General features: G+C 39.8%; 1 protein-coding gene and 1 long non-coding RNA gene across 2 annotated transcripts; both read right to left on the bottom strand.

Annotated features, from left to right (window-relative positions):
* Positions 1 to 9,074: 9,074 nt before the first annotated feature.
* Positions 9,075 to 46,669, bottom strand: SRD5A2 (steroid 5 alpha-reductase 2). Its single transcript, XM_006930379.4, has 5 exons — positions 46,334 to 46,669; positions 21,999 to 22,162; positions 17,345 to 17,446; positions 13,795 to 13,945; positions 9,075 to 10,784 (listed from the first exon to the last, which is right to left on the bottom strand). The coding sequence occupies exons 1-5, from the start codon at positions 46,612 to 46,614 to the stop codon at positions 10,718 to 10,720; spliced, it is 765 nt and encodes a 254-aa protein (XP_006930441.1). The 5' UTR covers positions 46,615 to 46,669; the 3' UTR covers positions 9,075 to 10,717.
* Positions 46,670 to 55,305: 8,636 nt separating this feature from the next.
* On the bottom strand, positions 55,306 to 129,412 carry LOC123384562. Its single transcript, XR_006595842.1, has 4 exons — positions 127,926 to 129,412; positions 125,976 to 126,053; positions 89,023 to 89,078; positions 55,306 to 57,181 (listed from the first exon to the last, which is right to left on the bottom strand). It is a non-coding gene; the product is annotated as an uncharacterized LOC123384562 (long non-coding RNA).
* Between the last annotated feature and the right edge of the window lie 14,767 nt (positions 129,413 to 144,179).

The following is a 144,179-nucleotide window of genomic DNA, read 5'->3' as shown; positions in this document are numbered from 1 at the left end:
AAAGGCACTTTAAAAAGAATAAAAAAGGGGCCCCTGGGTGGCTCAGTCAGTTAAGTGTCCAACTCTTAATTTTGGCTCAGGTCATGATCCCAGGGTCATGGGATTGCACCTGTGTTGGGCTCTGACCTGAGAATGGAGCCTCTCTCTCCCTCAGCCCCTTGCCTCATTCACACACACTCTCTCTCTCTTTAAAATAAAATTAATAAAAGAATAAAAAGCCAAGGCAGAAAATGCGAGAAGGTATTTTCAATACATATATTTGGCAAAGCATTTGTATTCTAAATATGTAACCCTCAAATTCAACAATGAGAACACAATTTTTTTAATGCAAAAGATTCAAACAGTTTACCAATAAAGAAAATAGATGACAAACAAGCACATGAGAAGATACTCACCATTATTAGGCATTAAGAAAATGCAGATATAAAACGTTTTAAAAATCATTACTCTATCCCTACTTAGAATTATCTTTTTTTTTTTAATTGACAATATCAAGTGCTGGTAAAGATGCAGAACTGAACTCTAATATGTTATTGTCAGGGATGCAGAATGACGGGGCCACTTTGGAAAACCAGTTTGGCAGTTTCTTATAAACATTTGTGTAGTATATTCCAGGATCCCATTCTTAAGTATTTATTTACCCAAGAGAAATGAAACTTATGTTCACACACAAATCTGTACACAAATGTTCATAACTGTTTTATTTAGAATTGCTCAAAACTAGAAACATCCTAAATATCCTTCAATATGTGAAATAGAAAATAAAACGTGGTATCCTTTGGCAAATTTAATGCAATTATTTGGCAATTGTAAGGAATGGACTGATCACATAGATGAATCCCAGCACTGTCATGCTGAGTGATGGAAACCAAATACAGGACAGTACATACGGTATGATTCCATTCAGATAAAATTTCAAACTAACCTACAGTAAACAAACAAAAACCTATCAGTGATCGTCTGTGACCAGGAGTGGAGGGAAGAATGCACTGCAAAGAAGTATAAGGAATCTTTTGAGAATGAGGAAATACTCTGTATCCTGATTGGAGGGGTAGTTTACAGGGGTATATACTTGTCAAACCCATGGTATTTACACTTGAAACAGATACAGTTTATTGTAAATAAATATAAATAAATAATATCTTATCAAGTTGATATGAAAAAGGCATCTCTAATCATTTTGCTTTCTAATAACATTTTTCTTTCTCCTAAAAATGAATAAAACATAAAATTTTCTGTCTAATAAAGTGATCTGCCTAATAAACTCACAATGTAGCATCTTTCTAGAGTCTCTTCTCATCTATCAAAGTTTCTCCATCTTTTTTCCTTCACCAGCTCCTTTGAGTGCAAGTAGCATAAGCATTCTGGAACACTAACTCTACTTCTTTAGATAGAAGCTAACTTCCGTTGCCCAGATTGAATTGAACTAAACTTCTTGAATTCTGCATTTTTTCATCCACTCATATCCAGGAGTTACTGGCTCCATCTCAGAGATCAATGCAACTGAATTACTGATGCTTGGGGAGATTGTATTCAGATTCCCATTAACTGCCTGGAACTATAGGCCAGATTGCCCCAGGAAAACTTGTCAACCAGGAATATTGTCTTCATTGCCTAGCACTCAGAGTCTCAAACTCAGAGTGGGGCTTAGAGAACACTAGTCTAGTCACTGGCTTCCATTCAACCTGACCCCTCACCACCAGGATATCTTCCAGCCTCTTCTTGAACACTCCAGTGATGAGGAGCTCACAGCCAGGTTTGTTCTCTTCCTTATGATTAATCAAATCTCTCCCTTGAAGTTGACTCCTTGTTTCCTTTCTGGACTCTCTCTCCACTTTCTGGGGTGCCCAGGGTTATCTCAACTTCCAATTGCCCATGGCCCCTTCTGCACATCTAGGCAGTTCCCACCAGAGGGCACTCCAAGCACTGCTCAGTCTCTCTTCTGCAGATATGTCCTCTGCTTCGATTTCTTCATCTTGCTCTCTGCCTTGTGACAAGGTGTCAACCAAACTAATCCCTGCCAAGAGATACTTAACTGTCATTTCAGATCACTTAGTGCTTTAAACCTAAATAAAGGTAGATAGATACCTAGGAGTAGAATTGCTGGATTGTATAGTAACCCTACATAACATTTTCTTTCTTTTTCTTTTTCTTTTTTTTTCAATATATGAAGTTTATTGTCAAATTGGTTTCCATACAACACCCGGTGCTCATCCCAAAAGGTGTCCTCCTCAATACCCATCACCCACCCTCCCCTCCCTCTCACCCCCCATCAACCCTCAGTTTGTTCTCAGTTTTTATCCTACATAACATTTTCAGGAACCGCCAAACTGTTTTCCAAAGATTGCACCATTTTATATTCACACTAGCAATGTATGAGGGTTCTTTCTGATTTCTTCACATTCCCCTCAACCCTTATTATTGTCTGTCTTTTTTAGTTATAGGTATTCTGGTAAGCATGAAATGGTATCTCATTGTGGTTTTGATTTGCATTTCCCTAGTGATTAATGATGTTGAGCATATTTTATGTCATTGGACATTTCTATATCTTCTGTGAAGAAATGTCTATTTGAATTTTTGTCCATTTTTAATTGGGTTATTTTACTATCTATTATTAAGTTGTAGAAGTTCTTTATATTCTGGATATAAATCCCTTATGAGATATATGATTTGCAAATATTTCTTCTCAGTCTGTTGGTTGCTATTTTACTTTATTGGTGGTATCCTTCGAAGTATGAAAGTTTTTAATTTGGATAAAATCCATCTTGCCAATCTTCTCTTTAATTGCTTGTGCTTTTGGTGTCATATCTAAGAGATCATTGCCTAACCCAACATCACAAAGATTTATTCCTATGTTTGCTTCTACACATTTTTATATTTTAGCTCTTACATTTCTTTACCTTTATAATTCATTTTGAGTTAATTTTTGTTTATTGTGTGAGATATGGGTTCAAATCCATTCTCCTGCATGTGGATATCCAGTTGTTTCAATATAGATTTGCTAAACGGATAATGAAAAGTTTGACATGATTTGTCTTCAGAGATCACCAAGCATCTAGATTTTTCCTATGGTTCTTACAGGCTAAAGGAAAATGATGAACCTATTAAACTGGTACCAGACAGAAAAAAATCTACCTCACATATTTCCAAGGCTTTAGAATGAAGAAGAGAATGCATTAGAACTGTTGACAAAGTGTGATGGCATTTCAGCCACATTAGTCTCTGCAAATAATTCTGCTAGTAGCCAAGGGGGTATGCTGTGAAGGGTTAGAGTATTCATAGCACCTCTAAATTTGGGAAGAAGAATGCCTCATTTTTAAAAGAAGAGTAGACCTCAGCTGAATTTAGAAGACCAGATAAAGATTACACAGAGCCCCTAGAGTCCAAATAAATACTGTACATAAGACAACAGGCCTTATTTTCATCTTTAAAATGTTCTATCCCAAATTTTCAATTAAATATATTGGAAGTTTTGCCCACTTTAAAATTCATCTCTGGTTCCATACTGGCCATAAAGAGAGCCTACTTTATGTGCTGCCTCCGTGAACCCTTCCTAACCTGCCCTGGATACCTCTGCCCTCAGAATTCCAGCTACCCTGGCTTTCCCAAATCCTCAACTCTGTCTTATCAACTCAGGGAGATCACCAGCCTCTGTTTGGGCTTCCCTTCCCTGTGCTGTGGCTTGGAAACTTTCTTTTTTTTTTTATTTTTTAAAAAAAAAATTTTTTTAACGTTTATTTATTTTTGAGACAGAGAGAGACAGAGCATGAACAGGGGAGGGGCAGAGAGAGAGGGAGACACAGAATCTGAAACAGGCTCCAGGCTCTGAGCTGTCAGCACAGAGCCTGATGCGGGGCTCAAACTCACAGACCGCGAGATCGTGACCTGGCTGAAGTCGGACGCTTAACCGACTGCGCCACCCAGGCGCCCCTGGAAACTTTCTTTAATCATTTAGCTGAGGAAATCATGGGCTCATCTCCTTTTGATCATTTCCTTTTGCTCAGGAAACACTCATGAATTGTAGTTCAACACTTGGACGTTGTTTCATATATTTTTCTACTATTTTAGTTATAAATACAGTCCAGATTTTTACATAACCATTTGTGGATGTCCCATGTCACAAATTTTGCTATGTCATGTTTTTCATTTTCATTTTGATTCAAAAATTTTTTAAAGATTTTGTTTATCTATTTATTTATTTTTCATTTTTTAAAATTTATTTGAGGGAGAGAGTACATGAGCATGAGTGCATTTGAAGAGGGGCAGAGGAAGAGGCAGAGACAGACAGAGACCCCAAGAGGCAGAGACAGAGACCCCAAGCTGGCTCCATGCTCAGCACAGAGCCTGATGCAGGGCTTGATCCCACAACCCTGTGATCATGACCTGAGCTGAAATCAAGAGTTAGGTGCTTAACCGACTGAGCCACCCAGGCGCCCCTAAGATTATATTTTTTAAATAATTCTACACCTAACATGGGGCTCACAACCCTAAAATCAAGAGTCACATGCTGTACCAACTGAGCCAGCTAGGCACCCTTGATTCAAAATATTCTAATTTATCGTGTGATTCTCCTTTGACATACAGGTTATTTGAAAGTGCACAGATAATGTGCACAGAGAGGAGCATTGAAATTTGACTACAATTATGGATTCATTTCTCCCTCCAGTTATAGAAGTTTTGCCTATAGATTTTGAAGCTCTGTTATTTGATGTGTACAAATTTAGGTTTGCTTTCTTGATAAATTGGCTTATCATGATGTAATGTCTTTCTTTATCACTTATAATATTTTCTGCTCTACAATCCAAATGTTCATCAACAGATGAATGGATAAAGAACATGTGGTGCATATATGGAATTTTACTCAGCCACGAAAAAGAAGAAATCTCTCCATTTGCAATAACATAGATGGATCTAGAGGGTATAATGCTAAGTGAAATAAGTCAGTCAGAGAATTGACTCATGTGATTTCATGTGATTTCATTCATATGTGGAATTTAAGAAGCAAAACAAACAAATAAAAAAAGAGACAAAGCAAAAAACAGACCCTTAACTGTGGGGAACAAACTGATGGTTACTAGAGGAGAGGTAGGTGTGGAGGATGGGTGAAATGGGTTAAGGGTATTAATATCATGATGAACACTAAGTTATGGATAGAACTGTTGAATCACTGTATTGAACACCTGAAACTAATATAACATTGTATGTTAACTATACTAGAATTAAAAATTTTTTTAAATATATTCCTTGCTCTAAAATCTACTTGGTCTGATATTAACATAACCTCTCCAGATTTATTTTAACTAATGTTTTCATAGTATATATTTTCCATCCACTAACTTTGTAATTTTAGCAGGTTTCTTGAATATAGCATATAGTTGGATCTTGCTTTTTTATTTAGTCTGGAAATTCTGCCTTTTAATTGGAATGCTTATACCACTTCCATTTCATCTAATTACTGATATGGTTGGATTTAAATTTACCATCTCACTATTTTCTATTTTCCCCATCTGTTTTTTATTCAATTCTTCTGCTTTCCCTACATTATTTTGGGATTGAGTTGTTTTTTATTATTCCTTTTCGTTTCCACTATTAATTTATTACCTATATCTCTTTTTTTAGTTGTCACTCTAGAGTTTATGCAGTATACATCTTTAAGTTAACACAGCTCACATTCAGATTTATACCTCTCTCTATAGATTTAGCATAAGAATCTTACATTAATGAATTAACTAATTAAATGCATTAAATGCAACTAATTAATGAATTAATTAAAGAAATTTAATTGATTTTATGGCACTTGCTTTCTAATCAATGCTGAAAAAAATGCATCCCTGTAGGGAAGGATCCTTTCCTTTGGGGCCTCTGGAGTAAAGGAAAAGAAAGACCATGAAAAAGGCACACCCTGTGGATGCTTACTCCTCTGGAGGCTCCCATCCCCCCACTGGCCTCACCAAACTTGGATGCTACCGTGCACTTCTCAGCACAACTCTATCTCTTTCTCACAAGTGTCACTGCTGTACAGACTTAAAACCATCTTTATGAGGTGAGTGAACAGAAACATAATTAAATTATTTATTGTGAGGTACAACCATATGGCTTGTGTTTCAAGAAATTAAGCATCTTCCCTTATGAAAAAGGAGCTCTAAGAAGAGCTTGTTCTCTCTCCCAGAAGGATTCTTTCCCTGGGAGGATAAGGAAGGGATCAGACTTATGCAAACTGAAGACAAGAGAAAGGAAAGAATCCCACCCTGTCGGGAGAGGCTCCCTCTCCCAAGGCCCTTTCCCTGACTTCATCGCCCACCTTCCCCTGCCCCTACCCCTGCTCCTCCTACATAACTGCCCACCTCCTCCACTTTCTGTGTTCTCCTCCTGCTCTCAGCCAGCCTGCCATGTGGGAGAGGGTACTGGACATCCCTTACCTAGCCTCTGACTTCACTGAGCAAAGCCAAACCCTGAACTTAACAAAGATTAAGACAAAAGGAACTAAACACAGGTTAGTACATATTTAACCTTCCTCAACAGTGCATTTCATTCACCCACATCCCAAGCTATGGCTGGTGGGAAGAAATGGGACATGATACAAATAACATAGAACCTTTTAAGATCACAGCTTAATGGACTTACAGAGAGAATGAGTAAATCTCTTACTTAAAAATAAATCCACTCAGTGGCTATTAAATCATCCAAGCACCCACATCACCATCTGGTACCATTCCTCTTTCTTTTATCATGGGATAGTGGAGATGCTATAAAACAATCAGCAGCCTTTTCTAGAAGGTTTTGCTTAGCATTTATTGTTACCCTAGCTTATTTGCCATGCCTGGACCTCGGCCCACAGCCTATTAGAGAATCAAAAGGCCAGGCAAGAAAGGAAATGACTCTTCATGAGTTCATTCCTTCATGTGCCAAGAGCTTTATCTTTTGATTCGTGGCGAGATTACCATAAGGTTACCACAAAAAGTCAAGACAGCTATTAAAAAACTGCAAGGCAGTAAAATCATAGGCTTATTTATTTGTTCCTGAAAGGGTTAGACCACCTAAATCACTATTTAATTGCAAATTTCTCATTAGAGGTCTTTCCCCCCCCCCCCCTTTTGAATACAGTAAAGCCAGTGCTGCTCCTTCTGGAGGTAAGCATTGGGAGTAAGGGCAATTTGGGACTGGAAACCCTTTCCAGAACACAAATGCCATCTCTACCCACCATGATCTCTACCACACCTTCATTTTATGAAACAGGTTCATGATAATGCATAGCCTGATCCTCTCCACAGAGTGCGGGTAACAGATTCCACAAAATGGATGTGACAATTGGTAGATTCTGAACTATAGCACCACACTGAAGCTCTGGCTGTTTTTCTCCTGCATGAGTTCCTCAGAAATCTAAATGGTAGCCCCTAAAGGACAAGAATCATGTCTAACTCAACAATATCCTCCCACCCCTTACCATTTTTTTGTATTTTAAATACTTAATAAATGATTGCAGATTATGTTCAGGCCTTAAATTCTATGTAGAGCCTATCTATGTGGGCTCTGCTGGGTCTCTCTTACAAAAGCCTGCTATGCCCTAAGAAGAAAGACAAACTTTTGTTTTTAAGTTTATTTATTTTGAGAGAGACAGAGGTAGCACGAGTGGGGGAAGGACAGAGAGAGAGGGAGAGAGAACCCCAAGTTGGCTCTGAGATGCCAGCCCAGAGCCCGACCCAGGGCTCGAACTCAAAACCGTGAGATCGAGACCTGAACCAAAACCAAGAGTCCAGATGCTTAACCAACTGAGCCACCCACGTGCCCAAAGAAAGACAAACTTCTGATTCTTAAAGGGGCAAGACAGGATGGCTGCTCTGACCAGCTACGTGACCTTGGAAGGCATTTTAACACTGCAGGTCTCAGTGTCTCCATCTATTATGTGAATGGGGCAGAACTAGCTGATGTCTTAAATGTGCTTTGGCTCTTTCATTCTGAAAACAAACAGAACACTACAACATCTCCCACAAGGTCAGGAGGAAAACGTTCCCTCCATGAAAGTTTCAGCAAGAGCAAGACAGAATATTTTGTTAGCTAAGCCACAGGCATATTTTAACCTCTTGTTTCAAAAACCACTCCATAGAATCCTACACTAACCATATTTTTGTTGCACTCTAGTTTTAGGAGAAAAGGGAATACATTTAAGGATGAACATACCTTCCCTTCAGACTTTTATTGTACTCCATCTGCATACATATTCTAGCCCTACACAGAGAAAACGAGTTGAAAACAATGGTCCTAGAATACTGAGAGTACTTCAGTTTTAAAAGAAGAGTTAAGATTACGTGAAGTTTAATCCACACTATATTTAAATTAAGAAAGTCCACATTAGGGACACCTGGCTGGGGCTGATATGATAGATTGTAGGACTCTTGATCTCGTGGTCTTAGGTTTAAGCCCCACGTTGGGTGTAAAGATTACTAACAAATAAACTAAAAAAAGAAAAGTCGACGATCACGTTAACTTGAAATGACAATAGGGTATTTAAAATTTCCAAATATGTAAGTTACCTTATTAAATCAGGTTGGCCTAAAAATTCTAGAGAGCACCCTCTTGTGGCAAAAAATGCAATTGCTGAATGACAGTTTTATCCAGAGATTGCACCTACCAGGCAAAGAGCAGCTGCCATTCATCAAGCACTTATTACAGTTCAAGGACCAGCCCAGATATTTTATATGGCAATAAAATAAAAGTTTTAATAAAGGCAGTTTTCAATGTCATGGAGAGAACTGGAAGTCTTTTGTTTCACGGAGCCCAAGCTACACCTTAAGGTTTACTTCACTGAGAATGTCTCCCCCACCTGTATATTCTTGAACATGAGGGGTATCATCTAGCCTTAGCACATTCTCCAGCACCTTTCCTGCACCTTCTTGGAGTACTGAGCTGTGCCTGAGACACACTGTTAAGTTATATTTCTCTTTTGTTTTCAACTCAGAGACCCTTATTTCAAGTTGACAAAATGAAGACAGAAGAGCAAAAAGGAAGCAATAGTTTAAAAAAAAAAAAGGAAGAAAACAAAAGGCAAACAACAACAACAAAAAAAACCCCACAGGTCAACACCTTATAAAAATCTTTATGAGCCCAGGGATCTTTAAATTCAAACAAAATTACTTAGCATCCATGATTTGAGAGGCATTTAATAAACAGAAAAACACTTATATGATTACAATTTATATTCTTCAGTAATATATATCATTCTTAGATCTTCTGAGCATTCTATGTTTCTTATATAGCGAATTTCTGTACTTAGTACCTCGTGTGATAAACCTAGTGTTCATTTCTCAAAAGGGCTTGCTAAATATTACCAACACTTGCCACAAACCTGGACCTGAGGGGACAAATATTTTTGTACATTCTGATTATGAATGTTCAGCCCCTCCCTAGAGAGCCCGATGTCAAGTTCCCATGCTAGGTGACCCCTCCACCGAGGTTGCAAATTCTAATGCCTACTAGCTGATCAGTCCCCATTCTTAGTGGGCTTCATGATCTCAGATCCTCCAACTTTTTAAAGACAATTGAAATGTAGAGACCTAACTTTGAAATTTTGGAAACTTCAAATGTTGAAAAAAAGGAAGTCAAACTATGTGTGAAGCCCTGTCTGAGCCAAACAAAACAGGCTTTCTGCCCAGTTGCGTCCCTCTGGTTCAGAGGCAGAGGTTCAGCATCTGCCCTCAGGGATTCTGAGGACTGCTGTTCAGTCTACCCCCAGGAAATGCCTTCCTGATCAGATCCCGAGGACTGCAGTGAAGAAATCCCAGAAGAGGAGAGCTGCTGAGTGCTTCTGATATGCTTCAGTGTCACTGCAATTGTCTTCAGGCAAGCCATGTATGATCTTATCCAGTCAATTCCCTTCTTTAACATTCTCTCATTACTTGGATATTTCCACAGGTTTCAGAGAATACCAGAGTTGACCATGTCTACTATAAAACACTTTTTTTTAATTCTCTCAGGAGCCAACCAGAGTCATGTCTTTCTCTTTGTGGTCATGAAAAGCCGTCCTTCAATAAAACCCACACCAGTTTTGGGGATATCTCCAACAGGGATCATGGAATCTTTCAGAAGATAGGGGCACTGAGATAATATACAAGTTTGAAATGGGGTCAGTGCATCGTTGCATCTTTAGCAAGATGAAGAGAGCCTCCTCTATTAAAAGTCCATCTCACATCTTTCATAATTAACTAAGGAAAAGGAAAGTGTGACTGAGTTTCCATTTGGGAGTAGATTTGCTCAGGATCCATGCAGCTTCAGATTTACAATATCTGCTAATTTATATGCGTATAGAATATGTACCTTTAATAAAATCTATAAGCAATGCCCTCAACTGGGAACCTCTCTGACTACAGAGATGTCTTACATTGATGTAGAGTAGGTATTCAGCCACACGTACTCAGATCACCCAAAGAAAAAAATATAGGGAAGTTCTATACTTTCTAGGAGGAATAGCTAAGAAGCAGATAGATGCCTCTGTGTGGGAAAGAGCCTTGTCGAAGCTTCAAAAGGAGATCAGGAAAGAGACGCTCTGGGACAGTGGAGTACACACTAAGTACCCACTTCACAGGATCTCCAGGACAGCTGTTGGAACGCAAGAAGCCTACTATTATGTATATGCACAGTGCAGCTTTAAAAGTTACAGGTTCAGCAGCCTGATGGTGCTCGACAGTCATGTGGGAGCTCTGTTCCTTTTTATTTGGTTTCTTTAAAAGATGAATGGAATGAGGGCTTTCCGAGATTTGGGGTAGTCCTCAAACATCTTGAGGTAGAACCTAAAAGACAAGAAAGGATAATTATAATAAGCAGTGGTCAACAGTGGAGGTTTGCTGGGTCTGAAATCCTTATGACTAATCAACCTACAGTTATTCAGGGCCTGACCCTTCCACACGGCCATCTGTCCATCTTCTTTCTCCCTCCTGCACCCTCTTCTGTACATGTTGAAGCTTCTTGTGTTGGGAAATAAAAAGTAACAGCCAGAGGACAGTGGTGATGGTTGCACAACATTATGGATGTACTTTAAGACGACTGAATGGTACATTTAAAATGGCTAAAATGGTAAATTTTATGTTATGTGTATTTTGCCACAATAAAAAAAAAAGTATAAGCCAGAAAGAATTGCTCAATGGATTCAACCGGGAAATAAGGAACCAAAGACCCCAAAGACAATGGGCAAGGTTACTCCTTGAGACCTGGTAATGTTCCCAGGCGAATATCCCCTCATGAGGCCTGGGAATGCCAAGAAAATGTTATCTTGTGTTATGGGTTGAATTGTGTCCCCCAGAATAGATGCTTGAAGCCTTAACCCCCTACCTGGAAATAGGGCCATTGCAGATATAATTTATTAAGGTAAGATGAGATCATACTGGAGTAGGGAAGGCCCTTAATCCAGTATGACTGAAGGGGAGAAGAGACACCACGACAGAGACAGGCAGGGAAGGAGGCCATGTGGGGACAGAGGCAGAGGTTAGGAATGGAGCTGTGTAAACCATGGGACACCTCGGACGGCAGGTGCAACCAGAAGCCGGAAAGAGGCAGGGAGGGATTCGCTCTTAGAGCCTTCAGAGAGAATATGACCCTACATCCACTTTGATTTCAGACTTCTGCCTCCAGAACCACAAGGATATAAATTTCTATTGTTTTAAGACACTCAGTTTGCGGCCATCTGTTTCGGCAACCCTGAAAGATTAACAGAAGTTGTGAAATGGCTTTCTCCTTCAGTGACCAGTCTGTCCTCCTAGCTAACTGAAGCTGGTAGTTCTCAGGTTATACTCAAGATGATGCACTCTGTTAAAGTGCCTTAATTTGAACTGGGGGACACCCAGTAATAATATCCGACGAGAGGTGGCAGGTTTCCGGTGCTATGACTATGCCCTCTGGGCCTCCCTCTGGAGCAGTGTGACCTAACAGGACAGGGCCACACTTAGGAATTTGTTGGGGCACCAGCTGGAAACCTCTGGTGGAAATGCTGTCTGTCCTTCCCCTGACCAGCTTCACTGAGACCACTTCTCAGGGCTCCTCGAACTGCTGGCTGATGCCCTCTCTGCCCTCTCCCTCTCCACCTCTGGTGGTCAGCAGACTCTGTCTCAAGAGAGGAAGGGTGCTCTGCAGCCTGTCCCCACCAAGTCTAGGAGGTGGCTGGCATGGGTCATGAGGACAGCTACTGTTTTATTCATTTCTGACAGGTCTGCATAAATTCCACTCCAAGGAAAAGAACCCATTCTTGGTTTAACCTTCTAAACTATGAAATTAATCATTAGCCCAACTAAAACACCTATGCAGAAGCCTAAGGGTCCCCCAGATCCTGGTTCCAAGGCTATTCTCCCCTTGGCTATCGCTCGCTCTCTCTCTCTCTTTCTCTCTCTCTGTCTCCAGACACAAATGTTGTTTTATTTTTTTTAATTAAAAAAAATTTTTTTTATGTTAATTTATTTTTGACAGAGAGAGAGACAGAGCATGCGTGGGGGAGGGGCAGAGAGAGCAGGAGACACAGAATCTGAAACAGGCTCCAGGTTCTGAGCTGTCAGCACAGAGCCCGACATGGGGCACGAACTCACAGACCGCGAGATCATGACCTGAGCCGAAGTCGGACGCTCAACCGACTGACCCCCCCAGGTACCCCTATTTTTTTTAATTTTTAAATTTTATTTAAATCCAAGTTAGTTAACATATAGTATAATAATGATTTCAGCAGAATTTAGTGATTCATCACTTACATATGACAGCCAGTGCTCATTCCAACAAATGCCCTTCTTAACAAATGCCATTTTAGAGAAAGGATCTGAAATTCAAGTTCAAAGCCTGGTAACAACTTAGCATGTTACCTTCCTTCCCCCTGCAGTGAGACATTTAGTCAGTGCTTTGGTTCCCACCCCATCCGAGGTGCAGGGTTTGGGAGGGAGGTAGAAGTTAGTAAAGCTTTAGGCTAGCCCTACAGAGAAAAGTTTCCAAACCCATACAATTACCCAGGTGATGGGGACAGTCCTGAAATCATACCACATAAGCACTCACTTACCCTGCCTTCCCAGGAAGCCAGCAATGACCTTGGCTATGACTTATGGAGGGAGGAGGTAGAGGGAAAGGGAAGTACCCATACCCAAGTAAGCCCGAATATTGCACAGATTCCAAGAAAATAATCCCAGAGTTTCCAAGGCTCTTTGATTACCTGGACTGTTAGCACCAAGCCTAGAATTAAAGAAAGTAACCCCACAAGACCTGGGGCCAGGCTGTCCCTTGGTGGGACTGTATCCTGGCTGTCCCTCAGAATTACCTGTGAGGCTGCAGAAAGTTCCGCCCACGGAACACACTTAGAAATGTGGCAGAAGTGAAATGAACTGAAGCAGAGAAACGGAAGTGAGTTGAACTGAAGCACTCCTTGTGCCTCTTGACCCTTCCCTATAGCCCACTGCCACCCAGTATCCACCCACCAGCAGGTGAGCCTGCTAGGAGGGCACAGAGCCGCCTAACATATGAGGACACAAGGTGCTTCTCCCTGGGAAGCCTTCTTCATCAAGGCGTTAGGTGGCTCCCCAAGTCACTCCCCAATGGGTTTAGTTTCCTCATAGAAAAAAAAATTTTTTTTTTTTTTTACAATACTGTCATCCGGCTAAATTCCAAGTTCAGTGAAAGCCCAGGAAGTCAGAATTTACCAGTCCAGAAAACTGTATCAATTTTACCTTATACAAACACATGTCTTAGTTTCTACATCTATCTGACTCCCAGGGCTGAAAGCCTGTTTAGAGAAGAAAGCTACTTGGATGCTGCCACCCTGAGTGCAAAGTTTACCTATGGTGGTGAAAAGCTCGCAGCCCAAGGAAACAAAATGAGAAAAAGGCAAATGCAAGCGCTGGGAGCGACCACGTGGCCAGGGCATAGCCGATCCATTCAATGATCTCACCAAGGAAATTGGCTCCAGAAACGTAGGTAAACAAGCCACCTGCATGCAGAAGAAAGAAAGAATCATCGGAACTGGATCATTGCCACATTAAAACCGCTCCTCCTATGTAGAAATACAAAGGGGAGCTACAATGGACAAGGGGCTGAGGACTTCCTTATGGTCACTGCAGTCTAGGGCAGTTTTCTTGGGGACAAGGGAAAACAAAGTGACGCAGCCTGTTGTTCTCGGAACATCCCAGAATCATGAGGAGTGGCAGCAACTTCTTGACAGGCTCCAGCCAGTCTCTAGCAACGGCTGCACCACTGGCTCCCAGACAGGACTCAGAAGAGGGGCAGGAGGTGTGGGGTTTGTTTCGTTCTATTAAGTAATGTTTCCAGGCCACCTCTCACCTTCTCCCTTCTCCCGCGGACACCCACACTGCTGCCAGAATATTTCACGCTGGCACTCAGACAAAATGCAACAACACACAATGTGACAAGAATAAAAACCTGAGTTGATGCCAGAAGTAGATTTGGGGACTGCGCCCCCAGCCCCCCGCCGCCGCGAGGTCTGCTTCTGCTGATTTTCAAGGTTTACTTTTCTATCCAACCATGTATGTCTGATATCAAAACTATAAATAGAGGGGCGCCTGGGTGGCGCAGTCGGTTGAGCGTCCGACTTCAGCCAGGTCACGATCTCCCAGTCCGGGAGTTCGAGCCCCGCGTCAGGCTCTGGGCTAATGGCTCAGAGCCTGGAGCCTGTTTCCAATTCTGTGTCTCCCTCTCTCTCTGCCCCTCCCCCGTTCATGCTCTGTCTCTCTCTGTCCGAAAAATAAAATTAAAAAAAAAAAAAAAAAAACTATAAATAGAAACCAACACATTTCCAATGACAGTAAATATATCCACTTTCTGCCCCACACTAAACTGGGAAACTCACCAAAAACTAGTCGTTTTCTTTCCACAATTCTATAAAGAATATTTTGTTGTTTTCTTATTTTTTTTTTAAGTTTATTTATTTTGAGAAAGAGGGAGAGAGAGCACACATGTCTGTGTGGGAGGGGCAGAGAGATAGGGAGAGAGAGAATCTCAAACAGGCTCCCCACTGTCAGCCTGTAGCCTGATGCCGGGCTGGAACTCACCAACCCAGGGATCATGACCTGAGCCAAACTTAAGAGTCTGATGCTTAACCAGCTGAGCCACCCAGACGCCCCAAGAATATTTTGTTTTCTTTTTTTTTTTTTATATATGAAATTTATTGACAAATTGGTTTCCATACAACACCCAGTGCTCATCCCAAAAGGTGCCCTCCTCAATACCCATCACCCACCCTCTCCTCCCTCCCACCCCCCCATCAACCCTCAGTTTGTTCTCAGTTTTTAACAGTCTCTTATGCTTTGGCTCTCTCCCACTCTAACCTCTTTTTTTTTTTTTTTCCTTCCCCTCCCCCATGGGTTCCTGTTAAGTTTCTCAGGATCCACATAAGAGTGAAACCATATGGTATCTGTCTTTCTCTGTATGGCTTATTTCACTTAGCATCACACTCTCCAGTTCCATCCACGTTGCTACAAAAGGCCATATTTCATTTTTTCTCATTGCCACGTAATATTCCATTGTGTATATAAACCACAATTTCTTTATCCATTCATCAGTTGATGGACATTTAGGCTCTTTCCATAATTTGGCTGTTGTTGAGAGTGCTTCTATGAACATTGGGGTACAAGTGGCCCTATGCATCAGTACTCCTGTATCCCTTGGATAAATTCCTAGCAGTGCTATTGCTGGGTCATAGGGTAGGTCTATTTTTAATTTTCTGAGGAACCTCCACACTGCTTTCCAGAGCGGCTGCACCAATTTGCATGAATATTTTGTTTTCAAATCATTCTCACCCCGAGAATATTTTGTTTTCAAATCATTCTCTAACATACCTTAAAGTTGGAAACTAACTTCAACAATGGAGCTTTTAAGAGCATTCTTTGCTCTTCTTTGTTTGGTTAGTGAGTGAATATTTAAAATCCCACAGCCCCTTAAATTTATCTTCCTTAAAGATGACACTGCCTCAGCAGTTCCAGACCTGTGATTTTCCCCTGGGAGGAACCACTGTCCTACTGCAAAGGGTCTATAAATTGCCTGTGAATGCAGCAAATGGTATTTATCAATGTATGGCATTATTTTTGTTTTATGTAAGATACCATTAGGATGTCAGCAACATTTAAATTTTTAAAAATGAATATTAATACCATATTGTAACTTAGGAAAATTTAGGTTTCATTTACATCAAAAAGGATGGGAGCCATCCTTTTTAGGTGAAAGGAGGTTAAACCTATATAAGTACCACCTAAAATATCCAAGGATTACTTGGACTGGTTCACTCTCAGCTGCTTATGTTTGTCAACCTCACACCCTGATTTCTTGGGAACAGTTAGGGTTTCAAATATCCTGTGACTTTATATCTGAGAATGTATTTGTAGTTGCAAGACCTCCCATCCTAATTTGTGATTAATTATGGCTCTCCACACCTTTAACACACCTTTAAGAAAATACAAGTGGTAGGAAATATACCCCTGACTACTCACTAGACAAATCTAGGTCAACTGGAAAAGATAAGTCATACAGGACTAATCTTTATCTGCTGACTCAGGAAGGACCAACACCCTGTGTACACATGCTGCTTAACTTTTTGCGTTAACCTGACTGGGCCATAAGGTGCCTAGATATTTGGTTAAACACTATTTCTGGGTATGTCCATGAGAGTGTTCCTGGAAGAGATTAATGTTTGAATCTATACAGTGACTGAAGCAGATTTCCCTCCCTGATGTGGGTGGGCCTCACCCAATCCACTGAAGGCCTGAATAGAACAAAAAGGCCGAGTAAGGGAAAATTCACTCTCTCTGCCTGTCTTTAAGCTGGGATGTTAGTCTTTTCCTGCACTCAGATTGGAATTTACACCACCAGCTTTCCTGGGTCTCCAACATGCACGTAACAGATCATAGGACTTCTCAGCTTCCATAATCAATTCCATAATCAATTCCTCAGAATAAATTTCTCCATATATATATATATATATATATATATATATATATATATATATATATATATATCTGTATCCGTATCTGTATCCTAGTGGTTCTGTGTCTCTAGAGAAGCCTAACTCAGCACATGTAATCGTACCTATTGTAACTAGGTGTAGCCTATTTCCACCTTGCCCCCAGCCTTGCACTACCCCACCTTTAGGGTGTTATGATCTCACACCTTCCTGAGGATGCCTCTGCCTTTCTTGAACTTCCAGGTTTAGATAAAAAACACAAATGTGTTGTGGGGTGGGAGGGGATGTCAGAGGCAAATGGAGATATAGTGTGTCATTTGTGCCCTCACTGCCCCCCCCCATTTGCTGTTCATAGCATAATCCCTGGGAAAGGCTCCCAAGGAAGAGTAGAAATCTGGAGGGCAGGAGAGACATTACCTTGTGGAATCCTATAGATGACTTCTCCAGGCTTCCTGAGCTGGCGCAGTATACAGTCGCTATGAATGTTGATCCCCATTCCCAAAATAAATAAGAAGACACCTTAGCAAAGAAGACAGAAGGAAGAAGTTAAAAATGTATCCTGATTTTAGTGTTTTTCTCACAAGCTAAGTTTTTTTTTTTTCTTCCTAAAAATGGAGACAAGGGCATTCAATTTCAAATTCTGAGGATGCTACAAAGAATGTCAAAGGGTGGCCAATTAGTCATGGTCCCAAATTTGGTGGAGAGGCCACATTGTTTCATAGAACTGTGTCATATGATAGAGGCAGGTGGCAGAGAAGAAAAAGGGAGGCAACACCATAGGCCAATACTTGAAGGAATGAATGAATGAATGAATAGCAAGCTTTTGACTCATTCACAAATAATTAAATTGTGATTGGCAAACTCAACAAGTAATTCCAAATCCCCTTCCTTTGCCTTCCCACACTACAGAGGCTGGAAGTCTGAAAAGTGGTCATGTGACCTATTTCTGCCACAAGGATGTAAAGGGAAGTGAATGTTCTGGGTGTTTCCTTGGAAATGTTTTGCTTTTCTGATAAAAGGGCAGATGGAACAGCACCTCTTCTGTCACCCTCCTCATTCACTGCCAGATGTGATGCCTCGAGTTATAGCAACTGTCTTGCAGTCATGGAGTGAATATCATGAGGACCACATACAAACATGTTAAGAACAGTGGAAAAGAAAGTATAGAAAGTTCCTGGGATCTTAATGACATCTGTAAGCAATTGAAGGGATGCAGAAGTCACCTGCCTTTGAACATTCTTGCTATGTAAGAAATATAAATTCTTAATTATTTAAGTCATTATGAACTGGTTTTCTGTGACTCAATGCTCAGAGCATTCCTCATTGATACATCCATTCGCATGAAAGTAACATGAGCTGGACTAGGGAGACTGGCACCTAGTAAACTGGTTTCCACCACTGTCAGTCACACACACACACACACACACACACACACACACACACACACACACACACTTGTTCCCCATTCATTGGTTCAGAAAGAGCCCTGGTCTGAGGTGAGGAGAGCCAGGATCAGGGATGCTAGGTCTTACACCCCAATGGGCACCATTACAACCCAGAAACACTCTATTTTTCCACATAGATGCCCAACCTCACCTCTCAACGATGCGTATTTGTACCGATCAAAACACATGAGGCAAAAAGCAAGAACACTTGAATTCAAAACAGTCAGATCTACTCTCACCTCATTTAGTGTGATATGAAATACGATATGATATGATTTTCAGTCTTGTCTAGTCGAAAGATCATTGGCCGTGGTATGGCATCAAATGGTGACTACACTTATCTTGGTGATCTCTGAATAATGTATAGAATTGCTGAATCACCATGTTGTGCATCTGAAACTAATATAACATTGTATGTCAACTATACTCTGATAATAATTTTTTTTTAGTTATTGGCCTGGAAGAAAAGGAAACTGGGGAGAGACACCAATGGCAAGACGTTGAAAGAAGGAGGGGAGATAGCATGCACAGCAGTGGACAAAGCAGGAACCTTGGACTCAGAGTCTGTGCTGTGTGTCCTTGGGCAAGTCACTGACCTTCTCTCAGCCTCCATTTTGTCATCTGTAAAATGGAGATTCTAACAGTACCTATTTCACAAGGATGGTACAAGACTCACTTATGTGTTCATTCATTCATCTATTCATTCACTTATTCATTCAACTACTATTTACTGTTACTATGTACCAAGCACTGTCCTAAACATCAGGGATACAGTAGTGAGAAAACAGTTGAGGTGTCTGTTCTCATGGAGCTTACATTTTAGTGGAAGGAAACAAATGAATTCAAATAATTAAAATTGTTTTAATTATATAATGTCACACCAAAGCAGAAGATCATAGGATCATGAGATAGAGAATGAGCTGGGGAGGGGAAGTGGTGTCTCTACTTTAGATGAGGTGGAAAATCTTTTCTGAAGATTTGGCATTTGTCCTGTGATTTGAATAATGAGAATGCACAGATCTGAGGGACAGCAATCTAGTATAGGGATTAGGTGCAAAGGCCCTGAGGCTAGAATAGGTTTACCGTGACTAAGAAGTAGAAACTTTGCAGTTGAAACTTTAAGATAGAGGGAAAAGTGAGAAAATGTGGACTGGATGATAATTAAAAAAAAACACAGTAAGCATTATATACCTTGGTGAGGAGTTTGGATTTTTAAGTGCAAGAGAAAGCCAGTGTCAGGTTTTAAGCAGGGAAAAATAGGAACTTATTTCTGTTTATTAATATTACAAAAGAAATAAATATGTGGAATACTACATGTGAATTTGTAAAAATAAGAAAATCAAGACACCTTATTCCCACCACCCAGAAATTACCACCGTTAAACACCTTAGTGCGTATCCTTCCAGATTTTCATCTTGTGTAGTATCTAGGCCAGATTTCAATTTCCCCAGGAAGATGCAAAATGCTCCTTATAGCTGGGTTGAGCAAACCAAAGTCCAACATAGGACCATATCTTGTAGTTGGTCATTATCTCTTTTAAGACCATTTTGACCTCTACCTTTTTAAAACATTTTTTCAGGGCACTGACTTCTTGAAAAGACTGGACTCTTGTACCTCAGAATGCTCCCCTTTCTAGATAAGACTGGCTCATTTTCTCATGGTGCCATTCAGCTTACTTCTTCATTTGCCTTATTTCCTGTAAACTGGCATAAGTCATTTTCCTGTGTGGTTGTGTTACCAGCTTGATATATAGTTAGGTACATTTATTTGTTTGTTCCCAATTTTAGGGAACTTTTTGCATTTAGATTTTTTTAAGTTTTCTTTAAATTTATTTTTTAAAATTCAAGTTAGTTAACATACAGTGTGGTATTGGTTTCAGGAGTAGAACCCAATGATTCATCACTTCCATGTAACACCCAATGCTCATCCCAACAAGTGACCTCCTTGATGCGTATCATAGATTTTTTTTAAGTTTTATTTAAATAATCTCTACACCCCACATGGGGCTCAAACTCACAACCCCAAGATCAAGAGTTACTTGCTCCCTGGACCGAACCAGTCAGGTGCCCCCACTTAGATTTTTTTTTTTTACCTAAGTTATGAAGTTTTGTGATTCAAAGGACACAACCATATCAAAAGAGAAGCTCTGCCCACCATCCCATTCTCTTTCCCTGAAAATCTATGTGTCACCTTTTTAGTTTTTATTCAATCTGATACTCCCTTTTCCAGTTTTACACACACACACACACTTCCCTCCCACCATTTTTACATGACAAGTAGCATACTATATATACTGTTCACACTTGATTTTTATATAACCACATATTCTGGAGACATCTTACAGGAGCACACAAAGACCTTCCTTGTTTTTGTTTTATTTTGTTTGTTTGTGTCTGTGGCTCCAGAACACTCCATTGTGTGCGTGTATCGGCATTCATATAACTAATCCTCCAGTCATTTGTGTTTTCTTTTTACTTCTCTTTCTTTTTTTTTTTCCTTTTAGGAGAGAGAGAGAGAGAGAGAGAGAGAGAGAGAGAGAGAGAGAGAGAGAGAGAGAGAGAGAGCACAGAGCAGAGGAAAAGGGCAGAGGGAGACAGAGACAGAGACGCTTAAAGTAGGCTCCATGCTCAGTGCAGAGCCTGATGCAAGGCTCGATCCTGTGACCCTGGGATCATGACCTGACCCTAAATCAAGAGTCAGACACTCAACCAACTGAGGCACCCAGGTGCTCCCGGTCATTTGTGGTTTCAAATGTTGACTCTGACTGCTATGTGCAAAAGGGGCTATTGAAGGCCAGTACCAGTGGTAGGAAGCTTAGTTTGAAGTTCACTGTCGTGGTCCTGGCAAGAGGTCATCGCTGCTCAGATTAGGACAAAGTTGGAGCAGTGAGGGAGAAGTGAGCCCAGTTGGCACAGTTATGGAACTAAATGCAGCTGTACTAGGCTGATGGATAGAACTGGATGTGTGATGTAAAGAGAAAAATTAAGGATAATCCCTGCATTTTGGTTTGAGTCAAAGTAATGCACAATTGAAACTTCCCAACTTGAGTTCCTCTTGCAGATAATGAAAAACAAATTCAACAATTAGCGTCTTCTACTATTTTAGATAAATGGTCAGGAAAAGTCTCTTTGAGGAGGCACAACTTGATAGAGACCTAAGTAAAGTGAGGGACCAATCTCCATGAATATATGTGGACAGAACATTCTAGACAGAGGGAATGGTCTGTTTGAAAGTTTTGGGGCCAGACCAGCTTGGCCATTTCAGGCCCAGCAGGAAGTTCCCTGAGGCTACAGCACAGTAAATGGATGGAGGCAGGAAATAGGGTTGGGAAATCCTGCAAGACCAACAATATTTGGGTGTCAGAAGCAGAGACAGTGGTAAGGAATTTGTATTTCATCCTGAGAGTAATAGAATTTTGGAGGATTCTCGGGGCGGGGGGGTGGGGAATGATGTTTTTCAAAGTGCTCTCCTACTGCTTTATAGAGGAAAGACTAGTAGCAGGGATAGAAGAGGAGAAGGGAGTCACTAAGGGTTATTGCAGTAGGGTGGGGAGAGGTGATGGTGATTCAGGCTGTTGGAAGGGATATTCACTGGGGCGTGGGTGGGAGATGGTCAGGTGTACTCACCCAGGCTAAACCGTATGTCTGTGTACCAATCAGCAGGGTATTCAGCACAGTAAATCAGATAGTAGCCTTGGAGAAGTCCATTTCCCATGCAGAAAACAAAGCCTTTGACGAGGAACACAACTGGAAAAGGCCTCCCTCTAGTACGCAATGAGTAAACAAATGTCCTGGGGTATATGGGAAAGAAAGGACAGGATACACTGTTTAAAAAAAAATCCAATAAGATAAAACAATAAACAATTATATCAAGCCCATTTTTTAATTAATTAATTATTTTGAGAGAGAGAGAGAGTGTGTGAGAGGAGGGCAAAGAGAGAGAGAGGGAGGGAAGGTAAGAGAGTGTGGAGCCCAGAGCGGAGCTCAAGTACACCTGGAGCAGGACTCAAATGCACAAACTATGAGGTCATGACCCGAGCCAAAGTTAGATGCTGAAACGATTGAGACACCCAGGTGCCCCACATCAAACCCATTTTATAAAATCATTTTCTGGTAAACTTATGCAAAGAAGAATATTATTATTCAATTCTACAGCAATCATTTATGCTATTATTTATCTCACTTCATTAAAATCCATAGTAGTCACCATTTATTACCTTATTTTATTCTCAGACCAGCCTTGAAAGTTACATTTCCTCTCCATCCAGTAGTTAATAAATTCAATCCTATGAGCCCAGAATTGGAGATCTGCTTTATATCAATCTACAAGTAAAATCCATACCATCCTGAAGAAAGGGAAAGCCTGGCCTGCCCCATGCAGCAGTGCAATGACATTTTTATGGCAGCCGCTCAACGATGCATTTTTCTATGTCTCTCTGATAGACTTAATTACTGATATTGTAGCATTTCTAGAAAGTGGACTCAAAAATCTCGTGAGAAAAGAGAGAGAGTCCTCTAAATGTTATGGAATCTAGAGTAATCTAGGAAGATCAAACTAAAAAAAATAGAAATAGCCTCAAAATAAAAACTTGCCAAGGTATAATTGAATGCTAGACATCAACTATATCTTCTTTGTAACTTTCCTTCTTTTATCGTTCAATATAACAATCATACAGGTAAGTTCATAAGCCTATGTGAACAGGTCTTTAAGATTTTTAAAAATATTTTTATTTATTTTTGAGAGAATGAAAGAGAGACAGAGTGTGAGCAGGGGAGGAGCAGAGAGAGAAGGAGACACAGAATCCACAGCAGGCTACAGGCTCTGAGCTGTCAGCACACAGCCCAACATGGGGCACGAACTCACAGACTGCGAGGTCATGACCTGAGCCAAAGCCCAACTGACTGAGCCACCCAGGCGCCCCGTGCGTGAACAGTTTAATGCATAACTATTAAATAAACACCCATATAATCACTAAGTAAAGTCAAGAAATAGAACATTCCCATCACTCCCAGAAGCCTCCCATGGGTCCCTCCCTATTCATGGTACCACCATCACCCCAGACATAACCACCATCCTGATTTCTGTGATAATTTCTTTTTGCTTCTTTACAATTTTACCACATTTGGATGCATCTATAAAAATATGGTTTATTTCTGTTCATTTTTAATTCCATGTGAATGGACTCATATTCTATGATTATTAGAGTATCATTAATGTCATGTCTTTAACTCCTATTGTTAATATAAGCATGTTGTTGCATATAAGCTATATAGTTCAAGCATGTTGTATATAAGCTATATAGTTCATATACTTTCATGGTTGTATATTACTGTTATGTATGAATATATCACATGTGTTTATCTATTTTACTTTGATGGATATTTGGGTTGCTTCCAAAGTCTTATCACCACTCATTATTTAATGATTTTACATTTTACTTTTAAACCTTTGATACATTTGGAATTTCTTTTGTTGTAAGAAGTTAGATAAGAATCCGACTTAAATCTTTTTCCTAATGGTAGTAAATTTACTTAATTCTTTTTTTCACTGACATGCACTACCATTGGTATTATTAAATTGCCATAAAAATTGATTCTTCTTCTAGACTCTCGATTCTTTTCCATTGATCTATTGATTGCCAGTATTACACTGTTTTAATAATTGTACTTTTAATATATATCTTAATACTAGGTGGGGCTAAGTAAACTCTACTCCTAATGTGGGGCTCAAACTCACAACCCTAAGATCAAGAGTTGTAAGCTCTAGTGACTGAGTCAGCCAGTTGTAGGTGGGGCTATTCTTAAATCATTACTCTTTTTGAGGCTTTTCAACTTATTCTATATTATGTATTTCTTCATCTGAAATTTAAAACCAACTCATGGAACACTCACCCCCCTAATTTTAGAAATACTCCTAGATGTAAAAATTAATTAAGGGAGGGAAATCGCAGAAGGGGGACCTCTAACAGTTTGTAAAAAAGCATAAAAGCAAAGAAAAAACTGGCAAAAAAATAAAAGTCAAAATCAACTTTGTCAAAACTTTGGGTATTAGCCCAGACTTGCAGTAACATGGGGAGCATTTAGGCAAGAAAATAGCTGAATCTCAGGAAGGGCCACAAACACCGTGCATTTTAATTTACTCATCTTAGTCCCATTTCCCACGTTCCAGCTCAGCACAGCCTCAAAAGTAACAGCCCGCATTCCCAGGATTGGAGGGAGGAAAACAGGGCTGGAGCCTTAGTCCCAAAGAGAAGTCATCATGTTATCTGTCTGGTGGTTCCCCTCAAAAGGCTTGTCTTTTGACCACCTCACTCAACCTTACCCAGGGCTAAATGTTTCTGGGGAAGTGGGATGTTTTTGAATGTTTTACTAGGACAGTGGCCTGAGGCAACGGATAACAGGTGGGGCAGATGAAAAACTCATCCAAAAGCTTTAAAGGAAAGATGGAGGAATGAGATGTCCATAAGGGGTTTTGAAAATCTCAGGTATGTTTCTGGGAATCTACACAGCCATGAACATGCATAGGACCATGCACATGTTCAAAAACAGACCTGAAAATGTCCTACACTCTCACCTCTGATTGACCTTAAGGTTTGCACAAGTAGCTAACAAGGCTAAAAGCAGAGCTGTAAACTACATGGGTGATTACTGAACAAGTCCCTTAACAGACACCCAGAGGTCCTTGGCAAAGACAAGGGAGGCTTAATTGGTTCCAGGTGTTTAGGGACAGCTCTGTGCCATCATTAACTGATCATTGAGCTAACAAGCAGTGACTTCAGTGGCCACAACAATAAAGATGAAGACTTCAGAGAATGAGTTCAGAAAAGTCACTAAGCAAACAAAAGACTATGACAATAGACAACAACAACAACAAGCCCCTGGAAGGCAGGGAGAATCTGATTCCCAGAGCTGCCACAAAGTACCATCAGAAATGCTTCATTTTCAACAATCAACCATGGGACATACAAAGAAACAGGAAGGTATGACCCATACACAGGGGAGAAAAGCAACCAAAAGACGGTGGTGATGCTGTCCCTGAGAAGCCCTATCACTGAGCTTACCAGACAAAAACTATAAATTAGCTATTTTAAATATATGAAAACATACATTAATACAAGAACTTGTCCACAAATATTTATAGCAGCATTATTTATAGTAACCAAAATGAAACAACCCAAACGGGAATGGATGATGAATGGATAAACAATGTACATCCATACAATGACATGTTATTAAACCATAAGAAGGAATAAAGTAGTGGTACATATGCTACATGAATGGACCTTAAAAACAATATCCTACATGAAAGAGGCCAGTCACAAAAGGCCACATATTCTATGACTCCATCCATATGAAATGTCCAGAACAGACAAATCCTTAGAGACAGGTGGTTGCCAGGGGCTGGGGGATGAAGGAATGGGGACTGACTGCTACCAGGTACAAGATTTCTTCTGGGGATGATGAAAATATTCCAGAATTAGACAATGGTGAAGGTTGCACACTTTTTTAGACATACTAAAAACCATTTAATTGTATACTTTAGTATGATGAATTTTATGGTATGTGAATTATATCTCAATTTTTTTTTATTTTTAGCATGAATTATTATTTTTTTTTATATATGAAATTTATTGACAAATTGGTTTCCATACAACACCCAGTGCTCATCCCAAAAGGTGCCCTCCTCAATACCCATCACCCACCCTCTCCTCCCTCCCACCCCCCATCAACCCTCAGTTTGTTCTCAGTTTTTAACAGTCTCTTATGCTTTGGCTCTCTCCCACTCTAACCTCTTTTTTTTTTTCCTTCCCCTCCCCCATGGGTTCCTGTTAAGTTTCTCAGGATCCACATAAGAGTGAAACCATATGGTATCTGTCTTTCTCTGTATGGCTTATTTCACTTAGCATCACCCTCTCCAGTTCCATCCACGTTGCTACAAAAGGCCATATTTCATTTTTTCTCATTGCCACGTAGTATTCCATTGTGTATATAAACCACAATTTCTTTATCCATTCATCAGTTGATGGACATTCAGGATCTTTCCATAATTTGGCTATTGTTGAGAGTGCTGCTATAAACATTGGGGTACAAGTGCCCCTATGCATCAGTACTCCTGTATCCCTTGGATAAATTCCTAGCAGTGCTATTGCTGGGTCATAGGGTAGGTCTATTTTTAATTTTCTGAGGAACCTCCACACTGCTTTCCAGAGCGGCTGCACCAATTTGCATTCCCACCAACAGTGCAAGAGGTTTCCCGTTTCTCCACATCCTCGCCAGCATCTATAGTCTCCTGATTTGTTCATTTTGGCCACTCTGACTGGCATGAGGTGATACCTGAGTGTGGTTTTGATTTGTATTTCCCTGATAAGGAACGACGCTGAACATCTTTTCATGTGCCTGTTGGCCATCCGGATGTCTTCTTTAGAGAAGTGTCTATTCATGTTTTCTGCCCATTTCTTCACTGGGTTATTTGTTTTTCGGGTGTGGAGTTTGGTGAGCTCTTTATAGATGTTGGATACTAGCCCTTTGTCCGATATGTCATTTGCGAATATCTTTTCCCATTCCGTTGGTTGCCTTTTAGTTTTGTTGGTTGTTTCCTTTGCTGTGCAGAAGCTTTTTATCTTCATAAGGTCCCAGTAATTCACTTTTGCTTTTAATTCCCTTGCCTTTGGGGATGTGTCGAGTAAGAGATTGCTACGGCTGAGGTCAGAGAGGTCTTTTCCTGCTTTCTCCTCTAAGGTTTTGATGGTTTCCTGTCTCACATTTAGGTCCTTTATCCATTTTGAGTTTATTTTTGTGAATGGTGTGAGAAAGTGGTCTAGTTTCAACCTTCTGCATGTTGCTGTCCAGTTCTCCCAGCACCATTTGTTAAAGAGGCTGTCTTTTTTCCATTGGATGTTCTTTCCTGCTTTGTCAAAGATGAGTTGGCCATACGTTTGTGGGTCTAGTTCTGGGGTTTCTATTCTATTCCATTGGTCTATGTGTCTGTTTTTGAGTCATATATCTCAATTTTTAAGTTAACCAAGAGAAAATTCAAGCAGTGGTGCACAGGGGCTAAATTGCAAGGCTTCTTGGGGTGCCTTGGTGTCTCAGTCTGTTAAACGCCCAACTCTGGGTTTTGGCTCAGGTCATGATCTCACAGTCTGTGGGTTCGAGCCTTATGTCAGGCTCCATGCTGATGGTGCAGACCCTGCCTGGGATTCTCTCTCCCTCTCTCTCTGCCACTCCCCTGCTCTCTCTCTCTCTCTCTCTCTCAATAAATGAATATTTTTTTTAATTGTAGGGCTTCTTCCATTTACTAGCTCTATGACCCTGTCACCTAACTTCATTTGTTGTGTCTGTCTCTTCATCCACCCCCATTTCATAGGGTTGTGAGGATTAAGTGAGTCAGTATATGCAAGGTGCTTAGACCGGAACAAAGAAGAGATCAGTAAATGTGTTGTTTTTGGTAATGTGTTTATTAGGTTGTTGTTGACATTACCCTTTTATTCAGGTACAGGTGGTTCCTTTGCACTAACTTAGGTCTTTTTTGTGTGTTCCCCAGTACATTTTTAAGTTTCTTCACATAGATTTTGCACATTTTTGTTATGTTTAATCCCACACTTTTTAAAATCTAATTTTGTGTGACTGTCAATGGGATTTTCCATTGACCTCTATTAACTGATTGTTTTACATATAGAAGGCTTTTCATTTTTCTACTATTAATATATTAATTTTGTTCCCAACCATATCCTGAATTCCTTATTATTTATAATAGCTTTCCAGTATATTTTTCAGGATTTCCTGTAACTAATGTTATACTTCACTCTTAGAAGATTCTGGAAGGCTTCATTCTTTGACCATGCTCTGGAGTGACATATAGCACTAGAATTACACAGTCTTTAAAAATTTGGCAGAAGCTTTTTGTGAAATCTGTCTAGGACTACACTGCTGGGAGGAGGGTTTGTTGTTATTATTGATAATATCTCTATTTCTCTCAGAATAATTGGTTTCTTTGTCTTATCTATGCCTTCTGGGGCACTCTAGTAAGTCCTGAAAAACACATGTTTTTTATACAAAATCATGCTTATCACTCAAGTTTTTAAATGCATTTGCATAAGGCTTAGAAGATCATACTTTATGATACTTTTAAACTCTCAGTACATTTTCTTATTACTCCTTCACCACAAGGGTCTTTCTTACTATCCTTTTATAGCCACATCCTCTCCCCATTCCTGGTAACCACTAACCTGTTTTCATTTTCCACAGTTTTGTCATTTCAAGATTATGTTAAGTGGATCGAACATATGTAGTTTTTAAAGTGGTTTTTGTCACTCAGCATGATTCCTTCAAGATTCATCCAAGTTCCGAGATTTATTTGTAAGTGAAAAAAAGGAAGCTGATAAAGAGTATATTACAAAAAGCTTGCCATCATTTTGTAATCAAGAAAAGGAGGGGCGCCCAGGTGTCTTGGTTGGTTAAACATCTGACTTCACGAGCCCCCCGTCCGGTTCTGTGCTAACAGCTCAGAGCCTGAAACCTGCTTTGGATTCTGTGTGTGTCTCTCTCTGCCCCTCCCCTGCTTATGCTCTGTCTTGCATAAAATAAAATGTTTAAAAAAATATTTTAAGGAAATAATATATACATTTATTTTTTATAAAAGCATTATTGAGATAAAATTCACATATACAAAATTCACCCTTTGAAGTGCACAATTCAGTGGTTTTTAGTATAGTCACAAAGTTGTGCAGTCATCACCATTATCTAATTCCAGAATATTTTCATCACCCCAAAAAGAAATCCCGTAACTGGTAGCAGTCAATTCCAATTTTCCACACCCCCAACACCACCAGCTTCTGGTCAACAACCAATCTACTCTGTCTGTAAGGATTTGCTTCTTCTGAACATTTCTTACCAATGTAATCACACACGATGTGGTCTTCTGTGACTGAGTCCTTTCACTTAGCATAATGCTTTCCAGGTTCATCCACGTTGTACTGTGTATCAGAACCTCCCTCCCTCTTGGGGCACCTGGGTGGCTCAGTCGGTTAAGCGCCGACTTCGGCTCAGGTCATGATCTCGCGGTCGGTGAGTATGAGCCCTGTGTCGGGCTCTGTGCTGACAGCTCAGAACCTGAAGCCTGTTTCAGATTCTGTGTCTCCCTCTCTCTGACCCTCCCCCGTTCATGCTCTGTCTCTGTCTCAAAAATAAATAAAAACATTTAAAAAATTTAAAAAAAGAACCCCCTTCCCTCTTAAAGCTGAATAATATTCAATTATATGGATATACCACAATTTGTTTACCCATTTGTCAACTGATAGAAATATGGGTTTTTTCCACTTTTTAGCTACTAGGAGTAATGCTGCCATGAGCATTCATGTCTAAATTTTATGTGAATGTATATTTTCCATTCTCTTGGGTAGATACCTAGAAGTGGAATTTGTGGGCCTTATGGTTATATTAACATTTTAAGGAACTGACAAACTGTTTATCAAAGTGGTCACATTTGCTTACTTTTGCAAAACAAAACAAACCTTAAAGGGTAAATGAGAAACTAATTTTAAAAGATACTTAGCTATAGAGGGCAGAAGGAAGGGAAAGGATAAAGAGTATAAGGGATTGAGGTGGAAATGAAACGTCACTGAATTTACCTTTTTTTAAAAAAAATTTTTTTTTAACATTTATTTATTTTTGAGAGATAGAGTGAGACAGAGCATGAGTGGGGGAGGGGCAGAGAGAGGGAGGGACACAGAATCCAATGCAGGCACCAGGCTCTGAGCTGTCAGCACAGAGCCCGACGCAGGGCTTGAACTCACAGACCACAAGATCATGACCTGAGCTGAAGTTGAATGCTTAACCAACTGGGCCACCTAGGCACCCATTTACCTTTTTATATAGCTTTGAAATATGGCCCATGTGAATGCCTTTATGTTTAAAAAGTTGCAAAAAGAGTAAACTGTAAAAGTGAAAACAAAGAGAAACATAAATCCAGTTGTATATAAAGTTGGTAACACAAGCACATACACAAAAAGAATCCTTTCAAGTGACTTTTGAACATGGTATTATGACTGTATATCCTTAGTGGGACAGAAAGAATGGCACAGAAATAACAACTGACTTTTTTATTTTTATCAGTAATAATGGTATCGTAATATAAATTATTTTATTAATATTGTCAGAGAAAGCCAACAAGTATACAAGCTATTGTGATTAAGAACTAAGATTTTCAGGGGCTCCTGGGTGCCCTAGTCAGTTGGGTGTCCAACTCTTGGACCAGTTGGGAGTTCCACTGGCCAAATTTGTAACAAACTGCATATCAAAAAGAATAATGCCTATAGTTGATGGTTAATATCTGTAAACTGAGGTTAATCTTTACTACCTCATTGGATTCCTGTAAAAATTAAATGTTTATGCAAGGAAAAATGCCTGACACAGGATAGTTGCTGAAGATTTTGTTTCTCTTCCCCTTCATACCCCATGAAGCCTTGAGGGCCTAAAGGTAGCTTAAGTTCTCAAAGGGAAAGGGTCCTGGAAGGCTACAGAAAGGTTACTTGAAAAATTTTTTAAATAGTTGCTTGCCTCCCAGAGTGGCCCTGTCAGTGCCAACAATGCCCTCAAACTGGTGCTTGCATGTGAGCCATGCTTCCAGATCAAATCACATATCTGCCTCACCCCTAACCTCTTGACCTTTTAAATCTGAATGCAAAGCCAAAACTCATCATATCTCATCCAAAGGAGTGTGTTATAATCAGAACAGGCTCATGGCTATAATAAAGAACTCTAAAGTATCAGAGTTTCCACATAACAAAAGTTCATTTCTTGCTCATGCCACAGCATAATGTTCAGCGGTGGTGCTCTGCTCCACAATCATTCAGGATCCAGACTCTTCCAGGCCATCTTCCTCCTCTGATGGGCAAACAAAGAGAGAGAGCATAGAGGATGGTGTATAGGTTTTCCCAAGGGCCAGGCCGTAGGCTGGAAGTGGCCTCACTGGGAAATGTGGCCTCACTGGATTTCCCAGCAGGAAAAGGAAAAGAGGGTTGGTGAAACCCATCATAAGGAACAGGCTCTCGAAAGTCAGGAGCCCCAGAAGGGCAAATAATCCTTCTGATCTGAATGATTTTGCTGCTGGAAAGCTGGAAGCAGTTCAAAATAAATGTTTCAATGTAGAAAGCAATAAAAACAATGAAGATAAAGGAAAAGAGAGTCAAGTAGCCCAAGAGGTTGACAATTAGTGCTATGGAGGGTGCAGGTGAGTTTCACATTCAGATCCCACATATGCTCTGAGACTCAGTTTTCCTGATCTGGGACCACTTTGCTTTAATTCCCTCCTACACTGCTAATGACATTTTCATTCTCTTGTGTTTGTTCTGATACAGAGACTGATAAGTACTCTGTAAATATAAAGTTTTCTATCACTGCTAAGTAAATATTCATTTTGGGGGACTCTTATTGGAAAGGGTTAACTGAAATTCCAAATCCAAATTAAATTAAAGAAACAACCTTTAAAATTACACATCTTCCATAGACCAACTCATATTTAACTAAGTCTTCTTCAAATATAAATGCTATTGCTAAGATTATCAAGCCTATTGAAGACTTTTCACTATATGAAATTTTAGATTTCATTGTCAATCAAAATAAATTCAAATTCTATATGTAAATACAAGGTTTCCATGTATATATTTACTTGTTATGTGTAGTAATAATTCCTTCCTCAATCCATGTCTCCCTTCACCACCACCCAAATTGTTTTGCTTTCCTTTACAGCAAAACTCCTTCAAAGAGTTGTCTATACTTGCCATCTCTCTGTCTCTCCTCCTCTTCTTTCTTCCTTCCCCAGCCACAGAAATTGATCTTGGCAAGACCACCAGAGACCTTCATATTTCCAGATCCAAGAGTCCATTTTCAGCTCTCTTCTTATTTGACAAGTTAACCTCTCCATCCTTCTGGAAACACTTTCTTCACTCAGCTTCCAGCACACCACTTTCTATTGGTTCTTCTACTTTACTGATTTCTCCTCATTTTCCTTTGCTGCTTTCTCTTTATTTCCTTGACCTGTAAATATTGGAGTGCTCCAGGGCTCAGGACTCTTTTCTTTATTTATAGCCTCTATAGATGAGACCATGTCTAGTCTCATATCTTTAAAAATCATACACAGAGTGACAACTCCCAAATTTATGTCACCAGACAGGATGTCTGCAGTCCTTGAACTCAGATTCATACAGCCAGTGTTCCACTAGACTTCCAGTTTAAAGGATATCTCAGTTAATACATCCAAACCCAAAACCCTGATTCCCCACCCTTCCCAAAACCTGCACTTCCCTAAGTCTGCCTCATCTCAGTAAATGGCAAGTTCATTCTTCCAATTGCTGATTGTGGACCTTGAACCACTGTTGACTCCTCTCTCTCTCTCACTCTCTCTCTGCCTCTCTCTCTCATATACCACATTAAATCTATTAACAAATCATATCAGCTCTACATTCAAAATATTTCCAGAACCTGACTGCCTCTCACCAACTCTATCAAATAGAAAAATATCAAGAAGTTCTCCAAAAGTTGGAAACTTAACAGAATACTTCCAAATAATTTATGGTTCAAAGAGTAAGCTTCAAAGGATATCAAAAACTATATTGAACTCAATGAAAATTAAAATTACAATGTATCAGAATTCATGGGACACAGCTAAATCAATGCTGAGACGGAAATTTGTTGCACTAAATGCATACAATTAGAAAAGACGAAAGGTCTCAAAGCTCCCACCTTAAGAATCTAGGAAAAAAAGATCATAATAAATTCAAAAGAGGCAGAAGAAAGGCAATAATAAAGATAAAATCAGAAATCAAGGAATTCAACATTAAAATGATAAGTGAGAGAGGAGAGGGAAGAGAGAGTTACTGACTGCTGAGCCAGGGAAGAATCTGAAGCTCACAGATGTTGTAATTTTCCTAGGACCACATGAGATGAGATTCAAATGAGGGTCCTCTGCTTCAAAATAACTCACTCATTTCCAGTTGGAAAGAGAAATTGTGATCAACATATACAACTGGGGGAAAAAATCCCAAATACCCTTCAAAAGAACCCAGGTTTGGTTTTCAGACATTTTAGTTCAAAGATCTATTACATCTATTGGAGTCATCTGTTGTATTTGCCACCCAATATTCATTCTTCCTTATTAGAGTAACTACCTTGGTTCTCCTTCCCATCTTAGCCCACAAGAGGGTTCATCCTCTTCAGGCTCCTCAGCCAATCAAAACAGGGATAGCCTTATCACTCTGGTTATTTCAGAAATTGGCATGTGACCCAACAAATCCCAATAAGGTTTTGCTTACATTTTTTTTGAGAACTGTTCTTTTCCACATGTCCTGGATCAGAGAGGATATAAGCTGTTAGATCCTACAGTTGTCTTGCCACCACTAAAGGACAGCCTTTCAGAGAACAGATCCAGAAAAGGCAGAGCCAATAGCTGGAGAGAGAAACTGAGTCTTGATGGTATCTTTAGAACCACGCATCAATCTGGACCTGAAGTCAGAATTTTTCAGTCATGAGAGTTAACAAATTCAGGTTTTATGTAAGTCCATTTGATTTTTCTGTTACTTAGAACTGAAAGAGTCCTTATTAAAGCACCATCACACTGTTCTCCTTTGAAATAAATCAAACTTTTCCAAAGATAAAGCCAGGAATGGTGAGGGTTTTTAGTTGTATTTAATCATAAAATAGAGTTGTCCCCCAATTTTTCCCTTTGGAGCAGAACCCACCAAGAGGTTCTTCTGTATGCCAAAGGGCATTGGGCCAACTAATCCTCTGAGCCCTTGGTTCACTTCCCTGAGTCCTTCCAATGAAATAATAAACACTGACAATGAATAGTCACTTGTCTGTATATACACAGGTGATACCTGCTATTGTAAATAATGGTTTTGGGTATATTAGAGAGCGGGGTATGTAGGCCAAATGCAAGGGTGACTAGACACAGAATGAGTCAGTGATGCATCCCATCCAAGCTTACATTTTTTATGGACCTTGAGTCAAATGGTGACCCCCTAGAAAAGATGTGTCCATCCCTAATCCCCAGAACTTGTGAATATCACTTTATAGCAAAAGAGTGAAGACTGTGTTATATGGCAAAAGATGTGATTAAATTAAGGATCCTGAGAAGAGAGTATCCTGGATAGTCTGGGTGTACCCTGACTGCAATCACATGTAGCCTCATACAAGAAAGGGGCAGAAAAAGAGAAGAAAGACACACAGACAAAAGGCAATGTGAAGACAGAGAACAGAGATGTGACCACAAGCCAAGGAATGTTGATAGCCACCAGAAGACGGAAGAGGTAAGAAATGGGTTTTCCAGAGGGACCACAGCGCTGCTGACACCTTGATTTCAGACTTGTGGCCTCCAGAATGGTGAGAGAAAAAAATTTCTGTTATTTCAAGCCACTCAGTTTGTGGTGATTTGTTATAGCAGCTACAGGGAAATAATAAGTCTTGTTAGAGTAATATTAGGCCATTGAGATTAATTTCAGTTCAGACATTTGGTAGGAAATACCAGCAAAGGACACCAGACAGCTAATGTTTATATAGTGCTTCCTAAGTTCCAAGTAATATTCTAGGTACTATGCACATATTAACCCATTTAGTTATTAAAGTTACCTAGAGGGCACCTGGGTGGTTCAGTTGGTTAAGCATCTGACTTCAGTTCAAGTCATGATCTCATGGTTTGTGGGTTTGAACCCCACGTCAGGCTCTGTGCTGACAGCTCAGAGCCTGGAGTTTGCTTCGGATTCTGTGTCTCCCTCTCCCTTTAACCTTCGCCTGCTCACACCCTGTCTTCCCCCCCCCCCCTCTCAAAAATAGAAAGAAAGAAAGAAAGAAAGAAAGAAAGAAAGAAAGAAAGAAAGAAAGAAAGAAAAAAGAAAGTTACCCTAGGAGATAGGTATTACTATATTATTCCATTTTACAGACAAGGAAACTGAGGCACAATGAGAACTGGTATTTAGGTACAGGTAGAGCTAGTTCCAGAGTGTATGCTCTTGATCACTTCACTCTCTAGCAGTTACTATGTGGAAAAGGAATCAATCAGGCACATGGGGATTAGTCTACATCAGAGGTTCTCACTTCTGGTTGTACTTTCAAATCACCTTTAGGCTTTAGGAACCCTAAAGGGGAAGAGTCACACTGAAGACAAATTATTCAGAATCTTCAGCATAGAATCTCGAACATCAGTAGTGCTTAAGATTTCCATCAGATGATTCTAATGTGAAGCCAAGGTTAAAAAACACTGACATAATAACCTCCAATTTGCACATTTAACTAATTTTTTCAAGTTGGCTTTGACCAGATGTTTGGCTTCTCCAAAGGCTATGCCTACACAGAGAAATTAGATTGCCAAACCTAGTAAAAGGTCTAATTCAGCAAAACCACATTGTTTTTTCCTGAAGTGGAATAGCTGACCATTTACTATTAAGAGCTGGACCATGGGGAAAATTCAATGTGAGGTCTCCCCAAAGCAAGGATCCTGAGACTTCTTGTCATCTTGCTTTGACACCCTACAAGTGAAGATAGTCAGGTTCCATTATCCACCCCTAGTAGATATCTTCTGGTTTGAATCATCTAGTGGTCATGATCCAGTAGATCTATTTTAATTGTGAAAAACATTGAAATGATTAGCTCATGAAGACTTAAAATCAATGAAGCCATTTTGAAGTTTTCTGTTTATGTTTTTTTATATCTTCATATATGTGTCCTGGTAGTGCTGGGGGCTCACTCACTCACTTCTCCCTCTTCCTGCCTCTACCTCAACAGAGAAGTTCAATCTGAACATGTAATGAACTACCAAAGTTTTAAGGAACTTGGAGGGTTCCTCTGAGTGATAGAAAGATAATCATCATACAAGAGACATACTACTATTGATCACTATTTATACCCCCAAAGATCAAAATCTGAGTATACAAATAGAATCAGATCAACCTCTTGGCCTGAGTAACTAATCAATTAATTCGAATAACTAGTTAAACTTTTTTTAAAAAAAATTTTTAAGTGTTTATTCATGTTTGAGAGAGAGAGAGAGAGAGAGAGAGAGAGAGAGAGAGAGAGAGAGAGAGAGGTGAGAGTGGGCAAGAGAGAGTGGGCAGAGAGAGAGGGAGACAGAGAAACCGAAGCAGGCTCCAGGCTCTGAGCTATTAGCACAGAGTCCAATGCAGGGCCCAAACCCATGAACTGTGAGATCATGACTTGAGCCAAAGTCAAAAGCTTAACCAACAGAGTCACCCAGGTGCCCCTAACTTATCTTTTCAAGTTGACTGTTTGAGGTGGGTTTTGGCACTGTGTAGGAACACCTGCTCAGCCATTCACTCCAACTGCTCTTGACGAAATAAGTAAATTGTAGATAGCAACATGGAGTGATTTTCAGCTTGAAGCACAAAATCCAGTAAGCTTTGCAGGCTCAGGGCAAAGTATGTAGACTGTTGGACACAAATACATCATCTCTCTAGGCTACAACTTTGTCCCCTTTATTTTTCATTGTTTGCAAAAAGAAATTTATGGTTTTCTAATTCCAGCTCTTTCGCTTTATACTGCAGCCCAGCTTTATTTTTTCTTTTTGTTTTTTTTTGTCTTGCTAGTTTTTAAATATAATTTACTGTCAAGTTAGCTAACATACAATGTATACAGTATGTTCTTATCTTCAGGAGTAGATTCCCATGATTCATCGCTTACATATGACACCCAGTGTTCATCCCAACAAGTGCCCTCCTCAATGCCCATCACCCATTTTCTTCTCTCCCCCATCACCCCCCCACCAACCCTCAGTTCGTTCTCTGTATTTAAGAGTATCTTATGGTTTGCCTCCCTCCATTTGAAACTATTTTTCCCCTTCCCTTCCCCCATGGTCTTCTATTAAGTTTCTCAAATGCCACATATGAGTGAAAACGTATGATATCTGTCTTTCTCTGACTGACTTATTTCACTTATGTAGCCCAGCCTTATAGGGCTTCTCATGCTGTTCGGAAACTGTTCTATATAGCCATGTAGCAATGAGGCCTATATAGTGCCATCATTCTGAGAACTTCTGAGAAATTTCTACCTTGATTTAAATATTGTCCTGGCACTCAGTAGCCCCGATCAAAGAGTACCATTTTTTAAAATTTTATTTATTTATTTATTTTTTAATATATGAAATTTATTGTCAAATTGGTTTCCATACAACACCCAGTGCTCATCCCAAAAGGTGCCCTCCTCAATACCCATCACCCACCCTCTCCTCCCTCCCACCCCCCATCAGCCCTCAGTTTGTTCTCAGTTTTTAACAGTCTTTTATGCTTTGGCTCTCTCCCACTCTAACCTCTTTTTTTTTTTTCCTTCCCCTCCCCCATGGGTTTCTGTTAAGTTTCTCAGGATCCACATAAGAGTGAAACCATATGGTATCTGTCTTTCTCTGTATGGCTTATTTCACTTAGCATCACCCTCTCCAGTTCCATCCACGTTGCTACAAAAGGCCATATTTCATTTTTTCTCATTGCCACATAGTATTCCATTGTGTATATAAACCACAATTTCTTTATCCATTCATCAGTTGATGGACATTTAGGCTCTTTCCATAATTTGGCTATTGTTGAGAGTGCTGCTATAAACATTGGGGTACAAGTGCCCCATGCATCAGTACTCCTGTATCCCTTGGATAAATTCCTAGCAGTGCTCTTGCTGGGTCATAGGGTAGGTCTATTTTTAATTTTCTGAGGAACCTCCACACTGCTTTCCAGAGCGGCTGCACCAATTTGCATTCCCACCAACAGTGCAAGAGGGTTCCCGTTTCTCCACATCCTCGCCAGCATCTATAGTCTCCTGATTTGTTCATTTTGGCCACTCTGACTGGCGTGAGGTGATATCTGAGTGTGGTTTTGATTTGTATTTCCCTGATGAGGAGCGACGCTGAACATCTTTTCATGTGCCTGTTGGCCATCTGGATGTCTTCTTTAGAGAAGTGTCTATAAAGAGCTCACCAAACTCCACACCCGAAAAACAAATAACCCAATGAAGAAATGGGCAGAAAACATGAATAGACACTTCTTTAAATTTTAGTTAAATCCAAGTTAGTTAACATACAGTGTAATAATGATTTCAGGATTGGAATTTAAAGATTCATCACTTACACATAATACCCAGTGCTTATCCCAACACCCATTTATAAAGGAAACCACTTTCAAGGGCAAAATGGGTGATGGACATTGAGGAGGGCACTTGTTGAGATGAGAACTGGGTGTTATATGTAAGCAATGAATCATGGGAATTTACCCCCCAAACCAAGAGCACACTGTACATGCAGTACATTAGCCAACTTGACAATAAATTATATTAAAAAAAAAAAAGAAAGGACACCACTTTCAAAAATGGATCTGCCTCAGTGCATCTCCCTCCTACATCTCCATTCCATTGTTCATGCTGATGAAAAAAGGAAAAGCCTTTTCTGAGGTCTCTGTGGCAGAATTTACCATGCGAAAGTTTCAGTCCTGACATTTATAAGCATCTGCTGCTATCTCCCACACTCTATCCCCCAACTTATAGTCATGGAGCCACGGGACTCATGAAAAGGAACCCCCCATTCTCCTATCATGCTTAGCTCTTGTAAGCTAAGCTTACAAGAGGTTTAGAAACTTGTACCATGGGACCCAAAGTCCATTAAACCTGAGAACAGAAAAAGTAATAGTTACAATGAAACAAAGGAAACTATTACAGACGGAATGTTTATGTCCCCCCAAAATTCATAGATTGAAATCTAATCCACAATGTGATGGTATTTGGAGATGGTGCCTTTGGAGGTAATTAAGTCATGAAGGTTGAGCCTTCGTGAATGGGATTAGTGCCCTTATAAAAAGAGGCAAGAGAGCTCACTCACCCTATTCCCACTATGTGAGGATACAACAGAAAGTCAGCCACCTGGAAACCAGAAAATGGCCATCAACCAAACTGAACCTTGCTAGCACCATGATCTTAGACTTCCAGCCTCCAGAACTGTGAAAAATAAATTTCTGTTGTTGATAATCCAACTCAGCTTATGGTGTTGTATTATATGAACCTGCACTAAGATCAAAACACTCAGAACAAATTGGTGGAAAGTTCAGAAACACAAACCAATGAGCTTAGCATAGTAAAACTGAGTACAAGTAGAGATCTAAAATGTAAGCCACGTTCCCCCAAATCAACTTTAATTAACTCTACTAACAGTAGTGATTGTTGCCTAAGTCTTAGGTTTATCTCTCAGTTGGTTCTGAACTTGGGTAGGAGGAGGGAGTGTCCTCTATTTAATGCACACTCAGGTACAGACAAGACATTCAGTGACAGGACTGTGTCCTCCCCAATTAGGTCTGTATCTCCCTCAATTTGCATTTTCCCACCTGCCCTAGACCTCTCAGACTGACATTGCCACCACCCAACTTTCACACCAGAAAGAATGATAGACACATAATGATGATTCTTTCTTGCCTTCCTCCTGGAGAGCAAGCACCGGGAGGTGCTTCTCTGTGTCTCCTATGGGACCTAGCATGCTTCTGAGCATGTGGAACGCTGACAAAGAATCAGAAGGCCGAGTTTAAGCCCCACGCTGCCCCTTCCTGGCCATGTGATGTCATACACATCACTTCACCAGTTTGGATCATTGTTTCCTTATCTTATTGGTTCATTTTAAGCAGCATTACGTGAGATTTAAAATGAGCAAGAAGTTCGTCCTTTCTTCAATGTGGCAAAAATGAAATGGTCAAGATCTCTTAAAGCTTGTTTACATTTTTGGCAAACAGAGCTCTATATTTTTCAGATGTGCTTATGATGTCATCCCATTTAGATGTAAACTCCAAGACTCCTCCTATTACCCACAGGGTTCATATAAAGGACTTGGAACCTAGGAATTCTCAGTAAATGATGTCACTACCAAATTCACGTTTAAATGCACCAGAAATTTTCTAGAATCTGCCCATTGCTTTGCTACAGGATTTAACAAAATTTTATTATGGTATTACCTGAAATACAATCAATTTACTGATTGTAAAGCTATGCCATTCATGGTTTTCTTAAGGAGAGGCCGGCAAAAATTAACGGTCCACAGGCCAGAGAAGGAACACAACCACATTCATTTGTGCACATATTACCTGTGGCTGCTTTCACGCTATAACTGCAGAGTAGAGTAGTTGCAGCAGAGACTATATGCCTGCCAAGCCCAAAAGAGTTACTATCTGGCGTTAACCCTCATTCTAAAGAACCCTTTAGTTACTCTTACTTGATCAAATTATGCTTCATGAATGTCCTTAACTTCTGATCAAGTGACAATAAAAATGTGGCTCATCCTGCTTTTCTTCTCAATCTGCAAGAGAAGAAACTTGTCTAGATGGTTTCCAACGTAGGCATCACTCAACACTGATTCTTAGCCAACGAGTCGTTTCCTTCATAAGGATTTTAGAGGGTTTTTTTTTTGAGTTTTTATTGTTTTATTTTACATGTAAGGACACATTTTTCTTTTTTTTAATTGAAATAGATTTATACACAGTGTTACATTAGTTTCAGGTGTACAACATAGCGATTTGACAAATTTATATATTATTCTATGTTCACCACAAGAATAGCCACCATCTGTCACGATACAATGTGATTATACCAACATTGACTATATTCCCTGTGGTGTACCGTTCACCCCGGTGACTTATTCATTCCATTACTGAAAGCCTCTATTTTCCATTCCCCTTCACCCATTTTGCCCATTCTCCTCATCCCCTCCCCTCTGGCAACCATCAGTGTGTTTCCTGCATGAGGTTGGATTACTTCTGAATATTTGAGACATCAGCACTGCTTGTGCGATTGGAGAAGCATTGGCAAGGCACATCCGGAGATTCGAGTCCCAGCCCCCTCTTTGCCCCTAATTCTTGGTGCTTTATTTCTGTAAAATGAGGATGCTGGATGAAGTTTCCTTAGAGAAGATAATCATGATCCAGTGTGTAAAGTGTCTCACAGAAGGCCACACTGGCTGCTATGAAAGCCCAAGGAATGGTATCACCCCTGGATTTACAGAGAAGGGACTCAGAGAAAGCTTCTTGAAGGAAGTGATCCCTGATCTGAGTTTTGAAGAATAAGGGAGAATTCATGCTTCTGGAGAATGAACTGACCCATTGAAGCAAAAATGCATCTTATGGAAGCCATCATTTTATTTGGCTAATTGGGAAATGTCATCTGTTTCAACATCTAAACCCCAGGAAAGATCTAAATTTAAACAGACTCTAAAGTGCACACTATGCTGTGCTTCTGGATGGATACATGTCAGGAAAAGTCACACTGCAAAGCAACTTTTCACAATATAGTCACCTTTTTTGTGAAAAGAGCCTTCTTTTCCTTTTTCAGCTAGATACCAAAGTCACATCCAAGTCTTTTTTTTTTTTTTAATTTTTTTTTCAACGTTTATTTATTTTGGGGACAGAGAGAGACAGAGCATGAACGGGGGAGGGGCAGAGAGAGAGGGAGACACAGAATCGGAAACAGGCTCCAGGCTCTGAGCCATCAGCCCAGAGCCCGACGCGGGGCTCAAACTCACGGACCGCGAGATCGTGACCTGGCTGAAGTCGGACGCTTAACCGACTGCGCCACCCAGGCGCCCCAGACATCCAAGTCTTGAAAAAGACATCAACTACCACAGGCATAGGTGGCATAATGATCATTGAACAGGACACAAAGTCTTCTCTGGAAACATGAGGATTAAACAGAGTGTGAGCAAAGGATCATTCCAGGGCTGTAGGCAAGGTCAAGAGAGATAACTCTGACTTCAAAATAACTTTGGCAGTGGGATTAGGCAACATGCTTACACAGCAATCTTTTCCTGTGGCTAGACTATCTAAACATCCACAACAATAGATTCCAAAGGGAGGAGAGCTGTCTCATTTGACCGAGCCATGCAATCTCAGCAGTAATTTCTAAGTATTCACTTGCTCTCCTACAATCCTGACTGCCTGTACTAATGTCAGAGGTAGAATCCATTCACACATTCAACAGATTTAGTGAGTACCAACTATCTACTGGCACTTTTCTATACACTGGGGACACAGTCATGAACAAATAAGACAAAAATCCTTGCCCCTGTGGAACTTACATTCTAGCATATCCCCTTTGTAAGGAGAAAAGTGAAGAGTTTCAACTTCTATTCAATAGGACATATTGCTGTTCTGAATAGTCCTGAAGGGACAGTTTGCAAAAGATTCTAAGCCACACTTGAGCCAGCATTCCTCCTGAGCCCCTGTCCCTTCATCCTAGTTTCCGTGTCACAGCAATTTACAGAACAGAGTAAAGTCAAGGAAGCCTGATGCTTTCTCCTGAATGTACCCTTATTATCAAGCTACATAACTCCTAAAGCCTCAGCCCAATATGTTCATAGCCTTTGAACCACCTCTGGGAATCTTGACTGACAAAACACTCCTACGTTCTGAAAAGAAGGTAGGTTGCAAAGACATGATTCATAGATTTAACCCCTGCAAAAAAAGGAGGGGGGCAAATTGAATGTCCAACTATAAATTAACAGATAGGTAAATTATTGTTTTACATGAGATGAAATCACAAGCAGCCATTAAGATTATATTTACAAAGATTCTATGATAATGTGGGAAAACACTTATTATAAAATGTTAGGTTATCAAGCAGAACAAAACCTATTTATATTCAATATAGCAAGCCTGTGTAAAAATCTACTAATAAAAATAAAAGTCTTGCTAGAAATGTTCCAAAATATTAACCACTGATATACTTAGGTGTGGAAATTATGGGTGTTTTTCTACTTTTTGTATTTTCTGTTTTTTCCTTAGTGAACATTTATTATTTTCAGAATAAAAAAATATTAATTGTAAGTCTAAGTAGGTCTTTAAAAGGTAGGGGGTGCCTGGGTGGCGCAGTCGGTTGGGCGTCCGACTTCAGCCAGGTCACGATCTCGCGGTCCGGGAGTTCGAGCCCCGCGTCAGGCTCTGGGCTGATGGCTCAGAGCCTGGAGCCTGTTTCCGATTCTGTGTCTCCCTCTCTCTCTCTGCCCCTCCCCTGTTCATGCTCTGTCTCTCTCTGTCCCAAAAATAAATAAACGTTGAAAAAAAAAAAAAAGGTAAAGACAAGGCAGCAAGAACAAGCATAGAAGAGTTTATCATGGTAGCAAAGAACCTGACATCTGAATTCAAACTCTCTGGGTCTGAGCCGTGGCTCCCCGTGTTACTGTGTGGCCTTGGGCAAATGATTTAACCTTTTCTTCCCCCAGTTTCTCACTTGCAAAATGGGGGTGAAAATAGTGCTGATCTACATACGTTGGATGAGGATTAGTAGATAATCCACAAAGAGTGTTCAGCAGAGTATAACACCTCATACACACTCAAAATGACAGCAGATCCAGTACTCTAGTGGCCTCGAAGAAAGAGCTCACACAAGGGGAAGGTGAGCAAATATCACATCTTCATGCCTCAGGAACAACTAACTCAGAGCTGTGCTTTCAGTGGGCAATTTTCCCTCCATCAGAATCCATCTCCAAATCCTTTACTTTTATTTTAAAAATTTCCCCTGAGATACAGGAGTGCTGATGCATAGGGCCACATGTACCCCAATGTTTATAGCAGCACTTTCAACAAGAGCCAAATTATGGAAAGCCTAAATGTCCATCAACTGACAAATGGATAAAGAAGATGTGGTTTATACACACAATGGAATACTACTTGGCAATGAGAAAGAATGAAAACTGACTATTTGCAGCAACATGGATGGAACTAGAGGTATTATGCTAAATAAGTCAGTCAGAGAAAGACAGATACCATATGTTTTCACTCATATGTGGATCCTGAGAAACTCAACAGAAAACCAGGGGGGTAGGAGGAGAGAGAAAAAAGTTACAGAGAGGGAAGGAGGCAAACCATAAGAGACACTTAAATATTGTGAAACAAACTGAGGGCTGAATGGGGGTGGGAGAGAGGGTAAAGTGGGTGATGGGCATTGAGGAGTGCACCTGTTGGGATGAGCACTGAGTGTTGTATGGAAATCAATTTGACAATAAATTATATTAAAAATGAATAAAATAAATAAAATAAAATAAAATAAAATAAAATAAAATAAAATAAAATAAAATAAAATAAAAAAGATTTCCCGTGAAAAAGATGGACAGTACATCGATACTCATTTTATGGGTAATTACTTCCTTGGTTTTTTTTTTTTTCTTTTTTAATGTACTGGTCATCATTTATTGTGCAAAGTGACTTTTAATTTTAAAAACAAGTCTAAAAATTATGTTAATAGGACTGTTAGAGAACACCAATCATTACTTTAAGATGAAATGACCTCAAAAAAATACTGTCTATGGTGCTGACAGTTGTTAATTTGAAGATAAAAGCCATTGTTGTAGAAGCATACTTTTTGCTCAAATGTCAATTCCAAAAACAGTGAAATCAAAAGATCGTCTCTTATCCGTTTGGTTTTTTTTTTTTTTTCCAGTACACATGAAATCATTTAAATCTGGGCAAAATGACACGGTTGTTTATTAAACCTGCACCTTGACCACAACAGACTTTTTGTAAATATTTGCACAAGGGACACCCATTTCTGTAATTTTAAATCTTAGTTCTTGTTGCTTGCCAATCCTCATCTTTTTAAAAGAATGAGAATTCACTTTCAATTGTATAAATATTAAATCTTGACCAATGATAAAAGATCCAGAGGATAAGATAGGTTAACATTTGTCTGTCTACAAACTCCTGCTCCAAAAAATGAGGCGTCCTTATGGAAAAGGATTGTGCCTTTCAGTTTCCAGAGGCATTCTTTATCCTAAATTCTAATCTAAACTTCCTTCATCTTTTGACTCCAGAAATGATCTACTCAAAATTAGTCTGTGCTTGTGTTCAACTTCTTGATTTGGTTTGGCAACTTTTCTCTGCCATGGACTTTGTTTTCGTCTTGCATGGACTTTGTGCCTGCTTAACGTGGTGAAAACATCTTGAACGGTGGAGTTTCGCTCACTTAAGAGTTTCATTGAAACGGTGGAATTGCATTGACTTAGATTTGAATCTGGCCAGGCATTAGCTGCATCGTCTTCCTGGAGTCCCTTAACCTTTACTCAGCATCGGCTTCTTTGTCTGCATAGTGGCATAATTAATTACAGATCTCGCCAGGTTACAATGGGGCTGGAAGAGACACCAGATGCTAAATGACAGGACGCCACAGGCAACTTACTCAGGTGCTCCTTCCCTCCCCAGGGAGTCTTTTTTGAGGGTCTGCAGTCAGTGTCCGAATCCCCGAAGCCTCTGGTTTCGGTCCCATCTTTCCTTAGACCGGAAGGCAAAGTTGTCCCGAATTTGGGATTCTTAATTTAGAAGAACATTTGAGCTCTAAATTAACTTCGACTCATTCACGCTTATGTCCCAGGGTAACTGAGCAGGTAGATGAGTTGGTGGCGAGCGCAGCCCCTTAGGGCTGAGAAGTGGAGTTCCCGCTCGGGCCAGGGGGTTCCCACACGTTCTCTCTCCCATCGTGGAAGTCCGGGTCAGGCTCTGCCCACCTCCCTCCTCAGACCCACAAAGGTGAAGTTATGGGTCCCTCCGAGCACGGCCTCCTCCGGGAGATGCCAATACGTAGACTCACTCACGATCTCAGGACCAGCCCGCCCCCCACCCTCCAAAGGAAAAGTGAAGGGGGACTGAAACGGAGTGGGGGGGGGGGGTTGCGGTGAGCCGCCACAGGTGACCGAGCGCGCGCGCGGAGGGAACGGTGGGTGCCCGCAGCTCTGCCCAGCCTGAGCTTGCCAGCCCACCTCCCGCCCGCCGGACCTGCCTCCCCGCGGCAGCCGGAGGGCCCCAAGCCAGCCCGAGGGGCTCGCGGGGCCGGGGCAGTGTCCCGCGACGGCTCCTCGCCTGGCCCGCGCCCCGCCGGGTGCTCCCCTCGAGCCGGGCTCCGCGCTCCCTCGGCGCTCGCTCCTGGACGCCGCACCCGCAGCAAGCAAACGCTACCTGTAGAAGTAATGTCCGCAGAAGAGGCCCAGAAGCACGGTGGCCGGAGGGCCGAAGAGAGCACGCGGCTGCCGGGCGAGGATCCCCGCAGGCACGGCGAAGGATGGCAACTCCTGCAGGAACCAGGCTGCGCGGGCTGGCAGGCGAGCAGCGGCGGGCATTGCGCGCTCCGAGTACTTCCCGTAGCCGGAGGGCTCCGCCAGGTACAGGACCAAAGCCCCCAGGGCGGCCAGGGCGGCGCTGCCCGCCAGCACCGGGCTCTGCTGGCAGGGAACCCGCATCGCACCTCGTTCCCCGCCGGTGGCCGCAGCCCACGCAGAAGACAGCGCGGTCTCACTGCCCCTTTATGGGGCGCGAGACGCCACCCTGCGTCCGCCCCTTCTGCTTTGGCCCCCGCCCCTCCATCCTGCTTTCTGCTTGGCGCAGCCAGCCCTGGCTCGGCTCAGCATCCATGCCCTTTTCGCACGGCTGGCGCTTGGGGAGGCAGCCGGGGAGCAGGCGAGGACGAAGGGATCCCCCACCGGACACCGCCTGGGACTAGCCCTCGTCCGCGCCTCCGCCCGTGCGCCCACCCTCCCCACCATCTGCCACTGGCCTCCCCTTTAGATTGCTCTTCGAAGACCTGTTCCTTACCCATCACCCTCTGATGCTGCCGCTCCTAACACCAGGAAATCAGAAGAGAAAACCACAGGAGGATTTAGCTGGGGTCGTGCTCCCGTCCCAACACACTTCTGTTCCGCAGCCACGCATCACCTCCATCCTCAGACCATCCCAGGATCTCTCGAACCCCTCCACTTCCCTACGCGCCTACACTCCCTGTCCGTTCCCACCCAACCCTGCACCCATCTTCCGACCCCGGGCTGATTTCCAGGCACTTCCCGAGCCCGTGAGCCCTTCTGCGCCGGGGCTCGGGCGCTCCTTAGCTACTCTCATTGTCAGAGTCCCCTCTGCCCGCACCACGCCCCCAGGGCCTTCATTCCTTCGCGGTTTCTCTCTGCTTTGCTGGGTGCACCCCTCGGTCAACGAGGCGCACGTCCACTGAGCACCGACGCATAAGCAAGGATTGCGGCCGGGAGTAATGATCCATCCACTAGGTCCGCCCTAGCTTCTCCGCCACCCCAGGACCCCTGGAGTCTGCCCGGACTCCAGTTAAAGTCTAGGGCTTCTGCGATGGGACGCCCTCTCCCCACTCCTGGAGTGGATGAGTCGGGCTCCATATGGTGGTGCCACTGGAGATGCTACTGTGCTCTGAACATCCAGACGTGGTTCTTTCTTCCTTCTGTTTTCCACCCTCCTCTCATCCTTCACCCCACTTCGTTCATTATCTATTTCTTCTACCTGCTCAGATTTAGTATCTGGAACCTCTTTGGCTGCCCTCCTTCTATGTTTTGTGCCCCCCTTTTAATGTCTTCTGTCTTTCTTTGACTTGGCTTCCTCCAGGTTGGCCTTCTCCTCCCAAGTGCTGTTGACCTCATGCCTCCATTTTCTTGTCCCACCCCAATAGGGATTACTCTATCCCTATTAATTTTCCCCTCTGGTCCCTATGTCAGGCTCTCCTTTCCTTGGCTCTTTCTTCATCCTTCTCTCTTCATTCTTCACCCTTCACTGCTTCTCAGGAGCCCCAGTCAGTATTCCCCCATCCATTTCTTCCCTGTTCTACTGTCTGTTCCATGAAAGGCACACGGTCCCATCTGCCCAATTTAAAGGGTGTTTCCTGACACCTGGGACACTTTCCAAATTTGATGAGAATCCCATCTTACAGATCTAAGAACCCTGATAAACTCTAAGCAAGAAGAACACACACCTCCAACTCACAGCCAGCAATCAAATTGCTGGCAACCAGTGATAAAGAGGAAAATCTTTAAACCAGCCAGGAAAAAAAAAAAGACCTAGAGGGACAAAGGTAATAAGTACAACAGATTTCTCAGATACTATGCAAGCCAGAAGAAAATGGGATAATGCAATTAACGTCCTGAAAAAGAATTTTTATCAACCAAGAATTTCACATCTAATTAAAATAGCCTTCAAAAATGGAAGTGAGATTGGTTTCCAGACATGATAGACTAAGATTCTTCTAGACAGACAGACAGACAGACACACAGACACACACACACACACACACGCACACAGCAGAAAGTGATGACAAAACCTGGGAGGAAAGAAATCTGCTTGAAGTTACTACAGAGTGAACAGCAGCAAACATGCTCAAGGGGAAATCACCTTCACATGGAGGAGGGACATGGACAGCTATGGCCATAAGTTCCTATTTTTTGACACTTTTAGCCTGGGCTAAATGCAGTCTGAATAATGCACACAGCAGCGACAAAGACACATGTGAAAAAAACCTACCAGAGTCCTAAAACAGGAAGAGCCAGAGAGGGCAATCCCCCAATTCTGTCTACACATATCGCTGGATGACTCCTTAACAGCACATTATAGAAGAGACTCAAAGCAACTCTGCTCTGACAAAAGTTCTGAACAACACAAGAAGTTCAATCCCAGCCAAGGAAATCACCAGCTAAAACAAATGAAATATTCATAAGAGAAAAAGAATATAACCCATCATCTCTACTATTTAATATGCATAATGTCCAAAATTACCTGACATAGGAAGAATCAATTCAATGAAACACATTCTCGAGAGAAATAAAAATCAATCAAATCCAATATTACAGTGAACCAACCTTAGAATTAGTAGACAAGTATTTTAAAGTAGCTATTATAATTGTAATAGTTTGTTAGGGCTGCTATACCAAGTATCATGGTGGCTTAAACAACAGAAGTGTATTGCCTCACAGTTCTGGAGGCTAGAAGTCTAAGATCAAGGTGTCAGCAAGGTTAGTTCCTCTGAGGGCAGTGAACTGTTACATGCCTCTTTTCTAGTTTCTGGTGATTCACTGGAACTCTTTGGCATTCCTTGGCATGTAGAAACTTCATTCCAATCTCTGCCTGACTCTTCACATAGGCTGCACCCTGTGTGTTTTTATCTGTGTCCAAATTTCTCCTTTTTATAAGGATACCAGTCATATTGGATTAAAGGCCAACCCTACTCCAGTATGATCTTATCTTAACTAATTATATCTTCCATGATCCTATTTCCAAATATGATCATATTGTTATGTACTTGGGTTAGAGTTCAACATAGAAGTTTTGAAGGAGACACAATTCAACCAACAGCAGTAATTAACCTCAGTAAAGTATAAAACAAAACATATCTTCAGTGCATGAAATCACAGTGTAGAAATGGGAAATAGTGAGATATTGAAATGATTTTTCAGGGTGGAAATTCTAGAACCAAAATTACAATTTATGAAAGAAAAAATTATGGGATAGACATAACAGCTGAACAAAGATGGAAGGAAGAATAAGCAAACTCAAAGATAGATTAATTGATAAAAGGCAGAAGTTTACAGATTCAGATTATTCAGTAAGCAATAAGCAGAAAAACACAAAAGCCCATGCTGAATCAAATCATATTTAAGTTATTGAAGATCAAAGATAAAGATGACATCTTAAAAGCAGCAATAGAAAAACATCATACTATATATAGGAGGACAACATTCTGATTAATAGCTAACTTCTTATCAGAAAACTTGTGAATCATAAGTGAGTGGAACATCTTTTTTTTTTTCAATATATGAAATTTATTGTCAAATTGGTTTCCATACAACACCCAGTGCCCATCCCAAAAGGTGCCCTCCTCAATACCCATCACCCACCCTCTCCTCCCTCCCACCCCCCATCAACCCTCAGTTAAGTGGAACATCTTTAAAAGCTGAAAGAAAATCTCTGCCCATAATTCTACCTATATCCAACAAAAGTATTATTCAGTAATGAAGGTGAAATATGGATATTTTCAGAACAAAAGCTATGCACATTCAAAACTTCAATACAATAAATGGTAAAGCTCTTGTAGCTGAAAGGAAGAGACAACTGATAAAAACATAAAGGATGGTGAAATATGAGTTTATAAGTTTGCAAGATTTCTTATTTTGTTAAGTGAAGCAGTACATTACAACGATAACTATACCATGATAGTTATGAATGCATGTTGAAATCCATAGGGAAACCCTATAAAAAATTTAATAAAGAATAACAACTGTGTATAAGGTTGAATGTTAACTAGACTTACTGTGGTGATCATTTCACAATACATACAAATATCGAATCATTATGTTGTACACATGGAATTCACATAATGTTACATGCCAACTATACCTCAATTAAAAAAAATAATAACTATTAATTCAACAGTAAAATCAAATAAAAATCTTTAAAAAAATAACCAAATAACCCAAATGGAGGGGACGGGAAGAGAATAACAGGAACAAAACACAGAAGAGTTAAATTGTTGGAACAGCTTGGAAAGGAAAAAGTGAAACTACATCTATTCATAAATGACATGATCTTGTACATAAAACACTAAGAAATCTACCAAAAAACTATTAGAACAAATAAGCAAGTACAGCAAGGTTACAAGATACAGGATCAATATAAAAATATCAATTGAAACTAGCAATGAGAATCTGAAATGAAATTACAAAAACAATCCATTTATAACAGCACCAAAACCCCCCAAATACTTAGTAAGTTTAACAAAAGTTTAACAAAAAAAGAGTAAGACTTATGCACTGAAAAATATAAAACATTGTTGAAAGAAATTAGAGAACACTTAAATACATGGAAAGATATCCCATGTTCATGGGGTGGAAGACTTTATATTGTTAAGATGTCATACTCCCTGCTATAGACTGGATTGTGTGCCCCTAAAATTCATATGTTGAAACCCTAGCCCCCAATGTGGCTGTATCTGTTTCTGAAAATAGGGTCTTTAGGAGGTAATTTTTAAAAATATTTATTCATTTATTTTGAGAGAGAGAGAGAGAGAGAGAGAGGAAGCAGGGGAGGGACAGAGAGAGAGAGGGAGAGAGAGAATCCAAAGTGGACTCCACACACTGTCAGCACAGAGCCCGACGCAGGACAGACTCAGTCTCATGAACCATGAGATCATGACCTGAGCCATAGTCAAGAGTCTGATGCTTAACTGACTCTAATCTATTATGACCCATCATAATGATGGGACTCTAATCAGATAAAGGACTGTGACCTTATGAGAAGATCTCTTTCCCTCTCTCTCTCTCTCTTTCTTTCTCTCTGTCTCCCATGTGAAGAAATAGTGAGAAGTCAGCCATCTATGGCTCAAGGAGCTCTCACCAGACATCAACCTTGCTAGTACTTTGACCTTCGACTTTTAGTCTCCATAATTGTGAGGATAAATTTAAGTTTAAGCCACCCAGTCTATGGTATTTTGTTATGGCAGCCTGAGCAGAGTAGGACACTCCAAAAAGGTCTTCATATTCAATTAAATTCCTATCAAAATCCCAGCTGACTTTTCAGAAATGGAAAAGTTGATCCTAAAGTTCACATGCAAATGCAAGGGGCCTGGAATAGACAAAGCAATCTTTAAAAAGAAGGAAAAATTGAAGGACTTATACATCCTGATTTCCAAACTTATTACAAAGGAACAGTAATCAAGACAGTGTGGTACCAGCATAAGAATAGATAGATACATCAAATGTAATAGCATTTAGAGTTCAGATATAAATTCATACATCTATGATAAACTGATTTTCAACAAGACTGCCAAGATCATTCAATGGGGAAAGAATAGCCTTTTAAAAAAATGGTGTTGGTACAAATAAATAGCCCCCTGGAAAAGAATAAAGGATGGCCCTGTGGTTGGCAGAGGGGAAGCACTGAGTTGTCTTAGTTCCTCCACCTTATTTTGCATAAACCAATTCAATTCAAGATAAAAATGCTAGGAAGTATAATTGGAGCTATATGTTAAAGCTGTGTTCTCCAAGGCAACCTTACAAAACTTTATAAAACTGATATTTTGATGTTTGTTGTTATTGTTTTTGTTTTGCATGAAAGCAATTTTTAAAGGTTGATTCCAAAAATAAATAAATATTCCACTAATAGATGAATGGAATAAATATCTAAATTTTTAGATTCAAAGGTTCTCATTTATATAACCAAAAAATGCATTTTATCTGCTTGGAAAACTCCTAATCATTCTTCAAAACCCAGCTCATATTTATCTCTCCTATGAAGCTTTGCCAGGAAGAATTAATCATGCCCTATTCCATTTCCATGGTACTTTCTGCATGTCTTACTGTATCATTTTCCACAGTTTTCACAAGTTTCTCTTTTTTTTTTACTTGAAAGGTTTATTTTTTTTCTTTCTCCATATTTTTATTTAAATTCCAGTTAGCTAACATACAGTGTAATATTAGTTTTAGGTACAGAATTTAGAGATTTGTCATATACATATAACACCCAGTGCTCATCACAACACATTTCCTCCTAAATTCCCATCACCCGTTTAGCCCATCCCTCCTACCTACCTCTGTACCCATCAATTTTCTCTAGTTAAGAGTCTGTTTCCTGGTTTGCCTCTCTTTTTTCCCCTCCTATGTTCATCTGTTTTATTTCTTAAATTCCACATATGTCATATGGTATTTGTTTTTTTCTGACTTACTTGACTTAGCCTAATACTCTCTACCTCCATCCACATCATTGCTAATGGCAGTGCTAATGGCACATCATGCTTGGATGCTTAGTCTGAGACCATGGAGTTGGTAGAAATCAGTGATTTTTCAGAACATTGGAAGGTGCACACAGTTGGCACTAGTGTATTTTTTGTCCATTCAAAGCACCTATGGACAGTCCTTTGCTTTTCCATACAAGAGTAAACTTAGGAATGCTTAGCTTCATTCTAGGTCAGGCTGCTTGCAGATACAGACCCTTTACTCTGGAGCCTTACTGTCAGTTACATTAAATACAGTCTATGACAAGAGTTTCTTCATACTGTACTACAGTCAACATCTGTTAGTGATAGTGAAAATTGTCCTACGCAATAACCCTCCTCTCTCTTGTCTCCCTTACACCAGCCATGAAGGTTTTCAAAGTTAAGTGCAGGTTAATTTGTTTATTTTTCTTTATATTTTGTATTTTGTTTATTATTTTGTATTATATTACAATTTTGGTATCATTTTTATATGAATATTTTTGGGTTGTGGAATAAATCATCTGAGTTTCTTTTTTTATGGGGAAATTTGCCTTGACATACAAGTGTTTTGGATTACAAGCATGTTTCCAGAACAAATTATGCTCACAAACCAAGGTTTTATCAAAACTTCTTTATCCATTCATCAGTTGATGGACATTTGGGCTTTTTCCATATTTTGGCTATTGTTGGTAATGCTGCTATAAACATCAGGGTGCATGTATCCCTTTGATCAGTATTCTTGAATCCTTTGGGTAAATACCTAGTAGGGCAATTGCTGGATCATAGGGTAGTTCTAGTTTTAATTTTGTGAGACACCTCCATACTGTTCTCCAGAGTGGCTGCACCAGTTTACATTCCCACCAATAGTGTAAGAGGATTCCTCTATGCATCCTCACCAACACCTGTTGTTTCCTGTTGTTAATTTTAGCCATTCTGACAGGCGTGAGGTGATATCTCATTGTAGGTTTGACTTGTATTTCCCTGATGATGAGTGAAGTTGAGCATCTTTTCATGTCTCTGTTAGTCTCTGGATACTTTCTTTGGAAAAATGTCTATTCACTTCTTCTACCCATTTTTTAACTGGGTTATTTGTATTTTGGGTGTTGAGTTTGATAAGTTCTTTATAGATTTTGGATACTAACCTTTTATCAGATATGTCATTGCAAATATCTTCTCCCATTCCATAGGCTGCCTTTAATTTTGTTGATTGTTTCCTTTGCTGTCCAGAAGCTTTTTATACTGATACAGTTCCAATAGTTTAAATTTTTGCTTTTGTTTCCCTTACCTCAGGAGATATATCTAGTAAGAAGGTGCTATAGGATATCAAAAAAGTTACTGCCTGTGTTCTCTTCTAGGATTTTGATGGTTTCCTATCTCACATTTAGGTCTTTCATCCATTTTGAATGTATTTTTGTGTATAGTGTAAGAGTGATCCAGTTTTTTTTTCAAAGCAATCTACACATCTAATGCAATCCTTATCAAAATACCACCAGCATTTTTCACAGAGCTAGAACAAACTATCCTAAAATTTGTATGGAACCACAAAAGACCCCAAATAGCCAGAGCAATCTTGAAAACGAAAAGCAAAGCAGAAGACATTACAGTTCCAGACTTCAAGTTATAGTACAAAGCCATAGAGATCAAAACAATACGGTAAAGGCACAAAAACATCCATAGATCAACAGAATAGAAAACCCAGAAATGAACCCACAACTATATGGTCAACTAATCTTCGACAAAGCAGGAAAGAATATCCAGTGGGAAAAAAGGCAGTCTCTTCAACAAATGGTGTTGGAAAAACTGGACAGCAACATGCAAAAGAGTTTTTACAAGTTTCTGTTTACATGGTAGTATCCCCTGAAGAACATAAGCTCCTTGGGGCTCCTGGGTGGCTCAGTCAGTTAAGCGTCTGACTTCAGCTCAGGTCATGATCTCGCGGTCCATGAGTTTGAGCCCCACGTCAGGCTCTGTGCTGACAGCTCAGAGACTGGAGCCTGTTTCAGATTCCGTGTCTCTCTCTTTCTCTCTCCTCCCCTGATCATGCCCTCTCTCTTCTCAAAAATAAATAAACATTTAAAAAAATTAAAAAAAAAATAATGTAAGCTCCTTGAGGGTTTACATAACATTTAAGATAATAAGGCTTGAAGTCCAAATGTTGGCTCTTTTCTCTACTGTTAATAGTTGTATAACCTTTAGCATCAGATTAAACTCTCTGACACTGATTTTCTACATCAGTAAAATGGGTATAATAATACTATCATGAGCAATAGTTTTTAAGATATAAAATGACAGAGGGGTGCCTAGGTGGCTCAGTTGGTTGAGCATCTAACTCTTGGTTTCAGCTCAGGTCATGATCCCAGTGGGATCAAGCCCCACATCGGGCTTCATGCCAAGCGTGGAGCTTGCTTAAGATTTTCTCTTTCTCCCTCTGCCCCTCTCCCCATCATGCTCACACTCTCTCACTCTTTCTCTATCTCAAAAAAATAAAAATTTTAAAAAGGCGTATGGCAGAAACCTAACTCAAATGATCTTAACCCAAACAAAACAAAACAAAACAAAACTTTGTGTGCATGTATTCATAAGTAGAGAATTCAAGAAGTGGCTACAAGGCAAGACTGGATCCAGGGGTCCAAACTTTGTCACTAGACCCTCCTACTCATCATCAATTAACTCTGATTTCTTCTGCTTCATTTTCAGGAAGGGTATTCTAGCAGCTCCAGATTCAGTCAGGCCTTAGTTCTTAGAATCTAAGTAGATTCCTCTTGAAGAAATCATTCCCTTTAGAGAATTCTATCTCTGCTTATGTCATATGCCTGGAGAGGAACCGGCTACTTTGAATGGGGTAATTTTGTGCCCATCCTATGGCCCGGAGGCATCCAATGATAATCCCATTAAACCTAAAATTCACATGGTTATGTGAATGTGTGTGCACACATACACAGGGCTGGGAGTTAGTCACAATTTAGTGCGAAAACTAATAGTACTCAAACTACTTCAAGCAGAAAGGCCCACCTTGCAGAAAATTACAGAATTGTTGGAAGGGGCTGCAGTAGCTAAAGTCAAGACACTGATGGGCTTCAAATTCACCTCACCATTGACTTCATACAAGTGACACACAGAGGTCAGCATCTTAGTGTGGCCCATGAAGTTGAACACACACTGGAAAGTGGGTTCTGGCAGCTGTAAAGACTCATTTCTGCACAACACCCCCAAAACGATCACCAGGACAAGTAGGCTGGCCTTCACCTCCCTTTGACATTCTAAGCCTCGTTGGAGTACATCTCATTACCAGGAGCTAAATCACATCTAGAAACCTAATTGCCAGGGAGTGTTAGTCAGACTACTCCTTATAATACAAGCAGATCTTAGGGGGGAGGGACATGGATACTGACTACCAATAAACAACACTGAACACTAACAACCAAAAGTAATAGATAACTGGTTTTCAATATCTATTTTAATGTATACTTCACAGTTTTACACTTGAGCAACTGACACATATGAACTATAATTGCTCATTTTTCCCATGTGCAATACTAAATTCTTACTGTACTTTCAGTGTAGGGGAAGAGTTCACATCTTAGTTCCCATTATTATTGTAATATAGTAGCTAAAAATTGTTATAAACAAAATATCAGAACCTCTGTCACTTAACAACTTTAATTCATTCCTGAAAAATGTGCTAAGTTAAGCGATTTGACATGGGTAAGAATTCCATTAATCTTAATGAGAAAAGTCAAGATGAACTCCAAGCCAAGATTCACACAAAAAAGTCAACTGAACATTGAAGTAACTTCATATACATAATACATAGAAATTTTTAAATGAATAAGTGAAGTTCGGATGTAAACTGTAATTTAGACAAGGTTTACTGTACTCGCTAAAGAAGGCAAAGAAAACCTGATAAGAAGTGGTAATTGATGTAGAAGGCTACAACAGAGTAATTCTCTAGCAAGCACATTTTTCATTCTGTACCATTTTGTTTGTATTTCAACCTTTTGTCGCTTTGTGGTTATCTTACATTCAAAATGTGCTCAATGGAAAGAAAAACACAAATTGAACAAAATAAAGCTAAGTAAAAGAACATCTTGAAATACATGGAATCATGTGCACATATATGAGACGGAAAAACCGCACTGCTTCTTCACCCTGCTTGCTTAGCATATACACAAAACACACACTGTCTGGGGCTCATCCAAAGATGTTGAGCAATTCAAATCTCTTCCACTACTTCCTGATTAGAAATTGTTCTGTCGGGTAAACTGATGAGTCTTTGCCTAAAATCATAATGTTGAAATATTACTTCTTAGCATTTATTTAGCGTGCTTCATCATGAAAATATATACAAAAGATCATCTAAAACGTGGTCTATGTTTTCAATAGCATGTTCCAAGGGCCTTAATTGAACAGTTGTTGTGTAAGCTAAGTCTGTCCTTGACAAATTCAAAGCAAATAATTTCAAGTAAATTCACTTGCAGTTAGAAAACTACCTTATGCTTAAAATATCACTTTAATAATTAAATGAATTAATGTATGTAAAGTACTGGGAACTGGGTTTGACACACAGCAAAGATTTATTAATATTTGATAATATTAGTCTCAAATTATACTTTATATTTTAAACTCATAAAGTTATTAATTGTGTGATGTCACTTGCTCAATTTCAAGTCAATTTAAAAACCTTACTGGTGAAACTTATATACACTAGACTGGTTTTGGGGCAGGACAACAGAAAACAACAGTGGCCCAACACCAATCTAATAAGCAATAGCAGTCTACCAATGGGGAAAAGGCAGGAGTGTATAAAGAGTTACCCTCTGTGGTGTAGGCATATACAGGAAAGGCTAAAAGCTGAGACTGGACCAGAAACATTGGTATAAACTTCCTCACATCCTAGCCTTCACCCAACACACAGGATAACACAGAGGGATTTGAAACAGTAATGCACTAAAGACAGCCATAGCAGCAATAATGGTCAAACCTCATTTTCTGAATAGACTGACTCCACTCACAAACATGAACAGCCAAGCAGAAGAAAATATTCTTCTCATTTTCAGGCATAAATATTATTTACCTCAGTTCTAGTGTTCTACATTGTCAAACATTCAACCAAAATGTATGAGATGCAAAAAAACAAGAAATAAACAACCCATGACAAGAGATAGTGCAATCAACAGAGACAGATTCCGAGATGACTCAGATATTGGACCTACCAGGCAGAAAATTTAATATAACTAATTAACATGCCAAAGTGTATAGTGGAAAAGGTGAACAATGTGAATGAATAGAAAATTTTTAGAAGAGTGATGGGAAGTACAAGAAGTTAAATGGAATGCTACAAATAAAACACATGAAAACAGAAATGAAGAATTGTTTCAATAGGCTTATTACTAGACCGGATTCTAAGAAAAAAAATTACTGAGCTTGGATACAGGCTTACATAAACATCTTACAGATATAACAGTATATTTTAGGCTGATAACATTTTTTCTTCAATCACATACAAAAACTCTATGCTGTTACTTCTCCTCCTCCCACACTTGATGCTATTGATGTCACACTTATATCTTTTTATATTGTGCATCCATTCACAAGTTATTGTAGCTACAGTTACTTTTCATACTATAATATAGTATATATAAAAAAACAAATACATTAGAGGGACATGGATACTGTCCATTGGATACTGTCATTCTTTTTAAATGAATACATAAAGTTCGGATGTAAAAACAACCAAAATGGTTGTTTATATATTCTAATATAAAAACAAATATATTAGAAATAAAAGAGATTCACACACCATTACAGTAGTAGGGTATTCTGAATTTGACTATATATTTACATTTATCAGTGCGTTTTACATTTTCATATGTTTCATGTTGTTAATGATTGTCCTTTTGTTCAACTTGAAGAACTCCTTTTATCATTCCTTATAAAGCAGGTCTAATGGCAATGGACTACCTTATCTTTTGTTTCTTGGGAAATATCTTTATTCCTCTGTCATTTGTGAAGGACAGTTTTACCAGGTATAGTATTCTTGACTGGCAGGGTTTTTTTTTACTTTCAGCACTCTGAATATATCATCCCATTCCCTCATGGCCTGCAAGGTTTCTGCAGAGAAATCCACAGAGAGCCTTATAGGGGTACCCTTGTATGTGAGGAGTCATTTTCCTCTTGATTTTTTAAAATTCCCCTTTACTTTTAACATTTTTATTATCATGTGTCTCAGAGTAATCATCTTTGGGTTGTTCTTGCTCAGGTTCCTTTGAACTTCCTGTACCTGGATAGCTCTTCTAAGGTTTATGATTTATCTTCTACTGAGATTCTCATGATGCAAATGTTAATTTGCTTGATAATGTCCCATAATTAACATAGGCTTTCTTCATTCTTTTTTATTCCTTTTTCTTTTTGTTCCTCTAAGTGGCTACTTCCAAATGATCTGCCTTTGAGCTTGCTGATTCTTTCTTCTCCATGATTACATCTGTTGTTGAAACACTCCATTAAATTTTTCAGTTCTATCATTGTATTCCTCAGCTCCAGGATTTCCATTTGGTTCTTTCTTATGGTTTCTACTTCTTCTTCAACTCTCTAATTTTGTCCATGCGTTGTTTTCCTAATTTCATTTAGTTGTCTATCTTCTCTCTTGCATTTCACTGAGTTTCTCAAAGATTTTTATTTTTAACTATTTGTTAGGCAAGTCATAGATGTCCACTTCTTTGGGGTCAGTTATTGGAGTTTCATTCATTTCTTTTGGTGGTGTCATATTTGTCTGATTCTTCATGATCATGAGCAAACATTTCCATGAGCAAACATCTCAAATTTCATGATCATGAGCAAACATCTCTTCCAGTTTTTACAGACTGGTTTCAACAGGTATTGACTGTCTCCTTTCTATTCCCTAGGCTGATAAGATTACCTCCAGAATCACAGTCATGCTGGGATGGAGCAAGTTTTGAGGCTGTCACTGAATCTGCATGGGTGATGGGATCATTACCAGGGCATTGGGGATGCATGGATCCTGTCTGTCCCTGGGTGGATGATACTGTTTCCAGTACCTTGTTCAGTAGGCTGGTGCTGGGACAAAGGTCCACAGTTGGATCTGGAGACAGTGGGCCTATTATCAGCTGTGTAGACAAGTGTGGTTCCAACCAGGTCCCTAGAAGAGCTCCTGCCTTGTCAATGGAAGGGCCCCTGGGTGAGAAGCAGTGGCCCTGAACCATGGCTGAGAGGGGTTGTAATAAAGTCCTACAGATGTTTCAGATTTCATAGTTAAGACTGAGGTCTTCAGACCTGGCTCTGGATAAGTGTGTCTCCCACTAGGTCCCTGGGAAGGCTGGACTGCTCCCTCATCATGGCTGAAGTGGTTGAAGTGGTTGGAGCCATGTATAGAGATGTTTCAGGGTCTCATGAGGTACAGACTCAAGTCTCCCACCAGGTCCCCATGCCACCAGGACTGCTCATGGACTGTGGCTAGGAGGGCCTATAGTCAAGTATAGGGCCCTTTCAGAATCTACAGTCTGACCAAGTTTGGCAGGTTTATATTTCCAATGTTTCCTAGACCATGGCCAACAGGGACTGGAGCTGGTTCATATGCCACTTCAGGGTCCACAGCTGGGACCAATGCCTGTATATGTATTATCTATGCACAGGTGGGCATGACTCCTCCCAGGTCCCTAGGTGCATGGTGCTGGGGACAGGACCAAAGCCAAATGTGGCTGAAGCTGAGCTCTCAGGGGTATACAGCTGTTTTCAATCTGTAGCCAGGACCACGGCTGCCAAATCAGCCACCTGGATGTGAGCCTACCTTCTCAAAATGGCTCTCCTCAGCCTTAGACCACCCTGGGGTTTTTCAATCTCTGCACTGGATCCCAAAGCTCCCACAAAGGCACTCCTGTCCATGGATGGATGCCAAATTATCACCGTTAAGGGAAAATGCTAGTAAGGGATGTCTCACTTGGCCATCTTGCTGATGTCACTCCAGAATTACTTCATTCTTTCTCACAAATGCTAAGAGTTTATTCTATGGATGTGCCTAACTTTTTACATACATGAAGACTTTGTGCCATTTTGCTATTACAAATAACATGGGGTATTCATGTGTGCACATTACCTTACACAAGTATAAGTGTGTTTGTAGGATGAATTCCTAGAAGTAGAATTGGGCCAAAATGTGTATGCCTTTTTTATTTTGCTAATGGTATCAAATTGCCCTCCTTACAGGTTTTTAACAATCTACACCCCCTCCTCAGCAATATATGAGGATTCTTCATTGGGAAGCTGATATGTGAGGATGGTTGAATTGCCCATAATGTAAATTTAGCACATGTCAAATGCACCAGCATAGTAAAGGCATTAAAAAATGAGTAAAAGGGAGATCCAACATGGTGGAGAAGTAGGGGGACCTGAACTTTCCTCATCCCTCAAACACAACAGTGTTGAGGCCAAAGAACTTTCTGTTCCAAGAGTCCAGACTTCAGAGTGATGGAGACATCTCCAGTGACCCATGGGGACAACCTGGTGGGCCATAGGTATGTGAAGGCGAAATGGGAGAGAGAAATGGGTGACAGAGGAATGGAGAGCAGGGATCCCCTTCTGCAGAGAGACAAAGAGAAGAGAGAGAGAGGCTGCGGAAACATAGGACTATATCTGGACAAGAGAAAAACCACGGACTGGGAGAGAGAGAGAGAGAGAGAGAAAGATCCAAACTCTAACTACAGGGCTTCCTCCAGACTGGGGCTGGCTGCCCAGTTCATTCACCTGGGGAGGATGGGAGCCAGCCCTGGGCTCAGGAACTAGTTCAGAGGCACAGTCCACAGAGGGAGAAAGCAATCCCCTCCCTTGAGTGCTGTGGAAAGATGGTATATAAGCATTCGAAGAACAAAGGACCCTGCCTGCACCCACCAGCCAGAGACCATTTATCAGTGGCACAGAGCGGCACTTCCCTGGAACCAGGGCGCACGGAGTGGGACTCTTTAAGACATCAGGTTTAAATCCCAGTCGAGTGCCAGGGAGACAGGGGAGTCAGCAGAAAGGGACAAACCTCCTCATTTGCACCCACGCAGCACTGGGAGGAGGTCTTCCATAGGTGGGGTGAAGTGGCATGTCCCTGGAACCCCGGGCGTGCAGAGTGGGACTCTTTGGGACATCTGGGTTTGAATCCCAGACAAGCCCCAGGGAGGCATGGGATACTGTGGAGCAAAAAACAAAAACAGCCTGCTGGAGCCTGCACAGCACTGTGAGAACTGCCTGAACAGAGTGGTTTGGGACACCCAGTCCAGGGAGGAGAGACTGGGGTGTCACCATTTTTCTCCCCATCACCAGCAAGGTGGGGCTTCAGGGAAGGGACAGTGGGCCCACAGTGGAGGTGGGACCCGCCTACACCAAACTACACCCCTTCGTGCCTGGTAACTACATATCTACGGGAGTGGGATTGATGCTGACAAACCAGATAGCCGAGCCTCCAGACCAGTGCTGCTACCAGTCCCAAGGCACCCAGCAGCTTTGCATCTTCTAATTTAAGTCTTGGACAATTCTTACTACATATATATTTTCTTTTCTTCTTTTTCTCCTTCTTATTTCTTCCCTCCTTTAGTCTGGTTTTTCTGGTTGTTGGTTTGTTTAAGCAGACATATCTAATCTATTCTCTTTATACCTGTACTATAACTCCTTCTTTATTTTTCTCTCTCTCTCTGGATTAAACCATATAGTTTCTCTGGTCAATTTTCTTTTCTTTTTCCCCACCCCTGTCATTTATCTCTTTATATGGAATAAGGCCTTTTCCACCAACACCACCCCCACCCAGTTTGTTGTTGTTGTTGTTTTTGCTGTTGTTTTTGGTTTCTTGTTTGTTTGTTTGTTTGGTTTTTCTTAATTTTTCTTTGTTTATTTTTGTTTGTTTGTTTTTCCAGGGCTACTTTGACAAACAAATCAAAGTACACCTGGTGGAGGGTCCAGAACATCGCTACAAGTAGGGAGATAATGTAACCAAAGTCACAAAAACAGAGAGTAAATAAGACACTCCAAAAAACACCTCTTGAAGGGCAAGGCCCTAGACAGTGTATAACCCCTCTTTAATATAGTAGTTCTCACAGGTACAGGACATATAACAAGCTTTTAAATCACATAAGGGACAGAAAACTAGTCAAAATGATGAAACAGAAGAATTGTCCTCAAAAGAAATTCCAGGAAGAAATGACAGCTAAAGAATTGATCAAAACAGATATAAACAATAGAAATGAGCAACGATTTAGAATAATGATCATAAGATTAACAGCTGAGCTTGATAAAGGCACAGAAGAGAGCAGAGAATATATTGCTGCAGAGATCAAGGAACTAAAAAACAGTCATGATAAATTAAAAATGCTGTAAATGAGGTGAAAAATAAGCTAGAGGTGGTGACAGCAAAGATTGAAGGGGCAGAGAGGAGAATGAGTGAAATAGAAGATTAAATTATGGGAAAAGATGAAGCTGAGAAAAAGAGATAAAAAAAATTCTAGACCACAAGGGGAGAATTAGAGAACTAAGTGATTCAATGAAACATAATAATATTTGTATCATAGGAGTTCCAGAAGTAAGGGGGGTGGGGCTGAAGGGAAAGGAAACAGACATTGAAATCCAGGAGGCACAGAGAACTCCCTTCAGATGGAACAGGAATCAATCTTCTGCATGACATATAATAGTAAAACTGGCAAAATACAAAGATAAAGAGAGAGTTCTGAAAGCAGCTAGCGACAAACAGGCCTTAATCTACAAGGGTAGACACATAAGGGTAGTAGCAGACCGATCTACTGAAACTTGGCAGGCCAGAAAGGAATGGCAGGAAATCTTCAATGTGATGAACAGAAAAAATATGCAGCCGAGAATCCTTTATCCTGCAAGCCTGTCATTCAGAATAGAAGGAGAGATAAAGGTTTTCCCAAACAAACAAAAACTGAAGGAATTCATCACCACGAAACCAGTCCTACAAGAGATCCTAAGGGAGACTCTGTGAGTGGAATGTTGCAAAGACCACAAAAGACCAAAGACATCACTAGAAGCATGAAAACTACAAATAACACAATGACAATAAATCCATACCTTTCAATAATAACACTGAATGTAAATGGACTAAATGCTCCAATCAAAAGATATATGGTATCAGAATGGATAAAAAAAAAAAATAAGACCCATCTATTTGCTGTCTATAAGAGACCCATTTTAGACCTAAGGACACCTTCAGATTGAAAGTGAGGGGATGGAGAACCATCTATCATGCTACTGGAAGTGAAAAGAAAGCTGGAGTACCCATACTTACATCAGACAAACTAGATTTCAAACTAAAGGCTGTAAGAGAGATGAAGAAGGGCATTATATCATAATTATGGGGTCTATCCATCAAGAAGAGCTACCAATTATAAATATTTATGCACCCAATTCAGAGGCACCCAAATATATAAAATAATTAATCACAAACATAAGCAATCTTATTGATAAGAATGTGGTAATTGCAGGGGACTTTAATGCTCCACTTAACAGCAATGGACAGATCATCCAGGCAGAAAATCAATAAAGAAACAATGGCTCTGAATGATACACTGGACCAGATGGACTTGACAGATACATTCAGAACTTTTCATCCAAAAGCAGCAGAATACACATTCTTGTAGAGTACACATGGAACATTCTCCAAGATAGATCACATACTGGGTCACAAAGCAACACTCAATAAACGCAAAAGAATTGAGATCATACCATGCACATTTTCAGATCACAATGCTGTGAAACTTGAAATTGACCACAGGAAAAAGTCTGGAAAACCTCCAAATGCATGGAGGTTAAAGAATATCCTACTCAAGAATGAATGGATCAACCAGGCAATTAAAGAAGAAATTTAAAAATATATGGAAACACATGCAAATGAAAACATGACAGTCCAAACCCTTTGGGATGCAGCAAAGGCAGTCCTATGAGGAAAATACAATGCAATCCAGGCCTATCTCAAGAAACAAGAAAATTCCCAAATACAAAATCTAACAGCACACCTAAGGGAACTAGCAACAGAACAGAAAAGAAACTGCAAGGCCAGCAGGAGAAGAGAAATAATAAAGATCAGAGAGAAATAAACAATATAGAATCCAAAACAAAAACAAAAACAAAAATAAAAACAGTATAACAGATCAATGAAACTAAGAGCTTGTTTTTTGAAAAAATAAACAAAATTGATAAATCACTAGCCAGGCTTCTCAAAAAGAAAAGAGGGAGGACCCAAATAGATAAAACCATGAATGAAAATGGACTTATCACAACTAACCCCTCAGAAATACAAACAATTATAAGAAAATACTATGAAAAATTATATGCCAACAAACTGAACAACTTGGAAGAAATGGATAAATTCCTAGACACCCACACACTTCCAAAACTCAAACATGAAGAAATAGAAAATTTGAACAGACCCCTAACTAGTGAAGAAATGGAGTCAGTTATCAAAATTATCCCAACAAATAAGAGTCTTGGACTACGTGGCTTCCCTGGGGAATTCTACCAGACATTTAAAGCAGAGATAATACCTATCCTTCTCAAGCTGTTTCAAAAAATATAAATGGAAGGAAAACTTCCAGACTCATTCTATGAAGCCATCATTACCTTGATTCCCAAACCCACAAAAAAGGAGAATTACAGGCCAAGATCCCTGATGAATATGGATGCAAAAATTCTCAATAAGATACTAGCAAATCAAATTCAACAGCATATAAAAAGAATTATTCACCATGATCAAGTGGGATTCATTCCTGGGCTGCAGGGATGGTTCAATATTTGCAAATCAATCAATGTAACACATCACATTAATAAAAGAAAGGATGAGAGCCAAATGATCCTGTCAATAGATGCAGAAAAAGCATTTGACAAAATACAGCATCCTTTCTTAATAAAAACCCTCCAGAAAGTTGGGATAGAAGGAACATACCTAAGCATCATAAAAGCCATATATGAAAAGCCCATAATTAATATCATCCTCATTGGGGAAAAACTGAGAGCTTTCCCCCTGAGATCAAGAACACGACAGGGATGCCCACTGTCACCACTGTTGTTTAACATAGTGTTGGAAGTGCTAGCTTCATCAATCAGACAACAAAGGAAATAAAAGCCATCAAAATTGGCAAAGATGAAGTCAAACTTTCACTTTTTGCAGACAACATGATACTCTACATGGAAAACCTGAAAGACTGATAGAACTGATACATGAATTCAGCAAAGTGGCAGGATACAAAATCAATGTACAGAAATCGGTTGCATTTCTATATACAAATAATGAAGCAACAGAAAGAGAAATCAAGAAATCAATCCCATTTACAATTGCACCAAGAAGCATAAAATACCTAGGAATAAGCCTAACCTAACCAAAGACATAAAAGATCTGTATGCTGAAAACTATAGAAAAGTTATGGAAGAAATTTAAGACACAAAGAAATGGAAAAACATTCCATGTTCATGGATTGGAAGAATAAATATTGTTAAAATGTCAGTACTACCCAAAGTAATCTACACATTCAATGTAATCCCAATCAAAATTGCACTGGAATTCTTCTCAAAGCTAGAACAAGCAATCCTAAAATTTGTATGGAACCACAAAAGACCCCAAATAGCCAAAGTAATGTTGAAGAAGAAAACCAAAGTAGGAGGCATCACAATCCCAGACTTTAGCTTCTACTACAAAGCTGTAATCATCAAGACAGTATGGTATTGGTACAAAAACAGACACGTAGACCAATGGAATGGAATAGAATAGAGAGCCCAGAATTTGACCCATAAATGAATGACCAACTAATCTTTGACAAAGTAGGAAAGAATATCCAACAGAAAAAAGACAGTCTCTTTAGCTGGGAGAACTGGACAGCAACATGCAGAAGAGTGAAACTAGACCACTTTCTTACACCATATACAAAAATAAATTCAAATGGATGAAAGACCTAAATGTGAGACAGGAAACCATCAAAACCCTACATGAGAAAACAGGCAACAATCTCTTTGACCTCAGCCACAGCAATTTCTTGCTCAACACATCACCAAAGCTAAGGGAATTAAAAGCAAAAAATGAACTATTGGGACCTCATGAATATAAAAACCTTCTGCACTGCAAAGGAAACAATCAACAAAACTAAAAGGCAACCAACGGAACGGAAAAAGATATTTGCAAATGTCATATCAGATAAAGGGTTAGTATCCAAAATCTATAAAGAACTTATCAAATTCAACACCCAAAAACCAAATAATCCAGTGAAGAAATGGGCAGAAGACATGAAGAGACACTTTTCCAAAGAAGACATCCAGATGGCCAAAAGACACATGAAAAGATGCTCAACATCACTCATCATCAAGGAAATACAAATCAAAACCACACTGAGATAACACCTCACATCAGTCAGAGTGCTAAAATTAACAATTCATGAAACAACAGACGCTGGCGCAGATGTGGAGAAACGGGAACCCTCTTGCGCTGTTGGTGGGAATGCAAATTGGTACAGCCATCTGGAAAACAGTGTGGAGGTTCCTCAAAAAATTAAAAATAGAACTACCCTATGACCCAGCGATTGCACTACCAGGTATTTATCCAAGGGATACAGGTGTGCTGCTTCGAAGGGGCACATGCACCCCAATGTTTATAGCAACACTGTTGACAATAGCCAAAGTATGGAAAGGGCCCAAATGTCTATCGATAGATGAATGGATAAAGAAGATGTGGTATATGTATATACACAATGGAGTATTACTAGGCAATCAAAAAGAATGAAATCTTGCCATTTGCAACCATGTGGATGGAACTAGAGGATATTATGCTAAGGGAAATTAGTCAGAGAAAGACAAACATCCTATGACTTCACTCATATGAGGACGTTAAGATTAAAAAAACAGATGAACATAAGGGAAGGGAAACAAAAATAATATAAAAACAGGGAGAGGGACAAAACATAAGAGACTCTTAAATACAGAGAACAAACAGAAGGTTGCTGGAGGGGTTGTGGGAGGGGGATGGGCGAAATTGGTAAAGGGCATTAAGGAATCTACTCCTAAATCACTGTTGCACTATATGCTAACTTGGATGTAAACAAAAATTTTAATTAATTAATTAATTAATTAATTTTTTTAAAAGAAAAAATGGTGATAATAATAGCCCCTATAATTAAAGATAAATGCAATGATGAAACGAATAAATGTGTGTAAAGTGCTAGAACAAGGTCAAGTATATAAAAAGTACTACAGAAGTGTTAGCTGATTTTATTAAGGTTTTACTCTACCTGAATTTGATTTTGTATAGGATATGAAGTAGAGATCCCATTTCATTTTTTCCCATTTAAGGAGCTAATTATTCCAGCAATATATAGTTAATGGTCTATCCTGTTCCCACTAATGTGCAGCATCACTCTAACATATTAAGTTTCCATAAAGGTCTACTTCTGTGCCTATAAATATATATATATATATATATATATATATATATATATATATATATATATATACTTAAAATGCCCATACCACACAAAGCAATCTACAGATTCAGTGTAATCCTTGTCAAAATTCCAATGGCTTCTATAAACATCAGGGTGCATGTATCCCTTCAAATTATTATTTTTATACCCTCTGGGTAAATACCTAGTAGTGCAATTGCTGGATCATAGAGTAGTTCTATTTTTAACTTTTTAAAGTTTATTTATTTATTTTGAGAGAGTGTGCACAAGCAGGGGAGGGACAGAGAGAGAGAGGGAATCCCAAGCAGGTTCTGCCCTGCCAGCACAGAGCCAAATGCAGGGCTCAAACTCATGAACTGCAAGATCATGCCCTGAGCCAAAATCAACAGTCAGATACTCAACTGATTAAGCCACCCAGGCACCTCTATTTAACTTCTGAGGAACCTCACATACTGTTTTCCAGAGTGGCTGCACCAGTTTGCATTCCAGTCAGCAGTGTAAGAGGGTTCCCCTTTCTCTGCATCCTCACCAACACCTATCATTTCCTGTGTTATTGATTTTATCCATTCTGGCTACATGAGGTAACATCTGTGTGTGTGTGTGTGTGTGTGTGTGTGTGTGTGTGTGTACAGATGAGTATTATGCTAAGTGAAATAAGTCAGTCAGAGAAAGACAAATACCATATGATTTCAGTCATATGTGGAATTTAAGAAACAAAACAAATGGGGGCGCCTGGGTGGCGCAGTCAGTTAAGCGTCCAACTTCAGCCAGGTCACGATCTTGTGGTCCGTGAGTTTGAGCCCCGCATTGGGCTCTGGGCTGATGGCTCGGAGCCTGGAGCCTGTTTCCGATTCTGTGTCTCCCTCTCTCTCTGCCCCTCCCCCGTTCATGCTCTGTCTCTCTCTGTCCCAAAAATAAATAAACATTGAAAAAAAACTAAAAAAACAAAGAAACAAAACAAATGAACATGGGGGAAGAAAAAGAGAAGAAAACCAAGAAATAGACTCCTAACTATAGAGAACAAATTGATGGTTACTTAGAGAGGATAAGTTAAACAGATGATGGGGATTAGGGAGGGCACTTGTGATGAGCAACAGGTGTTCTAAGTGCTGAATCGCTAAATTCTACACCTGAAACAGATACTACACTGTATATTAGTTAAATAAAAACTTGGGAAAAAAAGAAAAATTCCAACGGCATTTTTTTACAGAACTAGAACAAACAATCCTAAAATTTATATGGCACCACAAAAGACCCCAAACTGTTATGGAAATTTTGAGAAAGAAGAATAAAGCTAGAGGCATTACACTTCCTGATTTAAAACTATATTACAAAGCTACAGTAATCAAAACAGTATAGCATTGGCATAAAAACAGACATATAGATCAGTGAAACAGAATACAGAATACAGAAATAAACCCACATATATGCAATCAATAAATTTATGACAAAGGACCCAAGCATATAGTGTGGAAAAAGGACAGTCTCTTCAATAGTGTTGGAAAAACCAGACAGACACATGCAAAAGAATGAAACTGGACCATTCTCTTACATCATAAACAAAAATTAATTCAAAATGGATTAAAGACCAGAATATAAGACCTGAAACCCCAAAACCGCTAGAAGAAAACACAGGCAGCAAGCTCCTTGACATTGGTCTTGGTGATGATTTTTCAGTTTTGAAATAAAAATTAAAGGCAACAATAGCAAAAATAAACAAGCTACATCAAACTAAAAAGCCTCTACACAGCAAAGAAAGTATCAACAGAATGAAAAGACAACCTACTAAGTGGGAAAAAATATTTGTAAATCATGTATCTGATAAGGAGCTAATATCCAAAATATATAAAGAAATCATGCAACTCAATAGTAAAAAACATACAAACAGATACACACACAAATAATCCAATCAAAAAATGAGCAGAGGATCTGAATAGACATTTTTCCAAAGAAGACATACAGTTGGCTATAGGTTCGTCACACAGCATTAGGGAAATAGAAATCAAAAGCACAATGAGGAACTAGAGGGTATTATGCTAAGTGAAGTTAGAGAAAGACAAGTATCATATGACTTCACTCACTCAGGACTTTAAGACACAGAACAGATGAACATAAGGGAAGGGAAATAAAAATAATAAAAACAGGGACGGGGAAAAAACCTAAGAGACTCTTAAATATGGAGAACAGAGGGTTATTGGAGGGTTGTGGGAGGGGAGATGGGCTAAATGGGTAAGGGGCATTAAGGAATCTACTCCTGAATCATTGTTGCACTATATGCTAACTTCATGTAAATTAAAAAAATAAAAAATAAATTTAAAAAAACACAATGAGATATCACCTCATGTCTGTTAGAATGGCTCTTATAAAGAAATAACAAATGTTGACAAGGATGTGGAGAAAAGGCAACACTTGGGCTCTGTTGCTGAGAATGTAAACTGATGTAGCCACTATAGAAAACCATATAGAGGCTCCTCAAGAAATTAAAAATACAACTACTATACGATCTAGCAATCCCACTTCTGAGTATTTATCTGAAGGAAACAAAACACTTGAAAAGACATATATACCTTCATGTTTATTGCAGTATTATTTACAATGGCCAAAATATGGATGCAACCTAACAAAATGTGGTAATTTTATTTATATATGTATAGGAATATTATTCAGCCATAAAAAAAGAAGGAAAACTTGCAATTTGTGACAACATGGATGGACCTTGAGGGCATTATGGCTAAGTGAAATAAGCCAGATAAAAGAGAGGCAAATATTGTATGGTCTCACTTATATGCGTAGTATTTTTTTAATGTTTATTTATTTTTGAGACAGAGAGAGGCAGAGCATGAATGGGGGAGAGTCAGAGAGAGGGAGACACAGAATCTGAAACAGGCTCCAGGCTCTGAGCTGTCAGCACAGAGCCCGACGCAGGGCTCGAACTCACGGACCGTGAGATCACGACCTGAGCCGAAGTCGGACACTTAACCGACTGAGCCACCCAGGCGACCCATGTAGTAGTATTTCTTTTTTAAATGAACTCATGGATACAGAGAAAAGTTTGGACTGGAGGTAGGGGTGGGAAAAAGATAAGTAACTTCCAATTATGAAGTATATAATACCTAAGGATGTAAAGTACAGCATGGTAACTATAGTTAATACTACTGTATTATATATTAAGTAGTATTAAGATATATTAATAAAATACATCTTAAGAGTTCTCATCACAAGAAAAAAATGTTGTTACTATATGTGGAGATGGAAATTAATTAAATTTTCTTGTGATGATTATCCTACAATATATATAACTATCAAATCATGTTATGTACTTGAAACAAACATAATGTTATATGTCAATTATATCTTGATTTTTTTTAAGAAGTGGGGCACCTGGGTGGCTCAGTTGGTTAAGCATCTGACTTGGGCTCAGGTCATGATCTCACAGTCCATGAGTTTGAGCCCAGCACTGGGCTTTGCGCTTCCAGCTTCAGATCCTGTCTCCCTGTCTCTCTGCCCCTCTCCCACTCTCATTCTCTCTCTGTCTCTCTCTCTCTCTCTCTCTCTCTCAAAAATAAACAAACATTAAAAAAAAAAAGGCAAAGTGTTGCCTTGTTTGACCTCAGTTGGGAACATGCATATTGGGCAACACATATTTTTCATTACTCTGTGCATGTAGTGAGTGACCACAAAAAGTGCTACAAATACTGATTTAGGGATTACAAATAAATTTCAGAGGGAGGCAAATTTGAAAATACAAAATTTACAAGTTATGAGAATTAACTATATGTTTGCCAAATTAGAAGGCAGAACATAACTTATTTGATAGTTCATTGGCCTCATTTATAACTTTTAAATATTTACACATATGAAATTGGGACTTCAATTTGACTCTTCCCCAGATGCTAGGGAAAAGGCCTGTTCTTCATCCTAAGGGCCAACCCTGGTCAGAATTGTGAAGCAGGCAAAATTTGTGGCTAATCCCTCTAATCCATACATTTTGGGGCCTGTAATACATTCTTTTAATTCCTGTCCTCTTATTCATAAATCATCATTACCTCCCTATGCTTAGGGACACATAGACAAACATACACACTCACATACGTATCATTGCTTTCTTCAGAAACTGACTCTACACAGAATGGAAACCTAAGCTAGTTAGAAAAGAAAACTGACATTAGTCTCTAATATTTTGTCCCCCTCCCTGTTTTTATATTATTTTTGCTTCCCTTCCCTTATGTTCATCTGTTCTGTATCTTAAATTCCTCATATAAGTGAAGTCATGGGATACTTGTCTTTCTCTGACTGACTAATTTTGCTTAGCATAATACCTCTAGTTCCATTCACATATTGCAAATGACAAGATTTCATTCTTTTTGATTGCCGAGTAATACTCCATTGTATATATATACCACATCTTCTTTATCCATTCATCCATCAATGGACATTTGGGCTTTTTCCATACTTTGGCTATTGTCGATAGTGTTGCTATAAACACTGGGGTGCATGTGCCCCTTCGAAACAGCACACCTGTATCCCTTGGATAAATACCTAGTAGTGCAATTGCTGGGTCATAGGGTAGTTCATTTTTAATTTTTTGAGGAACCTCTGTACTGTTTTCTACAGTGGCTGCACCATTTTGCATTCCCACCAACAGTGCAATCAAATGAATTCTTTCATGATAATGGACTACTCAGCTCTATTAAACTATGCTAATAAGCTACTGCTCCCAGGGGATATCAAGTTTCAACTGGATTTAATTTTTTTTCTGGAAAACCCCTGAAGAATGACTCAGGATTTAAACATAATAGTGTATCTTTCTGGAAGATACTTGAGGGTTACACAGAGCTTTCAAATCATATCACCAAATTAGAATCTGTTCCAAGGGACATTTTATGTATTAATGTGATCCTTTCCCCTAGTAGTCAGCCAAAAATATCATTAGAAAGAACAGGAGACATCCCTTCTGTGTCCTGAAGGGGAATGGAGAGTCCATTAGTCAGGCAGAAGGGCAAACATCAAAGGATATAAGCTATGGGGTTGGACACACACTACAGCTCTGCTGAGCCAAGTTCACTGTGTTCTTGGAGAAGCAGGTCCACATAAGGAGGAAACTGGGTCAAGAGTAAGGGCAGATGAGGTCTAATAAAGGAATTGTGCATGTAGGGAGTAGGAGCTGAATGAATCTAGAAGCAAGGAGCTCTAAACCCACCTCTTCTTAAAAACACTCACTTCAAGTCCCCTGCCTCTGGGAAACCAATTTTTCCTTGGAATACCAAAAAAACAGTGGTTCTTACACTTTGAAATTTCACAGACTATGCTTATTTCTTTTAATTGGGATACATGAATAGCCAACTTTTTACTTTGTTAATTGAATACATTTTTTTAAAAACCTAACATTTGTCATTATAATAATTTCATTTAAGAAAGTAATATTTTCACATCAAAAAAGTAGAACAATACAATTACAGAATAAAGGAGAGTCTTTTCCATTCTAGAAATAACAGCTGATGGCCTGACACTGACATTTTGTGGCACTCCAGTGGAAATGTCACTGCAGACTGGCACAGTCCTGGAGATGAGCAGCTGAAATCTCTTTTCCAGAACAAGCTCAAATTCCAGGCTCACTGTCCCAGGGCCATGTTTGACATTGGGAATCTAGACTAGCTTTATGGTCAGGAGGAGTCCCTATGGCTTCTTCGAACAGAAGCTTGTGGCCAGTGTGGACGTCCACAGTGAGCTTCATTGTGCTTTCTCCAATAAGCCTTCCCTTAAACCTCTGCCTTTGACACTAATCAGAATTTGGGGTGCCAGGGTGGGTTCAGACCTCAAGCAGAACCTGGCCAGAAAGGACTTGATATCAGATGGTTCTTACCTGGAAAGTGACTCACGCTGCCCTCCTATCCTGAAAGACAGGGCCTGCCTAGAGCCCAGCGGGAAATGTGTGCTCAAAGCACAATGGCAGCTAGTGTTTCATAGGGTGGTTCATTCTTTCAGGAAGCAAGGTTTTTTGCCGCAGCCAGTAGACCAGTGGGAGAGACAAGCTAGAGAGAGCATGTGCACAGGTGCCAGGGGAGGGTGTGTTTCAAACACCCTTTTGGCATCTCATTGTATCTGACTGAGAGGCAGTTAGGCCAACAAAGGTTTCAGCACAGCCCAAGAGGCCAGGTGGGCTCTGACGATGGGCATCTGGATGGGAGGATGTGCGTGAGCCATTGTTGATCCATAGTCAAGGTGTTTTCCTGCCTCCTGAAGTATTATTTAGTTGAGATCACATAGGTCTGCTTTGGCACTCAACTTTGGTTTCCTGATTCTGGATTAACCATAAGACACCTTGGCCTATTTCTAGCTTCTGGAAATTTAATTTGGAGCTGAAAACATACTGGCATATGTTTCAAAGTTCTAGTATCAACTATTGATCTGATATTATATTTGAGTATCATCACCTCACACCATCTCACCTGACATCACATCCATGTGTCTCAAGCTTGCTGTCTGTGAGGTCAGAGCAATAACTCTAGAAGCCACTTGTGGTATAGCCATTGTTCCAAATATATGTACCATTCTATATGCCTTTTTATGGATAGGTTTATCCTACATGGGCACCTAGAGAGAAGACAACTTTGCCAAGGTGATGGGTAACATGAGACTCCTATTCAAAATGGTCCTTCAGAGATGGAGGCACTGGTAAAAACCATGGAGAAATGACTGACAGAGCCAACACAGCTTTAAGCAGAGCTTCCTAAATGACTTCTGACCAGGGAAAACTTTCTCTCAGTCATAGCCCCACTGGGATTCCCTGTCTGGGAACCACTGGCCAAGATCACTCCCCATTTGCTCAGTGTCTGGCTGGTAGCTACAGAACAATGCCCCTGGGACTGTGAACTAAATTACCATCTAGAAGTTGAACTAGAAACAGTCTCATAATATCTTTACCTAAAGGGACATGATAATTGCTTGGTCAAAGCAGGAAGAATGACCTAGGAATCAAATCAAGGTATGAATAAACTTGAAGGAAAAAAAATTATCTAATCAACCATACTAACGTACGTGAACACATGAAACCAAAGAGCAAGTTTTAGTAAATGTTATTCGCCTACCCCCCAACCCCAGTCCAAAGGAGGTATAATGAAGACACTGAACTGGATGAGTTGATGGTCTGATCACATTAACATACTCTACCCTCCCAATCTACCCAACATCCTTTGCTCTGGTTCAAAATTCACCAGGCAAAAGGCTGGTAATGGTTTTGATTCTTTGTCTCCTGAGGAGAGGATGCTCTGAACACAGGCACAAATATTTGAGGCCTGTGGACAGGCATATCCTCCTATTGAAAACCAAATAAATAAATAAGTAAATAAGTAAATAAGTAAGTAAATAAATAAATAAATAAATAAATAAATGGCATTCTGGTTTACACAGAAATCTCTTGTGAATTTTGCTTGGGTGGATTGGGCCTGGATGGTCTTGTGGTCTCTGGAATTACAGACAAAACCGTTTATTTGCCCTACAAGATTGACTACAATTTGAGGATCCCACTGAGACACCACCTGAAGGCTCAGCTAGCCTCCCTCTATGCCTTTTTGCCAGCAGCAGCCTCTGACATCTGCACTCACTACTCATTTGTCTCTTCCGTAGGTTGCCCTATGTTGTAGGTGCCATGACACCCCCAATTTTTCAAGTAAAACACAATCTGGTCCTTTAAATGTTTATCCAAGTCGTTTGCAAGGTGCATGAGAACGGAAACATCTAAAAACCTCTTATATCCCCAGGGAAGGACCTGAATAGAGGCAAGGAATTTGGAATGACTCAGTAGGAAGTAGGCTAGGTTGGAAAGAGCTTGAACTCAGAATGATGGCAGTTGGGGCCCAGCTCTACCACTAATGAATTCCTTACTTTTTCTGCATCTCAAGATCTTCAGCTGTAAAGGGAAGGATCACCTGAATTTTCACTCTATACAACAGTGGATCTGTATATAATCTGCTGAGGTTAAAAATTAGAATGTCAACTATTTAAATACCAAAGTGTCCATTTCCCCCCAAATCTGGGGTTTCCGGGGAAAGATACAGTTCTATGGAGCTTCAGGCTTTCTTCAAGCCCCAAGTTTCTATTGGGCTAGAGATACAAGTATGTGAGGATAAATGACTGTCAGAGTTAAAGGTAACAAATAATTGATCCCAGCTGAGCCTCCCTCAAGGGGTCTAGGGAAGGCCACAAGCTGTGAAAGTCCATCTGAATGATGGCTCCGTTGCTTAAGGGACTTCATCCAGGACAGTTTGAACCCAGTGACACAGAACTCAAAGCCTAAAACAGGAACTAAGAAAGAAATCCTCAGAAAGACAGTCACACCCCGTGATCTATGTCCTGGCCAGTTGTCCTGCTGGCCACTTTCCAACCTTGTGATTAAAAGACCTTGAAGCTCACGGCCAGTGAAGGAACAATGTTATTATTCTAGCCAATAACTTCCAGTTCCCTCTCCACCAATCTCAAAGACAAACCAGAAACACGTTCAGGCAACAAGACATTTCAGTTGTCAGACATCTTTAGCTATAAAATGTTTTTTAAATTTTTATTATTGCAACCTTCAAACATATAGAAGAGGAGAGAAAATGGTATTATGAACACTCATATACCCATCACCTAGATTTTAAAATTGTTAATATTTTGCAATATTTGTTTCTTTTAATTTTCTTCTGCTAAAGTATTTCAAATACCAGATATTTTATCTCACCCCTGTATATCAGTATGCATCTCTGAAAACTGAGGACCTGTTTACATAATTACAATAGCATTTTTCATACATAACAAAATTCATAATAATCTCCTAATATCAACTAATACCTAGTCTATATTCAAATTTTCCAGTTACCTGCACCCCCCAAAATACCTTTTATAACTGATTTATCTGAATGAATGTCCAATCAAGTACCATACACACATTTGGTAGATGTGTCTCTGAGGTCCCTTTTAAATGAGAACAGCCACCCCCTCCTTTTCCCTTCTTCTGTTACTGAAGAGGCCAAAGTAATTGTCTTGTAGAACAGGCACATTCTGGATTTGTCTATTTGTTTCCTTGTTGTTGTTGTTGTTGTTGTTGTTTTCTGTACCCTCTGCATTTCTTATCAACTGTAGTTAGGTCTAAAGGCCCTAAATGAGATTTTGTTTAAACATTTTTGGCAAGAATACGTCATAGATGACACTGTGTGTGTCACCGTGCAACACAGCTGGAGATAGCCCATGGCATCTGGTTATCCCTCCATTGAATGTTGATTTGATCACTGGGGTGAGGTAGTGATTACCACATCCCTCCACTGCAAATTCTGATTTTTGCCCTTGGGACTAGTAGTGGCTCTGGGCAGTGACACTTTGTGGCCAACTAGTTCCTCAGCTCTTTTTATTTTTTAGCAGACATTCTTCAGTTCTTCCATACTGAACAATACAGTTGTCCTGATATAAATTCCTACTCTGTGCTTAATTCTTTCCCATTAATTACTGTATCCAGAATAAAAACTTTCTGTAGTAGTCACCCCCAATGATTAGTAAGCAAGGTTTTCTTTGGGATTTTTCTCAGTACAAGTAGACATTTACTGACTTTGTGTATGTTCAATATGTTTTCATCATTTATAGTCATTGGGGTTTTGGGGGGTTTTGGTTTTGGGGTGTTTTTTTTGATCCTCAAATTGTCCCACTTTGGCCATTGGGAACCCTCCAGACTGGCTCCTGTGTCTTTTTGACATGATTCCATTACACTTGAGTGCTGACTTGTTTTCTGCAAAACAAGTTATTCCAGGCTTATATTCTACATTCTCTGTCCCAGACCTGAAACCAGCCATCTCTCCCAAGTTGCCTGCCCTGCTCCCTTTTGTGGAAAAAAAACAAAATCTGGCTGCTGGGAGTACTCTGCTCCTGTGGTGTCACTGAATAATATATTTAGCACTTAGCTTAGCGTGTTTAACGTTATGTTGGCTTCTACTATTGGATGTGACAGTTTACATCATATACTTCAATTCCCACCTGTGTGGCAATCACTTCGCTTATCTTATTTTCTTCCCCCTTTCCTCTTTCTCTCATATTTTTATAGTTTGGATGTTTTATACTATAGCTTACACATGACATTTAGATACTGCTCTTCCAATCTTATTTCCTCCTTTTATTTAATCTTAGGTCTATAGTTAACTATATCCAGTGCCCACCATCCATTCTTGGGCCTAAGTTTCTCCAATCATCTCTTGGGCTGAAGCCTATCCTCCAGCAGATTACACAGGATAAGTCAACAAGTACTTGCATGTTCAAAATAGCTTTTATGTGTCCTTGACATTTGAAAAATAAGTTGGTTGGGGCGCCTGGGTGGCTTAGTCAGTTAAGCGTCTAACTCTTGGTTTTGGCTCAGGTCATGATCTCACGGTTCGTTGGTTCAAGCCCCACATCAGGAAAGCCTGCTCAGGATTCTCTCTCTCTCTCTTTCTCTCTCTCTCTCTGTCCCTCGCCCACTTCTACTCTCTCTCTCAAAATAAATTAATTAATTTTTTAAAATTTAAAAAGAAAAACAAGTTGGTTGGATATGAAATCATTAGTTCATACATATTTCCTTTTGTATCCTATAGAAGTTCTTTAACAACTTTCTGCATTGAATGTCTGCATTATATGTCTGATAAAGCCCTAACATTCTTCCTTCTGTAAGTGATTTGGGTTTTCACCTGGAGGCTCAGATTTTTTTCCTTTATCTTCAAGATATAATCATTTTGTTAGGACATGTCTAGAATTACTGTAACAGGAAATTTTTCCCAAAATCATGGTGTGTACTTTTCAACATGTAAATGCGGGTTTTATTTCATCAGACTTTTTAAAAAAAATTTTTTAATGTTTATTTTTGAGAGAGAGACAGACAGACAGAGCGTGAGCAGGGGAGGGGCAGAGAGAGAGGGAGACACAGAAACAGAAACAGGCTCCAGGCTCTGAGCTGTCAGCACAGAGCCCGACCCAGAGCTCGAACCCATGAATCGTGAGATCATGACCTGAGCTGAAGCCTGGCGCTTAACTGACTGAACCACCCAGGCGCCCCTGATTTTTTTTTCTTGAATTATAATTTTTATATATTTTGCTTGTTTCATTTTTGTTTTTCATGGTCTTCAATTATATAAAGGGTGGATCTTCCTTGCCTGTCTTACAAATATTGCATTGACTCTGACTCTCTCTCTCTCTCTCTCTCTCTCTCTCTCTTTCTCTCTCTCAACCACACACTGGCCTTCCAGAGCGCCCCCAGTCTCTTGCTTCTCTCTGCACATGTTGCTTCTCCAGGACTGTTGCACAGCTATCATTTGACAATTGTCCATTCACGCTATTCTAAACTGGATCCTCTCTTTCTTGGATCCTGTATCTTCTTCTTTCTTTTATTTATTTATTTTTTTTTTTAACATTTATTCATTTTTGAGAGACAGAGCATGAGTAGGGGAGGGGCAGAGAGAGAGGGAGACACAGAATCCAAAGCCAGCTACAGGTTCTGAGCTGTCAGCATAGAGCCCGATGTGGGGCTTGAACTCATGGACTGTGAGATCATGACCTAAGCTGAAGTCGGAGGCTTAACTGACTGAGCCACCCAGGCGCCCCTTCTTTCTTGTTTTTTTCACTTATTTAGTGGAACACATTCTCTGATAAATTCCTGATAAAATGTATGTGGTAGGTAAAGTTTTTGAGATCTTGCATGTCAAAAAAAAAAAAATGTTCATCTAACTTCACACTTCACTCAAATATAAAATTCTAGGTGAAGAAACATTTTCACTCAGGGGCACCTGGGAGGCTCAGTTCGTTGAGCGTCCGACTTCGGCTCAGGTCATGATCTTATGGTTCCTGGGTTCGAGCCCTGCGTCAGGATCTGTGCTGACAGGTCGGAGTCTGGAGCCTGCTTCGGATTCTGTGTCTTCCTCTCTCTCTGCCCCTCCCCCACTCACACTCTGTCTCTCTCTCTCTCTCTCAAAAATAAATAAACATTTAAAAAAAATTTTTTAACTTCATTCAGAATTGCCTTTTCCCACTGTCATCTAGCTGTCAAATGTTGAGGTTAAGAAATTAGATGCTATTCTTATTTGTTATCTTTTGCATGTGACTCTTCTCTCCAGACATTTTTAGAACCATCACCTAGAGTAATATCCCAAATAATGATGTTTCTTGTGTTCTGTCATTTCTCATTTCTTGTGGGACACTCAATCACTTAAACCTGGAGCGTTATTTTCTTCAGTTATGGAAACATTCCTCATTTTTTAAATATAATTTCTTCTCTCTCAACTTAACTTGGAGGTTCATTCTCTGCAATTCCTATGAATCACATACTGGGTCTCATAAATTTGGTTCTCTAATTTCTTTAGACTTTATGTCTTATTTTCCTTCTCTTTACCTCTGTTCTATCTCTGTGATTATTTCTTCAATTTCTTCTTCCAACCCTTTCACTGACTCTTTTATTTTAGCTGTCCTATTTTTTTTATCTTCCAGGAGTTCTTTTTTGATCTCCAGTTACTCTCTTATGAAGCATCTTGTTCTTGCCTGTTATTACAACATGGTGTTATCTCTTTAAAAATATTTATTATAGTTTATTTGGTTGACCTTTTTCCTTGCATCATCTCTTTTCCTCTAGCTCTTTTTACTGTTCATCATTTTTGTTGTTGTACTCTTATTTGGGTCCCCTTCATATTAAGGTCTCTTTAAAAACTGTCTGATGATCCTTGGGTTTCTACTTTTATGTGAGAGAGGCACACTAAAAAATTTAAGAGTTCTATGTGCATGAGCAGGACATGACTGCTGGATGGCTTCTCTAAAAAGTGATCATGTAGTTAGTCCACTTTTCACTGGAGACTCAAATGTCAGTATTGCTAGATATTTACTCTGAAGATATTAGTATTTCCAGAAAAGTGTTTCAAAACTAGTGCCTCGGGGATGCTTTCCAGGAGCCAAATAAACAAAGAGGAATGTTTGTCTCACTGCTTAAAAATATTCCTTATCCTTTAAGCTTGAAATCTCCACTTTGCCTCATGTCCAGAGACTCTCCGATTCAATTTTTTGAGAGATCATAGCTCTTCCCTTTTGTGGAGGGGTAGATTAGCTCGATACTGAAAGAAAAATTTGGGGACGTAGTATCTAAATGTTACTTTTGTAAACTAACAAAAAATGACCTTGAGAATTTGGGGCTAGGTATTCAAGTGGGCCAAGAACAAAATGGGGGCCCTGGTCCTCCAATCCCTAACACTGTGGGTGACCAGTAAGAAGCAGTGCAAAGAAGCACTCAAAACACTGCACTGTTAACAATGGATTTCTGTCCCAGCAACTGCTAACTCTGATAAGTGCTTTGTTTTAAAATTGTTATTCCAGCTTTCAGGACAATAAAGGTACACCCAAACCAGGGAAATTTAGAAATCATTTCCTAAATTATAGTTGTCAAATCAGAATTTCTGGAGCTAAAGTGTACAGTTAAAGTCTAAAATGTATGCAGATAGGATAAGTTTTCAGGAGTGAACTAAAAAGAACCAACTTACCACTGAGTTTGCCAATGCCAGTTTAGGTAAAGCTGGGGAAAGGTGCATTTCAGTGTCAAGAAACTAGCATTTCCTTACTAACTAAGATTTGAATTTGAGAGGTTTAAAATATAGAGAGAAGTAAAGTAGTGACAACAACAATGCAAAGGCAGGAAGGGTTTATATATAGTTTAATTATTCCAAGGCTCTATTTTTATCAACAGAATGGTAGAATTATTTATACTAAAGTGTATAAGTCAAGGATGTGTGTTGTAATCTCTGTGATAATTACTAAAAGAATAGTAAAGGAGGTGTGCTTGGGTGGCTCAGTCAGTTGGGTGTCTGACTTTGGCTTACATCATGATCTCATGGTTTGTGGGTTCGAGCTCCGCATCAGGCTCTGTGCTGACAGCTCAAAGCCTGAAGCCTACTTTGGATTCTGTGCCTCTGTCTTTCTCTGTCCCTCTCCCACTCATGCTCTCTCTCTCTAAAATAAATAAACATTAAAGAAAATTTAAAAAGAGTAGTTAAAAAATAGAAATAACAAATTAATACAGAGGATAGGAGTAAGATAATAAAAAATTATTTTGGTTAATACAAAAGAAGACAAGAAAGGAAAGAAAGAATAACATAAAACAGGTAGCTCAAATAGAAAACAAACAATAAGATGGTAGATAATCCAAATTTATCCATAACTCCACTACTTATAAATTGGCTAAATCTCTAATTAAAAGAAAAAATCAAATTGAATTTTTAAAAAGCTAGATGCTACCTATTTTTAAAATTTTTTTCATTTAAGTTCAAGTTAGTTACCATACAGTGCAGTATTAGTTTCAGGAGTAGAACCCGGAGATTCATCACTTACATAGAACACCCAGGGCTCATCCTGCAAAGTGCCTTCCTTAATGCCCATCACCCATTTAGGCCATCTCCCAGTCCACCACCCCTCCAGCAACCCTCGGTTTGTTCTCTGTATTTAAAGTCTCTTATGGTTGCCCTTCTCTCTGTTTTTATCTTATCGTTCCTTTCCTTCCCCTATATTCATCTGTTGTGTTTCTTAAATTCCACATATGAGTGAAATCATGTGATACTTGTCTTTCTCTGACTAACTTAGCATAATACACTCTACTTCCATCCATTGTTGCAAATGGCAAGAATTCATTCTTTTTGATTGCCAAGTCGTATTCCATTGTATATATACACCATATCTTCTTTATCGTTCATTAGTCAAAGGGTATTTGGGCTCTTTCTCTAATTTGGTTATTGTTGACAGTGCTGCTATAAACGTTGGGGTGCATGTACCCCTTCAAATCCACATTTTTGTATCCTTTGGATTAATACCTAGTAGTGCAACTGCTGCGTTGTAAGGTAGTTCTATTTGTAATTTTTTTGAGGAACCTCCATACTGAGTGACTGTACCAGTTTGCATTCCCACCAACAGTGCAAAAGTGTTACCCTTTCTCCTTGCCAACATCTGTTGTTTCTTGAGTTGTTAAGTTTAGCCATTCTGACAGGTGCGAGGTGGTATCTCATTGTGGTTTTGATTTGTATTTTCCTGATGATGAGTGATGTGGAGCAGCTTTTCATGTGTTTGTTGGCCATTTGGATGTCTTCTTCAGAAAAGCATCTATTGGTGGCTCAGTCAGTTGAGTGTCTGACTTTGGCTAAGGTCAAGATCACACAGTTGGTGAAAATGAGCCCCACATTGGGCTGTCTGCTGTCAGCACAGAGCACACTTTGGATCCCCTGTCTTCATCTCTCTCTGCCCCTCCCCCACTTGTGCTTTCTCTCTCTCAAGAAAATAAAAATAAAAATAAAAATTTGATGGTGATTAGGGAAGATGGCAGCAGGGGAGGATGCTGGGCTCACCTCATCCTGCTGATCACTTAGATTCCACCCAAATCTGCCTAAATAACCCAGAAAACCACCAGAAGACTAGCAAAATGGGCTCTCTGGAGCCAAGCGTAGACAAGAGGCCCACGGAAGAGGGTAGGAAGAGCGGAGAGGCGGTACGTGCTTACACGGACTGGCGGGAGGGAGCCAGGTGGTGGAGGGGCAGCCCGCCGGGCAAGGCATAACCCCCAAATTCTGGCTTGCAAAAGCTGAGGGGCCAGGCTGCATGAGTTCCGACAGCCAACAGGACATAACATCTGAAATGTTAGAAGTCAACAGCTCTGCTCTGGGAGAGCGGGGAGGGCGAGAGGACACTGTGATGGAGAGGTGTGAGTCCCGGAAGGACAAAGCTTGGTGGGGGAACCAAGGGTCTGGAAAGCGCCATTTCCCTGGCAGAAAATCTTCAATGTGATGAACAGAAAAAAAATGCAGCCAAGAATCCTTTATCCAGCAAGTGTGTCATTCAGAATAGAAGGAGAGATAAAGGTTTTCCCAAATAAACAAAAACTGAAGGAATTCATCACCACTAAACCAGCCCTACAAGAGATCCTAAGGGGGACTCTATGAATGAAATATTGCAAGAACCACAAACTACCAGAGACGCCACTATAAGCATGAAACCTACACACATCACAATGACTCTAAACTCATATCTTTCAATAATAACACTGAATGTAAAATGGACTAAATGCTCCAACCAGAAGACGTAGGGTATCAACATGGATAAAAAAACAAGACCCATCTATTTGCTGTCTACAAGAGACCCATTTTAGACCTGAGGACACCTTCAGATTGAAAGTGAGGGGATGGAGAACCATCTATCATGCTACAGGAAGTCAAAAGAAAGCTGGAGTAGCCATACTTGTATCAGACAAACTAGACTTTAAATTAAGGCTGTAACAAGAGATGAAGAAGGGCATTATATAATAATTACAGGGTCTATCCATCAGGAAGAGCTAACAATTATAAATGTCTATGTGCCGAATATGGGAGCCCACAAATATATAAAATAATCACAAACATAAGCAACCTTATTGATAAGAATGTGGTAATTGCAGGGGACTTTAATACTCCACTTACAACAATGGACAGATCATCTAGACACAGAATCAACAAAGAAACAAGGGCCCTGAATGATACATTGGATCAGATGGATTTGACAGATATATTTAGAACTCTGCATCCCAAAGCAACAGAATATACTTTCTTCTCGAGTGCACATGGAACATTCTCCAAGATAGATCACATACTGGGTCACAAATCAGCCCTTAATAAGTATAAAAGAATTGAGATATACCATGCATACTTTCAGACCACAATGCTATGAAACTTGAAATCAGCCATAGGAAAAAGTCTGGAAAACCTCCAAAAGCATGGAGGTTAAAGAACACTGACTAAAGAATGAATGGGTCAACCAGGCAATTCGAGAAGAAATTTAAAGATATATGGAAACAAATGAGAATGAAAATACAACAATCTAAATGCTTTGGGATGCAGCAAAGGCAGTCCTGAGAGGAAAATGCATTGCATTCCAGGCCTATCTCAAGAAACAAGAAAAATCCCAAATACAAAATCTAACAGCACACCTAATTGAAATAGAAGCAGAACAGCAAAGACACCCCAAACCCAGCAGAAGAAGAGAAATAATAAAGATAAGAGAAGAAATAAACAATATGGAATCTAAAAAACAGTAGAGCAGATCAATGAAACCAGGAGTTGGTTTTTTGAATTAAACAAAATTGATAAACCTCTAGCCAGGCTTCTCCAAAATAAAAGGAAGAGGACCCAAACAGATAAAATTACGAGTGAAAATGGAACTATTACAACCAATCCCTCAGAAATACAAGCAATTATCAGGGAATACTATGAGAAATTATATGCCAACAAACTGGATAACCTGGAAGAAATGGACAAATTCCTAAGCACCCACACACTTCTAAAACTCAAACAGGAAGAAATAGAAAACTTGAACAGACCCATAACTAGTGAAGAAACTGAATCAGTTATCAACAATCTCCCAGCAAATAAGAGTCCAGGACCAGATGGCTTCCCTGGGGAATTCTACCAGACATTTAACACAGAGATAATACCTATCCTTCTCAAGCTGTTCCAAAAAATAGAAAGGGAAGGAAAACTTCCAAACTCATTCTATGAAGCCAGCATGACTTTGATTCCCAAACCAGACAGGGACCCAGAAAAAAAAAAAGAAATACAGGCCAATATCCCTGATGAATATGGATGCAAAATTCTCAACAAGATACTAGCAAATCAAATTCAACAGCATATAAAAAGAATTATTCACCATGATCAAATGGGATTCATTCCTGGGCTGCAGAGCTGGTTCACTATTCACAAATCAATCAGTGTGATATATCACATTAAAAAAAGAAAAGAAAAGAATCATATGATCCTGTCAAACGATGCAAAAAAAAAGCATTTGACAAAATTCAGCATCTATTCTTAATAAAAACCCTCGAGAAAGTTGGGATAGAAGGAACATACTTAAACATCATAAAGCCATTTATGAAAAGTCCACAGCTAATATCATCCTCAATGGGGAAAAACTGAGAGCTTTCTCCCTGAGATCAGGAGCACAACAGGGAAGTACACTCACCGCTGTTGTTCTATATAGTGTTGGAAGTTCTAGCATCAGCAATCAGACAACAAAAGGAAATCAAAGGCACCAAAATTGGCAAAAATGAAGTCAAGCTTTCACTTTTCATAGACGACATGATACTCTACACAGAAAACCCAAAAGACTCCACCAAAAGTCTGCTAGAACTGATACATGAATTCAGCAAAGTCGCAGGATGCAAAATTAATGTACAGAAATCAGTTGCGTTCTTATACATTAATAATGAAGCAACAGAAAGACACTGATCCCATTCACATTGCACCAAGAAGCATAAAATACCTAGGAATAAACCTAACTAAAGACATAAAAGATCTGTATGCTGAAAACTATAGAAAGCTGATGAAGGAAATTGAAGAAGATACAAAGAAATGGAAAAGCATTCCATGCTCATGGATTGGAAGAATAAATATTGTTAAAATGTCAATACCACCCAACGTAATCTACACATTCAATGAAATCCCAATCAAAATTGCACCAGCATTCTTCTCAAAGCTACAACAAGCAATTCTAAAATTTGTATGGAACCACAAAAGACCCTGCATAGCCAAAGTAATTTTGAAGAAGACCACCAAACCAGGAAGCATCACAATCCCAGAATTTAGACTCTACTACAAAGCTATAATCATCAAGACAGCATGGTATTGGCACAAAAACAGACACATAGACTAATGGAATAGAATAGAGACCCTAGAATTGAACCCACAAAAGTATGGCCAACTAACCTTTGAAAAGCAGGAAAGAATATCCAGTGGAAAAAAGACAGTCTCTTTAACAAATGGTGCTGGGAGAACTGGACAGCAACATGCACAAGAATGAAACTAGACCACTTTCTTACACCATTCACAAAAATAAACTGAAAATGGATGAAGGACCTGAATGTGAGACAGGAAACCATCAAATCCCTAGAGGAGAAAACAGGGAAAAAACGTCTCTGACCTCAGCCGCAGCAATTTCTTACTCAACACATCTCCAAAGGCAAGGGAATTAAAGGCAAAAATGAACTATTGGGACCACATCAAGATAAAATCTTCTGCACTGCAAAGGAAACAATCAACAAAACTAAAAGGCAACTGACAGAATGGAAAAAGATATTTGCAAATGACATATCGGACAAAGAGCTAGTATCCAAAATCTATAAAGAACTCACCAAACTCCACACCCAAAAAACAAATAACCCAGTGAAGAAATGGGCAGAAAACATGAATAGACACTTCTCTAAAGAAGACATCCGGATGGTCAACAGGCACATGAAAACATGCTCAACGTCACTCCTCATCAGGGAAATACAAATCCAGACCACACTCAGATATCACCTCATGCCAGTCAGAGTGGCTAAAATGAACAAATCAGGAGACTACAGATGCTGGAGAGGATGTGGAGAAATGGGAAACCTCTTGCACTGTTGGTGGGAATGCAAATTGGTGCAGCCACTCTGGAAAACAGTGTGGAGGTTCCTCAAAAAATTAAAAATAGATCTACCCTATGACCCAGCAATAGCACTGCTAGGAATTTACCCAAGGGATACAGGAGTGCTGATGCATAGGGGCACTTGTACCCCAATGTTTATAGCAGCACTTTCAACAATAGTCAAATTATGGGAAGAGTCTAAATGTCCATCAACTGATGAATGGATAAAGATGTTGTGGTTTATATATACAATGGAATACTACTTGGCAATGAGAAAGAACGAAATATGGCCTTTTGTAGCAACGTGGATGGAACTGGAGAGTGTTATGTTAAGTGAAATAAGTCATACAGAGAAAGACAGATACCATATGTTTTCACTTTTATGTGGATCCTGAGAAACTTAACAGAAAACCATGTGGGAGGGGGAGGGGGAAAAAAGTTATAGAGAGGGAAGGAGGCAAACCATAAGAGACTCTTAAAACTGAGAATAACCTGAGGGTTGATGGGAGGGTGGGAGGGAGGGAAAGTGGGTAATTGGGCATTGAGGTGGGCACCTGTGGGGATGAGCACTGGGTGTTGTACGGAAACCAATTTGAAAATGAATTTCATTTTAATAAATAAATAAATAAAACTTTTATAATATGGGAAAAATAAAAATAATAAAAATAAAAATAAAAAATTTAAAAATAAATATTTTTTAAAGTGTCTATTACTATCTTCTGCCCATTTCTTCACTAGATTATTTGTTTTTTGGGGTATATAGTTGGATAAACTATTTATAGATTTTTGGATACTAACCCTTTTTCTGATATGCAAATATCTTTGGATACTAACCCCATTATCCAGTTTGCAAATATCTTTGCCCATTCCATCGGTTGCCTTTTAGTTTTGTTGATTGTTTCATTTACTGTGCAGAATCTTTTTACCTAGCTAGATGCTACTTACAAGAGACAAATCTTCAGTATAGGATCACAGAAAGATTGAAAATGAAAGGTTGGGAAAAGATATACAATGCACTCACCCCAAAAATGTTGGTATAACTACAGTAATATCAGACAAATACTGAAGAACAAAAAATATTACTAGAGAAAAAAAGGAATAATTTCATAATGATAGATACCAGTTTACCAAGAACATATGACAATCTTAAATATATAGGTATCTAAGAACACAGCATGAAACAAAAATTTAAACACTTAAAACAGAAGCAGGCAGACCCAAAATCATTAAGACAGATTTTAACATACCTCTTCTGATAGCTGACAGAACAAGCATCCAAGAAATCAGTAAGGCTCTAGAAAACCTATAGAACACAATAAACAAATTTAACCTCATTAATATACAAGTATAGAATAATGCACCCAACAATGGCACAAAAAACAGTCTTTTCAAATACCCATGGAACATTTGGCAAAACTAAACATTTGCTGAATTGTGAAGCAAGTGTATTAATTTCCTATTGCTGCCATAACAAAGTACCACAAACTGGGTGGCTTAAACAACAAAAATTTATTGTCTCACAGTTGTATAGGCTAGAAATCTGAGATTAAGGTGTCAGCAGAGTGATTCCTTCTGTAGTCTGCAAGGAAGAATTTGTTCCATGACTCTCTCCCAGCTTCTGGGGGTTTGTTGGCAGTCTTTGGTGTTCCTTACTTGTAGACACATCACCCCCAATCTCTACCTCCATCTTTACATGGTGTTCTGGTATGTTTAGTCTCTGTATCCAAATTTGCCCTTTTTATAAACACACAGTCATACTGGATTAGGGCCACCCAAAGACCTCATCTTAATTTGGTAATCTGCAAACACTCTATTTCCAAATATCACACTGACAGGTACTGAGGGTGAGGACTTATACAGCTTTTGAGAGGTACGGTTGAACACAGTGACTCATAATAGCAAGCCTCAACAAATTTGAAAGCATAGAAATTACTCAGCACACTAACCACAGTAAAATTAAACTATAAATCAATATGACAATAATCTCCAAATGCTTGGAAATTAAGCCATAATACTTCTTTATTTTTAATTATTTTTAATTTTTTTAATGTTCATTTTGAAAGAGAGAGAGTGCAAGCAGAGGAGGGGCAGAGAAAGAAGTAGACACAGAATCCAAAGCAGGCTCTAGGCTCTGAGCCATCAGCACAGAGCCCAACGTGGGGCTCAAACTCACAAGCCATGAGATCATGACCTGAGCCGAAGTTGGCCGCTCCACGGATTGAGCCAACCAGGAGCTCCTAAGCAGTAATACTTCTAATAACCCAAAGGTCAAAGCATAAATTGCAAATAAAATTAGAAAGTATTTTGAGGAAAGAATGCACAAATAAAAACATGACATCGGAACTTGCAAACACAACTAAGAAGTACTTAAAGAAGACTCTACACAACATTAAATGTACATATTCAATAAGAAGAAAAACTGCAAATCAATAACTAAAGTATCAGATTCAATAGATTAGAAAAGCAGAGCAAATTAAACCTAAAAGAATAAAAAGAGATTTCTAAAGAGTAGACATTAATAAAATAGAAAACAATCTTACAAAGGAAAACAAGGCCAAAAATCCATTTTTTGAAAAATTCAGTAAAATTGATAGACCTCTAGTAACACATAAAAAAAGAGAAGGCACATATAACCAAATTCATGAATATAAAAGATATCATAGTATCTATGAAAGAAATTGAACTGTTATCTATGAAGAAATTGAAAGAAACTGAACTGTTAATTCTATCCTCCCACAAAGAAATCTCTGGGACAAGAAAGCTTCACTTGTAAATTATTCCAGATATTTAAGAAATTGTACCAACAGACACACAGATCAATGGAACAGGATACAGAGCCCAGAAGTAAACCCACAATTATATGGTCAATTAATCTTCAACAAAGGAGGCAAGGATATACAATAGGGAAAGGATGGTCTCTTTAATAAATAGTGTTGGGAAAACTTGACAGTCACATGCAAAAGAATGAAACTGGACCACTTTCTTACACCATACACAAAAATAAACTCAAAATGGATTAAAGACCTAAATGTAAGACCTGAAGCTATAAAACCCCTTAAAGAAAACATAGGCAGTAATCAGCCTCAGCAACATTTTTCTACATAGGTCTCCTAAAGCAAGGGAAAGAAAAGCAAAAGGAAACTATTGGGACTACACCAAAATAAAAAGTTTTGCACAGTGAAGGAATCCATCAACAAAACAAAAAGGTAGCCTATTGAATTGGAGAAGATATTTGCAAATGAGCTATCTGATAAGGAGTTAATATGCAAAATATATAATGAACCTATGCAACTCAACACCAAAAACAAATAATCCAATTTTAAAAATGGGCAGAGGACAGCAAAGGAAACAACCAACAAAACTAAAAGGCAACCAACGGAATGGGAAAAGATATTTGCAGATGACATATCGGACAAAGGGCTAGTATCCAAAATCTATAAAGAGCTCACCAAACTCCACACCCAAAAAACAAATAACCCAGTGAAGAAATGGGCAGAAAACATGAATAGACACTTCTCTAAAGAAGACATCCGGATGGCCAACAGGCACATGAAAAGATGCTCAACGTCGCTCCTCATCAGGGAAATACAAATCAAAACCACATTGAGATATGACCTCACGCCAGTCAGAGTGGCCAAAATGAACAAATCAGGAGACTATAGATGCTGGAGAGGATGTGGAGAAATGGGAACCCTCTTGCACTGTTGGTGGGAATGCAAATTGGTGCAGCCACTCTGGAAAACAGTGTGGAGGTTCCTCAGAAAATTAAAAATAGACCTATCCTATGACCCAGCAATAGCACTGCTAGGAATTTACCCAAGGGATACAGGAGTACTGATGCATAGGGGCACTTGTACCCCAATGTTTATAGCAGCACTCTCAAGAATAGCCCAATTATGGAAAGAGCCTAAATGTCCATCAACTGATGAATGGATAAAGAAATTGTGGTTTATATACACAATGGAGTACTACATGGCAATGAGAAAGAATGAGATATGGCCCTTTGTAGCAACATGGATGGAACTGGAGAGTGTGATGCTAAGTGAAATAAGCCATACAGAGAAAGACAGATACCATATGGTTTCACTCTTATGTGGATCCTGAGAAACTTAACAGAAACCCATGGGGGAGGGGAAGGAAAAAAAAGAGGTTAGAGTGGAAGAGAGCCAAAGCATAAGAGACTCTTAAAAACTGAAAACAAACTGAGGGTTGATGGGGAGTGGGAGGGAGGGGAGGGTGGGTGATGGGTAGTGAGGAGGGCACCTTTTGGGATGAGCACTGGGTGTTGTATGGAAACCAATACGACAATAAACTTCATATATTGAAAAAAAAGATTTAAAAAAAGTAAAAAAAAAAAAGAAAAGAATGGAGAACCACTATTTGTTGGGGGCAGAGTTCTCATATCCATTAAATTAAACAAGTTAAATATTATTATTCAAAAAAAAAAAAAAGGGCAGAGGACTTGAATAGACATTTTTCCAAAGAAGACAGATGGCCAACAGACCCATGAAAAGATGCTCAATGCCATTCATCATCAGGGAAATGCAAATTGGAACCACAATAAGATATCACCTCATATCTGTGAGAACGGCTAAACTAAAAAACAAAAGAAATAACAAGTGTTGGTAAGGATATGGAGAAAAAGAACCCTGCTACATGATTGCCAGGAATGTAAATTGGTGTATCTACTCTGGAAAACAGTGTGGAGGTTCCTCAAAAAATTAAAAATAGAACTACCATACAACCCGGCAATAGCACTACTAGGAATCTACCCAAGGGATATAGGAGTGCTGATTCGTAGGGGCACATGTACCCCAAGGTTTATAGCAGCACTTTCAACAATACCTAAATTATGGAAAGAGCCTAAATGTCCATCAACTGATGAATGGATAAAAAAGATGTGGTTTATATATACAATGGAATACTACTTGGCAATGAGAAAAAATGAAATAATGCCCTTTACAGCAACATGGATGGAACTGGGAGGTATTATGCTGAGTGAAATAAGTCAGTCAGAGAAGGACAGATATCATATGTTTTCACTTACATGTGGATCTTGAGAAACTTAACAGAAGACCATGGGGGAAGGGAAGGGGACAAAAATAGTTACAGAGAGGGAAGGAGGCAAACTATAAGAGACTCTTAAATAAAGAGAACAAACTGAGGGTGGGGGGGGGGTGGGGAGAGGGGGAAATGGGTGATGGGCATTGAGAAGGGCACTTGTTGGGATGAGCACTGGGTGTATGTAAGTGATAAACCACGGGAATCTACCCCAAAAACCAAGAGCACACTTCACACGCTATATGTTAGCCAATTTGACAATAAATTATATTTTTTTTATTTTTTTTTTTATTTTTTTTTTCAGCGTTTTTATTTATTTTTGGGACAGAGAGAGACAGAGCATGAACGGGGGAGGGGCAGAGAGAGAGGGAGACACAGAATCGGAAACAGGCTCCAGGCTCCGAGCCATCAGCCCAGAGCCTGATGCGGGCTGGAACTCACTGACCGCGAGATCGTGACCTGGCTGAAGTCGGACGCTTAACCGACTGCGCCACCCAGGCGCCCCAATAAATTATATTTTTTAAAAAAGAAAATAAAAATAGAAATACCATAGAATCTACTAATTCCACTCAGGTATTTACCCAAAGAAAATGGAAACGTTCATTCTAAAAGTCATATGCACCCCTAGGTTTATTGCATTATTCACAACAACCAAGATATGGAAGCAACATTAAATGTACATCAATAGATGAATGGATAAAGACAATGTGGCATATATATCATATATATATGATATATATGAGAAATATGTATAAAATATTACTCAGCCATAAAAAAGAATGAGATTTAGGGGTTCCTGGGTGGCTCAGTCAGTTAAGCATCCAACTTCAGCTCAGGTCATGCTCTCATTGTTTGTGAGTATGAGCCCCACATTGAGCTCTCTGCTGTCAGTGCAGAGCCAGCCTTGGATCCTCTGTTTCCCTCTCTCTGCCCCACCCTTGCTAGCTCGCTCTCTCTTTCTCTCTCTCTCTCTCAAAAATAAATAAACATTAAAAAAAAAAAAGAATGAGACCTTGCCATTTGTGAAAACATGAATGGACCTAGATGATACTATGCTAAGTGAAATAAGTCAGAGAAAGATAAATACCATATGATTTTACTTACATATGGACTTTAAAAACCAAAACAAATAAAAAACAAACTACCAAAAACAGAAACAGAGCAATAAATTCAGAGAATAAGTTGGTGGTTGCCAGAGGGGAGGGGGTTGGAGGATGAACAAAATGGGTGAAGGAGAGTAGGAGATATGGTCTTCCAGTTATGGAATGAAAAAGTCATAGGGATGAAAGATACCGCATAGGGAATGTGATCAACGGTATTGTGGGGCAGAAAAAGAAAAGAAAAGAAAAGAAAAGAAAAGAAAAGAAAAGAAAAGAAAAGAAAAGAAAAGAAAAGAAAAGAAAAGAAAAGAAAAGAAAAGAAAAGAAAAGAAAAGAAAAGAAAAGAAAAGAAAAGAAAAGAATACCCATCTTATACACAATAACTTTCCTCTTTCCTTTTCCCAGAAGCCTGTGAAAGGCCATGGGACTAATTAGACTGAAACCTGAGCTGAAGGGTCCCTCCCAGCACATGAGGTCTGAGACAAGTACTGGGCCCTGTCAGACACTGCTAGGGAAAGAATGCACAGCAGAGTCCAACCACTTAAGAAGTATATTTTTCTATCTGATCATGGAGAAATCTCTAATAGAGACCTTTATCCTGACCTTCAAAACCAGGTGATCCTAAGGGATCCATAGGTGGGACACAATACAGGGGTGGGCTATAATACAACTAGATGGTTCCAGATCAAATCATCCAGATCTGGGCATCCTCAAGAAGTGTGCGGGGGGGGGGGGGGGGCTGTCATTTGGGCACATGCTGGACACTGCCTGCCGAGGGACATGATGCAGGAAACCCTGAAGTCACTTCATCTACCCTTTGGGTCTGTCTGCATCAGTCAGAAGTGCAGGGCCTTCTCTCCCTCGGTTCTCCCTTCACCGTGGCCTTTCTAGCAATGAACTGTTCAGTCCACAAGTTACTTTATAGTCTTGTTAGGAAATTACTGGGTGTAGAAACTACCCAGTGCAGTTAAAATCAGGTAAATTCAGAGTTCTAGGTGTTATAAAACAAAATTCAATCAAGTAAATTTGAAGATTAATTGGCTTCAGTAAAGGATTCATGAACCCGGCAGCATCCCATCTAGCAAACAGAAAGAACCTCTGTCAAGTTGCAGAAAAGAAAGGTTTAAATACAGAGAACAAACCGAGGGTTGATGTGGGGGTGGGGGAGAGGGGAAAAAGGGTGATGGGCATTGAGGAGGGCACTTGTTGGGATGAGCAGTGGGTGTTGTATGTAAGCGATGAATCATGGGAATCTACTCCCGAAGCCAAGAGCACACTGTATACACTGTATGTTAGCTAACTTGACAATAAATTATATTTTATAAAAGTAAAATAAAGAGGTGGGAGGAGATTGCTGGCAATCTCCTGCTTTAGGCCAGGTGAGCCTCCTAAGGGGAAGAGAAGGGGTCCTTCAGTAGATTACTTCCTAGTATTGACAAGGAAACTCCAGTTTGGCTGGTTAAAGATTACATTCCCAGGGGAGGGGGTGAAACTGAAACTGGGTTAGGTATTAAGTCTTTGTATACTGATGTGATGCCTCAACATTAGTGACTCTGTTGGGGACCTGTGGTTTTCTTTTTCACAAGGGTTATCACCTTACATGGTGTTTTCCTTTTCCAGGTCCCCTTCCAGTCCAAAACTGTGAATGTTCTCTTAGCCCTCTTAGCCTCTTAGATAGTCAAGCCTCTTCTGCCTGGATCCCTGTGACTCTGAATGAAGCTGAATGGTTGCACCACTTTCCCCTCTGAGAATTAGCAAATCTCTGAGTATGCAGCTTCGGGCTTCAGCTCCCCTGAACTGTCCCTCCTGGTTTCAGCTTCCTCATCCTTGTCTGCCCCGAGATTTCTCTTAAATTCCTTTTGAGGAACACTTGGCCCTCCTCCCAGAGACCCTCCCTTTCTATTCTTTCTCTTGTCTTTGCCTCCTCTTCAAGCTGGCCAGTTCCACAGCTTCCAGCACAGAAATACAGTTAGCCCAGTGAAAACCAAGTCCCTTAACATAAGTGACCCCATTTGTCCTTGGTCAACAGAGGACAGGAGTTACTCTTCCAGGATTCCAAATGGACCCTGACCAAGAAAGAAACAGGATTTCCTGTTGTGCCAACACTCCACCATATGCTCTAAAATGACCACTCGATGAAAGGGTTCTCCCCCCCGAGCAGAACTGCATAACGAAGGGAAGAAGTTGAGGACGGTGGGAGAGTAACTATAAGGTTCTTTACATGAAAGGCACTGAGAAATTAGGTAGTGGAAGGCCACCCAAGGGTTTTCAGTACAGGCCTCATGTCAAAGACCCAGTTGTCAGATTCAGTACGGTGTCCCCTGCTGCTGCAGCTAAGACAGAAAGTGACGGCAGCACAAAGCAGGGCAACATTTAGTGGAACAGCATAAGAGACACCAAGCACTGGGAAGTCTGACAGGGGAGAGCAGTTATCGTGTGAGGTGTGTGTATATATATATATATATATATATATATATATATATATATATATATAAAGTGTTCATGAAAGAGGCAGCACTTGCACTTGGTTTTAGAACAGCAGAATAGGAATTGAGGAGAAAATCAGGGAGGGCATCCCTGGCAGAGGGGACTTCATCAGAGAAGGTGTGGAAAGAAGAAAGCTCACAACATATTCCCAGAACACTGTGAGGTTGTGGAATGGGGGTGAGGAGGAAGAATGTGCAGGTCCATGGTCCCCACGGCGTCCCCAGGCTGCTGGGCACAAACCGTGACCCCGAGGGAGTTTGCCGGGTCAAAGAACACAGCCTGCTGCCCACTGAGTTGTTTACTTCTCCACATTCTCTGCCTCCACCTGGCAACCTTCCTCTTTTACTTTATAAATGAGAATAAGTTTTCATAGACAACCATTAAAACAAAAAGCCTGACTTCTATTTCAAGAGAAACTTTTGTTAAAACCTCACCTAAAAGAGCTGACTCATAAATGTCTGCTTCTAGGTGCAGTTGATCCTTGGACAACTCAGGGATTAGGGGCACTGAACCCTGCACAGTCAAAAACCTGCATATAACTTTTGATTCCTCAAATACTTAGCTACTAATAGCCTACTGTTGACCAGAAGCCTTGCCAAGAACATAAACAATTAACACCTGTTTCGTATTTTGTATGTATTACATATTGTGTTCTTACAATAAAGTAAGCTAGAGAAGAAATAATGTTATGAAGAAAATCATAAGAAAAAGACATTTACAGTACTGTACAGCGTCTATCCAAAGAAATCCACATAGAAGTAGACCCTTGCAGTTCAAACCTGTGTTGTTCAAGGGTCAAGTACTTTTCCTATTCTCATGTATGGGAAATAGCAAATGAGAGACAGATAATATAAAGGTCTGAGATCTTGGCAGTGAGATACAGGCTTGAGTTTGGCCAGTGGAGCTAACCGAGAAGGGCAGAACATGGTCCAGAGTACAAACTCCATGGGAGGGACTTCCACCAGGAAGAACTCTATGCAGGAGACGTCAGTGGGGCTCACAGGATCCTGGGTTCTGTCACAGTCAGGCACCTGCATGGCTGGACAAAAAGAGCCCCAGAACGGAACCTAGGAGTCCTGAGACCCACCGCAAACCTACTATAATTCCCCGTGTGACTTTCAGCAAGGCACTTCATACCTCAGGGCTGTTGTTTCTTCCTCCCAAGATGAAGTGCCTTGCTGATCTCAAAAGCGATGTAGCCCTTCTTTGAGAAAAGAAAGGTTGAGGGCTTTAATGTCCACCAAAGGGTGTTCAAATAAGTCTTAGCAGAGCTAAGATTTGAGCTGAGTTAACTTAACCTATGTGAACCTGATTTTCCTACTGTGCAAAAGGAAATAATATTACCTACCTGTGGTGGCTCTGACAAATAAATGAGATAATGTGTGTAAAATGTCAGGCATGGTACCTAGAAAATAGCTGGCACTTGACCCCTTCCCTGACTTTTGAAATGGTCCTTTGAGTTACATGCAACATTCTATATTTCTATCACAGTAAGGTGCCCACAGGTTACAACAAAGTCTGCAATCATACCATGGATGGAGATCACCAGGCACAAATCAAAAGACACATTTTCAGCAGAGGGCCAATGGAAGAGTAGGTCAGCAGGCCGAATCCCCAGATTTAGGATGCACTTTCCTCTGTGCCTCTGTCTCCTAAACAGGACCATTAAAAAAGACCCTAGAGTCATCATCTCAAGATTAGAAAGCAGCGTGCATGGAAGAGAGACCTGGGAATCCAAATACTTAACTAGCATCAACACCCTCAACGCCCCTCCTCCTGATGTGTCGTGAAGCCAGCGGCCACAGAGGCCCAAAGAAGGCAGAAGCAGGAAGTCGTGATTTCAGGAGGAACCACAGGAAGTGTTTTTCTGATTTACCTCTTTGGGATAACCGCCCCCCTCTCCCTGCCCACTGCCTGCCACTAGCACCCCTGTGCTGTCTGGAATTTGTCCAGTTCCCACACCAGTTCTGCTGTCCCTCAGCCAGCTCTGTATATTTGAGCATTGCCAGAGCAGCACCTGCATTACAGAGGGCGTGGCTACTCCTTCCTCCCCATCTAGAGATTTTTGGCTGTGTGTATCTTTGTGAAGCCTGAGTCGGGGAGGAGGCTTAGCGCATTGGTTTTCCCATTTGCAGCAGTTAGGACTGAAGATGGATTTGAAAAGGAGACTGGGATTAACAGCTACAGAAAGCAGTTGGTGCACAAATGTCCACACTTTTCATTATCAGGGACTTTCAACATCTGTCCGGGCCCTTCAAGCCTCTCCAGCTCACAGTACTGCTCAAGGGCTGACTGAACCAATCATGGCACTTTGGAAAATGTCCACATGCCTGTCATGCCCATCAAAACACAGACCTCAGCTGACCACTGTCACAGAGTAGCACATACCCCAATTAAGCCTGCCCAGTGCCCCCCACCGGGCCCCCCCACGAATACAGCACATGGTCATCTTGTGGTCTCCCACAAGGTTCACAGCACAGCCTCGTACCTAACCAGCAGCCACCCCTCCCCACTCCTATAGTGACCCCTCTGCTCCTGAGCCCCTCTTTCCCTCCCTCCACCAACCCCATTCTCATTCTACCTTAGCCTCTGATTCTACTTTTTCTCCTACTCAGGAGAATAGCCAAGGAGCCCTGTCTTCGTGCTGCAAGGCCAATAATGCCCCTGAACCAACCTGGCCAGTAACTGTGTCCATTTTCTCCCAGATGTTGTCCAGTTCCCCAGGGACCAGGGATCAACTCTGTTTCTGTCTTTAGGGATACAAGTCTTGGGCTCATCCCTGAGAGGGAGGGTGCTATTTGTCATACCCCCCACCTCAGCCATCTTCCACCTGCCCAGACACTTCCATACTACCTGGTATGCTCTGATCCTCTGCCTCTCTACCTGGACACTGGTGCACCAGGGTCTGCTCCAGCACCCCCAGAGATGGAGCCAGACCTGCCTGGGCTTCTTGCCACTCCTGCTGCTGGTTCCTCCTCCAGCACCAGCCTCTAGGCTCCAGGTCTCTGACAAAGGGCTGAGGGATGACTTTGAGTCCCAGATACACAGGGAAATGTAATAAAGCCCCTAGGATATCACATCTCCACCTAAGTCATGAAGATGTGTATGCCCCACACTGAAGCATCTCAGCAACCTAAATTCCAGAAGGGACATCTTGATCCTATTTATGTTGTTCCCATGGGCTTCTGTGCTACCAAAGAGGGAGTGTGTTAGTTAATTAATTAGCTAATTAATTAACTAAGGTTTGCCAAGAAGCAGACAGCAAGATGGGATTCAAAATGGAAGAGTGATATGTAGGGAGCATGAGAAGGCAAGAATGCAGGTCTGGCACTTATGGAAGGAAAGAGGCAAGAGAAGAGGGCTGGCTTGCCAGAGTTTCAGAATTCCAAGAAGTTCCAAAAAAGATTCAGCCAAGGCAGTGGGAAATCCTTGTACCAGAGTCACTGGTAGCAGACAGCTATATCTCCCCTGAATGGCCCAGCCTTAGGAAGCCCACCATCAACCGGTCACTGATGAGGAGGAGCCTGCAGGAAACATGAGCTGCAGTAGTGGTGGCAAGCTGAAGGGGCAGTCGTTGGGGCCTTCTCTCAGTTATGCTCCAGACCACGGATGTGAGCATGCCATTTTCATGGCAGCCATCTGGGCTTCCATGGAGCATCTGGAAGTGGGAGGTCAACCCCACCTATCCACATCTCAATTTAAAATAGAAAGCAGAGCGTTTCAGAAGGAAATCAGGGGCTACAGACCAGGATGCAGCTCCAGAAGAAGGCTGAAGGATTTCAAGATCCTCTGTTTCCCCACTTCTAGAATTTGGGTTCTCTCCTGCCTGTTTGCTTGGAGTGATTAAAAGAGAAAAAGCTAAAATAAAAGGGAACTTGGTGGTTACTTTTGAAGAGGTTCAAGAAACCCATCCCGTTTCATAGTCAGTCTTCAGTGCAGGGAACATCAAGGACTAGAGGAGGTGATGCTGTGTAAGAGAAGAAAGCAGACTGGACTCTCAGGTCCACAGGAAGGAAGACCAGGGGCCTCTGAGCAGGCAGCCATGATCCAAAAAGTAGCCCTGGGGTCAAAAATGGCCTTGAAGTTTCCTGGGAGGCAGTGGGCACAACAGGGAGATAGAGACCAAGTAAGGGCACATAAGTTACATCAGCCTTGACCCAGTCTGTCAACTGGAACCAGTGGCCCCAGTCACTTGTCCCAAGGCTTACATGGCCTCACCTCTGGCAACCAACGACAGATCACAAAGGTCAATGCAAATACTGTAGAACTCTGACTCAGAAGCAAATTCTTCCTCCCACTCATTCCTTCTGATCTCCCTGAAGCTATCCCCACACAGAAGCAGGAATTTCCTAATTAAGATTTCCAAACTGATAATCATCACCAAGTTCATGAAGGACTTGCCTCTCTCTGGTTTTTCAATGACTATGTTTTGTAAGATCTGATAAGATACAAAAGTGTAGATGTATGTGTATAATGTGTATGCATATAAAACACATACTCAAGAGCCCACTCTCCAACCTAAGAACTGAAACATTAAATGCTGACACATCTTCTGCTGTATTATAAAGCAATTTTTAAATTGTTCTTATTAAATATCGAGCACATGTAATAGAGTAACTATAAAGAAAAATGGTACAACTAACATTTCCGTGCCTGTCATCCACTGTCAGAAAAAGAGCATTATTAGTATCTTTGAGGTCTCTCATGTGCCTCTCCCTAATTCTGTTCATGACTATATGCTACCATTCGAGAGGTAGTTCTCAGAACATGTCCCAGGTGACAGCATTCAGGATTTAGAACATTTAGAACATTCTTATTACCTTATATTTCATAGCATAAAATCTAAAGTTGGACATATTTATTAAATTCAGTCCTCCTTGTTTTCCAATTAAAAGAAGTTACCACTTTGGGCAAAGAGGAGAGAGTGGAAGAGAGAGGTAAAACAACTTTCCGTGAGTCAATATTTTGTGGAAGTCAGGGACCACCTGTTATTTTTCAGAGAGTGTCTCTAGGACACTAGACTCTCCATACACATTTGCTCCTCTTCCTCAGGAGCTTATTATCTCTGTATCATCTCTTGCTTCCACTCCCCAAACTTTTCATTTCTTCAGATTCTTTCACATCTGCACTTAAACGTCCTCAAATCTCTCCCAACTTTAAGCAAAACAAAATAAACTCCCTGAGGTATCTTGAGTTCATGTCCTTCTGGTTCTCTCCTTCCCTTCCCTACCAACACTCTTGTGAATTGTCTAAACTACTTCTATCCTTACCTCCCACCCATTCTACAGCCCATAGTAATCTGACTTCTGTTCCCCTCCTTACCCTCATCCCAACCCTGCAAAAGCGTTTTCAGCAAGGTCACAAACAACCTCCTTCTTGCTAAGCCCAGAAGACATTTGTGAGTCCTTACTGCTCCTCTCAACAGCATCTGCACTGTTAATTAACCACCCCATCCCAGAGCCCTTTCTTCCCTTGGCTCCAAATCTCTGCCCTGCCAATTGTCTCTCCAACTCTTTGCTGCTGCTTTTCAGTGTCTTCTACGGGATTCACTGCCTCTGTTGATCTCTTAGAGGTTGATGTTCTTAGAGACACTCTTCTCTCTGGATTCTCTTCTCATTTTATCTATTCTCACTAGTGAGCTCATCAATGTCCTTCTCTATTAGTGGATGTTTGGCTTTTTCTGTAAGGAACTGAACTTGACTTTGCAACAGCTGAGTTTCCAGGAAAAACTAGGGCAGCTGCAGAATCCAGAGTCCAGTTGCCATCATTGCTGGTGCAAATGTGTTGCAAAATGTTCTGAAATGGTGGTTTCAGAATTTAATTGAGTTACACCCATTCTGTGGGATTGTTATTAATAATAGAAGATTAAGAAGATCTAATATTTATTGGGTGATTATTACATAACAGGCATCATGCTAAGTGCTTTGCATGTATCATTATCTCATTTAACTTCCTCAACAACCATATGGGGCAGGTGTTTTTATTCCCAGAAGAGGAAATGGAAGCTTAGAGAATCAGAGGAATGCACATGAGATGCCATTCAGAGGAGCTGAGATTGTATCTAGGAGTTTGACCACAGAGCCTGCACTCTTTCCACCACACTATTGACTCAGTTTCTATTTCAGTTTTGAGTTCTTATTTCTCTTTACCAGTGTTATCCACTAAAATATTAGTTGTTCAAGAGCAAAGCTATTTATTTGTTTTGTTTACTTATCACACTATGCTGGGCTCAGAACAGAGACATTCAAAAATGAATGTTCAACTTCATTCAACCTCTCTATCAAAAATACTCACATTTTTTGTCTGCCTTTCTGTTGGGTTAACTTTTTTCACTGATTTTTAGAAGTTGTTTGGGTTTTTGTTGCATTTCACATTTCTTCCTTTTTATTTGTGTTATATGTATGGAAATAAATTCTTCCAGTTTATGTTATGTCTCTTCATTTTATGATTTTTTATGTATACAGATTCATAAAATTAATATAGTAATATTTCAGTCCTTTATTGTTATTAAGGATTTTGTATCTTTTGTTTTTTTGAGAGATACAGCATGCACTCGAGTGAGGAAGGGGCAGAGGGGGAGAGAATCTTAAGCAGGCTCGGTGCCCAGCACAGAGCCCATTGAGGGACTCGATCTCACGACCATAATATCTCAGCTGAAATCAAGAGTCAGACGCTTAACCATTTGAGCCACCCAGGCATCCCTTCCATCTAAATTTTAGAATTAACTTGCTAAGTTCTATGAAAAGTCCCATTGAAATTTTCATAATCTAATTTGATGTGTTTTTTCTGTAATTTTGGGGAAAACTTCAAACATACAGAAAAAATAGTGCAATGATCACCTGTATAATCACAAGCTAGATTCACTAATTTTTAATATATCCCAAATTTGCTTTATACATATATGAATATATTTGTAAAGATTATTTTCATTTCTACACATTTGAAAATAATAAGCATTATGGCACTTCACTCTTAAGTATTTCAGTGTTAATTTACTGAGAGTATCCTCCTCCAAAACTAGAATGCAATTATCAAACCTAAGAAAATTAGCAATTCCCTATATTCATCTCATATTTAGCCCATATTTAAATTTCCCCAATTATCCAAAAATGTCTTTAAAAAGTAGTAATTTTTTGTACCCAGATCCAATCAAGGCATATACATCATCATATCATATTAGATTATTATGGCTCTTAAGTTTCTTTTATTCTAGAATAGTCCCCTTGCCACTTTTTTCATAACATTGACTTTTTAGCTATCAAGTTAGTTGTCCTATAGATTGATCCACGTTCTGGATTTGTCTGATAATTTCTAGATAGTGTTATTTAATTTTTTCCTCTATATCCTATATTCCCTGTAAGTGGGAAATTGGTCCTAAAAGTGTGGTTAAGTTCATATTAAATACTTTGGGCACACATACATTATAGTTATCACTGGATTCTTTATACTGCATCACATCATGAGTCACACCATAATGGATTGTCCCACCATTATTTTCTTTAAAATTTTTTTTATTGTGTACTCATTTTTGAGAGACAGAGCATGAGCAGAGGAGAGGCAGACACAGAATCAGAAGCAGGCTCCAGGCTCTGAGCTGTCAGCACAGAGCCCAATGTAGGACTTGAACTCATGAACGGTGAGATCAGACCTGAGCCTAAGTTGGACGCTTAACTGACCGAGCTACCCAGGTGCCCCTGTCCCACCATTATTGATACTTGGTTTGTTTCCTGGTAAAAGAGAGACTGACAGAACTCTCCATTGTAAAAGTGCATTTCCCTTCTCAATTAGCAAACTGGCATACCTTGGCATTGTGTAAATACCCTTTCCCAAACAACTTTCACCTAATGGCACTATATCTATTGAGAATCTTTGAGTAAATCAATTATCCCACTGGGATGCAAAAACTATTTCAATCAAATAAAATATGATTAACAAGCTTGCTGAGTTTTTGTTTGTTTGTTTGTTTGAGAAATGAACTGAATCTAAGAATCAACTCAAGGAAAAGTGACATGTTTGCAACATGGAACTCCTTATGCATAAATATGGCATATGTCTCCATTTATTTTAATCCTTTAAAAAACACTTTCACTATATTTTATCATTTTAATTGTAGCACCATCTATAATAGCAAACTTGAAAATAAACGATTGACCAAATATTAAAACAAAAAAATTGCTCCTAGTGATTCTACCACTTAGGAAATTATGTACAAGGGTTTTTGGAGCTTTATGCCTAAATTCTGGAATGGGGGGACATAGACCAAAATATATATTTTCTGTTATTTCATAAAGGCTAAAATTTGAAATTTAACAATATCAAATGTTGGTAAAATTGTGTGCAAATGGGGTTTCATAGATGTCTAGTGAGAGATTAAATTTATTCTACTATCTTTGAAGATGTTTACCATTATTTATTCAAATTGAAGATATGCCCAACCTATGACTGAGCAATTATACTCTTGATTATATACCCTACAGAAGTACTTACACATGTGAGACATGTGCTTCTTAGCCATGTCTTATGTAATATCCAACGAGACATAAACCAAATGTCCATCATCAATTGTATATACTATGTTATACTATAGAGCAGCAACTTTACTCACCTTATTCTCAGGTTCTTCCAATATTCTATTTCTTGACCCAAATTTCTACTTTTTAAAGAGTTTTTAGAAACTAATATGGGTGCTTTAGGGCCCCTCCTGCAGGGGACCAATGACAACAAAGCGAGCTAAGCCTGCCCCTCCCACCCCTGTGCAGCTTATGGATCTACCCCGTCTAATTTGCCATTGGCCAGATCTCATTGAAGCAGCACCACAAGCATGGCAGTGTGCATGTAGACTGGACAGGGGCCACACCACTCCACAGTGAGTCCTGCCCCTGGAAGAGGGGAAGATAAGGTACACACCAGTCTGACTGTGGCCCAGTGGTGGGCTGGGGGCAGACACTGGGTCTGACTACGGCCGCACCCAACAATACAAGTTACTCCGGACAGCACAGGGGAAGTGCCCTGCAGTTTGGAGCTACCTCAGACACTACCCAAAATGACAAAACTGAAGAATTCTCCTCAATAGAAACTCTAGGAAGTAGTGACAGGTAAAGAATTGATCCAAACCAATTGAAGCAATATAATGGAACAAGAATTTAGAATAATAATCATAAAGTTAATGGCTGGGCTTGAAAAAAGCATAGAGGACAGCAGAGAATCTACTGCTACAGAGATCAAGAAATTAAGAAATAGGCATGAGGAACTAAAAAAAAATGCTATAAATGAGGTGTAAATTAAAATGGAGGCGGCCATAGCACAGATTGAAGAGGCAGAGGAGAGAATAAGTGAATTAGAAGATAAAATTATGGAAAAAGAGGAAGCTGAAAAAGAGATAAAAAAAAATCCAGGAGCATGAGGGGAGAATTAGAGAACTAAGTGATGCAATGAAATCCAACAATATCCATATCATAGGAATTCCAGAAGAAGAAGAGAGAAAGAAAGGGGCTGAAGGTGTACTTGAACAAATCATAGCTGACAACTTCTATGATCTGGAGAAGAAAAAAGGCACTGAAATCCAAGAGGCACAGAAAACTCCCTTCAGACATAATTTGAATCGATCTTCTGCATGACATATCATAGTGAAACTGACAAAATACAAGGATAAAGAGAAAACTCTGAAAGCAGCTAGGGATAAACAGGCTCTAACTTACAGGGGTAGACCTATAAGAGAAGTGGCAGACCTATCTACTGAAACTTGGCAGGCCAGAAAGGAATGGCAGGAAATTTCCAATGTGATGAATAAAAAATATGCGGCCAAGAATCCTTTATCCGGCAAGTCTGTCATTCAGAATTGAAGGAGAGATAAAGGTTTTCCCAAACAAACAAAAACTGAAGGAATTCGTCACCACTAAGCCATCCCTTTATAAGAGATCCTAAGGGGGACTCTGTGAGTGAAATGTTGCAAGGACCACAAACTACCAGAGACGCCACTATAAGCATGAAACCTACACACATCACAATGACTCTAAACTCATATCTTTCAATAATAACACTGAATACAAAATGGACTAAATGCTCCAATCAAAAGACATAGGGTATCAGGATGGATAAAAAAACAAGACTCATCTATTTGCTGTCTACACGAGACTCATTTTAGACCTGAGGACACCTTCAGATTGAAAGTGAGGGGATGGAGAACTAGCTATCATGCTACTAGAAGTCAAAAGAAAGCTGGAGTAGCCATACTTATATCAGACAAACTAGACATTAAATTAAAGGCTGTAACAAGAGATGAAGAAGGGCATTATATAATTACAGGGTCTATTCATCAGGAAGAGCTAACAATTAGAAATGTCTATGCACCAAATATGAGAGCCCCCAAATATATAAAATAATCACAAACATAAGCAACCTTATTGATAAGAATATGGTAATTGCAGGGAATTTTAATATACAACTTATAACAATGGATAGATCATCTAGACAGAATCAACAGAGAAACAAGGGCCCTGAATGATACATTGGATCAGATGGACTTGACAGATATATTTAGAACTCTGCATCCCAAAGCAACAGAATATACTTTCTCCTCGAGTGCACATGGAACATTCTCCAAGATAGATCACATACTGGGTCACAAAACAGCCCTTCATAAGTATACAAGAACTGAGATTATACCATGCATACTTTCAGACCACAGTGCTATGAAGCTTGAAATCAACGACAGGAAAAAGTCTGGAAAACCTCCAAAAGCATGGAGGTTAAAGAACACCCTACTAAAAAATGAACAGGTCAACCAGGCATTTAGAGAAGAAATTGAAATTTATATGGAAACAAATGAAAATGAAAATACAACAATCCAAACGCTTTGGGATGCAGCAAAGGCAGTCCTGAGAGGAAAATGCATTGCATTCCAGGCCTATCTCAAGAAACAAGAAAAATCCCAAATACAAAATCTAACAGCACACTTAATTGAAATAGAAGCAGAACAGCAAAGACACCCCAAACTCAGCAGAAGAAGAGAAATAATAAAGATAAGAGCAGAAATAAACAATATAGAATCTAAAAAAAAAACTGTAGAGCAGATCAATGAAACCAAGAGTTGGTTTTTGAAAAAATAAACAAAACTGATAAACCTGTATCCAGGCTTCTCAAAAAGAAAAGGGAGATGACCCAAATAGATAAAATCACAAATGAAAATGGAATTATTACAACCAATCCCTCAGAAATATATGCAATTATCAGGGAATACTATGAAAAACTATATGCTAACAAACTAGACAACCTGGAAGAAATGGACAAATTCCTAAACACCCACACACTTCCAAAACTCAAACAGGAAGAAAGAGAAAACTTGACCAGACCCATAACTAGTGAAGAAACTGAATCAGTTATCAAAAATGTACCAACAAATAAGAGTCCAGGACCAGATGGCTTCCCAGAGGAATTCCACCAGACATTTAAAGCAGAGATACCTATCCTTCTCAAGCTATTCCAAAAAATATAAAGGGAAGGAAAACTTCCAGACTCACTCTATGAAGCCAGCATGACTTTGATTCCCAAACCAGACAGAGATCCAGTAAAAAAAGAGAACTACAGGCCAATATCCCTGATGAATATGGATGCAAAATTTTCAATGAGGTACTAGCAAATCAAATTCAACAGCATATAAAAAGAATTATTCACCATGATCAAATGGGATTCATTCCTGGGCTGCAGGTCTGGTTCACTATTCACAAATCAATCAATGTGATACATCACACTAATAAAAGAAAAGAAAAGAATCATATGATCCTGTCAATCGATGCAGAAAAAGCATTTGACAAAATTCAGCATCTTTCTTAATAAAAACGCTCAAGAAAGTTGGGATAGAAGGAACATACTTAAACATCATAAAGCCATTTATGAAAAGTCCACAACTAATATCATCCTCAATGGGGAAAAACTGAGAGCTTTCCTCCTCAGATCTGGAACACGACAGGGATGTCCACTCTCACCACTGTTGTTTTACATAGTGTTGGAAGTTCTAGCATCAGCAATCAGACAACAAAAGGAAATCAAAGGCACCAAAATTGGCAAAGATGAAGTCAAGCTTTCACTTTTTGCAGATGACATGATATTATACATGGAAAACCTGATAGATTCCACCAAAAGTCTGCTAGAACTGATACATGAATTCAGCAAAGTTCCAAAGGATAAAAAATTAATGTACAGAAATCAGTTGCATTCTTATACACTAATAATGAAGCAACAAAAAGACAAATAAAGAAACTGATCCCATTCACAACTGCACCAAGAAGCATAAAATACCTAGGAATAGATGTACAAGATCTGTATGCCGAAAACTATAGAAAGCTGATGAAGGAAATTGAAGAAGATACAAAGAAATGGAAAAACATTCCATGCTCATGGATTGGAAGAATAAATATTGTTAAAATGTCAATACTACCCAACGTAATCTACACATTCAATGCAATCCCAATCAAAATTGCACCAGCATTCTTCTCGAAGCTACAACAAGCAATCCTAAAATTTGTATGGAACCATAAAAAACCCTGAATAGCCAAAGTAATTTTGAAGAAGACGACCAAACCAAGAGGCATCACAATCCCAGACTTTAGACCTACTACAAAGCTATAATCATCAAGACAGCATGGTATTGGCACAAAAACAGACACATAGACTAATGGAATAGAATAGAGACCCTAGAATTCAACCCACAAAAGTATGGCCAACTAATCTTTGAAAAGCAGGAAAGAATATCCAGTGGAAAAAAGACGGTCTCTTTAACAAATGGTGCTGGGAGAACTGGACAGCATCATGCAGAAGGTTGAAACTAGACCACTTTCTTACACCATTCACAAAAATAAACTCAAAATGGATGAAGGACCTGAATGTGAGACAGGAAACCATCAAATCCCTAGAGGAGAAAGCAGGGAAAACCTCTCTGAGCTCAGCCACAGCAATGTCTTACTTGACACATCCCCAAAGGCAAGGGAATTAAAAGCAAAAATGAACTACTGGGACCTTATGAAGATAAAAATCTTCTGCACAGCAAAGGAAACAACCAACAAAACTAAAAGGCAACCAATGGAATGGGAAAAGATATTTGCAAATGACATATAGGACAAAGAACTAGTATCCAAAATCTATAAAGAACTCACCAAACTCCACACCTGAAAAACAAATAACCTGGTGAAGAAATGGGCAGAAAACATGAATAGACACTTCTCTAAATAAGACATCCGGATGGCCAACAGGCACATGAAAAGATGCTCAGTGTCACTCCTCATGAGGGAAATGCACATCAAAACCACACTCAGATATCACCTCACACCAGTCAGAGCGGCCAAAATGAACAAATCAGGAGACTACAGATGCTGGAGAGGATGTGGAGAAACGGGAAACCTCTTGCACTGTTGGTGGGAATGCAAATTGGTGCAGCCACTCTGGAAAACAGTGTGGAGGTTCCTCAAAAAATTAAAAATAGACCTACCCTATGACCCAGCAATAGCACTGCTAGGAATTTACCCAAGGGATACAGGAATGCTGATGCATAGGGGCACTTGTACCCCAACGTTTATAGCTGCACTTTCAACAATAGCCAAATTATGGAAAGAGCCTAAATGTCCATCAACTGATGAATGGATAAAGAAATTGTGGTTTATATATACTATGGAATACTACTTGGCAATGAGAAAGAATGAAATATGGCCCTTTGTAGCAACGTGGATGGAACTGGAGAGTATTATGAAAAGTAAAATAAGTCATACAGAGAAAGATGGATACCATATGTTTCCACTCTTATGTGCATCCTGAGAAACTTAACAGAAGACCATTGTGGAGGGAAAGGGGAAAAAAAGGGTTACAGAGAGGGAAGGAGGCAAACCATAAGAGACTCTTAAAAACTGAGAATAAACTGAGGTTTGATGGGGGGTGGAAGGGAGGGGGGAAAAATTATAAAAAATAAATAAAAAACTAACATGATTAGTTAAAATCTAGAATCACATTCACTTTTGATGATAGAGACAGGGACATGGACAAGCGGGAAAAAGACAGGGGAAACTTCAGTGTATTAGTAATGTCTAGGTCTTAAACTGAATGATGGGTTCATGGCTGTTAACTTGGTTATTATGCTTTGTAACTTACATACAAGTTACAAAGACTTTTCAATGTATCAAACATTTTATATAAAAATAAACATCATTGGGGGTGCCTGGGTGGCTCAGTCGGTTAAGCTTCCGACTTCGGCTCAGGTCATGATCTCACGGTCCGTGAGTTCAAGCCCTGCTTCGGGCTCTGTGCTGACAGCTCAGAGCTTGGAGCCTGTTTCGGATTCTGTGTCTCCCTCTCTCTCTGCCCCTCCCCTGTTCATGCTCTGCCTCTCTCTGTCTCAAAAATAAATAAACGTTAAAAAAATATTTTTAAATAAAAATAAAAAAATAAACATCATTATAGGTTGTTTTATTTTATTTTAGATTATTTTAAGTGTTTGAAAAGAAACTTATAAATATTCAGCTTATCTTATGTGGTTTCATTTGCATTCAGATCTTATCTCTTCTTTCTCTGTAGAAGTTGGGCAAGTTATATTTTATTATGCTCACAGACTGCTGGTTATGTTTGGTACTTTCAACAAAGCAGAACTTATTGTGTACTACCAGAGAGTTTGGCTCATTTCAAATAGAGTAAGAAGCAGACATTTCCAAAGCTCTTTAAGACATCAAACATTTGGGAAAGTTCATTGTCACTGTTAACCACTCTTTCATTAATTTCTGTCCCAGACTAAACCAGACCATCAGGAAAAAATACAAAACTCGTATTTCCTCAGTCCCCCTGAGAATTGATCTTGTATAGTTATGATTAACCATGGCCTTTCCTTTATTGAGGATTAACACAGGATTCCCCCACTAGAGCAAGAAAAAACGCATGTCCCCCATACTAATTGTTCAACTAGTGGTAGTATATCCTAATACTACTGCTCCCACTCACATGCCACCTTCACACGATGTGTAGTCCCTGATCCTGAGAAAAACACATTTCCTACTTTATCATGGCCACTTATTGATGTTAGAACCTCTCTCCAAATAATATAGTTACAATGTATAAGTTTCTTAGAGAGAGATTATGTAGCCTACCTGTTTTGTATCCCCCACAGCAAACAATATATAAACAGCGATCGATTGCTTGATTTTGTGCCATTGTCAGAGACGCTAAAGGTAAGGGGCAAAGAAAGTATTAGGGAAAGTTGTCCAAGACAGGAAAAAGTGAGAAAACTCAGGTAAAGTTAGAGAGAACGGGACTCCACAGGACTAAACACATGGCAATGTGAAAGAAAGAAACCAACTTCAGGCATTAAAAAAAAAAAGGTCATCACATCAGAAACACTAAATTCCAACAGACAACAAAACAGTGGATATACAGCTCTGAGGGTAAATGATTTCTATTCTTGAATTCTAAAACCAAGCAAATATGAAGTGAGCAACTCTACTTAATGGAAGAAGATATAAAAAGGTTAATATGTAACTGATAAAGAAGCTTTCAAAAAAGAGTGATATAAATATTTGAAATGGGAAATGAAATATAAATTCTCAATTATTATAACAGAAAACTCATGGAAAATGTCTATCTTTAACAACTAATAAATAGAGATTGAATCATTTAGAGATACAGAAGTATCCACCAGAAGAAACAGCTAAAAGAATCGGTGGCCTTCTGGGGGCCTGTGGATGAGAAAAATTTAGGCATGGAGACTGTCATTTGTAACCGTATGTACATATTACTCTAATGACATTTGAATTTTTTCTTGTGAGAATTCTATTCTCACAAGAAAAAAATGCAATTAAATTAAAGCGATAATAAAATACTATTTTGGGGGGGTGTCTGGGTGGCTCAGTCAGTTAAGCGTATGGCTTCGGCTCAGGTCATAATCTCATGGTTCTTCAGTTGGAGCCCACAGGTCAGGCCCTTTGCTGAGAGCTCAGAGTCTGAAGCCAGATTCGAATTGTGTGTCTCCCTGTCTCTCTGTCCCTCCCCCGCTCACATCTGTCTCTCTCTCTCTTTCTCTCTCTCAAAAAATAATAAATATTTTTAATATGTAAATAAATAAAATACTATTTCTTACTTATCAAATTGGCAAAGTCTTCTTGAAATAATACTCGACACTGGCAAAGATGTGAAAGGAGAGGACATTTTTCATAGATAGCCAGGAGGATAAAAGCTTACTAAGGGGGCAGATGATAAAATCTGTCAAAAACTATCTAAAATATACAAAAGCTTGAGCACCAGTTCCCCTTCTAATAATCGATTTTGTTAAAAATCAAAAATGTATTTTTAGAAGGATATTCACTAAAGGTCTGTACTTAGTAATAAAATACTAGAAGCAACAATACAGCCTGTCCAAATAAATAATGATGCATTCATATGATGAAATACTACATAGCCATTAAAAATTAAGTTAATAGGGGAGGGAACCAAGATGGCAGAACAGCATGGAACTTTTTATGTGTCTCCCGTCCATGATATATAGCCAGACCAACACTAAACCATCCTGCACACCTAGAAAACTGATCTGAGGATTAACATAACAATCTGCACAACCTGAACCACAGATTTCAGCAGGTACATGGTGCATAGAGCTGAACTTGGGGAGAGAGAAGCCGTGGAGGGTACAGAGCTGCTTTTGCAGGCAGAGAGAGGATGGAGGCGGGGGGCAGGGCAACGGGGAGAATACGGGAAAAGCATCCCTCCCCAAAAGTAGCTGGAGAGAAAGTAGAAAATTGGAAACAGCTGCAGGGACTGAACTAAAAATGGAGAAAGGAGAAAGGAGAGGGTTTAAATTCCATTAAGACTGTAAACAGGGGGAGCTCAGAGTCTGCAACTATGCAGCTCCAAAACTGGCAGTGCTCTGGTGGAAAGGGCGAATCCCTAGGAGCAGAGTGGGGTCCAGGAGGTTCTCAGGCTACATAGGGAAAAGCGGTTCCACTGCTGGAAGGACATTTGGTAGAGACTGTTGAAGCCACCTGGACCCAGCAGACCCCAGGAACCACCATATTCCCTGGTGCTAGAACAAGGTCATTAAGGGTGAAGCCTGGTGCCAGATGTTGTGATTTTTCATAATCCCTGAAATGCTGCTGCTACACTAAGTCGCAAACTTTTTCTGGTGTGGGCTGGCACCCAGCCGCAGTCTCTGGACATCGGCAGCAGCACGGTCCCACGAACTTTCCTGGGTGTAGCTGTCATTTAGCCACTACTTGGTGAGACCCTCCTGTAGAGGGGCAGAACAAGTCAAAGCCGCAGTCCCTCAGAAGTAAGGGGCTGGGAAAAATAGCCACATCTGAGACAAAACGCAAGAGAGAGGTACTGCCTGGGGCTTGGTCACAGACAGTGTAAAAACAGGGAGTGGACGAAAGCTGAAGACAAAGGATGGGTGCGCGATTGCTGATCGGGGAGAACAGAGTTCTGATACTAGAGACTGGGGAGCTGGGTGACGCCATTTTCACCACTCCCGCGCATGTGCATACATACCTATGAGCACCACAACAATCCACTCCAGTAGGCTAGCAGCGCCATCTAGTGGAGAAGGGAACCGTTACACTAACCCCACCCATCTGGGCCAACCTCACTCTTCAAGAGCACAAGTCTCACCAACGCCGGCTTAGTTTATGGAGTCTAAAGCGCTTCATAGTCTGACTTCTAGGTAAAAAAGAAGTAATTTCAGTCGTATTTCAGTCTGTTAGCAGTTCCACCTATTCAGTTTTCTTTCTTTCTTTTTTTTCTCTTTTTCATTTCTTTTTCTTGAATACAGAAAGAGAAAAAATTCATTTTTATTTTCAATTTTTATTAAAAATATTTTTCTTTACTATTTTTTTACTATATGTTTTACTTTTGTGTAAATTTTTTCAAATTTATTTTACTTCCATCATTTTATTTTAGTCTACTGTAGTGTATTTACTTTTTCAAATTTTCAAATGATATCCTTTTTTTTGTTTTCTCTTTTTCTTTTCTTTTTCTGAATAAAGAGAAAATTTTCATTTTTATTTTTAATTTTTATTAAAAATATTTTTCTTTAATTTTTTTCTACTATATTCTTTACTTTTGTGTAAATTTTTTCAAATTCTATTTTATTTTCATCATCATTTTAGTCTACTTCAGTATATTCAATTTTCCAAATTTTCAAACAATATCCTTTGTTTTTCTTTTTTCTTTTCTTTTTTTCTTCCTTTTTCTCTAATCTATCAAGCCACTTTCAACACCCAGACCAAAACACACCTAGGACCTAGCATCATTTATTTGATTTTGTGTGTGTGTGTTTTTAATTTTTTAATTTTAATATTTTTTTTTAATTTTCATTTTTTCTACCTCATTACTTCATTTTCTCCCTTCAAAATGATGAAACTAATGAATTCACCCCAGAAGAAAGAGCACAAAGAAATGACAGCCAGGGACTTAACCAATACACATACAAGCAAGGTGTCTGAACCAGAATTTAAAATCACGATAAAAAGAATACTAGCTGGAACCGAAAATAGATTAGAATCCCTTTCTGCAGAGATAAAGAAGTAAAAACTAGTCAGGATGAAATAAAAAGTGTTATAACTTAGCGACAATCACGGATGGATGCCACAGCAGTAAGGATGGATGAGGCAGAACAGAGAATCAGTGATATAGAGGACTAACTTATGGAGAATAATGAAGCAGAAAAACAGAGGGAGATTAAGGCCAAAGAGCACGATTTAAGAATTAGAGAAATCAGGGGCGCCTGGGTGGCACAGTCGGTTAAGCGTCCGACTTCAGCCAGGTCACGATCTCGCGGTCCGTGAGTTCGAGCCCCGCGTCGGGCTCTGGGCTGATGGCTCGGAGCCTGGAGCCTGTTTCCGATTCTGTGTCTCCCTCTCTCTCTGCCCCTCCCCCGTTCATGCTCTGTCTCTCTCTGTCCCAAAAATAAATAAACATTGAAAAAAATTAAAAAAAAAAAAAGAATTAGAGAAATCAGTGACTCATTCAAAAAGAGCAACATCAGAATCACAGGAGTCCCAGAAGAGGAAGAGAGAGAAATAGGGGTAGAAGGGTTATGTGAGCAAATCATAGCAGAAAACTTTCCTAACCTGGGGAAAGACAAAGACATCAAAATTCAGGAGCACAGAGGACTCCCATTATGTTCAACAAAAACCAGCCATCAACAAGGCATATCATAGTCAAATTCACAAAATATTCAGGCAAGGACAGAATCATGAAAGAAGCAAGGGGTAAAAAGTCTTTAACCTACAAGGGAAGACAGATCAGGTTTGCAGCAGACCAATCCACAGAAAATTGGCAGGTCAGAAAGGAGTGGCAGGATATATTCAATGTGCCGAATCAGAAAAATATGCAGCCAAGAATTCTTATCCAGAGAGGCTATCATTCAAAATACAAAGAGATAAAAAGTTACCCAGACAAACAAAAATTAAAGGAGATTGTGATCACTAAACCAGCCTGCAAGAAATTTTAAGGGGGACTCTCTGAGGAGAGAAAAGATGAAAATATAAATACATACATACATACATACATACATACATACATACCAAAAGCAACAAGGATTAGAAAGGATCAGAGATCACCAGCAGAAACTCCAACTCTACAAGCAACATAATGGCAATAAATTTATATCTTTCAGTACTCACTCTAAATGTCAACGGACTCAATGCTCCAATCAAAAGACAAAGGGTAACAGAATGGATAAGAAAACTAGATCCATCTATATGCTGTTTACAAGATACTGACTTTAGACCTAAAGACACCTTCAGATTCAAAGTAAGGGGATGGAGAACCATCTATCATGCCAATCGTCAACAAAAGAAAGCCAGAGTAGCCATACTCATATCAGACAATCTAGACTCTAAAATAAAGACTATATCAAGAGATACAAAAGGGCATTATATTATAATTAAGGGGTCTATCCACCAAGAAGACCTAACAATTGTAAACATTTATGCTCCAAAGGCAGAAACACCCAAATATATAAATCAATTAATCAGAAACAAAGAAACTCATTGATAGTAATACCATAATAGTAGGAGACTTCAACACCCCACTCACAGCAATGGACAGATCATCTAACCAAAAAATCAACAAGGAAACAATGGCTTTGAATGACACACTGGACCAGATGCACTTAACAGATATATTCAGAACATTTCATCCTAAAGCAGCACAATATACATTCTTCTCCAGTGCACATGGAACGTTCTCCAGAATAGACCACAAACGGGGACTCAAATTAGCCCTCAACAAGTATAAAAAGATCGAGAGCATACCGTGCATATTTTCAGACCACAATGCTATGAAACTCAAAATCAACCACAAGAAAAAATTTGGAAAGGTAACAAATACTTGGAGACTGAAGAACATCCTACTAAAGAATGAATGGGCTAACCAAGAAATGAAAGACGAAATTAAAAAGTATATGGAAGCCAATGAAAATGATAACACCACAACCCAAAACCTCTGGGACACAGCAAAGGCAGTCATAAGAGGGAAGTATATAGTCTCCAGGCCTTCCTAAAGAAGGAAGAAGGATCTCAGATACACAACCTAACCTTACACCTTAAAGAGCTGGAAAAAGAACAGCAAATAAAACCCAAAACCAGCAGAAGACAGGAAGTAATAAAGATTAGAGCAGAAATTAATACTATTAAAACAAAACAAAACAAAACAAAACAAAACAAAAAACAGTAGAACAGATCAATGAAACCAGAAGCTGGTTCTTTGAAAGAATTAATAAAATTGATAAAGCACTAGCCAGTTTGATCAAAAAGGAAAGGACCCAAATAAATAAAATGAAGAATGAAAGAGGAGAGATCACAACCAACACTGCAGAAATACAAACAATAATAAGAGAATATTATGAGCAATTATATGCCAATAAAATGGGCAAATTCCTAGAAACATATACACTACCAAAACTGAAACAGGAAGAAATAGAATATTTGAGCAGACCCATAACCAATAAAGAAATAGAAGTAGTAATCAAAAGTCTCCCAAAAAACAAGAGTCCAGGGCCGGATGGCTTTCCAGGAGAATTCTACCAAACATTAAAGGAAGAGTTAACATCTATTCTCTTGAAACTGTTCCAAAAAATAGAAATGGAAGGAAAACTTCCAAACTCTTTCTATTAAGCCAGCATTACTTTGATTCCAAAACCAAACATGGACCCCACTAAAAAAGAGAGCTATAGACCAATTTCCATGACGCACGTGGATGCAAAAATCCTCAACAAGGTATTAGCCAACCAGATCCAACAATACATTAAAAAAAGTATCCACCACGACCAAGTGGGATTTATACCTGGGATTCAGGGCTGGTTCATTATCTGCAAAACAATTAATGTGATTCATCACATCAATAAAAGAAAGGACAAGAACCATATGATCCTCTCAATAGATGCACAGAAAGCATTTGACAAAATACAGCACCCTTTCTTGATAAAAACCCTCAAGAAAGTAGGGATAGAAGGAGCATACCTCAAGATAATAAAAGCCATATATGATGATCCAACGCTAATATCATTCTTAATGGGAAAAACTGAAAGCTTTGCCCCTAAGGTCAGGAACAAGACAGGGATGTCCACTCTCGCCACGTTATTCAACATAGTACTGGAAGTCTTAGCCTCTGCAATCAGACAACACAAAGAAATAAAATGCATCCAAATCAGCCAGGAGGAGGTCAAACTTTCATTCTCCCCAGATGACATGATGCTCTACATGGAATATCTGAAAGATTCCACCAAAAAAACTGCTAGAACTGATTCATGAATTCAGCAAAGTTGCAGAATATAAAATCAACCCACAGAAAACGGTTGCATTCCTATACACCAACAATGAAGCAACAGAAAGAGAAATCAAAGAATCGATCCCATTTACAATTGCACCAAAAACCATAAAATGCCTAAGAATAAATCTAATCAATGAGGTGAAAAATCTATACACTGAAAACTATAGAAAGCTTATGAAAGAAATCGAAGAAGACACAAAAAAAAATGGAAAAAGATCCATGCTCCTGGATAGGAAGAACAAATATTGTTAAAATGTTGATACCACTCAAAGCAATCTACGTATTCAATGCAATCCCTATCAAAATAACACCAGCATTCTTCACAGAGCTAGAACAAATAATCCCAAAATTTGCATGGAACCAGAAAAGACCCTGAATAGCCAAAGCAATCTTGAAAAAGAAAACCAAAGCAGGAGGCATCACAATCCCGGACTTTAAGCTATACTACAAAGCTGTAATCTTCAAGACACTGGCACAAGAACAGACACTCAGATCAAAGGAACAGAAAAGAGAACCCAGAAATGGACCCACAAACGTATGGCCAACTAATCTTTGACAAAGCAGGAAAGAATATCCAATGGAATCAAGACAATCTCTTTAGCAAGTGGTGCCGGGAAAACTGGACAGCGACATGCAGAAGAATGAACCTGGACCACTTTCTTACACCATACACAAAAATAAACCCAAAACTGATGAAAGACCTCAATGTAATACAGGAAGCCATCAAAATCCTCAAGGAGAAAGCAGGCAAAAACCTCTTTCATCTTGGCTGTAGCAACTTCTTACTCAACACATCTCCAAAGGCAAGGGACACAAAAGCAAAAATGAACTACTGGGACCTCATCAAAATAAAAAGCTTCTGCACAGCGAAGGAAACAATCAGCAAAACTAAAAGGCAACCCACAGAATGGGAGAAGATATTTGCAAATGACATAGGAGATAAATGGTTAATATCCAAAATCTATAAAGAACTTATCAAACTCAACACCCAAAACACAAATAATCCAGTGAAGAAATGGTCAAAAGACATGAAGAGACACTTCTCCAAAGAAGACATCCAGATGGCCAACCGACACATGAAAAAATGCTCAACATCACTCATCATCAGGGAAATACAAATCAAAACCACAATGAGATATCACCTGACACCTGTCAGAATGGCTAACATTAACAACTCAGGCAACAACAGATGTTGGCGAGGATGCAGAGAAAGAGGATCTCTTTTGCATTGTTGGTGGCAATGTAAGCTGGTGTAGCCACTCTGGAAAACAGTATGGAGGTTCCTCAAAAAAAACTAAAAATAGAACTACCCTACAACCCAGCAATTGCACGACTAGGTATTTACCCAAAGGATACAGGTGTGCTGTTTTGAAGGGACACGTGCACCCCCATGTTTAGAGCAGCACTGTCAACAATAGCTTAAGTATGGAAAGAGCCCAAATGTCCATCGATGGATGAATGGATAAAGAAGATGTGGTATATATGTACAATGGAGTATTACTCGGCAATCAAAAAGAATGAAATCTTGCCTTTTGCAGCTACGTGGATAGAACTGGAGGGTATTATGCTAAGTGAAATTAGTCAGAGAAAGACAAATACATGACTTCACTCCTATGAGGACTTTAAGACACAAAACAGATGAACATAAGGAAAGGGAAACAAAAATCATATAAAAACAGGCAGGGGGACAAAACAGAAGAGACATAATTATGGAGAATATACAGAGGGTTTCTGGAGAGGTTGTGGGAGGGGGGATGGGCTAAATGGGTAAGGGGCAATGAGGAATCTACTCCTGAAATCATTGTTGCACTATATGCTAACTAATTTAGATGTAAATTTAAAAAAAATTTTTTTTAATTAAGTAATAGGAAAATAGTTACTGACATGAAAAAGTATTCATAATATATTAACTGAAACAATAACTATGTATAAAATGATATATCTTGGATTTGCTTCAACAGTGATTTAAGAGAGAAACGTGGAGGAGGATTTAGATAAAACAAGATGGACTATGGGTTGATAACAGAAGTAAAGTAACTGGGAAATTGAGGTCATTATACTATTCAGTGTGCTTTTGCATATGCCCAAAGTTCTCCACAATAAAGCTCTTTTTTAACTATGTACAATGCATTTAAATATGGAAATGAAAAATGGAAAAAATAAATCATACACACTAAAAAGTTAAGAGTGGTTATATCTGGTGACTTTTACTATCATTTGTTTGCTTCTCTTTTTTAAAGTGCTTTAAGTGCAAATTACTCTTACAGTAAGAACTTCCAAAATTCTAGTATAAACTATGGTCTACTTATGAGTTCTCTAAGTCTCTACTATTTCTCCATATTTCCTTTATGTCATGCCATGTTCACCATTTTACTTTACAGTAGCATTCTACTTTTTTTCCATAAGCAGAAACTATATATGAAGCATCAAAATTATTTTTTGTTAAAGTTTGAAAAAATTCATCCACAAATTCAATTATGGGTCCTGCTTTAGAATACAATAATAAATTTATTACTAATTTCTCAGAATATCCATCTTTTAGTTCAGTGGTTCTCAACCCTTGGCTATATTTAGAATCACCTGGAAGTTTTTTTAAAAGACAATATTGCCCAGACTCTATTCCTCAAAAGTTGTGATTTAATTGGTCTAAGACAGAGCTCAAGCACTGTGCTTTTTTTTTAAGCTCCCCGGTTGATTCTAATGTGCAGACGTGACTGTGACCACTGCCTTAGTCCTTACTTTGGACAGTGACTCTCAACTTTGGCTGCACGTTTAAGTCATTGAAGGAGTTGAAAAAAACACTGATATCTGGAACCCACCCTCCAAGATTCTCACTTTATTGGTCTGGGCTGTGGCCTGGGCTTTGGAATTTTTATCTCTACCCACACCTCCCCACTTAATATAAATATCCTTCACCTGCTCACTGATGTCTGCGCTTTACTTCTTTGCTAAGAATTTGCTTCTGTGAAAATATTAACATCTCATTAAGAAAATATGCATTAAGATTTGTAACTCTTAAACAGTTTAGCAAGAATAAAAATGTGTTTAATCTGTCTTTTGCATAAACATTCTGAAAAGTTTCATATGTGGGGAAAGAGAAATATATACATATTAGAGATATAACCACCAAAGAAATAGCCATATCTGACTAAGCATATGTACATGATATAATATATATATCATATAAGCTATTAAACACATCATATAATCTATTATGCCTCTCTGTCTATCTATAGAAAGGGAGAGAGGAAGAAAGAGAAAATGGGGGGGGGGGGAGCACAAGAGAGAAAAACTAGGGTATAAGACAAATTTTCCCTGCTTTAAGAGTGGAAGATGACACAGAGACAAATACTACATAATTCCATTTATAAGAGGTACTTAGAGTAGTCAAAATCATAGAAACAGAAAGTAGAATGGTGGTTATCAGGGGCTGGGAGGAGGAAGATAGAGGAGTTATATTTTTTAATGGGTCCAGAGTTTCAGTTTTCAGTTCAGTTTTGCAAGATGAAGCGTTGTGGAGATGGAAGGTGGTGATGGTTGTACAACAATGTGAATGTACTCAATAACACTGAACTACACACTTAAAATTGGCTCAGATAGTAAATTCTGTTATGTATATTTTACTGCCAAAAAAATTTTTTTGAAATGATCTTTGGAAACCTTGAGTCCAATCTACACCACTAGCTGATCTTAACTGAGCCAACCCAAGGATCCTCAGAAGATCCAAAGTCAAGTTTCCTCATGAAATCAACTCTCCATTCTGAGCTTGGAGAGGAGCTTCTGTGAGGTAGAACCTCACTTCACCTTACTTTTGTTCTCAAGATCAATTTAACAACACCTCTGTGGGAAGAGGAGCTAAGATGGCAGAGTAGTAGGACCCTAGGCTTGCCTCCTCCCTCCAACACAGCTAGATCAATAAGAAATCATTCTCAATACCCAAGAAATTGATCTGAGGACTAACAGAACAAACCACACAACTAGAGGGAGAGAAGAGGCCACATAAGTGAAAGGTAGGAGGTGCAGAGATGTGGTTTGAGGGAGAAATGGATCATGGGTGCTGTGGAGGGGAGGAACCCCTGGTGCTGCAAAGAGAAGAGAAGAGAGGAGAGACAGAGAGAGAGGGAGAAGAGCACATAGGGGAGTTGCACAAGGAACTCCCCAAATCCACTGACTGGGAAAATGACAGGGGCTCAATTTCATGAGTTTTTATAACCAGCGAGGCTCAAAGACTGGAGTCGGCAATCTGCGGATCCCCTGGTGGGGTGCCTGGGTGGCTCAGTTGGTTAAGTGCCGGACTTCAGCTCAAGTCATGATCTCACAGTTCGTGGGTTAGAGCCCTGTGTCAGACTCCGTGCTGACAACTGAGAGCCTGGAGCCTGCTTCAGATCCAGTGTCTCTCTATCTGTCTGCCCCTTCCCCCACTCACACTCTGTCTCTCTCTCTCAAAAAAAAAATAAACATTAAAAAAAATTTTTTTAATCTGAGGATCCCCTGGGATGCACTGGGAAAGACACTTCCCTCTTCTGGGAGCTCATCTAGGAGAAGTGGCATTGCCTCTCTGGGGACAAAAGAAGCCAGCAGGTGCCATTACCCTCCCTCACCCCTCAGCAGAGGTACAGAGACATGTTCTGAGAGCGGCTAACTTGGAGACTGGCTCTTTGCTGCACTTCACTCCAAACTCTACACCCCTGCACTTTGGTGTGACTGTCTTCCTGGAACAAATCTGCATCAGTCCCAGTGCAGTTAGACTCTTCCCCAGAGGACCAGTGAGGGTCCCTACCACACCAGGTCCTTAGTTTAAAAACTCAGCGGAGTTTAAAAACTCAGCCAGCCTTCCTGGGATAGAACGCGGGTGCACTGCACTGCCAGGTGGGCAGAAGGTCCAGCCACAGACAGAGTGAAGGCAAGGATCTAAAGGATGCCTGGGACACACAAGGGGAGACTGTTTGTTCTTCTGGGAGGGCTTCCCAGACAGCATGGGGTGCAAACCCCCGCTCTGGAGATGAGGGAGCTGGTTGATGCCATTTCTCTCCCCTGCTCCTCAGCATAAACTTCAGTAAGCAGCACTGCACCAACAGTGGCAGCCTAAATGTCTCAACACCAAGCCCCGCCTCCCTGCACTCTGCAGGTGCTGCTTTTCTTGGGCAAGTGTGCCTGAGAAGCAATGAAGCAGGCCTCTTCCCCAGAAGACCAGCAAACCCCCATGTCTACCAACCATAGACAAAACTTCATAGCTGCAAAACTTCAGCTCTAGTGGAAATAGCATCAGGTCTCTTTTAAAAAATAGACCAGAGCACACCTAGTTAAAATTTGACACACTCTGGCCAAGGTCAAAACACTCTCCACTGCAGGCAAGGAGAAACTCTGCAGAGGACTGACCTGAGGGAAAGAGCAGCCAAAACACAGTAGTAGAGTCCACACAGCATTCACCAGAGACACTTCCTGAAGCATCAGACTCTGGACAGTATATGACCTCTTCTTCATAAAGCTATTACTCTCAGGAGCAGGAAATATAACAGGCTCCCCCAACACACAGAAGACAGAGACCTTGGCAAAATGCCAAGATGGAGGAATTCATCCCAAAGGAAAGAACATGAAAAGGTCAAGCCAGAGATCTAATCAAAACAGGTATGAGTAATATGCCTGATCCAGAATTTACCATAAGGATACTAGATGAGCTTGAAGAAGCATAGAAGGCACCAGGGAGTCCCTTACTGCAGAGATAAAATACCTAAAAACTAGTCAGGCTACAATGAAAAATGCAATAGCCATGATACACGAATTCAGTGAAGTCACAGGATACAAAATCAATGTACAGAAATCTGTTGCATTTCTATACACTAATAATGAAACAGCAGAAAGAGAAATCAAGGAATTGATACCATTTACAACTGCACCAAAAATCATAACATACCTAGAAATAAACCTAACTAAAGAGGTAAAATATCTTTACTCTGAAAATTTTAGAACACTTATGAAAGAAACTGAAGAGGACACAAAGAAATGGAAAAACATTGCATGCTCATGAATTGGAAGAAGAAGTATTGTTAAAATGTCTATACTACCCACAGCAATCTAAACATTTAATGCAATCCCTATCAGAATATCACCAGCATTTTTCACAGAGCTTTTTCATAGGATTTTTTGTTCTATCTCTGTGAAAAATGCTGGTGGTATTTTTGTATAGAACCACAAAAGACTCCGAATAGCCAAAGAATTCTTGAAAAAGAAAAACAAAGCTGGAGCCATCACAATTCCAGACTTCAAGGTGTATTTCAAATCTGTAGTGATCAAGATACTATGGCACAAAAACAGACACATAGATCAATGTATCAGAAGAGAAAACCCAGAAATGAACCCACAGCTATATGGTCAACTAATCTTTGACAAAGCAGGAAAGAATATCCAATGGAAAAAAACACAGTCTCGTCAACAAATTGTGCTGGGAAAACCGAACAACGACATGCAAAAGAATAAAACTGGACCACTTTCTTATACCATACCAAAAAATAAGTTCAAAAAGGATAAAAGACCTACATGTGAGAAAGGAAACCATCAAAATTCTAGAGGAGAACACAGGCAGCAACCTCTTTGACATCAGCCATACCAAATTCTTACTAGATCTGTCTCTGGGGCAAGGGAAATAAAAGCAAAAATAAACTATTGGGACTTCATTATAATACAAAAGTTCTGCACAGCAAAGGAAACAAGCAGCAAAATTAAAAGGCAACCTTTGGAATGGAAGAAGATATTTGCAAATCACATATCTATTAAAGGGTTAGTATCCAAAATATATAAAGAACATATCAAACTCAACACCCGAAATACAAATAACCCAGTTAAAAAAATGGGCAGAGGACATGAACATTTTTCCAAAGAAGACATCCAGATGGCTAACAGACACATGAAAAGATTCTCAACATCACTCATCATCATAGAAATACAAATAAAAACTGCAATGAGATATCACCTCACACCTGTCAGAATAGCTAAAATTAACAACACAGGAAACAACAGATGTTGGCAAGGATGTGGAGAAAAGGGAACCCTCCGACACTGTTGGTGGGAATGCAAACTGATGCAGCCACTTTGGAAAAAGTATGGAGTTTCCTCAAGAAGTTAAAAAATAGAACTACCCTCTAATCCAGCAATTGCACTACTAGGTATTTACCCAAAGGATACAAAAATACTGATTCAAAGGATACATGCACCCCGATGTTTATAACAGCATTATCAATAACAGCCAAATTATAGAAAGGGCCCAATGTAAATTGACTGATGAATGGATAAAGAAGATTTCTTAACTATAGAGAACAAACTGAGGGTTGCTGGAGGGGAGGTGGGTGGAGGGATGGGCTATATGGGTGATGGGTATTAAGGAGGGAACTTGTTGTGATGAGTGCTGGGTGTTGTTATGTAAGTGATGAATCACGAAATTCTACACCTGAAACTGACATTACACTATATGTTAACTAAATGGAATTTAAATAAAAACTTGAAACTAAAAATAAATAAACAAAATAAATAAAAACATTCTGTGGCTCCTAGCATGATGAAATTGGCCACTCCATTAATCAAGATTTCCAACTTTGCAAAGCATTCCTGGAAACATTTTTCTGGTGTTTAACACTGGCGTTTAAGGTTTAATGCTGATTTTCAAAGTCTACAACTAAAATCAAAGTTTACCCAGGCTTCAATAATTTCATAATACAACATGTGGATAGGCATTTAATGTTTCATTTGCTAATGGAACTCACTTTTTTTTTCAGGTATCTTGTTCCAATTTTTTGTTGCCACTTTTTCTCATCTCCACAGTTTTCCTATTGTCTTCTGAACTGGAAGCCGTAAGACAAAATATTGTGAATTTTGCTTGTAAACCATTAAATGAACATTCGGTAAAATGGAAAATTTCTTCAAGCAATGAGTGAAACAATTACAGATGACTGGGGAAACCTCTCTGACGTCTCCTTGACGTTTTCATCAGCGTTTCCTAAACTTGGCTAATTGATACAGATCATTTTCAGGTGCTTATAAAAAAAATGCAGACTCCCAAAACCCTCCCCTGGAGATTCTAATTCAGTAAGTCGAGGGTGGGACCCAAGACTGTAACTAACTGCCTGTCTGTCTCAGGTGATTCTGCATGAGGCTAAATAGCCTGTAGATATGACAGAGGCAAACAGCAGACACAGCTCTTTCCAACTCTCCCACTCCTCATTTCCTCTTGCAACCATTCCAGGATTTCCCTGCATTCTCCCTTGGACTTTGATGCCTGCTCTCAGTCTTATATTCAAATTGTGCTCCTCACACCAGCAGCAGTGGCCTCATCTGGGAGCTTGTTAGAAGGGCAGAATTGCAGGCTCCATGTTGGACCTTCAGAATCTGCACTCTCACAAGATCCCCAGGTGATGTATGTATCCACTGAAGAGTAAGGCCTGAGAAGTGTTTCCCAAACATTTTGGTAAATACCGAAATCATGTGGGGCCTTCTTAAACCTACAGCTGCTAGGTTCCACCCCAGACCATAGGATGATTCTGATGCATGCAAAATTTAAGAAACACTACATCTGAAATTAATATCACACTGTACGTTAACTAACTGGAATTTAAATTAAAACTTTAAAATTTTCACTAAAAAAAGAAACACTGCCCAAACGGCTTCTTACAATTTTAACTTTGGCTGAGACCAGACTGTAATTTTTTTATTTGCTAAGGAAAAGGGAAATTTTAAATATCTTCCTAAATGCTAAAGAAGTTATTGAACATAGTCACTTCATCCTAAAGTAACAGAAACCTGGCTGAAACTTGGCACGGCTGGCACAACGTCCTGGGCTCCGAGGTCTCCATCACCCAAGTCCCAGGCTCCACTGCGAGGTCTGGAGAGAGCCTCACACCTCCTTTCTCCCTTTGTTGGGTCTCCCCATACACCTCCAGGTTAGGCAGGTGTACCACTTGGCTTCTCTGTCTCTGTTCCTTTTGTGGGAGTCCCTGGCCCCTGCTTCCTCCAGATAGGCATTTCCTGCCTGTTCCAAGCACCCTTTCCTAAACTTCTGCACTAGCAGCTGAGCAGATGCTTCCTCTGATCTTCCTGAAAGTCCCTCCACCTTTACAGTCCTGTCTTCTTCCCCAGATACATCCGCATCTCTCTCCCTGTCCCTGTCCCATCATATGGCTTTCAGGTAGCTAACACCTATATAGCACTTTTTGTATGCCAAGCACTGCTCTTTGCCCTTCACTTACATTAGCTCATTTGTCTTAACAACCCTACAAAGTAGGTATAATTAGTATCTTTCAACAGCAGATAAGCACACTGAGACACAACAATTCATTAATTTGCCCATATTAAGTTTCCACACTTGGTACGTCAGACAGCCAGATTCAAAACTAACCTGCTTGACTCCAGAGTCCACTCTTCAGCCCCCACACTCTAGTGCTCCCAAGGACCACTCCATCTTCCCTGGGATCTCTGCCTCACATCTCTGACTAACCTCCAACGTCAGAACAAGAACACATTTCCCCGTTTTCCTGACTTAAGAAATATCTACTAAGTTCCTCATTTTCTCCTTTTTTTTTTTTTTTTTTTTACCATCTCTCCTCTGGTAATCATCAGTTTTTTCTCTATAGTTAAGAATCTGTTGTCCCAGCACCGCCCCCCCCCCGCCCCCACCACGCTCCGGCCGCCCACACGCAGGCCGCCCCTTGCCCTAGCACCTGTCATGCCGCGTCTTCCTGAGGAAGCTCTGTCAGCCCGAGGATCGTCACCTGCTCCCCAGTGCCCTGCGATTTTCGCGTGGGCTTAGAGGCAGAGGGACAACAAAAAATGGCGAAGCAGAGTCAGACGGCACCTGAGGCAGAGGAGGCCAACATGGCCGACAAGTAGTGGGAACCATACTTCCCACGTCTCTCAAACAAAGAAGTGCAGAAGCCAAAGGATTTTGAACAACAGAGCCTGGGAGGAAAAGAGACTGAATCTACCAGGAAGAAAATGGGAAAGCTGGAAAAAAGATAGGTGGGTGATTGCGAACTGGGGGAGATAAAAAAAAAAAAAAGCCGCATGGGCACGGAGAGGAGGGACCCCCTCCCCCTTCTGCGGAGAGACAAAGGGAAGAGAAAGAGCGGCTAGGGAAGTGTAGGACCGTATCTGGACAGGAGAAAGACCTCGGACTGAGACTGAGAGGGATCCGATCTCTAATTGCGGGGCTTTCTTCGACTGGGCCGGCTCCCTGTTCGCACACCGGCAAGGGAGGGCGGGCAGGGGATGGGGGTAGCCATCCCTGGGTGTGGTGGTATGTCAGGGACTCAGTCCGAAGTTGGAGAAAGTAGTTCCCTCCTGGAGAGCGGTGGGATAGTACAAAGCCTGCCTGCGTCCGCCTCCCCCAGTGGCAGTGGCTGGACTGAGGGCGCAGTCTGCAGGAAGAAAAGGCGGCCGTCTCCCTGGGGTGCTGTGGAAAAAGACAAAGCCAGCCTGCGACCACCACCCCGGGGGCTCACGGCGGCAAGGGCAGTGGCTCAGTCCACAGTAGGAGAAGGCTGTCCTCCATGAAGTGCAGTGGCACAGACAAAGCCAGCTGGGACCACAAATCGGGCCACACTGAGAGGCGCTTTCCCAGCGCCACAGCGCATGGAGCAGGACTTTGAAACCTAGCCAAGCGCAGGGTCAGGGGAGTTGGTGGAGAGAGAAGGACCGCCCCGCCTGCGCCCACGGTACAGTGAGGAAGACTCAAACAGAATCCACCTGATCCGGCTCTGTGGAGAAGAGACTGAGGGATCACCATCTCCTCCCCCCTCCACACCACCAAGGCGGAGCCTCAGGCATCACTCCCGGGACCCAGAGTGGAGGTGGGTCCAGACTACACCAAACCGCGCCCCCTCACACTGGGTAACTGCGTATCCACGGAGCAACACAGACCGTGCAGAAAGCTCCTCCCGACCAGCACTGCAGCATTGCCTGGATTATCTCTAGGTCACTTCTGGATATAAAGATATATTCTCCGCCCCACCCCTTTTCTCCTCCTTATCTCTTCCCTCCCCTACGCTGGTTACAATGGTTATTGGTTTGTCTAAACAGACATATTTAACCCATTGTTTTGATACATGTTCTACACCTCCTTCTTTACACTCCTTTCTCTCTCTCTGGAATAATCAAGTCATATAGATTCTCTGGGGAACTTTATCTTCATTTCGTTTTCCCCTCCTCCTTCTTTATTTTCCTTTCTCTCTCTCTCTCTCTCTCTCTCTCTCTCTCTCTCTCTCTGGATTAAGCCTTTTAATCTCCCTGCAAAGTCAATGTTTATTTTTTTTCCCCCTGCTGCCCATTCCTGTCATTTCTGTCTTTGTATGTGCTCTTCCATCAGCACCGCCTCCACCCTCTTCTTTACATGTAGTCAGTGTTTGGGGGTTGTTTTTAGTCTTTAGTTTTTTGTTATTGTTTATTTGTTTGTGTTATTTGTTTGGGTGTTTGCATGTTTTTGTCTCCTGTTTGTCTGTTTTCCTTTCCTTTCCTTTACTCCAAGGAATAAATCAAAGAACACCTTGTGGAAGGTCCAAAATACCACTATGTGTAGAGTAATAAAATAACCAAAGTCACAACAACAGAGAGCAAGTAACAATCTCCCAAAAAACACCTCCTGAAGGGCCAGACCCTGGAAAGTGTATGACCTTCCTTTAATATAGCAGTGCTCACAGGTGCAGAGCACACAAGCTTTTAAAATGCATAAGGGACAGAAAGCTAGCCAAAATGATGAAATGGAAGAATTCTCCTCAAAAGAAATTCCAGGAAGTAGCAACAGCTAACGAATTGATCCAAACTGATTTAAGCAATATAACTGAACACAAATTTAGAATAATAGTCATAAAATTAATTGGTGGGCTTGGAAAAAAGCATAGAGGACATCAGAGAATCTATTGCTACAGAGATCAAGGGAATAAAAAAGTCATGATGAATTTAATAAAATGCTATAAATGAGGTGCAAAATAAAATGGAGGTGGCCATAGCACGGATTGAAGAGGCAGAGGAGAGACTAGGTGAATTAGAACATAAAATTATGGAAAAAAGAGGAAGCTGAGAAAAAGAGAGATAAAAAGAATCCAGGAGTATGAGGGGAGAATTGGAAAACTAAGTGATGCAATGAAACGCAACAATACCCGTATCATAGGAATTTTAGAAGAAGAGAGAGAGAAAGAGGCTGAAGGTATACTTGAACAAATCATAGCTGAGAACTTTCCTGATCTGGGGAAGGAAAAAGGCATTGAAATCCAAGAGGCACAGAGAACTCCCTTCATACGTAACTTGAATCGATCTTCTGCAAGACATATCATAGTGAAACTGGCAAAATACAAGGAAAAAGAGAAAAATCTTAAAGCAGCTAGGGATAAACAGGCCCTAACTTTAAAAGGTAGACCCTGAAGAGTAGTAGCACACCTACCTACTGAAACTTGGCAGGCCAGAAAGGAATGGCAGGAAATCTTCAATGTGATCAACAGGAAAAATATGCAGCCAAGAATCCTTTATCCAGCAAGTCTGTCATTCAGAATAGAAGGAGAGATACAGGTTTTCCCAAACAAACAAAAACTGAAGGAATTCATCACCACTAAACCAGCCCTACAAGAGATCCTAAGGGGGACTCTGTGAGTGAAATGTTGCAAGGACCACAAAGTACCAGAGACATCACTACAAGCATGAAATCTACAGATATCACAATGAATCTAACCACATATCTTTCAATAACAGCACTGAATGTGGGACGCCTTGGTGGCTCAGTCCGTTAAGCATCGAACTTTGGCTCAGGTCATGATCTCACAGTTCATGAGTTCAAGCCCTGCATCGGGCTCTGTGCTGACAGCTCAGAGCCTGGAGCCTGCTTTGTATTCTGTGTCTCCCTCTTTCTCTGCTCCTCCCCCGCTCATGCTCTGTCTCTCTCCTTCAAAAATAAATAAAAACAATAAAAATATTTATAAAAAAATAACACTGAATGTAAATGGACTAAATGCTTCAACAAAAAGACATAGGGTATCAGAATGGATAAAAAAAAACAAGACTCATCTATTTGCTGTCCACAAGAGACTCATTTTAGACCTGAGGACACCTTCAGATTGAAAGTGAGGGGATGGAGAACTATCTGTCATGCTACTGGAAGTCAAAGAAAGCTGGAGTAGCCATACTTATATCAGACAAACTAGACTTTAAAGGCTGTAACAAGAGACAAAGAAGGACATTATATAATAATTACAAGGTCTATCCATCAGGAAGAGCTAACCATTATAAATGTCTATGCACTGAATACGGGGGAGCTCCCAAATATATAAAACAATTAATCACAAACATAACCTTATTGATAAGAATGTGGTAATTGCAGGGGGCTTTTTTAAAAATGTTTATTTACTTTTGACAGAGAGAGAAAGACAGAGCATGAGCAGGGAGGGGCAGAGAAAGAGGGAGACATGGTATTCGAAGTAGGCTCCAAGCTCTGAGCTTTCCGCAAAGAGCCCGACACGGGGCTCAAACCCACAGACTGCGAGATCATGACCTGAGCCAAAGTCAGATGCTCAACAGACTGAGCCACTGAAGCGCCCCTGCAGGGGACTTAAATACTCCACTACAACAATGGATAGTTCATCTAGACAGAGAATCAATAAAGAAACAAGGGCCCTCAATGATACATTGGATCAGAGGAACTTGACAGATATATTTAGAATTCTGCATCCCAAAGCAACAGAATATACTTTCTTCTGCTCATGGAGTGCACATGGAACATTCTCCAAAATAGATCACATACTGGGTCACAAAACAGCCCTTAATAAGTATAAAAGAATTGAGATCTTACCATGCACACTTTCAGACCACAATGCTATGAAACTTGAAATCAACCACAGGAAAAAGTCTAGAAAACCTCCAAAAGCATGGAGGTTAAAGAACACCCTACTAAGGAATGAATGGGTCAACCAGGCAATTAGAGAAGAAATTAAAATTTATATGGAAACAAATGAAAATGAAAATACAACAATCCAAATGCTTTGGGATACAGAGAAGGCAGTCCTGAGAGGAAAATACATTGCACTCCAGGCCTATCTCAAGAAACAAGAAAAATCCCAAATACAAAATCTAAAAGCACACCTAAACGAAATAGAAGCAGAACAGCAAAGACGCCCCAACCCAGCAGAAGAAGAGAATAAAGATCAGAGCAGAAATAAACAATATAGAATCTAAAAAAACTGTAGAGCAGATCAATGAAACCAAGAGTTGGTTTTTGAAAAAATAAACAAAATTGATAAACCTCTAGCCATTCTTCTCAAAAAGAAAAGGGAGATGACCCAAATAGATAAAATCATGAATTAAAATGGAATTATTACAACCAATCCCTCAGAAATACAAGAAATTATCAGGGAATACTATGAAAAATTATATGCCAACAAACTGGACAACCTGGAAGAAATGCAAATCCCTAAACACCTACACACTTCCAAAACTCAAACGGGAAGAAACAGGAAATTTGAATCAAATAGAAAATTTGATTTCAAGTTTCATAGCATTGTGGTCTGAAGGTGTGCATGGTATGATCTCAATTCTTTAATACTTATTAAGGGCTGTTTTGTGACCCAGTATGTGATCTATCTTGGAGAATGTTCCATGTGCAGACTGTTGTCTGCAGACAACAGACTAGTGAAGAAATTGAATCAGTTATCAAAAATCTCCCAGCAAATAAGAGTCCAGGACCAATGGCTTCCCTGGGGAATTCTACCAGACATTTAAAGCAGAGATAATACCTATCCTTCTCAAGCTGTTCCAAAAAATAGGAAGGGAAGGAAAACTTCCAAACTCATTCTATGAAGCCAGCATGACTTTGATTCCCAAACCAGACAGAGACCCAGCAATAAAAGAGAACTACAGGCCAATATCCCTGATGAATATGGATGCAAAAATTGTCACCAAGATACTAGCAAATCAAATTCAACAGCATATAAAAAGAATTATTCACCATGATCAAATGGGATTCATTCCTGGGCTGCAGGGCTGGTTCACTATTCACAAATCAATCAATGTGATATATCACATTAATAAAGAAAAGAATCATATGATCCTGTCAATCAATGCAGAAAAGCATTTGACAAAATTTAGCATCCTTTCTTAATAAAAGCCCTCAAGAAAGTTGGGATAGAAGAAACATACTTAAACATCATAAAAGCCATTTATGAAAGCCCACAGCTAATATCATCCTCAATGGGGAAAAACTGAGAGCTTTCCTCCTCAGATCAGGAACACGACAGGGATGTCCACTCTCACCGCTGTTGTTTAACATAGTGTTGGAAGCTCTAGCATCAGCAATCAGACAACTGCATGAAATAAAAGACATCAAAATTGGCAAAGATGAAGTCAAGCTTTCACTTTTTGCAGATGACATGGAAAACCCAACAGATTCCACAAAAATTCTGCTAGAACTGATACATGAATTCAGCAAAGTCACAGGATACAAAATTAAAGTACAGAAATCAGTTGCATTTTTATACACCAATAATGAAGGAACAGAAAGACAAATAAAGAAACTGATCCCATTCACAATTGCACCAATAATCATAAAATACCTAGAAATAAACCTAACCAAGGATGTAAAAGATCTGTATGCTGAAAACTATAGAAAGCTGATGAATGAAATTGAAGAAGATACAAAGAAATGGAAAAACATTCCATGCTCATGGATTGGAAGAAAAAATATTTTCAAAATGTCAATACTACCCAATGCAATCTACACATTCAATGCAATCCCAATCAAAATTGCACCAGCATTCTTCTCAAAGCTACAACAAGCAACCCTAAAATTTGTATGGAACCACAAAAGACCCTGAATAGCCAAAGTAATATTGAAGAAGAAAACCAAAGAGGGAGGCATCAAAATCCCAGACTTTAGCCTCTACTACAAAGCTGTAATCATCAAGACAGTATGGTATTGGCACAAAAACAGACACATAGACCAATGGAATACAATAGAGATCCCAGTATTGGACCCACAAATGTATGGCCAACTAACCTTTGAAAAGCAGGAAAGAATATCCAGCGGAAAAAAGACAGTCTCTTTAACAAATGGTGCTGGGAGAACTGGACAGCATCATGCACAAGAATGAAACTAGACCACTTGCTTACACCATTCATAAAAATAAACTCAAAATGGATCAAGGACCTGAATGTGAGACAGGAAACCATCAAAACCCAGAGGAGAAAGCAAGAAAAACCTCTCTGACCTCAGCCGCAGCAATTTCTTACTCGACACATCTCCAAAGGCAAGGGAATTAAAAGCAAAAATGAACTATTGGGACCTCATCAAGATAAAAAGCTTCTGCACTGCAAGGGAAACAATCAACAAAACTAAAAGGCAACTGGCGGAATGGGAAAAGATATTTGCAAATGATGTACCAGACAAAGGGCTAGTATCCAAAATCTATAAAGAACTCACCAAACTCCACACATGAAAAACAAATAATGCAGTGAAGAAATGGGCAAAAGACATGAACAGACACTTTTCCAAAGAAGACATCCAGATGGCCAATAGGCACATGAAAAGATGCTCAATGTCACTCCTCATCATAGAGATACAAATCAAAACCACATTGAGATGTGACCTCACACCGGTCAGAGTGGATAAAATGAACAAATCAGGAGACTATAGATGCTGGAGAGGATGTGGAGAAACAGGAACCCTCTTGCACTGTTGGTGGGAATGCAAACTGGTGCAGCCGCTCTGTAAAACAGTGTGGAGGGTCCTCACTATGACCTAGCAATAGCACTGCTAGGAATTTACCCAAGGGATATAGGAGTGCTGATGCATAGGGGCACATGTAACCCAACGTTTATAGCAGCACTTTCAACAATAGCCAAATTATGGAAAGAGCCTAAGTATCCATCAACTGACGAATGGCTAAAGAAGATGTGGTTTATATATACAATGGAATACTACTTGGCAATGAGAAAGAATGAAATCTGGCCATTTATAGCAACATGGATGGAACTGGAGAGTATTATGCTAAGTGAAATAATTCTATGCCTGTGTTTCAGGCATAGAAACATAGATACCATATGTTTTCACTCATATGTGGATCCTGAGAAACTTAATGGAAGATCATGGGGGAGGTGAAGGAGGGAAAAAAGTTACAGAGAGGGAAGGAAGCAAACCATAAGAGATTCTTAAATACTGAGAACAAACTGAGGGTTGATGGGGGTGGGGGAGATGGGAAAGTGGGTGATGGACATTGAGGAGGGGACCTGTGTGGATGAGCACTGGGTGTTGTATGGAAGCCAATCTGACAATAAATTGTGTTTAATATATAAAAAAAAATAAAACAATGTACTATTGTATAAGAATGTATGACCAATTGGAAAAAAAAGTCTGTGTTATGTTTTGTCTCTCTCTCTTTCTTCCCTTTGCTCATTTGCTTTGTTTCTTAAATTCCATATATGAGTGTACTCATATGGTATTTGCCTTTCTCTGACTTATTTTGCTTAGCACAATCATCTCTAGCTCTAGCCATGTTTTGCAAATGGCAAGATTTCATTCTTTTTTTGGCTGAGTAACATTCCATTGTGTGTATTATATATCATATTAATATATATTATATATTATCTTAATATATATTATATGTTATATATTATATTAATAGTATATCATATTCCATATTATTATAATATACACACACATCTTTATCCATTCATCCGTCATCAGTCAATGGACTGATATGTGAATGTATGTGTGTGTGTATGTGTGTGTGTGTGTGTGTGTATACACACATGTATCTTGTTTATGAACACATCAATTGATGGACTGATATGCAAATTCAATAATCCCAGGATATAAAATCAATGTACAGAAATATGTTGCATTTTTATAAACTAATAATGAAGCAGCAGAAAGAAATTAAGGAATCAATTCCATTTACAATTGCACCAAAAACAATAAGATACCTAGGAATAAACCTAATCAAAAAGATGAAAGACTTGTACTCTGAAAACTATAAAACACTGATGAAAGAAACTGAAGATGATTCAAAGAAATGGAAAGACATTTCATGCTTATGGATTGGAAGAACAAATAGTTAAATGTCTATACTATCCCAAGCAGTCTACACATTTACTACAATTCCTATCAAAATAACATCAGTATTTTTCACAGAGCTAGAACAAACAATCTTAAAATTTGTATGGAACCACAAAAGACTCTGAATAGCCAAAGTATTCTTGAAAAAGAAAAGCAAAGCTGGAGGCATCACAATTATGGATTTCAGGTTATATTACAAAGCTCTAATGATCAACACAGTATGGTACTGGCATGAAAAAAGACACATAGATCATTGGATCAGAATAGAAAACACAGAAAATGAACCCACATCTATATGGTCAATTAATCTTCAACAAAGCAGGAAAGAATATCCAATGGGAAAAAGTCAGTCTCTTCAACAAATGGTATTAAGTTCCTCTCTCATGGTCAAAGGAGATGATGGCTAGAACATGAGCCTTGATGTGGCCTCATCAACCTTCTCTCTTGCCTACTGTCCTTGGATGCCTTTCAAGGGAGTAGTCAGGATTTTAATTTTACAAAATTTAATTTATTTAATTTTATTTCATTTTAATTTAATTAATTGTTTTAATTAAATTTGTTATTTAATTTTATAGAATTTTAATGGTTATGTATCACAATATGAAAGTGAAGCACTCACACTCACAGTAACGGTTATTATAAAGTACGAGTACAGCTGTTCTCCCATACATGACTTAAGAATTGAGGAGCTCACCTCAGGAAGAAATGGGCAGGGAAGACTTCTGAGAGGAAGTGTCCCAAAGCAGCTCTTCCAGGGCAGGACATAGGCTTGGTGACACGAGTTAAAGCAGTTGGAATGCAAATGCTCCAGTTGGGACACAGCACTGTACTGGCAAGGGGTCTGTGTTATGTTCACTTCTTGGGGTTGACAAGAGGAAAAGAGAAGCTTCACCCTCAGAGGAAACACAGGGAGCAGAAAGCCCATCTCAGGAAGAGAATTAAGAACTGTGCACCAGGCACAACAACACAAAGTAAGTTTCATCAAACTGCACAATGTGCCATGCTTGCATTACAAATGGTACTGAAACCATTCACCGGGCTGTGTGGCTGCCTTTAGGACAATGAGGAAACTGGGTCCCATGCTCCACTTGGCATGAAGGGAACAGAATCCCTCCAGTTAGAGAAGCTCTAAGAAGATAAGTAGCTAAGCACTGCCTCCTACTACAGGAAAGAAAAGAAGAACCCAGAAAACTAGTCCAGGGCTGAAAAGTGGGCTGAAAGCCTGTGGGAGGAAGGACCTTTGTGGGCTTCCTGGTAGCTTCTCTGAGGAAGGAGGATGTGATCGACTGGTCTTTAGAGGTTGTATGAGGATACATTTGTCCTTCACCAGGTGGTAAGACCAAATAAACCACAATGGGCCAAGATGCAGGCATGAGGAGGTACACAGACCTGCCCACCTGGAGCCAGGGTTCCTGCAGGAGAGCAGGAAGTAAAGTTAGAGAGTAGATTGAAGCAGAGGGGCAACACGCCTCCTCACGAGTTAAGGACAGGGAGGAGATGAGGACTTGGTGGCTGGGAGGCTGTGCCAACCCAACCAACTATGCCTGGACAGTCTTGTGATGTAGGGATAAAGAAATTCTCTGAAACACAATTTCCTTTCATGTATTAGGAAAGTTCATCTTTAAAAAATCCACTTTGTCTTAGTCAAAGTAAGAAAACGAAGGATAAATTCCTAGGGTGTAGCATAGTGACTAAGAACATGCTTTCCGTATTAGATTACCTGGATTCAAATCCTGACTCCATAAATGACTATGTGACCTGGAACAAATGATTTATTTTCCCTGTGCCTCGGGTTTGGCTTCTGCAAAAATTCTGGAGGTGATAACTCTCACCTTGATAAACAGTGTTAACATTAAATAAGACAGATAAGCTCTTAGAATGATGCTTGGTATATAATAAGCATTCATTAAATGTTAACTTTTATTATCATGTAAAAAGGAAAAGTCCCTGCAGAAGTGGGCCTCAACTTTAATGTGTAAGAACCTTCTCTAAATACAGATGTCAAGGGAGTCCAGATTCAACATGAGGAAACCTGCATTTTTAGTGCCACTCTGGGTGATACAGATGCAGCTGGTCTGAGAGTACTCTGTTAGGAACTCTACCCTCCAGGGCTACAGGTAGTGGTGGCAACTCCCTAGCCCAGATGAAAACCCACAGGCAATTTGCAAGGGCAAACCCAAAAAGAAGGAGCTGAAGGACCAACCCCAAAGGGAAGGAGCTGGAGACAGCAGTAGTGCTGCTCTTGTAGCCCAGAACATTTCCTTTAGACTTGTATGAGACCAGTTCTCCCAGTGCCTAGCAGAACATGGCCTTGCACAGAGCATCAGGAGTTTGACAAGGGCACCTCAGTACCATTACTACCCAGCATATCCCGTTATGAAAGAGGTTTTTGGTGAGGACTTCCCCTGATTTTACAATTTTTCTGTTCCTCCACTCTGAATGCTCTGCTTTTTAAAAGGGCTCAAAGATTTATGCTGTCCCACTTTGGAACTGACCCTCCATTCACAGGCTTGGGAAATTTTTGTGCAGCACATTATGAAGATGAAATGACAGAGTTTTCTTGAGCAGCAAGGCAACCCTCCAGATGTACCCTCCAGCTCCTCCAGAACACCAGGAACAGCCGTGGATTCCAAACAATAGTAGGCTGGGACCCAAAAATGCTCTTTGTGGACTTGGATCCTGCTAAGTCTCATCCCAGATTGAAGAAAATTCAGAATTGTGCCTAATAGTCTCCCTTGAAGCCATCCCACAATGTCCTAAGTAAGCATCTAGCCTCCCACTCATGTAGTATGACACAGCACTTGAGAATTGAAAGGGCATGAAGTACACATGGATTTGTTTCTTCGTGGGCTCAATGCTGGAATTACTTCCCTGAGAACCACATGCACAAAAAATGGTTTGCTGGGGGGAGGAGGTAGAGGCAGTGCACTAGCCCTTCATGCTAGAAGCCCCCTCAGCTAGAGTCACTTTCCATGTGTTCTTTCTTTTTTTTTTCCTTTTTTTTCCTTCTTTTTTTAATTTTTTTATTTAATTTATTTTTTATTTTTTTATATGAAATTTATAGACAAATTGGTTTCCATACAACACCCAGTGCTCATCCCAAAAGGTACCCTCCTCAATACCCATCACCCACCCTCTCCTCCCTCCCACCCCCCATCAACCCTCAGTTTGTTCTCAGTTTTTATTTTTTTATATATATATATATGAAATTTATTGACAAATTGGTTTCCATACAACACCCAGTGCTCATCCCAAAAGGTGCCCTCCTCAATACCCATCACCCACCCTCTCCTCCCTCCCACCCCCCATCAACCCTCAGTTTGTTCTCAGTTTTTAACAGTCTCTTATGCTTTGGCTCTCTCCCACTCTAACCTCTTTTTTTTTCCTTCCCCTCCCCCATGGGTTCCTGTTAAGTTTCTCAGGATCCACATAAGAGTGAAACCATATGGTATCTGTCTTTCTCTGTATGGCTTATTTCACTTAGCATCACACTCTCCAGTTCCATCCACGTTGCTACAAAAGGCCATATTTCATTTTTTCTCATTGCCACGTAATATTCCATTGTGTATATAAACCACAATTTCTTTATCCATTCATCAGTTGATGGACATTTAGGCTCTTTCCATAATTTGGCTATTGTTGAGAGTGCTGCTATGAACATTGGGGTACAAGTGGCCCTATGCATCGGTACTCCTGTATCCCTTGGATAAATTCCTAGCAGTGCTATTGCTGGGTCATAGGGTAGGTCTATTTTTAATTTTCTGAGGAACCTCCACACTGCTTTCCAGAGCGGCTGCACCAATTTGCATTCCCACCAACAGTGCAAGAGGGTTCCCGTTTCTCCACATCCTCTCCAGCATCTATAGTCTCCTGATTTGTTCATTTTGGCCACTCTGACTGGCATGAGGTGATATCTGAGTGTGGTTTTGATTTGTATTTCCCTGATAAGGAGCGACGCTGAACATCTTTTCATGTGCCTGTTGGCCATCCGGATGTCTTCTTTAGAGAAGTGTCTATTCATGTTTTCTGCCCATTTCTTCACTGGGTTATTTGTTTTTCGGGTGTGGAGTTTGGTGAGCTCTTTATAGATGTTGGATACTAGCCCTTTGTCCGATATGTCATTTGCAAACATCTTTTCCCATTCCGTTGGTTGCCTTTTAGTTTTGTTGGTTGTTTCCTTTGCTGTGCAGAAGCTTTTTATCTTCATAAGGTCCCAGTAATTCACTTTTGCTTTTAATTCCCTTGCCTTTGGGGATGTGTCAAGTAAGAGATTGCTACGGCTGAGGTCAGAGAGGTCTTTTCCTGCTTTCTCCTCTAAGGTTTTGATGGTTTCCTGTCTTACATTTAGGTCCTTTATCCATTTTGAGTTTATTTTTGTGAATGGTGTGAGAAAGTGGTCTAGTTTCAACCTTCTGCATGTTGCTGTCCAGTTCTCCCAGCACCATTTGTTAAAGAGGCTGTCTTTTTTCCATTGGATGTTCTTTCCTGCTTTGTCAAAGATGAGTTGGCCATACGTTTGTGGGTCTGGTTCTGGGGTTTCTATTCTATTCCATTGGTCTATGTGTCTGTTTTTGTGCCAATACCATGCTGTCTTGATGATGACAGCTTTGTAGTAGAGGCTAAAGTCTGGGATTGTGATGCCTCCGGCTTTGGTCTTCTTCTTCAAAATTCCTTTGACTATTCGGGGCCTTTTGTGGTTCCATATGAATTTTAGGATTGCTTGTTCTAGTTTCGAGAAGAATGCTGGTGCAATTTTGATTGGGATTGCATTGAATGTGTAGATAGCTTTGGGTAGTATTGACATTTTGACAATATTTATTTTTCCAATCCATGAGCAGGGAATGTCTTTCCATTTCTTTAAATCTTCTTCAATTTCCTTCATAAGCTTTCTATAGTTTTCAGCATACAGATCCTTTACATCTTTGGTTAAATTTATTCCTAGGTATTTTATGCTTCTTGGTGCAATTGTGAATGGGATCAGTTTCTTTATTTGTCTTTCTGTTGCTTCATTGTTAGTGTATAAGAATGCAACTGATTTCTGTACATTGATTTTGTATCCTGCAACTTTGCTGAATTCATGTATCAGTTCTAGCAGACTTTTGGTGGAGTCTATCGGATTTTCCATATATAATATCATGTCATCTGCAAAAAGTGAAAGCTTGACTTCATCTTTGCCAATTTTGATGCCTTTGATTTCCTTTTGTTGTCTGATTGCTGATGCTAGAACGTCCAGCACTATGTTAAACAGCAGCGGTGAGAGTGGGCATCCTTGTCGTATTCCTCATCTCAGGGAGAAAGCTCTCAGTTTTTCCCCGTTGAGGATGATGTTAGCTGTGGGCTTTTCATAAATGGCTTTTATGATCTTTAAGTATGTTCCTTCTATCCCGACTTTCTCAAGGGTTTTTATTAAGAAAGGGTGCTGGATTTTGTCAAAGGCCTTTTCTGCATCGATTGACAGGATCATGTGGTTCTTCTCTTTTTTTTTTTTGTTAATGTGATGTATCACGTTGATTGATTTGCGAATGTTGAACCAGCCCTGCATCCCAGGAATGAATCCCACTTGATCATGGTGAATAATTCTTTTTATATGCCATTGAATTCGATTTGCTAGTATCTTATTGAGAATTTTTGCATCCATATTCATCAGGGATATTGACCTGTAGTTCTCTTTTTTTACTGGGTCTCTGTCTGGTTTAGGAATCAAAGTAATACTGGCTTCATAGAATGAGTCTGGAAGTTTTCCTTCCCTTTCTATTTCTTGGAATAGCTTGAGAAGGATAGGTATTATCTCTGCTTTAAACGTCTGGTAGAACTCCCCTGGGAAGCCATCTGGTCCTGGACTCTTATTTGTTGGGAGATTTTTGATAACCGATTCAATTTCTTCGCTGGTTATGGGTCTGTTCAAGCTTTCTATTTCCTCCTGATTGAGTTTTGGAAGAGTGTGGGTGTTCAGGAATTTGTCCATTTCTTCCAGGTTGTCCAATTTGTTGGCATATAATTTTTCATAGTATTCCCTGATAATTGTTTGTATCTCTGAGGGATTGGTTGTAATAATTGCATTTTCATTCATGATTTTATCTATTTGGGTCATCTCCCTTTTCTTTTTGAGAAGCCTGGCTAGAGGTTTGTCAATTTTGTTTATTTTTTCAAAAAACCAACTCTTGGTTTCGTTGATCTGCTCTACAGTTTTTTTAGATTCTATATTGTTTATTTCTGCTCTAATATTTATTATTTCTCTTCTTCTGCTGGGTTTAGGCTGCCTTTGCTGTTCTGCTTCTAGTTCCTTTAGGTGTGCTGTTAGATTTTGTATTTGGGATGTTTCTTGTTTCTTGAGATAGGCCTGGATTGCAATGTATTTTCCTCTCAGGACTGCCTTCACTGCGTCCCAAAGCATTTGGATTGTTGTATTTTCATTTTCATTTGTTTCCATATATTTTTAAATGTCTTCTCTAATTGCCTGGTTGACCCATTCATTCTTGAGTAGGGTGTTCTTTAACCTCCATGCTTTTGGAGGTTTTCCAGACTTTTTTCTGTGGTTGATTTCAAGCTTCATAGCATTGTGGTCTGAAAGTATGCATGGTATAATTTCAATTCTTGTAAACTTATGAAGGGCTGTTTTGTGACCCAGTATATGATCTATCTTGGAGAATGTTCCATGTGCACTCGAGAAGAAAGTATATTCTGTTGCTTTGGGATGTAGAGTTCTAAATATATCTGTCAAGTCCATCTGATCCAATGTCTCATTCAGGGCCCTTGTTTCTTTATTGACCGTGTGTCTAGATGATCTATCCATTTCTGTAAGTGGAGTGTGTAAAGTCCCCTGCAATTACCACATTCTTATCAATAAGGTTGCTTATGTTTATGAGTAATTGTTTTATATATTTGGGGGCTCCGGTATTCAGTGCATAGACATTTATAATTGTTAGCTCTTCCTGATGGATAGACCCTGTAACTATTATATAATGTCCTTCTTCATCTCTTGTTACAGCCTTTAATTTAAAGTCTAGTTTGTCTGATATAAGTATGGCTACTCCAGCTTTCTTTTGGCTTCCAGTAGCATGATAAATAGTTCTCCATCCCCTCACTCTCAATCTAAAGGTGTCCTCAGGTCTAAAATGAGTCTCTTGTAGACAGCAAATAGTTGGGTCTTGTTTTTTTATCCATTCTGATACCCTATGTCTTTTGGTTGGCGCATTTAATCCATTTACATTCAGTGTTATTATAGAAAGATACGGGTTTAGAGTCATTGTGATGTCTGTATGTTTTATGCTTGTAGTGATGCCTCTGGTACTTTGTCTCACAGGGTCCCCCTCAGGATCTCTTGTAGGGCTGGTTTAGTGGTGACAAATTCCTTCAGTTTTTGTTTGTTTGGGAAGACCTTTATCTCTCCTTCTATTCTAAATGACAGACTTGCTGGGTAAAGGATTCCCGGCTGCATATTTTTTCTGTCTAGCACCCTGAAAATCTCATGCCAATCCTTTCTGGCCTGCCAAGTTTCAAAAGAGAGATCAGTCACGAGTCTTATAGGTCTCCCTTTATATGTGAGGGCACGTTTACCCCTTGCTGCTTTCAGAATTTTCTCTTTATCCTTGTATTTTGCCAGTTTCACTATGATATGTCATGCAGAAGATCGATTCAAGTTACGTCTGAAGGGAGTTCTCTGTGCCTCTTGGATTTCAATGCCTTTTTCCTTCCCCAGTTCAGGGAAGTTCTCAGCTATTATTTCTTCAAGTACCCCTTCAGCACCTTCCCCTCTCTCTTCCTCCTCTAGGATACCAATTATGCGTATATTATTTCTTTTTAGTGTATCACTTAGTTCTCTAATTTCCCCCTCATACTCCTGGATTTTTTTATCTCTCTTTTTCTCAGCTTCCTCTTTTTCCAT

This window comes from Felis catus, chromosome A3 (assembly GCF_018350175.1).
Source record: "Felis catus isolate Fca126 chromosome A3, F.catus_Fca126_mat1.0, whole genome shotgun sequence".
NCBI lineage: Eukaryota > Metazoa > Chordata > Mammalia > Carnivora > Felidae > Felis > Felis catus.
Note: the sequence above shows the minus strand (reverse complement) of the source record. Positions and strands in the feature narration are given on the sequence as shown.

Bases quoted from the DNA above. Each gene is read 5' to 3' on its own strand.
- SRD5A2 (XM_006930379.4), bottom strand. From the start codon at position 46,614: ATGCGGGTTCCCTGCCAGCAGAGCCCGGTGCTGGCGGGCAGCGCCGCC. The intron at 17,447-21,998 runs GTGAGTACACCT...TTCTTTGCTAAG, and splicing joins AGACATACGGTTTAGCCTGG to GTGTCTTCTTATTTATTTTG. The intron at 13,946-17,344 runs GTAATGTCTCTC...TTCTGCATGCAG, and splicing joins CATCTATAGGATTCCACAAG to GTGGCTTGTTTACCTACGTT.